Source organism: Crocodylus siamensis, chromosome 4 (genome assembly GCF_052110815.1).
Source record: "Crocodylus siamensis isolate JL-2025a chromosome 4, ASM5211081v1, whole genome shotgun sequence".
In the NCBI taxonomy this organism is placed as follows: Eukaryota; Metazoa; Chordata; order Crocodylia; family Crocodylidae; genus Crocodylus; species Crocodylus siamensis.
In genome coordinates, this window is record NC_143398.1 from 153788794 (window position 1) to 153901340 (window position 112547).

At 45.9% G+C, this 112547-nt stretch overlaps 3 protein-coding genes across 5 annotated transcripts; all 3 read left to right on the forward strand.

Annotated features, from left to right (window-relative positions):
- The first annotated feature begins 1016 nt into the window (after window positions 1-1016).
- On the forward strand, window positions 1017-14266 carry RDM1 (RAD52 motif containing 1). The gene is made up of 7 exons (XM_090044274.1): window positions 1017-1157; window positions 3716-3895; window positions 5256-5378; window positions 6237-6399; window positions 7874-7972; window positions 9034-9122; window positions 11357-14266. Exons 1-7 carry the CDS (start codon window positions 1032-1034, stop codon window positions 11444-11446), a joined length of 870 nt encoding a protein of 289 aa, XP_089900400.1. The 5' UTR covers window positions 1017-1031; the 3' UTR covers window positions 11447-14266.
- A 7601-nt stretch (window positions 14267-21867) lies between these two features.
- LOC149866825 (leucine-rich repeat-containing protein 37A-like) lies at window positions 21868-55734 on the forward strand. Its single transcript, XM_090041655.1, has 14 exons — window positions 21868-21914; window positions 22154-22225; window positions 25286-25357; window positions 29714-29785; window positions 30249-30329; window positions 36245-36316; window positions 39052-39126; window positions 46195-46313; window positions 47571-49159; window positions 49253-49357; window positions 50576-50634; window positions 53711-53762; window positions 53863-54020; window positions 55557-55734. The coding sequence occupies exons 1-14, from the start codon at window positions 21868-21870 to the stop codon at window positions 55594-55596; spliced, it is 2613 nt and encodes an 870-aa protein (XP_089897781.1). The 3' UTR covers window positions 55597-55734.
- A 4869-nt stretch (window positions 55735-60603) lies between these two features.
- On the forward strand, window positions 60604-107256 carry PLEKHM1 (pleckstrin homology and RUN domain containing M1). 3 transcript variants are annotated; one of them, XM_090044275.1, is made up of 13 exons: window positions 60606-60656; window positions 65187-65398; window positions 67638-67732; window positions 70748-70995; window positions 73497-74126; window positions 76385-76826; window positions 81119-81359; window positions 82029-82934; window positions 89928-90073; window positions 92379-92572; window positions 94924-94987; window positions 97571-97728; window positions 104924-107256. In XM_090044275.1, the coding sequence occupies exons 3-13, from the start codon at window positions 67679-67681 to the stop codon at window positions 105051-105053; spliced, it is 3213 nt and encodes a 1070-aa protein (XP_089900401.1). In that variant the 5' UTR covers window positions 60606-60656; window positions 65187-65398; window positions 67638-67678; the 3' UTR covers window positions 105054-107256. The 3 variants fall into 3 exon arrangements, with proteins under 3 accessions (XP_089900403.1, XP_089900401.1, XP_089900402.1); XM_090044276.1 differs by lacking the exon at window positions 60606-60656 and adding an exon at window positions 60674-62180; XM_090044277.1 differs by lacking the exon at window positions 65187-65398 and having other exon boundaries at window positions 60604-60656.
- The last annotated feature ends 5291 nt before the right edge of the window (window positions 107257-112547 follow it).

Here is a 112547-nt window from a genome sequence, read left to right on the forward strand (position 1 = left end):
GCAGGGTGACCACTTGCAGGCTTCAACAAGAGTGGCGGGGGTGTGGTGGCAGTGAGCAGGGAGCTCCTGCATGTGGCCATGGCAGCGGTGGTGGGGGTAAGCGCCGACTGGCAGTCAGCGACCACCTACAGATGCCACTGGAGGTGCTGGCAGTGGGGGGGGGGGAGGAGGGGGTGGCAAGTGGCAACTGCCCACAGGTGCCACCAGCAGCATCGGTGGTGCTTTTGCAGGGGGCGCGCTGCCAATCTGCCTATGCTGCCAATGAGTCACCAATGATATCTTTTATTTCCTTGGGAATCTTGGCCCAGCAGAGGCTCCCTATGCCTCAAGAGCACTTGTGTCTGAAAGCTTGCAAAAAGCCTTTGTTCCAACCACTCAGTTGGTCTCATAAAAGATGTTGCATCTACCCAAAGAACCTTGCCAAGACTATGAAAAAGACGATCCTGAACAAACACCCGTAGGATGAGGAGTTGAGAAGGGATGAGGAAGATTACAATAAACCTCCTTAGACCTGGACTAGAAAAAAGCTGTAGGTGCGCCCCCCGCCTAAAAGCGCTGCCGGGCAGGTGCTTTCCAGTTGTGGTGGGTCAGGACTCCCGACTCAAAAGGGGGAAGAGGAGGAGGTGCGGGTGCTGGGGTGTGATACCGAGAGCCCAGGTCAAGACCGAGGTCCTCCGGGCCGCCGCCTCCTGCTCGCGCGGGCTGGGCGACTCCGAGGGCCGCGACGCCGAGCAGGAGGCGGGGCGGCTCAGAGGGCGACGCCAAGCAGGGGGCGGGGCGGGCCAGGGTGGGGCGGCTCAGAGGGCGACGCCAAGCAGGGGGCGGGGCGGACCAGGGTGGGGCGGCTCTGAGGGGGTGACGCCAGCAGGGGGCGGGGCGGGCCAGGGTGGGGCGGCTCTGAGGGGGTGACGCCAGCAGGGGGCGGGGCGGGCCAGGGTGGGGCGGCTCTGAGGTGGCGACGCCAAGCAGGGGGCGGGGCGGGCCAGGGTGGGGCGGCTCTGAGGGGGTGACGCCAAGCAGGGGGCGGGGCGATGCCGATCCCGCCCGAGGCGCGCCGGAGCTGCGGCCGGGCAATGGCGGAGGCGCTGGACTTCCGGGTTCCTGCCGAGAGCAGCAAGATGCTGCTGCTGTGCGGGCTGGAGCCGGCCGCGGCCGAGGTGAGACCGGCTCCTCCGCTGTCTTGCCCGAGCCCCTGCTGCCCTTACAGACAAGGCCCCCTAGTCCCAGCCCCTGCCTGCCTTTGGGGATTGACCCTCATTCCTCAACTTTATGGATCATTTCTGCGCCCCAGATTTGAAATGACCCACAAGGTTGAGGAATGCCAGAATGCAGAAACGACGCTGCGGGTGACCGCGTGAAGGGTTGATGGAGCTGCTCCCCCAGCGCCTTGCTCTGGCCCAGGGTGGGATGAGGTCTGCTGTGGGGTTGAGTGTGGAGCCCAGGAGAGCTGGTGCTTCACTGAGCGAAACAGCCAGGCTGCTGTTTCAGAGGAGAATTGAAGCCCATGTCTTTTGTGCGTAGAAACGTGCCGGGAAGCCAAGAAGAGAAGTGCTGCGGGGATGTGTGTTTGGTGCGGGCTGGAAAGAAATGGGTGAGGAGAGGCACTTGTTTTAGAGGGAGGGACGTTTTGGAAACGGTCAGGCACTTTCAAAACAGACAAGCCCAGGGCTTATATTAAACACTCGCTCTCACCCCTGACAGCGCCGTATCCCGATGCCAAATTCTGAGGCTCCAGAGCCAGGTTTTATAGCCCTCTTAAATCTCAGTGCAGCTGTCTCCATCGTGGTGCTGCCATTGCCACGCTCAGCAGCTGACTCTGCAACCATCTTCATAGACGTTAGGGCTAGAAGGGATCTCGGGAGATCATCAGGTCCAGCCCCCTGCAACAGGGGCAGGCAGTCTGCCAGGGTCAACGGATCCCAGCAAGATAAGCATCCAGATGCTTCTTAAGAGAGTCCAGAGCAGGTGCTTGCACCACTTCTTGGGGAGTCTGCCCCAGGCCTTGGGGGCTCGGACAGTAAAGAAGTTTTTCCATAGAAAAGCCTCTCTGCTGAGTGCATTTTTTACAAACCTTTCAAAAGAACAGTATGTGGGGAAAGGGAGATGAAAATACAGCCACAGTCATGATGACTCTCAATCATTTGGAAGTATTTTTTTAATACCCCATAGCCCTGCTTTCCAAACTGATCTGTAAACCCATTAAGTTTGCCTGCCTATTACTTTGTAATGAAATTACCAAGGTTAATGGTTGTCTGGTGGCCCAAATAGTTTGGATACCACTGCTAAATGTGGCCAGCTGCTCCACTCCCCAGCCCTTATTAGCTGGCTGCTCTTGAAAGTGTCACAATGGAAGTGAGAGTGAAGGATATTTGAGAAGCGCGTTCTGTGCTTATGGGATGTGTCAGGAAAAAAAGCAGGGAGAGGTTTGTGGGACAAGCAGGCAAATGGGTAGCATGTTTGTGAAACAGTGCAAATATAAGAAAGAAACATGTTTGAAAATGGTAGGGGTTGTGGAGAACCTTCAAGGTGATGCTGGAAGTTGAATCTGATGCGTTTGAAAATGGGAGGAGTGAAGGAAAAAGAGATGAAAGGGGGAAACTGTTATAGTCAGAGTAAGAAGCAAGGAGCCTTTCTAGATGTCATAGAAGAAGCAATATGGTTACTGGGGAGATTTCAGAGGAGGTTGCAGCAATCAAGAAAAAAGATGGGAGAGTTTTATGGCCGTGGGTACAAAAAAAAAAAATCAGTTTTTACATTTTGGATCATAGCCTCCATGAGGGAGGATGCTAATATTGTGAGTGACAAGGTAGATTGCAGAAGCTTTGGAAGTAAGTCTGTGTAATTCAGGTGCATGCTGTAGTTTGGGGGTTTTTAAAATGTGTTTGTACCTGCCACAGGCACAATCATGCATCTCTGACTTCAGCACTGCCATACTGCAAAAATGGGGGCATTACATACAGGATTTAGGTCTAGTGAGCTGCATGTATCACATGAGGCACAGATTATACTGCTGTCTGTAAAAATAGATCACATAATATCCTCGTTAACTGGTGTAGTACTCTGTTCTCTGCAGAGAGCTTTCTAATCAACTTGGGATATGTTTTGACATGCTGCTCACATTGAGAAGTATCCAGTTCCATAGGGAGCCCCAAAAATGTCTATAAGACTTATTCACAGAGTTAGGTAGAACTTGATATGAATAATAATGTCATTTAAGGCAAGAGTATGGCAAGATTCAAAAGGGATTTGGATTTTTCTAAGGATAACAAGAATATCCTGAGTTAACTTAGTTAATGCTAGGTGCAAGGATTAGAAAACCTCATGTTTTAGGGATTAAACTAATCTGACTCTTTGGGACTAGGATGAAGCATCCTCAGGGGCAGATTATCTCACATTGTTTCTAGGGAGTTTCTCATCCTTCCCTCTGAAACAACTGATGCTGGGAGCTGTTGGAGATGGGACATTGGAATAAGTGGATCTGAGGCCTTTTTTAATCACACAATTCCTGTGAATAGGGCAAGAAATAATAGCTCAAGCATTCGGTTTAGGCAGATGCATCATGCTAATTACTCGGGAATTTATTGCAGAGTCCTCCCTATCTTTTTATATGATTGGGGCTTGTGTGGTAGACCTGAGTATAGTTCCTCATAGCTGCAGCTCAGTCTTCAGAGCATGAACTTTCATTTTTCAAAGGGCTTGTTTCTTTTTCTCTCAGCATTCTTTGTACTCAGCATTTTCTGAATTTGGGCTGCTCTACTCGGTTCGAGTCCACAAAAATGCTGCTATAGCACAGCCTGGGTGTTATGCCATTGTCAAGTTCTATTCAGCCAGAGATGCCAGCAGAGCCCAACAGGCATGCAACAAGCAAAGATTATTTCAGAAATCTCCCTTAAAGGTAATTAAAGTGAAACAGTCTGTATTTCCATTATGGGCTATGCAGTGATTAAGAATGGGATAGTATCTCATTAAGGGTTGGGGGGGGAAATCAGTGTTCAATTCTGTCCTGTCTTGTACCCTGAACCTTCTATGATCCATGTTTAGAGACCAGCCAGCAGAGTAGTGTATATATTTCTATCCCATGTGAATTTGTGTTAATTTAAGAAACACTGTTATTTGACTCCCATCATACCCACATGGTTCCTTTGTATTAAGTCTTTAGGATAAAAAGCAAAATGCACCATAGGATTTTACTATATTCTAAGTCAAGACCATTTTGCACCATGTATAGAATCTCTGTCAAAAAGGTTGGGGAAGCACAGGGCCATATATGCCTCCATAGTGGTGCTGGCATAAGGATATGGGAGTGACTATGGTGGCATTGCTGTTTGAGGGTGAGAGCCCCAGACCTTCAACCCTTGAACCTTATTGACCTTATTCAGAATTTTGCTGACCTTGCAGAACTCTCAGTAAATACACTTCTGCTTTCTAGAGCAAGGGTACTCAACCTCTAGCCCATGGGTCAAAGGCAGTCTGCAGAGCCATTGCATCTGCCCCTTGGGGTTCTCTGTGGGCCAAAAAATTTGGCAGTGGTGGCCATTTATATGGCCAAATTCCCAAATCCCAAGCCCTGCATAGCTAGTTAGAGCCAGGCTGCACCTGCTTCCTTCCTCTGTCTGGATTGGGGCTGGGCCACACTGTCTTCCCCCATGGTTGGATCAGGCCTGGGTTGTGACTGGGCCAATACCAATTCCGTCGTTTTTTCCCACCCCCTCAAGACTGGGTTGGGGTCAGGCCATACTGCCATCCCCCTGCAGGTTTGGGTTGCCCCTGTCCCCCTCTGTGCTGCTGGATAGTGCCTGCTGCACTCGCCCTGACAGTCAGATTGAGACTACAAGTGAGATCTGGCCCACAGGCAGACCGGGCACTGCCTATCTGGTCTCCCAGGGAAGAAGGTGGAGCACCACTGTTCTAGAGCATTTCCTGCCAGGATACTTGAGCATTTGTTAAACAGGTATCGCTTCCTCCCCACCTGGAGCCATTGCTTTCTCTAAGTGGAGCACCATGGGCCTCTGTCTCCTGGAACCTTAGATAGGGCAATGGTGATCTAGAAAGAAGCTTACTAAGTAAATGAGGAACACGGAGAGAAATATCATGAGCCTTTTATTCCCAGAGTCACCAGTGCTATTTTTGCAATGGGATACTGGATTCTTACAGACCTTGGTTATTTGGAACCTGAAAGACATTTCCTCAAGTGAATACTTACAGCTTCCTGCTTACAAAGTCAGTCTCACCTCAGGCTCTTCTCCCCTGGACAGGTTTGCATTTGCACCAAACAGAAAGTACTTCAGCAACAAGTTCTTGCTCTGAGTAGCCACAAGTGCCAGGAATTAGCCAATTACTACCTTGGCTTTAATGGCTGGTCCAGTAGGATTATTACGGTAAGAAACCTTTCTTACATTCTTTCGTTCTCCCCTTTCTCCTGTTTGTGTCCTCTGTTCTTAATTTTGGTAGATTCAGAATAGTATAGTGATGATCAGGTTGTAAATATAACCTCAGCAGTTGCATTTTGGACAAAATGTATGGTTTTGGGAAAGCCAAAGAGGAGGAGATTGCTGTCAAGGCAAAGTTTGGCCACAGAGCACATGGGCATCAGACTTTCAGACTGCTTTGAAGAATGAAGCACAAAGATTTAGTGACAGGCTGGATGTGACATGGGAAGTCAAAGACAACTCTGATATTGCTAACCTGGTGGACAGAGATGGTGATCACAGGATTGTTTTGAAATAACATAAAGAGGGTGGACACCCTTGTTCAGGTTCTACACAGGTCACTTAGCTTGATAATATTTACTCCCACTGTAGGGAAGAATTATTTCCTCCACTGCAGGAGCCCCTGGGCTGGAATTGTGATAATGGTGATAATGATCTTCCTTAAAAATCTCTGAATCCCTTCTTTTTCCTCACTTATACCTGTCCTTGCTGTGTCTCACTTTATAAACCACATCTCTTCTGCAGAGCAAGCTACTTTCCTATGCTCCATATCACTTTCCAGCTCTCTGAACAACTGATTACTGTAGAAAGAGAATTCTGTTGCACTGTCTGTTCTGCATTTTAACATTGATCATAGCACCTCTTCATAAAATAACTGCCCCTTAGCCCAGCACCCTCCACAGTTGCCTTCTCCATCACTACTGTATCCATCACAAAGATGGCTGAGGATTATCCCAGTGTTGATAAACGTGCCAAAAATTGCATCAAGTTCCATCTGTAACAATATGTAAACTCTTATCCTAACAGCTGCAAAATATTTCTGGCTTTGATGAAGAGTATGAGGAGCTGGGAGGGTTGTCACAAAAGCAATGCCTGAAATATTTGTGTGCTTTAGAAGTAACACTGCCCAACCATGGGATTTGTACCAGAGGAATTGGTCTGGCTGAAGCTCACTTAGAAAACAGCCAAGGTAGGTTTTCATATGCAGTTTGGTCACTGTTAGCAATAGTCATTTACTTCAGCTTTTCCTCCGCTGTAATTGTAAAGGCATTCAGATTCTGCAAGGTTATTTGATTTTTTTTCTTTTTTTTTTTTTTTTTTTTTGGATGAATTCAGGAGTCTCCATTGTGGCTGTCTCAGCAACCCTCTTGCATAACTACATATTCCTAGCAAACACAGCATGGTATCATGATTATGGGACTGTTGCCACTTTCTTTTTCCCTCCCTGCTCTTCCTCCCCACACTCTCCTCCCTGTTTTTCTTCATGCGTGTCTCTTGCTTCCCATCCTTTCAAGTCCCACTTCAGTGATTAGCCAATGTAAGTGGCCCGTGGATTGCAACATGCCTTTTCTACCCTCCCTCACCTTTTAAGTGATGATCAGAGTAAGTGGGTATCTGTGAGAGATTCTGAGGTTTGACAGTGTCCTAAAATCTTGGAGAACCACTTTACTAGGTAGTCTTCTTACCAGAATATTAAGGAGTAATGCAAGTGTTTGGTTAGCACAGGGGTGACCAAGATACAGCCTACAGAGCTGTGTCATTTGGCCCGTCGGGCTCCCTTTGGATCCAGAAACTTGACAGCATGGTGGGCAGTGGCAGCATTAATTGCTATGGCTCTCAGAGCTACAACAATTAAGGCTGCTGATGCTTGTCCTGTTGCCAAATTTCTGGACCCATAGGGAGCCCTGTGGGCTAGGTGTATGGCACAGAGCCATGTCATCTGGCTCAAGGGGCCAGAAATTTGGTGGTGGGTAAAGCCATGGCTGCTGCAGCTCCAGGAGCTATAGCAATTGAGACTGCCACTGTCAAATTCCAGTACCTGGACCAGATGCCAGAGCTTCAAGTTCCAGAGCCAGCAGGCATATTGGTCCTGCTGTTCGCTCCGCCCATGGGGGTGGATGAGTTTGACACCACTGGGTTAGCAGAAGAGATCATAGGGCATTTATACACGTATGTTTATGTGCTCCAACATGCCGGAAATCCAGTGTGTCGGAACAGACTCGATTAATCAAGTCTGCATAGTATGCGAACTGACGTGCCCAGCATACATTTGTATAAACGGTGAAATACAGGTCAGGACTAAGAGAATGGTGGTGGTGCACTTTGAAACTAAAACACCTTCCACATGTTTTAGTTCAAAAGTGCACCGCCCCCCATTTTCTCAGCACTGATGCACATTTCACCATTTATACAAATGTGTGATGCAGCACCGGGTGCTTTTAAAAGCATACATGTGTGCATGTGCTCATAGGGTCGTCAGAAAGGGCTGGAGAGGACTTTAGAAGATCATTTAGTCCCGTCTCCTGCCAAAGGCAGGATCATCCCTTCTGCTAACCCAGTTGGAATTTAATTGTGCAGGTAACTCTTGACTGTACTGTGTGTCTATTTTACTTGCAGGTGTGTAGTCTGTGATCTTTTAAACTAATACACTATGCTGGTTTTAGATTCTCTTGAGTTTGTCACGAAAACCAGAAGAGTTCAGAAACTTTCAGTTGGGAAAGCTTTGTCTAACGCATTTCAGAAGTTACTTCTCATTGTTTTAGGTGAGCCCTTTTTCATATGTTTACAAAATATCTGGGGATTTTGTCCAAGTACATTTGTGTTTCAGCTGTTACATTAGTGGGTATCAACTTCTGTTATAAATTATTCTCTCGTGTTTCGTCTCAGCCCCAAATTAAATTTGTGTTTGTGCACACAAAGTTCGAACCAAATTGTTCAATCATTCAAGCTAGTTGAATGAAAAGAAAATATGTCTGTTTTAAAGAAAAAAATAGGTTTTGTGTATAAATGGAGAAACTGAAGCAGCCAAATGTTGAAAAACATGAAATCTCTAAAAGGCAACAGTTGATACTAATGCATTGTTAAAATTCTAAATTTGAACATACGAAAGAATGGAACAAGAAAAGGTTCTAATAGCAGTATTAACTCACATTCTGGTGTGTGCTGGGGTTTTTTTGCTGGTTTAAATTGCTGTTGTGTCTGGTCTGTGCATGACTATTTTATTCAATATTGTACCATTTGTTACCCAGGGCTCTCAATCTCTGGAGCTTCTTTTATAGTTGCAATTACAAAACCTTGCTCCTTGTTTAGCTAGAAGTTGCTGATACCTGCTCTCTAGTTCTCAAAGCTCTTGAGGTTTCAGTCATAGGTTCTCAGATGCCTCTTGTTGTTTTAAAGGTGACAGCATGTCTGAAGATGTACTTGGGCAGCTAGGGAGATATTTTTCAAATGTGCTTACACACCTGCTTTCATTTTTAGGTTTCTAAATATCTCTAAAAGTCTGGGCAAGAGAGACTGTGGATACACTTTTTTAGAGATAAATTTAGTCTATTGAATCACTGTTTAAATCTTTGCCGTAAGCAACTTGCTCAAGGTCATACTGGGATGAATTATAAACCTCATGTCTCCCTGGACAATTGTGAAAATAATAACATTACTACCAATTCCATCATAATCATTCCATTTGACCTAAACACTTTGCTCTGCATGCAGTTATGAAAAAAATAATACAGTTCAGAGAGTCTGGAAGCACCGTACATTCATTGCATGGAGTATTAATGTCAGTATTAACCTTCCTAGTTTTTGCATTGCATATTTGTTTCAGAGGATGGCAAGGTGGCTGTGGAGTATAATTCTGGCCAAGAGGAATCCATTGACTCTTTAACAGAAGAAGAGCTGAAGGGACTTATTCAGGTAAACAGAGAGGTGGTTTTGCTTTATCAAGTAGTATAGATGTCAGATAGATCTTGCTGGTGCATTTCTTACTCCTAAGCCTTTGTCATTTTAATTTTATGCTGTTGCCAAGTCCTACAATGCAGTTGCGTGTGATTTTTTTTTTTTCCCCCCAAATAGCAGTTAGTGCCTAACATTACAGTATGCTGAGATTTTAAAACTTCATTTGCTTTGGATATCTTTATGTATTTATTTTAAATAGTACAGGGAGCATGGGAGGGATCGAATTAAAGGTCTTGTTCTCAACCATATTATCAGGATCCTCAGAAATATAATGTAACAGAGCTCAGACCCTCAGTTCCTGTAAGATTACATTGGATTGAAAACTCTAGTTCAGACCAGTAAAGTCTTTTAATTCAAAATGCAATTTTTTGTGGTTTTCAAATAAATAACATTCTCCTTTGGGGATGAACGCTGTATATAGGTAACCCAAAGGTGGCTCCTTATAAAAGATTGACTGAAACCTCTTTAATTACTTGTGAGTTTTATAAGTTTGAAAGTAAAAAAAAAAAAAAAATAGTAATAATAATAATTTTTTAAAAAATCCAAATCAAAACATCCTGACTTTTTTTCTATCTTTGGACTCAAACAGCTGGATTTTTAAACCCATAATTTTGTATTTGTCTTGCCCTTAATAAGGATTGAGTAACCTTGCTCATTTGGAACATCTTTGGTAAGGAAAGCTGCTCTCAGGGCAGTGTTATTCTTTGCAATGCATGTACCACTTCAGATCTGTTGATATGTGTTTACTCCACAACATGTTTAAGTATTGCACAGCATGCCCAGCAGTGTATGTGGACCTCCTGATACATTAGACCACTTGCTGATTTTGAGTCACGGAGGCAGACATTCTCCTTTCATAATGACAGCATTCAAAGGTGGGGGGGTTTATGGGTGAGCTGACTAATGTATTTATAGAGCCTGCTGCTGCAGAATTACCTTACTTTTTTGTTTTATCAGTTTGTCGAGGAAAAAAAATATTTCTCATACTTTGTAGATTCTTGTTTTTTCTTTTCCGAACTGTTCTTAAGCTCACAGTTTAAATTTACTTTAAGGTCATAAAAAAGGTTGGTGGTAAAGACAGGAACAGAATCTTTCCCAGTCATGTATTTAATCACAAAACCACCTTTTTCCCCTCTCTCCCATTAGACATCTTGTTCTTTTAGTAGTGGTGCAGGATTTAAACCAACAAATTGTCACTCACACAAGAAGACGTATATCACTAAGGCCAGTAAGTCAGTTAATAAAGATAACTGACAAGTGACAAATGGGTAATTTGGGACAAGAGAGACTTTGTTGAGAGCATCTTTGTTTTCATAGATTTTTAGGGTCGGAAGGGACCTCAGTAGAGTCTAACACCCTGCCCTGGGTAGAAAAGAGTGCTGGGGTCAGATGAGCCCAGTCAGGTGCTTCTCCAGTCTCCTCTTAAAGACCTCCAAGGTGGGGAAGAGCACCACCACCCTTGGGAGCCCATTCCAGAGCCTGGTCACCCTTACCGTGAAGAAGTTCTTCCTGATGTCTGATCTAAATCTGCCCTCTGTCAGTTTGTGGCCATTGTTCCTAGTTACCTCGAGGGGCGCTCTGGTAAACATAATATCTCCTATTCCTTGCTGCACCTTCCTCCCTCCCTTCCTGCCACCCCCCGCCAATGAATTTATAGACAGCCACAAGATCACCTCTCGGCCTTCTCTTGCAGAGGCTGAGGAGATCCAGGTCCCTCAGTCTCTCCTCGTAGGACCTTACCTGCACACCCTTAACCATACAAGTGTCCCTCCTCTGGACCCTATCAAGGTTATCTACCTCCCTCTTGAAGCGCGGTGCCCAAAACTGGACGCAGTACTCCAGCTGCGGCCTCACCAGTGCCAGATAGAGGGGAAGCATCACCTCCTTAGATCTGCTTGTGATGAACCTGCTAATGCATGACAGTGCAGTTACCTTTACCTATCACAATACAGCTTATGGATGTAGTCAGTTGCAGAAATGAACAACAGTACTACCTACCCAGACCAGTGGAGTTGATTGTTGTCATAATGCACAAATACACACGTTCCTGTACTGATACAGTTACAGGCTAGAGCAGTTTTTTTCTTCTATGTATTTAAAATAATTTACCATATTTTGTATATCCAGGATATGATTAAGAAAGTAAAATATGGACCAGGATAACTGATGGACTCTTTGATATGTCTTCCCAGGTCAATGACTTGTCCTTGGAACATCTTAACCATGAAGAGGATGAAGAATTTGCGTGTGAGCTCAGTTTAGATGAAGCACACCTACTCTAAGGGAGATGCCAATCTAATCAATGCAGCTCCATCTTTATGAATATTCTGGAAAGTTTAGAGCAGGTGTTGGCAACTTCTTAAAGTGGCAGATTAGCCACTTACAACCCAACCATCATCATGGTTTGCTACTCCCTACAACCACCACAGACCACCACTCCTTTCAACTGTGTCCCAGCCCCTGTTGGTATCTATGCCATGAGTCACTGTTTCCTGTCCCCAGCAGCAGTGGGAAGGGCTTAATTCAGTGGTGACTGTAAACAGTGCATTACAACAGTGCCTATAGGCAGAGGGTTGCACTGTGGAGAGGATCAGCAGCATGGTGTAAGGCCAAGAAATAGTATGCCCTGGACCAAGCTGTGTGCCGCTGATCTCCCAAGCTGCCACAAGTTGGATCCAATCACTTTGTAGGCTGGATCCAGCCCACAAGTTGCCAACCTCGGTTGTACTATTCCAGATTTCTGCTCAGGAATGTAAGTATAAAGCTCTGAAAGAGCAGATACCACATGTATGCAATGCTTAATTTTTTTATCTGAATTTCCAGTGGTGGTAATGGGCAATAAATATGTTGTTGAAATAGTGGCAGACAAATGTATGTTGCTCTTGGGGAAGACAAACATCTCGCTGCCAACTTCCAGGGTTAACTCTATGTCCAACTCAGCCAAGATGCAACATTATAATTTAGACAACATTACAGATTTTCATGGCACTTACTGAAAAATAAAAGATGCGATCCTTCTCAGAATCATTGACTGCATGGCTTAGCTACAGGAAATAGTTGCAGAATTTACTTACCCAAAAAGAAAAATCCCATTAAAACAAACATGGTGTAACAAAATAATCCCAACCCTAAACCAATCTCGCAAACCAGGGAGTTGCCATGTAAAAACTATTTCTTTGTGGTCACTCCCCCTTCTAATAAACCTAACATTCTAATGACATTCTAATAATGTACGACAAAGGTTGTTCTTTTTAATTTAGAAAGCATAAGTTTTGTGTTAAATTGCACAGCGAGGCTTCCAATGTGACATAAATTAGCCTTTGTTCAGTGTTGTTACAAGTACTCCAAAAGAATCATACGCTCATCGTAAACCCTCTGTCAGATGCCTTTGACACCCACACTTGAAAAAGGCTGTTGAAAACTTGGAGGAGCAGTTCGGAGCAGTCTTAAAAATGTATTTGAAGTGTGGAAAGCATATCTCCCCACATTCAGGATTTAAGGGGCTAGAGAAATAATGGAGATGAAACTTAATCGTAATCATCATGGCAGACGAACAAGAAAATGCCTGACATCGATCGGCCTGCTCTTTAATCTAGCAGGTAAAGGCATCACAGGAGCCAAAGGCTGGAATATGAAGTTAGAAGAATTCAAATTGAAAATAAAATGCAACTTTTAAAAACTGGAGGCAATTAACCATTTTAACAAACTTCTTAGAGGATGTGGTAAATTCTTCACTACTTGGAGTTTTTAAATGAAGATGGGATGCCTTTCTAAAGGAGAGATTGTAGTTCACTTAGAAGTTCCTCTTTTATGTTATTCATGTCGGAAATACTGTGGTATTGGGGAGAATATAAGGTGTAGTATCACTCCATTTCCTTCCTCATTTAAGGCCTCCTTTATAAGCTCTGTCTGTTTTTTAACACGAGTCGAGTTGGTAGAACTCCCACTTCCCTACGCTCAAGCCATTCTTCCCATGTCAGATAGTGTCCAGTTGCACTTTAGGATCCTTTGGTGTTCAAGTTCTTCATTTACATTTGAAACTATGAGGGTCTCTAGAGTTCTGCTAACTATTAAACTCCTGCTCAGTCACTTTTGCTCTGGGAAATGTATTTGTTAAGTCGAAATAGAATAAAATCATTTTGAAGGCCGCCGGCCTTCTTATGGCATGACCTTTCATTCGGAACCTCCATTGCTGTCCTCTCTTGCAGTATTGATTACTTTTATTTTTAAGTGCAGATGCATATGAGAATCTGAGCTGTCATTTGTTAAAAAGAATATTTCTAGCCCTTATAGTTGTAAAGAAGCTTGCAAACCTGGTTTGAGTTGGCCCTGAAGGCTCTGAATCCAGAAGGAAATCAAAAACTCAGGAAATTCAGCTCTGAGTTCATTTTCCTTCTCTCCCTCTAACATATCCTAACATCCATTCACAAACATGCATAGGAATACCCCAATGCTCAGCCCTTGCACTCCCATTCATCCAGACAGGCTTGCTCCCTATGTGTTCCATGGGCGTGAAGCACCAGCCAACCAAGGAGAAAAACCAAAATGTGACATAGTGTCTGCCAGACATCACATTAAGCAAAAGAGTTGAATCTAGGTAAACAACAGAAAAGTAAAGTGTGCAAAATAAAAAGCATTTTCAAAATCCCATCAAGAAACTCTACAGTTTTGATATTACTTCATATTTTGATCATTTTTTACAACAAACTGTAAATCTACATGTACTCCTTGGAATATTTCTCTACAGATGTCTGCTAATTCATTTTTCCACGAAACTTAATACTTCTTTTCTCCTCTGTTGTACTGTCACTTCAGTGCAATGCCCACCGAAAAGCTGAAATGGAATCGCATGTCAACACAGGAAGTTTATGGTTGTGCTTCAGTTTTGTGACATTTTTCATCTTGGAGATATTTCTTCTGGCTTGTGCTGTTGTTGCATTCATCTACGAATGTCTTATTGCAGTGGTCCATTGTTAATGGCCACCTATTCAAAAGTTTGAAGCAAGATTCCTTTGATGGAGAATTGTTTTCAATTTCCTTACCTTCTGTGCAAGGTGTGTTGGGAATTCTAGCCTAACGGAAGCTTTAACAGTCTCACAAAAGACTCTATATAAAGAGCACCTGGAAGAATCACTCATTTGGCAGTGGCACTGGCAAGTTCTTGAGTTTTGTCTATTCCTACAGTGATTTTGCCACACACATTTTATTATGTTATGGTGAAGAGGCTGCATGATTTTAGAAAAATGTATTAATTTGATAGTCTTCAATGCAATATGTGGCAGATGCAGAGAAGAACTGTATAATAACAAAACAACCTCCCTACTAGAGTTGTGCAGAGCTTTGGTCCCTGATTCGATTCAGCCCGATCCAGTGGCTGAATCTCTGAATCGAATCAGAGGACCCTTTAATCTCTCTGAATCAAATCGGAACCCTCTTAATCTATTTAGAGAGATTCAGCGATTCAGTCATAGAGACACCTTTAAATGTTTTTTCTACATATCTCTAGGTAGCAGGCGGCTTGTGAGTGTTGCGATGCTGGGGTGGATGGGGCATCCCACAGGAGTGTGGGGGGCTCCCCTGCATGGTCGGCAGCAGACCCAGAAGTGGACCAGAAGCACTTCCGGTCCACGGGGGAACGTGCTCGGGGGTCCCCCTGCAACCCTCCCCCCGCCCCCTTGGCTCGGTGCCTCCTGGATCTGGGGGGACACCTGGGGTCCCCCTGTGGCCATTTGCTTGGGGGGGGGGAATCCCAGCACGTTCCCCGGCAGAGCTGGAAATGGACTGTAAGTACTTCTGGTCTACTTCTGGGTTTGCTGCTGAGCACCTTTCGGGGGGGTGCACTCCTGTGGGACACTCCATCTGCCCCAGAATCACAGCGTTCACAAGCCACACCTGGTACCTCAAGGTATGTAGAAAAAGTATTTTTTGTTAGACACACAAAGCTGTGTCTACATCCAAATCGCTGATTCTGCGAATTAGCAGCGAATCTTCAGATTTGGATTCAAATGAATCAGATCGGGGACAGTGATCCGAATCAATGAATCAAATCACTATCCGTGATTTCAGGCCAAATCCGAATTGAATAGGGATTTGGTTTTAGACACTCCTACTCCCTACCATTTTTTTTTGGCAGGTCATGGTTTCACCCATTTAGGAAGTTTTCAAAAATTGAGCTAGTCTTCCATGCCTTTTTATTTGCTCTGAAGACATGTTGCAGTTTTGATCCCACAAAAACATTTTTCACTTCTGTTCTTCCCAGTAACTTAAAAAAGAGAGTTTCTTCACTGCCTGATGTTGCAAATCAGAAGCACCATAATGTAGTCTTTCTGCTTCTTTGCAGCATAGAGAGGTGTATGCTTAAAAGTAAGGGTCTGATTAGACATTGTTCAGAAGAAAAGGCCAGTTTCGTCTATTTGAAAATATTGGCAGTGGAATATACTTACAGTTAGTTAGGCATAAACTGTGATAGATACCTATCTATCTGCCATTGGCATCCTGCTTTTTACTGTGCACCTTTTTCAGCGTGATGCTGTGTCTTTCCTTCCAGCTACTCAGCCACAACACATCATGGGGTTTGAAATCATTATTCCCAAGTTTTGTGGCCAGACTTACTGCCTTCTCAACAAAGCTCTGGCTGTTGATTTGTGTGTTATGCAGTTGTGTGCAGGCGAACCAAAGCAAGAGTGCCCTTCAGTTCTATTTTTCCCCACTCTCCTGTGTTTACGGTGGGCACTGAGGTCCCCAAGTCAGCAGACTCAAGCCTACCTTTTAGGTTTAAAATCTGTTGGGAGTTGATTGTAATATACCCAGCTTTGTTGCTGCTGCTTCTCTTTCACTATTTTCCCAGCTGGTGGTTACTTTTTCAATGGAGTTTGTCTGAGAGCCTGATGTCTTTTTGCTTGTGTTTGCTGGTTGACCTCATTATGGATCTCACATGCTTGATAATCACCAGTTGTAGCATAGCAACCCTAGGTGTATAGTGAGTACGTATATGTGTGTGTGCGCGCGCGCGCGCACACACACACACACACACACAGGGTGCATCTACATGTGATGCTGCGTCACCATAGGAATGCGCTACAGCGACGTACCATCCATGGGCAAGAACTGTGACACTGCAGCTATGTTGCCATAGCAAGGTGCAACCTTGTCATAGCGTGTTGCTATGGTGATGTAGTGCCAAAAATAACCACGCGCAGTGCACATGGTGCAGTACAGGCTGTTACTGTGCTGCCTTTTAGTACTTTCAAAAGTACTAAAGGACAGTACAGTAACACTGTTGCCATAGTGACAAGTATAGACATACCCACAGTATGAATTAAGGTGGACTTGATTTTTAACAGCCAGCAGAATAAATGTGTGTACTCAGGATTACAGTTCAAAATTTTGAGTCTGATAAGCAGATGAATCTATAAAGGGGGAAATATATAAACAGCAGAAAATGCACATAGTATAACATCCCTGGTGTTTTGGTTTGGGGGGTTTTAATTCAAGTGTATGTGTGATTCTCATAGGTGCAATGTCCCCACAGGTGCCTCGGCCCCATCCACAACACTTCTTGGTCAGGGGGAGGGGTGGGGCACAAGACAGACACTTCACATGGTGGCCAGTGTCTCACAATGTCCTGCAGGGCCTATTATTTCTTACCCCAACTCTTAAGGGAGGATTGTCCCCCTTTCCACTGCCCTTGCATGCCCGCTCCTGAGGCTCCCGTCCCCCTTTTCCAGGGGACTGTATGTATGCATGTCTTTCTTTCAGAGCAAGGGGCATCCCACATGGCTGCTACAGGGACATCCACCAGGCAGTTATGGTGAAGGACCTATTTCCTGTGTGCTCTTAGGTAGGGTCCTTAGCTGCCTTCCCATGGTGCTGTCCCCCCCACCCCCAGCAGTGCTACCGGTGGTGGGATTAACGTGGTTCATCTCAGTGACAAGCTTGGATGGGCCACATCTTGGTTATGCTGAGCTCAGAGAAGTCCTTAGAATCTCTGTGATGTCACTACTCGGAAGGGGTCATAGGTCACAGAGGTCACGTCTGTTGATGGAGTTGGTGGCTAGGGGGCCAGGCGGTCATGGGGATGCCTGGTGGCCTGTGAAGCCCTGAGTGGGTTGTGTGGTGCCTCGTGTGTGGCCTCCAGACCGGAGCATCCGGGGGTGGTTGCTTCGTAACCACGCGGAGTTGCCACCATCTCACCAGCATCTTTGGGACCAAATGAATGAGACGGACCTAGGCCTGAGATCCGTGCACCAGTATGGGCCCTGCCCCAGCCCAGATCCACCCCTGTTCCCATCTTCATCACTGCCTTCAACTCCTGCTGCTGATGCTGCTGGCAGCTGCTGCTTCCGCCTTTACAGAGCAGAATAAAAAATACTGCCCAGAGCCATGCCTCTGCTCCGAGGGGGTGCTCAACTGCAGCCAGGCTGCCCACTCCACCAAACTCCAGCACTTACCGTGGCCAAGACCAGCTGCCCGGAACAAGTCCTTCTTCTTCTTGTGAGTGATGAGAACCAGGGCTCCAATCTTATAATAAATAATATTATTGATTAGTTCATTACAACATCTAGATACCCCAGGCAGGTAGGGCAGGGGTTTTGACTGTAATGGATAGTGGAGTGGGACCTGATGGAGCATGAAAAGGGGGCTGGCTGAAGAAGCACTGAGCAAGGAGATTGACCTCTGCAGCAGCATTATTTTAAGTGGGTATAAGTGAGGAAGATGGGGTATGTCAGAAACCAAGGGCTGATATTTGCAGTAGTCAAGGTGGGACATAATGAAGGCCAGGATGAGAATCTTAGCTGTGTGGATTGAAAGGCTACACCTTACAGATGTTGTGGAGGAAGAAGTAGCAGAATTTAAGAAGAGCTTGTGAGGATCTAGAAAAAAGGTGAAGTCTTGGCTACAGACCAGAGTAACCCAGGGGAGAAGGTTAGACCTTTATGGCAGCAATAGGAATACCAAAAATTAACCCTGAGAAGCCAGATGTAGTGAGTACAGGTCTCTGGTCTGAGTTAGAGCTTCCAAATCTGGAAAGCAGGTTGAACTACAGTATGTGTCTGCAGGAGTAAGATAAAGTTTTTGGCTGTCAGTAAGCAGTACACAGATTTGAATGAGTAGCAACAATAGTGGCAACAGTCTGGCAGGGGACCCTAGATGGAAAGGAAATGATTCAATTACAGGGGGAGGATCCATGATAAAGATGAGTAAATACATGATAATGTGGGAAGGGAAGGATTATTACGGGTAGAAGTAGGACACTCCATGTAGGGTTTTCTGTCTAGGAAAAGCAAGTAGGTTTGTCACCTATGTGAGATTTTTGTGTGATTTTCATCCTTCATTTTCTCCTTCTATCCACCTACTCATAGTCCCATGGAAAGCACTGAGTGATGCTTCTCCTTTCTAGCAGCCTTGTAGCATCTGATGCCTTATGATTTTGTCCCCATTAATCTCTGTTCTTCACTCTGTTGTGCATGGCTAGCGGTTACAACCCCAAGGGGGAAGTTCTGTAACTTGCCATTTTAATTCCCACTTTTAGTCACTCACATCTTTCTGATACATTCATCTTTTGAGCCGAAATGTTTCAAGTCTGAACTCTGCTAAAGGTACTTTTTAAAAAGATAATTCAAAAATTTGAACAGAAACAATTCTATTGGGTTTGAGAATGGGAGGGAGATGCTTTCTCCAATATGATGCAAAAACTTCTCAGTTTTTGCACTGCTCTATAGTCACTCTGTCTTTGGGCTGAGCTATATCCTGAAAATATTTTCTATTGAAAAGAAAAAAATTGAAGGAAGGGACAAGCACACAAAGTAAACCAAAAATAAAAAAAAAAAGAATAAAACTTACTTAGACCTTACCTTGAGGAGATTTGGGACTTGTCCGATGGAATTTCTCGTTGATGAGTTCCTACTGATTTAAACCAATTCTGTGTTGGTTTTTTTGTTTTTTTAGGTTTTTTGTGTCAAAATTTCCTTGTGATTTTTCAGGGCCCTACACACAAGTTTTTCTGTCTGCTTCAGGGAGCTCCAAAGGCCCCTGTTTAGGCATGATCCTTTACAAGTCCACAGGGCTGGATGAGATGCACCTATGGGTGCTGAGGGAGTTGGCTGATGTGATTGCAAGCCATTGGCCATCATCTTTGAAAACTCATGGTGATCAGGAGAGGTCTGGATGATTGGAAAAGGGCAAGCATAGTAGCCATTTTTAAGAAAGGGAAGAAGGAGGATCCAGAGAACTACAGACCAGTCAGCCTCACCTTAGTCCCTGGAAAAAATAATGAAGCAGATCCTCAAGGAATCCATTTCTAACCACTTGGAGGAGAAAAAGTAAATTAGGAACAGTCAGCATGGATTCACCAGGGGCAAGTCATGCCTGACCAACCTGACTGCTGTCTATGATGAGGTGACTGGTTCCGTGGATGTGGGAGGACTGGTGGACATGGTGTACCTAGATTTTAGCAAGGCTTTTGATACAATCTCCCACAGCATTCTTGCAGGCAAGCTAAGGAAGTATGGGCTGGGTGAATGGACTCTAAGGTGGATAGAAAACTGGCTAAAGCATTGGGCTCAGAGAATAGTAATCAATGGCTCAATGTCTGCTTGGCAGCTGGTATCAAATGGAGTGCCCCAGGACTCAGTCCTGGGGCCAGTTTTGTTCAATGTCTTGATCAACAACCTGGAAGATTGTGCACCCTCAGCAAGTTTGTAGATGACACCAGGCTGGGGGCAGCAGTAGATACACTGGAGGTAGGGCTAGGATTCAGAGTGACTTAGACAAATTGAAGGATTGAGCCAAAAGAAATCTCATGAGGTTCAACAAGGACAAGTGCAAAGTGCTGCACTTAGGACGGAACAGTCCCACGTACCAGTACAGGCTGGGGGCTGACTGGACTGGCTGGGCAGCAGCTCTGCAGAAATAGATGTAGGGGTTATAGTGGACAATAAGCTGAATATGAGCCAGCAGTGTGCCCTTATTGCCAAGAAGGCAAATGCCATACTGGGCTGCATTGGTAGCTATTACCAGTAGGTCACTGGTATGTCTTCCCCTTTATTCAGCACTGGTGAGGCCACATCTGGAGTACTGTGGTTAGTTTTGGGCCCCCCCAATACAGAAAGGATGTGGACAAATTGGAATGAGTCCAGTGGAGGGCAACAAAAATGGTGACGGGGCTGGGGGACATGACTTCTGCAGAATGACTGAAGGAACTGGGCTTATTTAATTTAGAGAAGAGAAGACTGGGGTTGGGGGGGGGAATTTAATAGCAGCTTTCAACTACCTGAAGCAGGGTTCAAAAGAGAATGGAGCTAGACTGGTCTCAGTGGTAGCAGATGGTGGAACAAGGAGCAATGGTCTCAAGTTGCAGCAAGGGCAGTTTAGATATTAGGAAGAATTTTCTCACTAGGAGGGTAGTAGAACACTTGAACAGGTTACCCAGAGGGGTGGTAGAAGCTCCATCCTTCAAGGTTTTCAGTACCCAGCTAGATAAAGCTTTGTCTGGGATGATCTAGTTGGGGATGGTCCTGCTTTGAGCAGGGGGTTGGACTAGATCTCCTGAGGTCCCTTCTAACCCTAACTTTCTATTCTATGATTCTGTGATTCTAGGTATCATTATTGGTAAGGGACTGTGAAGAAAAGTGTAGCATGTTAGTCATATTCAACCAGAAAACAGGAAGGATTCTTTAAATTGTGAGAGTGCTATTGTTGTCAGATACCTCAAAGGGACTTTTATGGCTAGAAGGTAGAGATATGGTCTAGTTAATGAAATGGAGAAGTGGGTAGCATGGTTGGCATCCAAGAGAAGATTTGTGGCTCATCACTGGAGGAATTGGAGACAGTTTCTGCAGCAGGAACTAGTGACTCATTTCCCCTGTGTCTGGACCAGTTTATGGAATAACATGTTGGGGCTGTTCCCATAAAGAATGTTATAAAATATAAGTTATGTCTCTTTCCTGTTGGAATCAATGGGGGGTTTCCATTGACTTCTGTTGGACTGTTATCAAGCACACAGGTGGTTATTTCATACGTGTATTGTATAAAGCTTCCCTGGAGCCAAGCTAGCATACTGCAACATCCCATCTCTGACAGGAGCTCAGGGCAAAGTATGTATGCTGAATTCATTCCAGGGTGACAGTGAGGGTGACTTGAGCTCAACAACCTGTATGGACCATTTTATTGGGAGTACAAACCAGGGAAGCCCTGCATAGGGCTCTGCATCCATACAGGGATGAATTCCCCCTTAAATGCACTATGGGGGTGCTGAAGATATCTCGATAATGGGAAAGTAGCAGCCCTGCAGAGAGGCAAAATTTTTCATCCAGCAGTGGGGGTGGAAATAAAACATAAGCTTAAGTTTGTGGGGCAGCCTCCTATTTCTATGAAACATCTGCACGACTGCTGCAGGACCTGCCTATGAAGTAACACAGCAGCTTGAGAGAGTGGTTAAAACAAAGAGGATTGCCTGGGAATTAAATAAAATGGCAAGGTTTAAGCAGGTAGAGAGCCTGCCAGAGGAAGGTCCTGTCTAAGAAGGCTTAGCTTGCAATTTACAAATGTAAACGATCTGTCTTTGTCAGAAAAAAACAACTGTAAATAAAGGTGAATTAATATCAAAGTCCTAAAAGCCAGTTTTCTTCTTCTATCAGTAATAACTGATTTTGCAGGAAATAAGTTTTTTAATTGCCACAGTTTCTTTCAGCCAGAATCAGCCATGGCAGTTCTCTGCAGAAATCACTGGAGGATTCTGAGCTGTGCAAGGTGGGGAGAGGACTTAGGCTGCATGAAAGGAGAGGACTAGGGTTTGATCCTGCTCCATCAAAATCAACAGAAGTTTGCTGTTGGGAACATGATTGATCCCTTTTGTGACTAAACACTGGCCTTGACAAATAGAAAACAGAGGAACTGTTTGCAAAGTATTTGGTTTACAAGCACTGCTGCGTAATATTATCCACTTTTAAACCAGCTTTCTAAAGATGATAATGTTTCTTTCTCCACAGAGATTTCAGTGGGAACTCAATTTCTTCCATTGAGAAATCAGCATGGAGAGGATATCCTTGGGCTGAGTATTTGTGAGTATTTTTGGACATTTTACACCCCAGAGTTAAGTTATTTTCCATATATTTAATTCCATTTTTGAGCCAGTCGCCTTCAGAAAATTAAGAGCGTATGCATGTAATTTCCACTCACGTTTAGGGTGGAGCAGTTGAAGGATGATAAAGAAATGGGTAATAATGATGAACAATAATCAGTTCTCTGGTTTAAAGTATATCTTTTCAAAGAATGAAAGCTGAAAGTCCTGCTAGGTTTAATGGGCCCATTCTGAAGACAGAGGCACTTCAAAAAAGGTTGAGCAGCGGCACCTGAAGTTAAAATTGGCTCTGTTCTGCCAGTTTTCATCTCAACAGTGTAGAAAATCTAATAGTGAACAAGGGAAGTCCACAGAGAGGGGTTTTGTTTTGTTTTTGCTTAAATATATTTTATTTCTTAACAAAGATTTTAAAAATTTACTCGGGTGGTTTCCCATTGTGAATACGCTACTTGTTTTTAATGTATGTTTGTGGCCTAATGCAGATAGGCTTATGATAAGAATGGCATGCATTATTGTAGCATAGTTAGATTGGCTCTGTTATAATGAAGAAGATAAGCTGCTTAAGTTTGTGATGCAGTTGACTATCCCTGCACTATGCAATACAGCTGTGACTAAACAGACATGCTTAAGAAACATAACAATCCATGCTGGGCAACCTCTTCAGGTCTCCATCCTTTGAAACTTGCTAGTTATCAGGATGAGTCTTTGAAGAAGATACAGTTATCCACTGGGGCCATTCATATATCCACCTCATGGAACTGAATGCTGCAACAGAGGTTACCAAAGGGCTACCAAAGACCTTCTTTCCCGGAATGAAGGCCCAGAATGACCATACTTTGTTTTCCAATATACTTTCTTATTTTATTTCTGCTTATGTCGTTAATTGAATAGTTCACAGGAGCTGGTTGTTAAAGTTTTTTCATAAAGAGATTTTAAATCATTTTACAATTGGGTGTTCATCATTATGCAGTTTAGATTGGGCAGAAATGGCTGACTTAGAAACAGAATCACAGAAAAGTAGGGCTGGAAGGGTCCTCCAGAAGATTATCCCTATCCAAACCAACCCATACAAGCCATAATCTAAATTCTATGTAAGACTACTATCAACCCTGACACAACACAGACCTAACACCCAAACCTGCCATAGGGAAAGCAGGGGGACCACGGCAGCCAATATCCTGCTTCTATGAAATGTTGTCAGTATATGCTCAAGAGGTCCTGGGTAGAGGGCTGTGCCCCTGCTACAGGCGAAGGCATAGATCTCCACAGTCCCTACCAGCAGGGAGAATTTGGTCCCAGCAGGAGCACTGGCACACCCCTATGTCCCACCCACGGTCCCTAGCCTTGGCTGTAGCCAACTCCCAATGCTTCTGAGGGAGGATTAAAAACTCCCTGACATACATAGCAGAAAGGAGGGGAGGGGATAACCAGCGAAGCCCAGAAGCATGGGGAAGACCCATGGCAGAGCATTGGCATAGCTATGTCTAGTTCATGCCTGGCTCTCCAATGTCTTCTTGAACACCTCCAGTGATGAAGAGTCCACTTCCCTAGACAGTCTGTTCAACTACCTCACTATTATAACAGTGAACAAGTGACTTTGTGGAAGATGCTAGTGTTCAGTCTCACAAAGGCCCACTAGCCCATCCACCCCGCACCCACTGCTGAGGCTGGAACCCCTCCCACCAGGGCACTTGGCTGGGCAGCTGGGATGGGTTGCAGGGCGACAGGGAGCAAAAAGGGCAGACGGGGCCAGGCAGACCCTGGGACCTTAGGGCAGTGACAGTGTGGGGCCAGGCCTGTGTAGAGCTGCAATCCACTGCCTGCACTGCCCTGCAGTGGGTGTGGGCTCCACAGGCAGGGGTGTGCAGATGCGGATCATGGCTCTGTCCTAGGCCCCAGCCCTTCAGTGTTGTCATCCCATGATCCTGGACCCAACCACAGACGCAGCTCTCTGTCTGAGGCCCCATCCCACCTGCTTGGCTGCATATCCTGTCTGCACAGGTCCCAGATGGTCTCCATGGAGACCTTGGGATCACAGGGTAGGGACAGTTCAGGGCCAGGGCCAGGGCAGAGCAGCAATCTGCTGCCTGCACACCCCTGCAACAGGCACTGGTTCTGCAGGCAAGGGTGTGTGGGGAGCAGATCGTGGCTCTGCCCTGGTCCTGGCTCTGCCCTATCACTGCCTGGTGATCCCAGGGTCTCCATGGAGACTGGCTGGGACCTCCATGGGCAGGGTGCACAGCCAGGCAGATGGGATGGGGCAAGCGGTGAACTGCATCCAGGGCCAGGTCCAGGATCATGGGTCAGTGACAGCATGGGGCCAAGGCCTGTGGCAGACCCATGATCCACTTCCTGCATGGCCCTGCCTGCAGAACCAGTGCCCATTGCAGGGCCATGCTGGCAGCGGATCACAGCTCTGCCCTGGCCCTGTGCTACCACCACCCTGTGACAGCTTCCTGTGATCCTGGCCTCACCCGCCCATCCCACTCCCTGCCCACCCGCAGCCTCATCCCACAGAGGGAATTTGGTGAGCTGTTGCACAGGGGGATAGGGGGTGTCGACCCAGCCCCTGACAGCTCACCAAAACTCCCTCTGTGGCCCATGAGGCCAAATAATTGCCCACTCCTCGTTAGATGCAGAAATAGATTGGAAACCTTCTAGCTCAGCGCTCATCTTTCCTCCATTGTTCCAGTCTGAGAAACAGGAGGTAAATTGGAGCCATACTTATCTTGTGAGCCCATGAGTCAGCAAGTGTGAAGCTTTTATTGGACTAATTAGAAGAGGAAATATAAAATGACTCCATAGCTTCTGAGAAATACAGTTCTGGATGTCAAGGTGTTAAGAATAGATGTCATTTTAACACTGTTCCTCTTAAAATAAGTATCTAGTTCTCTTTTTACAAAACAGAAAATGATTATTTTGATCCATGTCACAGTATCTGATTAACTGTATTTGGGTTCACAAAAGCTTGTCCTCTGTATATATATCTTACTTCTATTTTGATACAGCAAAGTAAAACCTCTTTTATTTATGCTTTCAGACTCTTCAGGGGCAATGGTGTGAGCCAACTGCAGAAAGATTCTTTTGAGGGCTTGCTGTCACTGAAGCACCTGTACGTGTGTATTTGGGGGGAGTACTTTATTTGCAGGATTCCTCACTCAAGCATTGTACTAGACAAAAGATACATGCTCTTGAAATCCTTTCCTCCTGTTGGCAATAGTGAGCTACTATCATCTGGGCTGTTTCAAAGCAATTAATTTTAAAGTTGGCACCTTGGGGAGAACTTGGAAAAAAAGCAATGCTATTTTTAACAAGATTTGTTTCACTTCATACTATTTTATTGCTCATGCTATTTTGGGTCATTTGTCCTACTCTGTATCATCATTGCAGAAACAGATGTGTTTTTATGGGTATGTCTATACTGCTAAATTACAGCACTGTGCTGAAACGTGCTGTGCTCTCCCACACACACTACTTCCTGAACCAGAAGTAATATAGTGCCTGTAGTGCAGCACTACATGTGTACTGATAAGCTCTGCTGAGTGGTAAAGCTAACTGGCATGGACACCACCCTTATGGAGACTTGTAACGCTACTTTTAGTTTGGGATTAACATGTGTGAAGTTGATACTGTCTCACCATAGCATTGCCTAGTGCCATAATTGAGCAGTATAGGCGTACCCCAAGTGTGAGAATGCCGTCAGTGCAAAATATAGTGGAGACACACTGTTGTTTTTCCTTCATTGTAGCTAGCAGAAGACATCACCAGTTGGAGGCATAGGGCTGACCTCAGATAGCTACATCACGATAAAAAATACTTGCCTCTTGTCTCCACTAGCTGTTATCAAGAGAGCAGGTTTGCAATGAGAACAAAATCTGAGGTCAGAATCTTGGCTAATTCCTTGCTTATCGCCTCCTTCCTTCCCTACCCCTCCCCCCCCTTTTATCCCCTTTGATCAATTCAGCAGCAGCAATGGGATTGAATGAAGTTTGACATTCATTTGATTGCTTTCATTTACTGTTTGCCATGTGTTCAGCCACAACTCCTATACACCCTGGGACCTCAAGGCAGTCTCCGCTCCTACTTCCAAGATCAGATGCATTCTGTCCAGCATAACCATACCTTTCAGCTATTTTATTACCTTTTTCTGAATGTATGAAATCCTGAATTAATTCCACAGTAACCAGATGTAAAGTCACAGGCAGGGATCTGCATTGTTCCATCCTGCATAGCAAAACTGTGGGAAATAATTTTTTGTGAGTCCATACTTTGTCCTGTTTGAAGGGGCATGGCTTTTCCATCTCAAATCTGGCAAACCCAAGGGAACTGGGAAATTAGAATTTTATAGCAGGCCTGTCCCTATCAATGGAATATTATAATTATGTAGATGATCCTTGATATGTTTTGAAGACTCTTGTGGTTTCTTGGCAAATAGTGAAAGTACTATATTAATTTATCCCCATTTTAAAAAAAAAGCCAAAAAGTCTAAACCTTTGCCTTCTCACATTCATGCTTACAAGTGTTAAAAGGACATGATGGTTTGTGAAAAATGGCCTGTCTCTTTAATGCCCCAACCTACAAATAATATTTTACTTTTCCCTTGAGATTCAGTTTTTCTTGTTCTGGGTTTTCCTGTGTTGTGGTGTAGGAGTGTGTGAGTTAATTTGATACAAATGAAGTGTAAAAATAGCAATGTCTTTTTTGTTTTCTGTCTTCTGTTGGTTAATCACTGTAGCATTCTCTTTTATCTTTCCCAAAAAAAGACCAAATAGGCAATACATAATTCTCTAGAAAAGCTACTGATGATGGTTAAATCTTGGATGGCAAATGACCAAAAGAGCCAGATTAGTCAAGTGGTTTTGGAGGAACAAGGACAACAGTTTAGCAAAGAGAAAGCTGAGGGTACTGACAGATATGAGGGTACCTGGTTTTGTATGCACATGTAGATTACACCAGGATCAGGACTGGTCCAAGGAGCTGCCATCCTGGAGCGGCTGCACACAGTAGGCTGCTATTACTGCACTTTGTCAATAAGTGGTAAGGGAGCAAGTAAAAGCCTGCTTGCCTTGAGCAAATAGCTACCCCAGGATGAACACAAACAGATGACCCCTAAACCAGTGTAACTTACACTGGTGGAGTTTAACCCTAGTGTCGCAGTGCACTGAAGTGCCTGCTCCTAGAGGGAAGGACAGGTGCTGGTTGTCGGGACAACTGCAGTCAGTCAGCTGACCGGAAGGGGGCAGGGCCCGGCTTATATAAACAGCCTAAGCTGAGATCAAGAGGGCAGTGCGCCTCTGGCAGTCGCGGAAGATGGAGCTCTGCTGGAGCAGGCCAAGGTGAGGAGCCTGATGGCCTGAGCAGCTTATGGGTGAGGATACTAGGCAGAGGCGCCCCTGGCAGGGATGGAAATGATGATTAGCCAGAGGGCTTAGGGTTTACGTTTTGGCCAGGAGGCTTGAGTTTGAGTTGGGGCTGAGAGGCCGATGGTTTTGTTTGTTGTTACACCGGAGTACCGGGTGAGGTTGTAGGGGTGGAGGAGGCCTCATAGGAGCTCCCCAGCAGCGTGAGGGTTCCTGGTGCCAGAGAGGGCACAGTAGTTAGGGGGTGCACTGACCCCAACCCTGAGAAGGGGATTCGGTGGATTGAGGGCCAGGTAAGGCTGAGGCCACCTGAGCCCAATTGTGGGAAGCCCTAGTGGGGCGTAGGACCCGAGAAGGGAGTCTGGGGGCCAGGCATGGCTATGGCCACCTGAGCCTCAATTGCAGGAGCCGCGAGACAGGCCCCAGTGCGGGCGGCGTGATTGCGGCGACAGGCCCCAATGGGGCAGTGTTGTGCAGGAAAAGCCCCAGGGAGGGCGATCGTACACAGACCGCGCGGAAAAGGCCCAGGGTGGGCAGCAACTGCAGGAGAAGATAGGGAGTGCCCGTGAGGATGCATAGGCGAATAGCCCAGGGGGCGCGCACGAATAGAAGCCCCGGAGAGGGCGCAAGTACTGGGAGAAGCCCCAGAGAGGGCGAGCGTACAGAGGTGAGCCCTGGAGAGGGCAAGTGCCAGGAGAACACTAGCCCGGAGAGCGTCCGCAAGGGCGCAGGCTATAGAAACTGACTCAACAACATCCAGTACACCTGAGAGGCTTGGGGCGTGGTATAAGGGGTGGTAGGAGCCACGCATAGCCCATAGGGCTGGGTGCACCAACCAATCTAGGCAGAACAGGGGCCAGGATGAATAAGAGCACCGTGTCCAGGGGGACAAGAAGGCAGCCTCCCTTATAATACCGATACCATCAAAGACACGGCGGGCAAGAACAAGGGTGCTTGATCGCCAACTTGGCACGGTAGGGGGCACCAGGAGAGATCACAGCTGCTCCTGGGTCCCCACCCTGTGACACCTAGTTATTCCAGAGATAATTCTCCACTGGTTTGGGTGAATTTACCCCTGTTTAATAGTTTGCACTGTCTGTCAACTACTTTTTATAGAGGTGTGATGCCATCTGTCCATGCTCTGAGGCATATAAAGGAAGAAAAAGAAAAGAAGGCCCCAAAGAGGGCAGGGAGGGGAGGGTAGTAACCCTGATTGCCCTGATTTGGAGTTTAGGGCTCAGATGATTCACATGCTGTTACTTAACAGTAATCTGTAATCTCTACTGAGTTTAGGCTCATTATGGTTGATTATTTTTTTCCATTGAGAGGCAAATTTTCTATTTCCTTTTACCCTGAATGGAACACCCAGGTTTTTATTATAAGTAACCTGGCTGCTTGGTCTCAATGACATATAGTATGCGATGTGAGATACAGTTTGGATACTAACCTGGACGAAGTTGTGGGAAATAACCATAAAGAAACAGACTACTCTTTCATAACTTTCAAAACTGAAGCTGTCCAACGTCAGCAAGTGTCATGTAATCTGTTGCTGATAGAAAAGTGATAACCTCCCATGTGAGTCCCCTGAGCCAGTGAGAGGAGATACTGTTCCTGATATTCTGGTTGACATCAATAAAAAGGGGGAAAAGGCCCCACTTGACTAAAGGTTGGGTAGCTGGAGTCTCGATTTAACTCCAGCCCTCTTGATTGCCAAGAATCACCTGAAGCCTACTGGTATAGCAGTTATCAAGGCCCACCTTCCATAACTGCTAATCTGTGCTCCTCTATAGACTCCATTCTCTTTTTATTGAAAAAAGTCCAGCCTTAACTCATTTGTGGCTTGGACACCATTGAAGGATTTGGATCAGAGCAAAATGGAAGTCACAGATATGAAACAGTGATGAAAAAGTCCTTAAAGAGCTAGTTGGGCTTTTTTATTTTAAGTCACCAGAGTGGTTATAAATTATGCATACAAACAGGGTGATATTGAATAGATATGCCAAATTCAATCATAACTACTTACAGTCATTTCTGTATATGTCAAAGGGAATGAAAGGAAATGTTACAGTTCAGAAACAATTAATATTTCATGCTCTTAATTTTAACAGGGACTTGTCCTGCAATAAAATCCTGACTATTGAGAAGCGTGCATTTGAGCCTCTTCCTTTTTTGCAGTTTCTGTAAGTTGTCCAGATGATTTTATGTAATGTGTAATGAGTGATGCTGTAGAAGACTGTCTACACTTTTGTAACCTGTCTGCTGGTAGAATCAATTAGTACTTTGTTACCATTATTTATAGAAGTATGGCTGTACCAGAACACTCGATGATATGTAGCTAGGGAGATCAGTAGAGATCTCTGGATGACCAATGACAGCATGCTGTCTGCCCCCAGTGTGTGGTTGTCCACACATAGATATTGTAGAGGATGCTGCCTAAAGGCCTGCTATATCCTGGAATAGAAAAAGTTTAACCACACATGCATTTCACTTCCCCTACTTGACAGGTTAAACAAATGCAGAAAGTAACATAATTTCCTCACCCCTCCATCTTGGATTTGTATAGTTCGAATGAATCAAAATTGCTTATGACCAACTTCCTGTGCAACAGGATGGATTTATTTCTACAACTGTCTCTTTTCCCAGAAATCTTCGTGGAAATCTTATTGCAGAAATTAGTTATGGGACATTCGTGGCATGGCATGGGATGCAGTTTTTGCAGAAGATGTAAGTGCAACAAAATCTATTCAGGCGTAAAGTTGAAACTAGGGCTGTCAAATGATTAAAAATTTGATTGCAATTAGTTGCACAATTAAAAAAAATTGGTTGCAATCATGATTTTAATTGGACAGATAAAAACTCAAAACTATGCTCAGACAAACTCAGGCAAAATTATGCAGGTATTTTGTACGGTTGGGGAGTGGGGAATTTGTGAAGGTGTGGGTGGCTGTGGGGGTGTGTGTGGGGTTTGGAGCCCAGAGAGGGGGGTTCCCGCATTCCCTGGCAGGATGTGGGGTACTGTGGGTCAGGAGTGAGGGGCAGCAGCAGCGCTGCAGGGCTGTGGCTTGGGGGTGCGGGACACATACACACATTGCCCAGCAGGTAAGTGTGTGTGGGAGAAGGGGTGTGCAGCAGGCAAAGGGTTGGGACAGATCAAAGCTCCCACGTTGAGGGAGGAAGTGGGGCAGGGGCTGGGGTGAATGGGTCCCCAGGGCTGGGTGGGTTATGGGACAGCTGCAGGCAGGGTGTCCAGGGGTGCAGGGTGGAAGGCTTGGGGGGGCATGTGCTCCCTGAATTTGTGCACAGGGTGGAGGCAGGCTGCCACTGCACACTGGGCTCTGCACCCCACTGCCATTGTCCCGGGAGCCAGGGGACACAGCTCAGCCAGCACACAGCTCCCAGGCCAATGCCCCATGCACAAACTGCCTCCACCCTGCACACAAATCCAGGGGGCACATGCCCCCCATGCCTCTCCTGGCAGAAGGCCCCACTACATCCCTAAACGAGCGACCCACGGTTCCATCCCACAACCTGCCAGACCCTGTCCTTGCCCTTGCCTCTGCCCCTGCCTCTGCCTCTGTCCCTGCCTCTGCCATTAGCAGCAAATCTGCTTCTGCTTCCATGTATGTGTAAATACCTGCCTAGGAGCATTAGAGTAGAGTAGTTTACTTGTGAGTAAACTGATCCCAGATCAACTGCATGTGTAGATGCGCCCACTGGGTGCATCTACACATGCAATTAACAAGTAGCAATAAACTCTGGCTCAGTTTGTGCTGCAGTTTACTGCTCCTGAGTGCAGCATTTTACACATGTGCCTAGAATTGCAGCACATTGAACTGAAACGGAGCATCCCCAGCTGACAGGGGCTCCAAGGGGTCAGCCTGCCAGGCTGGAGCTGCTTTGCCCTGGCTCACCGTGCTGTGGGGGGGCTGGCTAGGGCACAAGGGTCTACAGTGTGGAATAACCAGCAGGCAGCCCCTGCAATATAGCTCCCTCGTTCCCCAGCCAGCCCTGGTCATTGTCTGCATGTACATTTCAGCATATGTAACTACTTTGCTGTAAGATAGTACTTGTTCCGGACCTACAGCAGAGTTAATTAATTTACTAAGCTCTAATATGGGTGCATGGGTAGACAGTGTTGCTTTACTGTGGCGCTAATTACTCAGACCACAGTAAAGCATACATATAGATGAACCCACTGAAGAGGTGTTGGTCTCAAACCATTTACTGTATTTACTCAAGTAAAGGGGATTTTTTCCCCAATCAGCACGGGGGAAAAAAATGCCCCATATTTTATATTCTTCATAAACCAGCAAAACCCCTCCCCATCATTAAAAAGATATTGTCTATCTTTAAGCTGCTTCTAGAAACAGTATGTGCTCAGTCATGGAAACCAACTAAGAAATTAATTGAATGAAGCTCATGCTGAGCACGCTCATAAAACACCTGGATCACACTGGGCAAACACAATGATGGGAATCTACCACAAAGCTAGGTTAGTGTTACTGGACTTAATGTTAAACTTTAGGTGTTGGCACCAAAGTCATGAAAATGCTTGAACAAGAATAGTCCATTCTCTAAAGAGAACATTTTTTGAGCAAAACAATTTGCAGTTTCAAACATAAGACAAAGAAACAACAGACAAACACGTGAAAAATTACAGACCGGCAAGGTTCTTTGAGTAGATGTGATATCTTTTTATTAGACCAACTGAGTAGTTGGAAGAAAGTTCTTGACAAGCTTTTGTGTGCAGTCACCCTTCTTCAGGCATAGGGAGTCTCTGCTCATCTGATGATGAGACTCCAAAGAATGAGAGAAGCTTAAAGTGTGGCAGGATGTCAGTGAGAACATAAATAAGTAGAAATTAGAAAGACAAAAGGTAAAGCAGGTAACAGAGGGGGAAGAAAGCAGGGGGAAAAGGTCAAAGGGATAGAATGCACATGCACCCCCTGAGTGTGGCGGTGCACCCCTTGCAAAAAGGTGACACTGCCGGCAGCACCAGCAGGCAGTCACCACTTGCCATCCCCCCCCCCTTGCCACCGACACTGCTGGAGGCATCTGCGGGCAGTCTGCAATCGCCGCTGGCTGCCGCCACCACTGCCGGTGCCGTCTGCAGGTGGTCGCCAACCACTGGTCAGTGCTCACCACACCCTCCCACACCCTCCCACTGACAGCACTGCCGCTGCCTGTGGGAGCTCCCCACTTATCACCTCCATCGCCTGCGGGAACTCGCTGTCCCCTCCACAACCTCCGGGGGCAGGTGGCATTCATGCACCCTGTGAAATCCTTTAAATGCCAAACACTAGCAGAGGAAGGAAGAGGAACTAAGGGAGATGGACAGGGAAAAAGCTGATTGTAAATTTGGAAAATCAGCCAGGAAGCAGATAAAGCATTTGATCCCATCAAGAGCTACCAAACGCCAGGTCTCAAAGAGCACCAAGGCTGGCTGTGGAATGTGATCCAGAGGTCCCATGCTACCAGGACTGGACACAGGCATGGGTAAACTGGGCAGCTGCCCGGGGTGCAGACAGAAAGGGGGCCCAAAAATGGTAATTTTTTTATTATTATCATCATTATTTCTGGCAAATTGGGCCCGATACTAAAAGTTCACCCGGGGCCTCCAGGAGTCTAGGTACAGTGCTGCAGGCTGCCTTTATGAAAGGAGCAGGAGGGAATGGAAAGAGAAGCAAGAGGTTTAAGTAAATCAGGTGAGCAGGGCTGCCTGAAAATGTTCTACCCAAACTCTTTTTTCCTACAGGAAAGTGCGTCTTTGAATGCACAAAAATTTTTCATGGAGGCTGTCTGCTCTCCTCAAATATTTCCATTTGTTATCAGAAGGCCAACAATTTTGGCTGAAAATGAAGCAGATTTTAACCAAAAAACACTCAATTTTCTGGGGGGGGGGTTCTTTTTTTTTTTCAATAAAAAGTCAGAAATTCCCACAGAAAAGGTAAACAAAAATAAATTAATTTTGTTATTGTCATAAGTTTCCATGGAAATCCTCCTCCCCGCCACCGCCCAACCAGTTTTCAAGCCCAGACTACAAGCATTTTAGAAGCAAAAGAGACAGTTAGGTACTGGATGCAGGAATGAATAAGGAACCGGTAGATTTTGAACATGAAGAGGGATGTGACCAAGGTTCATACCTACAAGGTGATACCAAAAGCTTTTGAATTTAATTAGATTTTGGCAATAAAATACCATAAACACAGTAGGAAGAAAGGAAGATCTGAACGGCCACAACCCAAAGGGGAGGGACTTCAAAATGAGTGGTTGCTCCTCAAGGGAGTGATTCTGGATGTGCAAGCAAAGTCTATCCCATCTTGGAAGAAAGGCAGCAAAAGGGCACAGCAGCCCCCTTGACTCTCCAGGGAACTAGCAGACCTCCTGCATCTTAAAAGGAAGACCTACAAAGGATGGAGGACTGAATCCACCACCAAGGAGGAATACTCTGCTCTGGTCCGGACCTGCAGAGAGCAAACCAGGAAAGCCAAGGGTGCAACTGAACTCCAGCTAGCTACAAATATCAAAGACAATAAAAAGTCCTTTTTTAGATATGTGGGGAGCCGGAGGAAAAGCAAGGGCAACATTGGGCCCCTGCTAAACCAGATGGGACAACTGACAGCCGATGCCCATGAAAAAGCAAACTTGCTAAATGGATAGTTTGCGTCAGTTTTTCACCAGTCCCATGGGACGCCTCTGCCCACTGTGAGTCAGGGAAGCCTGGGTGAGGGAAATTCCTTACCCTTCATCAAAGCTGACCTTGTGAAGGAACACCTTGACAGGCTGGATACCTTCAAGCCAGCCACCCTGACGGTTTACACCCAAGGGTACTCAAGGAGCTGGCAAGCATCATAGCTTAGCCCTTGGCACAGATCTTCAAGAGCTCCTGGTGCTCTGGTGAAGTGCCCAACAATTGGAAGAAGGCCAATGTGGTGCCTATCGTAGATCCGGCAAACTACAGGCCCATCAACCTGACCTCTATCCTGGGGAAGGTCTTGGAAAAGATTATCAAAGAGGCCATCCTTAACAGACTAGCTGACAGCAATATCCTGATGGATACCCAGCATGGGTTTGTTGCGGGTAGGTCTTGCTTGACCAATCTCATTTCCTTTTATGACCAGGTGACGTATCACCTGGACAAGGAAGAAGAGATTGATGTCATATATCTTGACTTTAAAAAAGCCTTCAATCTGGTATCCCATGATAACCTCTTGGCAAAACTGGCCAACTGCAGCCTCGACCTCACCACAATCTGCTGGCTGGGAAATTGGCTCCGCGGTAGGACCCAGAGAGTGGTGGCTAATGGAAGTCATAGTCAAGGTGCGCTGTAACCAGTGGGGTCCCTCAAGACTCTGTCCTACGGCCTATACTTTTTAACATCTTCATTAATAATGTAGACATTGTCAGAAGTGGGCTGGCCAAGTTCACCAATGGCACCAAATTCTGGGGTAAAGCATCCACACTTGAGGATAGGAGATCGATCCAGGCTGACCTTGACAGGCTCAGGAAATGGGGGGATGAGAACCTGATGGTGTTTAACACCAAAAAATGCAAGGTTCTCCACCTTGGGAGGAGAACCCGCAGCATGCTTATAGGATCGGCAGTGCTATGCTGGGTAGCACTACAGAAGAAAGGGACTTGGGAGTCATGATTGACCACAAGATGAACGTGAGCCTTCAATGTGATGCTGCGGCTAGTAAAGCGAGCATAACGCTGGCTTGCATCCATAGATGCTTCTCAAGCAAATCGTGGGACGTCATTCTCCCATTGTACTCAGCCTTGGTGAGGCCGCAGCTGGAGTACTGCATCCAGTGTTGGGCTCCACAATTCAAAAAAAATGTGGAGAAGCTTGAGAGAGTGCAGAGAAGAGCCACGCGCATGGTCAGAGGTCAGGAAAACAGGCCTTATGATGAGAGGCTGAGAGCCATGGGACTCTTCAACCTGGAAAAATGCAGACTCAGGGGCGATCTGGCCATGTATAAGTTTATCGGGGTGCTCACCAGGATCTGGGGGAATGTTTGTTCACCAGAGAGTGCCCCAAGGGATGACAAGATCAAACAGTCACAAACTCTGCTGCAACTGATTCAGGCTGGACATAAGGAAGAACTTCTTTACTGTCTGAGCCCCCAAGGTTTGGAATAGACTGCCGCCAGAGGCAGTTCAAGCACCCACTTTGAATGCCTTCAAGACACATTTGGATGTTTATCTTGCTGGGATCCTATGATACCTGCTGACTTCCTGCCCCTGGGGTGGGGGGCTGGACTCAATGATCCTTCAGGGTCCCTTCCAGCCCAAATATCTATGAAATCTATGAATGGCAATTCCAGCTTCTGATGTTCGTGAGTATTATTAATCAAGGCATGGGGCCATGTGGGGTGGGAAGTCAGGAAAAGTTTAGAGTCAAAATGACACCAGAATCATGAGTGATAGAAGCAAATGGAAAGAGTGGGCTGAGGGAAATATTAAGGGAGATATATTTTCCAAGAGAAGCACTTCTGTGTTTTACCTCGTTAGCTGATTATAACCAAGGCAGTATGTATTTCAGGATTCTGCAGGAGTGAGCAGTACAAACACTGTCAGCGATCACATGCCTTTCTAGCGCATTTGTTCACAGTGTTGTCTGATTTGTTTTTTTCCAGAGTCCTAAGCCGTAATCCGTTGTCAGCCATTGCTGACAAAGCTTTTCTTCAATTGCCAGCCTTGAAGTACCTGTAAGTATAAACTTGGCTTGACTTTAACCAGCATGTGTAAGGTATATCTTTGCATCTGCAAGGGACAACCCCTTAGCAGAGCGTACAGTGTGCTGAAGTCGCTGCTTGCTGCTTTTAGAGCAGCTACTATAGTACAAGTAACCCCAACAGGAACAGAAAAATTAAAGAGCAGAGCCATTCACTCCATTCTTAACACAGGCCAGATTGCAAATGGCATGGGCTGACCCAAAGGTGAACTGATGGTGGTGGCTGAAGATAATGCTGCCTAGAGAATCCTGTTCCTCCACAGCCCGTTTTGCCTGAGCTGCTGGGAATCTGAGACAAAACTTTAAATTTTTATTTATTTATGGGGGGGCGGGGCAAGGAATTTCTCTCCACTCCCTAAAACTGCCCCAGGCTATCCCTAAGATTTGCAGCAGCCCTGGCATGCAGGCAGGGAAGAAATCCCCTCCACTCCCTGGGGCTGCCCCAAGCTGGTAGACCCTAGGCTGGGGTGGGGGGAAGCCCCACAAGGTGGGGGCTTCTCAGTGCCACCATGCTGGGCTGCATGGGTAGGCACCTGGCCAGAGGACTTCTCCCTCCCTCCTGGGACAGCGGCGGAAGCAATCAGCAGCTGGGAAAGGGGAGGGAGGAATTGCCCTCTGCTCCCCTTGGCTGTCTGGGCTGGGGAATGCTGACTGGGCAAACCCCACTAAAGGGTAGGCTCCCCCAAGGTGGGCCAGTACCCAGACATGGGGTTGGGAATAGGTACTGGGGAGCCAAAAGGGGACACTTGGCTGGGCTGGCAATAGCCAGCAGGCTGGGAGAGCACCCCGCACAGGGCTGAGTCAGTGCGGCCATCCCACTGCCTTTCCCAATAGAAAACTGAATGTCAATTTAGTTGGTTGTGGTTACCCGTGCAAGCTATGCAGCTTAGAGGAAGCTGCCTAGTTTGAACTGATTCAGCCTCAGGCTTTTTGACTGTCCGTACTTAGCCCTGGAGACTGGGAAAGTACCTTGCCACTGGACTCTGGAAGTGACAGGGAGCCTCTGAAGATGGAGAGGCTGCTTTTTGCTGAAGTGTAGAAAGCACTGATGTGACTGCAGTATAGAAAGCAAAGACTCTGGGAGCTAATTAATGCCATGCTTCTACCTGGTTAACATAGATACCAGGTTTGGTGCCTTTGGCGTTCTGGGTTGGCTGTGTCTGTGCTCCGGGATTGCTTTTATCAAGGCACCCCTGGAACCTGCACTTTTTGATAGGAGTTCTAGTAATCATGGTCATCCTCATCAAACCCACATTGCAGGAGGGGCTTAGAGCCCCAGATGCTATCATATCACTTCCTGTGATGATTATAACGAGCAGCCCTGAGCTCTTTCTTTAGCTCACATTACCTTTCACCTGCAGGAGTTCATCAATGCTGTTTGAGGAAGCCCTTTTTCTTCTGGAATATCCACATTCAAGCCACCCCACATGGCCCCAAAGGACCATGGCTTTTTCCTCGGTGCGTTTTCCCTTTCAATGGCTGCCATTTTGGTACAGTTCTTGAGGGATGGCATTGTACCAGTTTTCTGCTCTTGCTGTGTGAAACATGAATCAGACATTGTACACAGGGCTTTTGGGAAAAGCCTATATAGTGGCATTAATTAAAAGCATGCTCTCACCTCTTAGCTTCTTGGCAGGCCATCTATAATACTTAAGTGCCTCCCATTACTTAAATGCTTCTGAGCTTCACCATCTCTAATGCATTTACCCTTAGAATATCCCTGCAAGATAGGGGAGTGCTATTACCACCACTGTACAGATGAGGCATCAAGAAATTGACCTGCTTATAGTCACTCAGATAGTCTGTGGCAGAACAAGGAACTGAAGCTAAACCAGGATCCTAACCCACCAGCCCCTCCTTTTTATTCATGGCAGGGACTTTCACAATAGTATGTATTATCCACTTCTTTGTCAGATGCATGCATTCTCCTACACTAGAAACAGAATCATCATATCCTTTTTCTGTAGGGAACTTTGTTTTCTTCCACCTTGACCTTTTCTTTTCATAATCCATTTGTGTGATTCAGATTTTCATTTTACTCTGTTCTATTTCATTCCTATATGTAATGCTTCCAGCCACTGGACTCTGCACTCAAGGTATTTTCAAATCCATGTGGGTGGAGTGGAATAGGGTCCTTCTTTGTTCCTTTGGGAAATTCCTAAATCCACACAGAACTTAGTATTGTTTGCAAGACAGGTCAGGTGATCATTATTTTTCACCTCATCCTACTAATTCCAGGTCAGGCCTTTGGTTATGAATCTCACACAGGTTTAGTCAAATTATCGTACTGGAATGGATTCTCAGCTGTTCTATCCAGGCATAGCTTCACTGAAGTCAGTGCTGCTATACCTGACCTTACATCATCTGTTTACATCGTCTGAGGAGATCTCACCCTTGCTTCTAAAAGCAGAGGCAAACCAATGCTTGCCACCTATCATGTTCAGCACTTCCGACTCTGCATGATGTCCTATATTGTAATTATTTGTCTTTATTTTGCCTTTAATATTATCTGGGAGAATTTTATATTGCCAGAATCTGAATTATGAGACAAGGATTAGTAATGTTATGATTTTTTTCAACTCTTATACAGTATTTTTTTAAAAATGCAGGCTATCTTTTCATATTTAGTAACTATCAAGAAGATTGTCTTGTCCACAAAGCAAGCTTCCAATAATCAGGCCTGAAATGTCTTTTTTTTAACTCTTTCAGAGATTTAGGTGCAACAAAAGTGACTGAACAGATATTTCACACGCTTCTCGTTGTATCACTACACTTAGAAACCCTGTAAGTACAATGAACTTTGATTTTATTCATTACATATTGCACTTGGTAAAAATAAATTATCTCCTTGAAAAGCGAAAGGTACCAAATGCAACATAAAAGTAATACCTTTAAACCCTGACTTCAACCTGTGTAGAATCATTGATTTTTCTGTAATAGTCTTGGATTACAAGTATCTCTTCCTGAGAATTATTGACATGAGCTACAGTATATCAGCTGAAATACATGATATCTGAAAAACTCCTGCAGTGATGACTGTCTTTGTGCGAGTCTATTCTGGCTAACAAGCCACGGTCAGATGAAGCATGGTATCTACTGCTGTCTGTAGATAAACTACCAATGCCATTTTCTGAGAGTATAATTAAAGGGATGTCTTAAATAATAGATGCACACAAAACATTTTTGTTTTGTCTTTGACACGTTTAAATTGGGGGCAAGGTAAAAGGCAAACTTCTACCACCATCTCTTTGTGAACATTTATTATTTTAACAATTTGGGGAAAAAACAGTGTTGGGGTTAGGACACAGTGTTTCTGGCCACTTGATAAATGGTCATATTAATTGTGGCTTTTTGTAGTTTATCAGCACTGCAGAATGCAATTGTGAGGGGAAGAGGTACATGTATCACAATGCATCACTGAAGCTGCATTTTGTAACAAACAAAGCTAAAATTAATGCTTTAATAAAAAAAATTGCAACAGTCCTACCAGTAATAAAACAATAGCTTTTATCTGTTGCTGAGATACAGGCCCAATAATAAAAATAGTTTCCCCAAACTCTAAATATTTCTAATAAAAAAATCAGATTGAACAATGCATAAGTCTTGTTTAATGGCCTGTGAGCACCTGAGACAGGATATCAGGTCTGAAAACCCTTCAGATGACTTGCATGTTAAGGAAATCAGGGAGGTCTCTGGACAACCATCTCAGACTGAGTGGCCCTCTGAGGGAGAGCTAGGAAGATGTGAGATGAAAACAATCTGGAAAGAAACTTGAGCAATGGAAAACTGTTTGTGAGTACGGTCCTGTTTCAGGGATTTGTTACTTAGGCTAAGTGACTAAGGCTGAATAATAAAAGAAAAGACAAATTCAGGAACAGGCCAAGTTCTGCATTAAACCATACTGAGTCAAGATACTTTGACCTGGCCAACAGGGGAAAGATATGGACAATAAATGTGTCTTTTTGTTTCAACAATCCCAGCCTGCCTGCCCCTGCCTCCCCACTATGGCTGTGACATTCTCTGCTGGAATGGAAGAAGCCACAATAGAGTGAGGTTGATGCAGAATTGGACTGAGTCTACCAGGAAAACCCTACATCTGGGGAATTGTTGGCTGCCACATGAGTAGTGGAAAGGGTGAACAGAGTGCTCGGGACCTGACCTATTTTGTAAATGGGGAGGAAGGAACAGCATGGGAACAAGGCACATTCACTAGGGCTGTGTGAAGCTTCAGGTGGTGATTCAGTGGCCGAATCTCCAAGTCCTCGAATCAGGGGACCAATTTAAAGGTCTGAATTGATTCAAAGCTCTTTGAATCTTCAGCAAAAATTCGGAGAGCTTTGATGATTTGGGCAGTCCCCAATGGATGCAGCAGGGAGCTGCAGCCACTCTGAGCTGGTAAGTACTAGGGGCTGGGGAGGGGGTGCTGTGGGGAGGGGACCATGCGAGGACCCCTGCCAACCCCCCCCCAACTCCCCTGCTCCCCCCACCCACTCCAACCCCCCCATGGCTGCTCCCTACTTTAAAAAAAAAAGCCCAGTGCTCACTGGGTGCTGCCGGGCAGGGGGCGATCCCCACTGCCCCATGCTTTATGGGAGGGTCTGCATAAGCCCCCTTGACACTCCACTGCTCCCCTGACCTCTCCCCCACAACGGCCTGGGCTCTGGCTCTTTAAGAAAAAAAAATAAAGAAAAACCCCGGGACTCACCGCTCTTGGTGCAGTCTCGGGGCTTCAGGGACTCCTGCAGAGCCCCCAACATGGTGCGGGGCAGCGGGGATCACCCCCGCTGGCAGCAGCGGTGAGTCCCAGGGTTTCTTTAAGGTTTTTTTTTTGGTTTTTTTTAAAGGGCCAGAGCTGGCCCATGCAGGGCACCTGTGAGGGGGCTGGTGGAACAGAGGGGGGAGGTTTGGGGGCTCCTGCAGAGCCCCCCATGCAGCATGAGGCAGTGGGGGGCAGCAGGGATTACCTCCCCCACCCAGCAGCACCTGCTGAACCAGGGCTTTTTTTCCCGCAAGTGCTAGGAGCTGGGGCAGGCGGGACGGACATTGCTGGGCTGGGATAGGGGTGGCGAATGGGCCTGGCCTGGCTGATTCAGGGATTCAGCTGGTACCGAATCTCCGAATCAGATTTGACTGAATCAAATCAGGACAGTAATTCGAGTCACCGAATCAAATCACTGTCCCTCAAATCGGCCGAATCTGAAACAAATACTAGCCACTTTGCACAGGCCTAACATTCACAGCATGTAAAATAGTATGTAATGCAAATCCATTGACTTCAGGATTGCTTCACTGGCATAAAAAATGAGAAAGAGATTGGTGAAACAGACTGAAAGAGTTTTAAACAGCTTTACTAAAAATCCCTTTCCTTCACAATTGCTTTGCTTTCATTTTTCTGTGTCTTATGATGACATGACATTATTAGCTCTCCTATCCCCATAGAGTAGGAATGTTCAACCTGCAGCCCAGGGTCCAGATCCACCCCCAAAGCCATGACATCTGGTTTGCAAGGATCTCCCTGGGTCAGGAAACTTGGCAGTGATGGAGGTCTGGCACCTGCTGCCAAATTTCCAGACCTGTGGAAGCCCCAAGAACTGGATAGTACAGCCATGCACACTGCAGGACAGCAGAGAAATGGGTGAGGGCTGGCAGAGGCAGCATGGGACCCAATCCTGGCATGTGGAGACCAATCTAGCCTGCCAGCTGGCCTCATACCACTTCTCCAGCCCACAGGGCCAAAACATTGAGCACCATTGCCACAGAGCCTTCTTTGGTAGGCAGAGACTTTCTTTATCTATCTAGCTATTCCCACAGCAAATCGTTGGTAAACTGAATTTAATTTTGTAATCACATGTGTCCAGTGTGAGTACCTTTTGTCTTTCAAATATATGAGCTGAAAAAAGTAAGGTCCCCCAGGAGTTTGAAGTATGAATTTATAAGACTCCAACAGCACTCTGCCTATGACTGTCCCACAGGCATAGGAGGATACACCCTGTATTCCCTGTATAGGAGGGATCACGTTGGGAAGAAGGGCAGTGGAGTTACTCTCTGTGCGAAGGAACATTACACCTCCCTAAAAGCAAAGATTGGAAATAAAGAAGGGCAACTTGAGACCCTATGTGGCGAGATACAAGGAGAGCATGGGGAAGAAGATTTGACCATAACAGTTTATTACAGATCTCCAAACCAAGAGGAACAGCTCAACCAGGAATTCTCTGGAGAACTGGCAGATATTGCACACTCTCGGAGCATAGTCACCCTTCAACTACCCAGACATCTTGTGGGATGAGCACTCAGATGAGCACTCACCGGTCAATGAACAGGGGGGTCCCCTAGAGGTCAGTCAAAGAGCAGGGGGTGCTCCCCAGTGGCCAATTGAAGTGTGCAAAAGCAAAACTGGAAGTCCCGCCATGGCACTCCTGGTTTTGCCACTGCGACTCAAGTCCCATCTAGAGGACCATCCCACCAGTTGAGAAATCCTACTCTAACACAAGAAGTCTATGGGCCAACCAGGGGCAAGACACACCTAGACTTGGTTCTGGCCAAAGGGGACGATCTAGTGAGCAACCTGAGAATTGAAGGAAAACTGGACGACAGTAACCATGAGATGATCTCTTTCTTCATCCACTGTAAGTCAGGGAAATTGGTCTGTAAAGTAGAAATCCTTGATTTTTTAGGAAAGTTGACTTCCACAAGCTTAGGGGATTGATGGTTGAGGTGGTGGGACCATAGTCCAATGAGGAAGGGGGTACAAGAAGAGTAATCATTCCTCAAGGAAGCAATCCTAAAAGCTCAAAGAAATTCCATTCCCTTGTGTAAGAAAGGCTGCAAAAGGGCTGGGAGACCCCCTTGGCTCAACAGGGAAGTCATGGACATCCTGAAATTTAAACAAGAAGCCTACAAAGGTTGGAAGTCAGAAATACGTACCAAAAAGGAGTACTCGGCAACAGCCTGCACCTGTAGGGAGCAGGTCAGGACAGCAAAAACACAAACCAAATACAGATTGGCAGCCAGAATCAGAGACAACAAAAAGTCCTTCTTTAGATATGTAGGAACTTGGAGAAAAAATAAGGGAAGCATAGGGCCCCTGCTCAATGAAATGGGATGGCTGATAACTGACACTTAGGACAAAACTGAACTCCTTAGTGAATACTTCACATTAGTATTCCATCAGTCCAAGGGTGTTAGCCTGCTTGACATGATACAGGATGATCATGGTGGGGGTGACCACTCCCCCATAGTTGGCATAGATCTTGTGGGGGAGCACCTACAAAGGCCAAATATCTATAGGTCAGCAGGACCAGATGAACTACACCCAAGGGTGCTAAAAGAAATGGCCACTCATTTCGCAACCAATGGCAAAGTTATTTGAAGACTCCTGGCACTTGGGAGAGGTCCCAGAAGATTGGAAGAAGGCCAATGTGGTGCCTATCTTTAAGAAAGAGAGAAAGGAGGACCTGGGAAATTACAGGGCAATCAGTTTGACCTCAATCCCTGATAAAATCCTGGAGAAAATTATCAAAGAATCCATTACAGACAGACTAGCAGAAGGCAGTATCTGAAGGATAGCCAGCATGGCTTCATTACAGGCAGGCCATGCCAGACCAACCTCATTTCCTTCTGTGATCAAATTACTTGCCACCTGGATGGGGGAAATGAGGTTGATGTCATATACCTGGACTTCAAAAAGGCCTTTGACCTGATCTCCCACAAAGTCCTCATGAAAAAGATTGGGAAAATGTGGCCTCGACTACTTTATGGTCCAGTGGCTAGGTAACTGGCTCTGTGGTAGGACTCAGAGAGTACTGATTGATGGAACCAAGTCATCATGGCAGAGGGTGACCAGTGGCATCCCTCAGGGTTCTGTACTCAGGTCAGTGCTTTTCAACATGTTCATCAACAATTTGGATTTGGATTTGGATTTGGGTGAACTAACAAAGTTCTCTGATGACACCAAACTATGGGGGAGTGTGGTCACGCTCGAAGGCAGGCTGGCAATACAGGCTGACCTGGACAAGCTTGCAAGGTGGTTAGACCTCGACCAAATGTCGTTTAATATGGAGAAATGTGGATTGCTCCATCCGGGGAGAAGTAATTCACAACATACTTAGAGGCTCAGCAGTGCTACACTTGCTAGCACCGCATATGAATGAGACCTGGGTGTCACAATAAATGACACAATGAACATGAGCCACCAATGCAATGCTGTAGCTGGCAGAGCTCATCAAACACTGGCATGCATCTGCCAAGGCCTCTCAAGCAAGGCTAAGGGTATCATCCTCCCTCTCTACTCAGCCCTGGTGAGACTGCAGCTGGAGTACTGCATCCAGTTCTGGGTGCTGCACTTCAGGAAGGATGTGGAGAAGCTCGAGAGAGTCCAAAGGAGGGCCACATACATGATCAGAAGCCTAGAGACCAGGTCACACAAGGAGAGGCTGAAAAATTTGGGACTGTTCAATCTGGAGAAGAGAAAATTCAGAGGGGACTTGGAGGCATGAGTATATCAAAGGCATACATCAGGGCCTGGGGGAGCATATGTTTACCAAGGCCCACCAGGGAGGACAAGAAATAATGGGCACAAGCTGATTGAGGATTGCTTCAGGCTAGCCATAAGGAAAAACTTATTTACAAGTCAAGTACCGAGGGTTTAAAACAGGCTCCCCCCAGAGGTAGTACAGTCATACACCCTGGTGATCTTCAAAAAGTGTCTTGATGCCCATCTTGCTGGGGTCATCTGATCACAGCAGTCTTTCCTGTCCAAGTGCAGGGGGGTTGGACCTGATGATCTGTAAGATCCCTTTCAGCCCCTAACAACAATAGCTATCAACTATCAAATAGTACACTTAAAGCCCCTAAACTACCTTAACTCTGCCCCATCAAGATGCCAGTCTGTCACCTTGTTTTCTTTGCCTTCAAAACACTACAAACTTGAAACACAGAACACGTTTTTTCCCCATTTGTATCTAGTACACACCTCTGATGATTTATCCATACTCAAGCCCCATAGGGTTTTGTTTTTTAAATACTCTAATTCCATAATATATATGTATGAGTCTTGAACATAGAGCCAGATTGGTTTTATCTAATAATCAAGCAATATAAAGGTAACATGCAAAATCCTGGGATTACAGTCAGCATAGTCAAAAGAGAAAAGTTATTTGCATAAATAACCTTCCTTAATTTTTTTAGCAAAGTCGTTAGGCATTATTTATAAATCATTAAAAATAAAAAGGTAACCAGCTTATTTTGTCCTTTGCAATCAGATTTATAAGGAAACACATATTTAGATCACTTAGGCTCTTTTTGTAGTTCTCTGTTTATACTGAACCAAGAATAATGGAGTTCTTAGTCTGGGCCTAGAGATCCTAGATACTACTATACTAAATAATAATAATTATAAAGATATAACAAGAAAATGCAAGAGATGATAAAAAATTTAAACAATAAATTATGCACTGAAAAAACGGTCAGAAATGTTGTTTCTAATGCGATGTTTCAGTTTTTTCCTTAGAAATTTCCAAACAAAATAAAAATCTTCCCTTTTTTTCTTCAAATTGCAGGGGGGGGTTTGGTTCAGCTCAGTTTTCAGAAATAAAACAAAAATTTAAAAGATTATTCAATAAGAAAATGTTGCTTTGTTTTAAATTTTCACACAGAAGATTTACACAATTTTAACAGGCATCTGGGCAAGAACATGTCATTCAAAATGTTGCTGTGGAAAAAAGTATTCAGGCGGTTCCATTCAAATGCAAAGAAAAATGTATTGTTCGGGGCTCTTTTGTACTTACACAATATGTAGTAAAATGCAAATCATAGAATGTTGGATGTTGTGTTCAATACTTTTTTTGTCTGTAGTGTACTGCCTGACAGCATGATGTGCTGCCTCTGCAAAATACAAAAGGATATTGAAATGTCATACAAGATGATCAAGTTACACTGTGTGGATTCACGTGTCACTAACTCCTCTCTTTGTGGTAGGTGTGCAGTTACCAAACACCATTTTCAAAGTAGACTCTATAGAAGTCTTGTGCAAGTCTGCAACCCCAGCAAAAGTTGTCACTACGTGGGGCTGCCATGATCAATGGGTGGTCAGTCTGGTACTTTTCAGCCAATTCCAGGGGCATCTCTGCTGCAGTGGTACTAGGGCTACATTAGCACTGGCAGTTTTAATGCCACTGTAAATGTGGGGCCATTTAAACACCCTGAAAGTCAGCTGAGCATGGGCCTTTATAAATCTTAGTAAGTCTTGTCTATACCCAGCAGACCATGGAAAGCCTATAGATTTTCCTTTCAGAAAGTGATCTTAAAGAAATAACGGCTGAAGCTTACTTGTAATTAAAAACAGAAAATATCAAATATCATCTTGGAAGAGACTGGTTTGTTCAATTAAATAAGCATCACTGATTCCAACCAGCACATTTATTTCCATACCAATACAATTTCAGGCTCTGTGTTGCATCTGCAGCCATCCCGTCAAACCAGCTTTTTAATACCCTAGACTCAAAACTGAAAATGTATGTTCTGAATTCTGCTGCTCCTTGGCAAGCTATTCATTTGTTTCAGATATTTGATGAGGAAGTATCCATCATGTCTAGGGACCTACCGGCTGAAGTGGGCTGCACAGCAGCTCCTTTAATCTTGCAGGTTCCCCCATACACCCCCTCTGCCTGCCCCCCTCCCTATCCCCAGTTCCTGATAGCTGTTCCAGTTGCCCTGCTGCTTCTTGCTGACCGGCCAGGAGGCAAAAACGGTGCTGTATTTAAAACCATGGTTTTCACCTCCCTGCCAATCAGGAGGAAACAACAGAGCCCTATCACCACTGGGGGGGGGTAGCATATGTGGGGGAACCTGCAAGATTAAAGAAGCTGCTGTGCAGCCCATATCTGCTGCAAATTCAGTAGGCCCCTGGTTATGTCCTTGAAGCCTTCTCTCTCTAGTACTGTATTATGCTACAATTTCATAGGAGATATAGAAAAGATATGATGTATAAACATCAGTCTGTTCAGGCCCCAAGAGATGGACTGATTGATTTAACAGGACTTTTCCTTTCTCTAGCTTATCTATTAAACATTTCAGGTGGGGTTTCCTTTAATATACTTTCCCATTGAGTTCTTCCATTATATTAAGTAATGGGTATCTGTTGCCTGGCTTAAATCTGTGATCCTATATTTTGCTAGAAATGTCTTCTTGACTTAGGGGGATATCTATCTTCTCTCTCCTTTTCTGAGCAGCAGACAAAGAACATTTGGAAAAGATGCAGAAAGAATTAAAAGAAGTGCTACGATCCAGGAACCCAGACATAAGTGTGGTGTTACGTCTTAAGTCTGAAAAATCTTTACGCTCAAAGAGTGACAGTGACATCCTATCACTTGCAACTTTCCAGCATCGGACTACTATTGCTGTTGAGGATCTTATTTCTGGGTTAAATGACAATTACCCTAGGCCTCTCTTCAAGAAACCTGACAAAAATCGCACAGAGCTGGAAGTCTTGCCATTGCTCAAACTGTTCAAATTTGACTTACACATAAAAGGTTCAAATCGTTTAAAACAACGTAAAGATCAGTCAAATCTGAACTGGGCCAATTTAAGTGAACTGAGAAAACTATATCTGTTGGCAAATCTGCTAGCAACAGTGCTCCAAGAAAAACTACACGAGGCTGAAAAAGGCAAGGGAAAAAAGGAAGCCAGACATGTGTCCCTGACAACGCCAAACAAGCACTTGAAAACCAGAAAGATTTGTAAGGACCTTGCACAGAAATGCGATGAGAAACTAACTGGATACATGGCTGCAAAGAAAACTCCTGAAGAAATAAAGGAATGTGTTGATTATATGTGGAGATGTATAAGTAAAGGGGGGAATAACCAATTAAGGATGGTAAAGAGAGAGGTCCTGCAAATCAAAGGAAGCAAAGGAATGCTAGCTGTGACTTTAAAACCCTCTAGCACACTATCTGTTCTTAGGCATCATAAAGTATCTATTCCTTCCTTCAGGAAACGTTCCCTTTCAGACCTCCCTACACAGGAAACACACTTGACTGGGTCCTTTAAGGTTGAAAATGAGTCTCATGACTTATCAGGTAATATCATCATTGTCTTGAAACACCACAATAAAACTGAAAAGGTGAAGCATCCACCTGTTAAAGAGTACGTTAACGTTTTTTACCAGCCTAGCCAGCATAGAAATAAAAATCAATATCGCCTAGAGAACACACTTCAGAGACAGAGTCCGTACATGAGTCGTATGCTTAAGGAAAGTATGCAGCGCTACAAGATGAAAAGTAAAGATGATGAACAGGATAATCTATTACCCAAAAATCCTGTTTTCACAAGCAGGACAGCTATGCTGTTGGAAAAGCCTCCAGAAGATGAAAAAAGCTTGCTAGATGGAATTTTACCCGACATCCAACAAACTGATGAAACGCGCTGGAAGCATCAGAAAGAGGAATGGAAGGATCAGAAAGAGGAATTTGATTTTCCATCTGAAATAAGAAATGCATCCCCCCCAGATAATTACTCGATGCAAGGAGACATATTTGAAGCGGAGCTCAATAAACGATTGAGCACCCTCATCCCAAACAAAGCTGTGAGGGACCTCATCTCCCACGTGATTAGAACCCTGAAAATGGACTGTGCTGAGCCCAGTGTGCAGCTGGCCTGTGCAAAGCTCATCTCTAAAACAGGCCTGCTCATGAAACTGTTCAGTGAGAAGGAAGATCTCAAAGGAAGCTCCTCTTTGTGGAGCCACTATCTCTGGGAAGTGGACAGCTCTTCCAATGAGAGAGAAAAGCAGAAGGTGGCAGGCAAGAAGCTTTCAGAGGATGTAAGCAATGAGATAACCTGAGAAGTGTTTCCCTCTGAGCAACAGCTAGTCGAGAAAGTGACTTTTCTCTCCTATTTTGTTTCTGTTTAATAGCTTTCCAAGGACTCTTCTAAATATGGCTATGGTAACAAGCTGCTGTTGGCAATATCAGTGACTGTTGTGGTAATGGCTGTTATTGCAGTGATTTGTATCATTGAGGTGAGTAAAAAAAATCCATTTGTCTATTATATAAGTAGTGATAGCTGTAGTGTACAGGAATAGTGTAGTATCCCTTTAAATCAGGGGCAGGCAATCATTTTGGACAGAGGGCCGCTTACTGAGTTTTGGCAAGCCATCAAGGGCCGCATGACAGGCAGCCAGGGCAGAAAAATATTTATTTTTTAAATGTTTTAGGGGCCTCACAAGCTGGATAGAATGGCCTGGCGGGCCGCATCTTGCCCACCCCTGCTTTAAATGGGCTGTGAGCCTTGTGGTTTTCATTGTGTTTTGTGTTTTAGAAGCTGCCAAAAGCCAATCAGAGCAGATAGCTGTAGGTAGGTGGCCTGGGTAATTTGTGTATAGCTATTAAATGCAGTGATTTGATCTGTGCCTGTGTGGTTTCTTACTTCTTAGAAGGAAGTAGCTCCTTCCCACTCTTGCTGCCTGGCCATAGATAGGGCAGTAGTAAAGGACTAAATACAAGGACACAGTGGTAATGGTTATAGATAGGGATCAGACCCAATTTCCACATATTTGCATTTTTTTATTATCTTGTAATCCTGGTACCAGTGCACCACAATCACCTTTGCTTCTCAGCTTATACTTTTAATGTTCTGGGGGTGGAGTCTTTCTTTTTAGTGGATATTTGGATAGTACAGGGCCATATACAAAGAAAAATACCATACACGTAAGTAGGGCAGATTGGTCCATGGAAGGAATTGGTAGTCAAAGTCAGTGGGATTTTTTTGCTTGAGCAAAAACTGCAGGATCAGGGCTGTGTCACCAGTATGTGTCCTGATAGTATCACCCTGTTGTGTGCACCTGACACATTCCCAGGAGGGTGTGTTCCCTGTCCCGTATTTTAAGAGCCAGTTGTGTCCAGCCGTACTGCATATACAAGACATGAGGGGGATGCAAAAAAGCAATTTCTTCTAAATTCCTGGAATGCACAAGGGCAGTCCCCTCCTGCTCCCTGTCATGAGGACAGCAAGATACCCCAGTGTAGGGGAAGGGATGGAAAGGAGGTCAGGCCCTGCCCCCAGTTGGCAGAAATGGCTAGGCATAGCAGAGGCAGCGTGCTGTACCCCAAGAAGAGGCGTAGCCTTATTTCATGACCAATAGCTCACTGTCTCCTACGCATTTATGGTGGTAGTATACAATGAAAAAATACCTAGCAGTTGTTGTTTCAGGGTTTTTTTCGCCCCTCTTCCTGTACAGGTTTGTTCCCAAAGATCTGCAGCAGCATCTCAGTCAAAAAATAAATCACAACCAAGATGGTAATTATTCTTTCTTCCATACCGCTGTTGTATAACGCAGATTAACTGTTTTACTTTAGATAGTATTTAGAGTGTTGCAAACGTTGTATGTTGGAGAATCCAAAGACACTCATTTGGATATGTTTAAAAAACTGCTCTACATTTTGCAAACAGAAAAGAGACTCAGTGAGAAATCTCAACAGCTAACTACCAAGTTTGAGGATTCAGCAAAAGTCCAACCAGCATACCACAGATTGCTCTTCTCCATGTTTCTTGTTTGGTTAAATGCAGGTGGCAGTTATACCATTAGTTGCAGATGTTTATTGCTGTTGTTCATTCTCAGGCCCACCTAGCTGCTGATAATAGACCAGTTTGTCCTGAACTCCACTGCAGCTCCCACCTATCTGAACTGATTGATATGCTCTATGTCATCCATATTTCCCGTAGCTATTTGGGAGGAAACTATTCTTTTTCATGAATGTCTATACAATCAGTGTGATGCTCAGTGATGCCACTTCTGGATTGGGTTACAGGAGAATTTTAATTTAACCTGACAAATAAATTAGCAGAGTCCTTGGCCCCTTGCACTGCCTCTGTACCCTGAGGGTCCAGGATTTATCTAAGGGACAGTAATAGGATTTTTGTGGGAGCCACTTGTTAACAGACTGACAGCCCATCAGTACTCAGAGCTTCCCTTGCCTGGGTGTCCTCCTCTGTCTTGAATGCTTGAGAGGAATGTCTAAAGTTTTCCACTCTTGCACTCAGGAATACTGTTTATTCTGTCTGTCAGTTTTGTTTCAGCATCATTACTAACAGGGGCCCTAAGGAATATTACTTATCTCTGTTGTACAGCATTAAAATGAAGGGAACTTGAAATAAGTTGTCTGGGTTCATCACCCTATTGCTTTTGGCATATCTCATTACCTGGATTAGCTTTTGTGACCCCTTTTTTCCTCTGGGTCCTTTGCTTGGATGCCTCTCACAACAATCCCCCTTCCCCTCCCCACACCCTCTCCCTCCTGCCTTTTGCACCCTAATCAGTCATTCTGCTCTCTGCTGTCCTGTCATAGCATCTAATGAAGTGAACTTGGATTTGTGAAAGCTTGTGCTCTCTATACATATCTTATTTAGTTAGTCTATGTAAGTGTGTATCTCTACTGCCTTGTGCCATATTGGACATCACTGGAATCATGAGGGCCGAGCAAGTCTATGGTATTACTACTTTCTTCCTTAAGCATCATTGCAGGGCCTTAGTCTTACTAATCATATCTGCTCGATCCTAACACTATTTTCCTGTGGCACTATACATGTGTACGGGAGCTCTGTTGGCAAGCTGAATGATAGAGCCCAGCATGTCATGTTCACAAGAAGGACCAACCTGTCTACAGAGTCCTGCAAAAAGTCCATATGTAAGAACCCTGATGCTGTCTGCAGTCCTGCAGAGCTTTTCCATGCTTCTGGTCTCTGGTGGGACAGGTGGCAGGCCTGCTTCCCTAGTGCAGCAGTGTCAAGAGCCGCTTCCCATCTCTTGCCTCTGAGATCTGCTTCTCCTTTTCCTGCTCCATCTTTGTGTTCTCCATTTCTGCTTCCTTGGACCTAGCATTTCTTCCTGTACTCCTACCTGCTTCACTTCAGATTCCCTCTATTTCTCTGCCCTGTTTTACTTCTCTTCTCCCTCCTACCCCAAAACACAAACTGCTTTGCCACAAGGTAGGAAACAGGCACAGGGCTTCTGATCTTCCTAGTGGAGGATCTTCTCCTGAGGGAAAGTGCCAGAAAGTGCCAGAAACAAATTTGAGAACAGAATTGTTTGGTCCACTCCCTTGACTTGCACTCTCTTCAGCTTCACTCACCCAGCCCTCCTTTCGTCTCTTGGCCCCTGTTCCCAACACTACTATACCCTTCCCCTCCAAAAATGTACAAAAATAATTTTGAAAGTCTTCAGGTCTTAGGCGATCTTTGACTCTGTAATGACCACGGCCAGTGCCATAGCAAGGAGGTGGGGGGGAAGGCTAGCGGGACAACCACCCCAAATGCCGAAGTGAAGGGGAACCAAGGGGCACTGCCCAATTGGGGAAGGGCATGGGACAGAGCCATGAGCTTCTTGTTTGGGCAGGGGGCGCTGTGGGGAGGGTGGCTCCCACTGCTGCATGCGCTCTTGGGCAAGCATAGGTGGGGGGGCATGTGCCCCCGGATCTGTGCACAGGGTGAGGGCGGGCTGCTGCTACAGGCTTTGTCTTGGGCACCAAATTTCCTTGCCACGGCACTGACCAGGGCAACAAAGTCATGGTCTGCATAGGAGTCTTCTGTAAAGCACATAGGTAACAACAACAGAGAAGGACACACTGCTACTAGAGCAGACACTGAACCAATCCAAAGTTCATATAAATCCCAAGTTGATATAGGTTACTACAAAAAGGTTAGCTATCAGCTGAAAGGCTGCTGGGCACAAGCAAGCTTGACTGCTGTCTCATGCCAGTGTAACAAAACAAAAAAGAAGGGAATATAGTGCTACTGAGATGTCTTTTCTCCCAGGCTCTGGCTGAGCTGTGCAGATTATCAGAAGATATCTCTGTAAAGCTAATGAGGTTGTTTGCCCTCACTACAGCGATTGGAATGTGGGTCTAGAATCCTATGGCTATGATAGCTAGGAGTTTTCTTCTGATTTCCAGACAAAAATTATTTGTGGCCTATTTAGCCAAATTTGATCTTATGCCAAGATTGTCCTTTAGCTCAAATAGCCCATCTTTTGTTGTGTTCCAACTGTCTTCTTTTTGAGTCCCAACTATACTTAAAAACTCATAGCTGCTTTATGCTGGTAAGGAAGGGCCCCTGTTGTCATGTGTAGCCCAACCTTGGTCATACTGGTTTGTAAATGTACTGAGAGGCAAATTCTTTGAGAACAAAGACACATGAAGGCTTTTCACCCTCATATTTTGCTTTTACTTAAAATCCATTAAATCCAAAAGCATCACAAGAATTTGAGCAACCAAACCTGGTGCTGACTTTTGTCAGAGCAGCAGCCAGGCAGGACAGTGCTTAGACAGCATTTTCCCAAAATTAATTATAATTAATAACTTGCTTTTTTCCCCCCAAGGTCCTTTCAGAAACTCTCACAAGGCAGTCAGAGAAAAAGCACACCTGAAATGGTAAAAAAAGATGGATATTTAAAGCCCCTGTCCCTTAATTGTACTTACTCACTTAGTTGACAATACAGCATGGCATCATTTGGTTTGCTGTGTTTTTCAGGTCTCTAAGGCACCAAATCTCACACATATGGATAAACCACTTTGGCTTAGAGATATGTATCTACCACTGGATACTGTACGTAAAAAATCCATGGCAAAGAAATTATATGATGAAGGTTCCTCAGGTGAAGAAGAAATTTTCAACAAGGCTTATTTAAGGTATATGAAATACTAGCAAAACTTAAACTTAGCACACTGTGTTTCATTAATGCACTAGTTCTTTAGAGCCATATAAACACTAGGATACAATTCAACTCTTCCCTTGGTGACTCCACATCACACTATCCTAGAATGTGTCCGACAATGTACTGGGAATTCCTGCCAACCTTGGGACAGCTACATAAGGCCAAGATTGCACAGAAGTACAGTGTCTTTGCACTGCTTCCAAGGCTTGGCCTCAAAATCAGGCTAGGTGCCCCTCCTTGTGTGTAGTGCAGAGACCCCACAGGCTTGGAGTGTTAACAATATAAGAGTGAGCCCACTCTTATGCTGCTCAAATCTCCCTGCACATTCCCTTCCCAATGCCAAGGAGTGGAACAAAGACACGTTCCTACAATCAGATGGAAGATGGGATGGTGGATGTGGTATAGAGCTGCTGCTGCAGTCTTTCAAATGGTTCCACCCAGCTGTGCTTCCCTCTGCTCACAGTAGAGGTGGCAGAACCCAGGGCTCTGGTTCATTCCCAATAGCATATTTTTTTTCATTTTAAGTTTGTCATTTTAACTTGTTCATTGCATGGAATAGCCTGGTCTATGGCACTGGGCTCTCATCTTCCCTTTTAAGCAACTAAGTACCAATGAGAAACAATTTTTATGAGTTTCATAGAACCATAGAAAGTTAGAGCTGCAAGGGACCTCAGGAGGTCACATCTAGTCCATCCCCTGCTCAAAGCAGGACCACCCACAACTAGATCATCTCAGCCAAAGCTTTGTCTAGCTGGACTTTGCAAACCCCCAAGGATGGATCTTCCACCACCTCTCTGGGTAACCTGTTCCAGTGTTTTACTACCCTCCTAGTGAGAAAATTCTTCCTAATATCTAACCTAAACTTGCCTCGCTGCAACTTGAGACCATTGCTCCTTGTTGTATATCATCTGCCACCACTGAGAACAGTTTTGCTCCATCCTCTTTCGAACCCCACTTTAGGTAGCTGAAGACTGCTATTAAGTCTCATCTCAGTCTCCTCTTCTCTAGACTAAATAAGCCCGTTTCCCCCAGTCTTTCCTTATAAGTCATGTCCCTCAGCTCCATCACCATTTTTGCCTGTCACCATGTTTCTTCACCAGCTTCCTCTAAGGGTTATAATAACAAGTAACTGAGATAACGAATGTATGCATGTGCAGTTGATATGTTACTCCGGTGTTCAGCCCCCAAGTTTGGAAGACTCTGAAATCACTTTCCTACTCTCTTATTCTAAAAAAGCCCTTGCAGAGCTTTTTCGCTGTGTATATAGTAGAAAGATGATAAAGCTGAACTACCAGCTCTAGTAACAGCATTAATTCTACCTTAGCATCCTCCTAAATTAAATGGACAGCTACAAGTTCATCACTAGAAGAGGTAGTTTATAGCCTCCTATAGTGATACTACCAAGTCATACTCATATTTAGGTAATAGGAAGAAAGTATTGTTACTTATATGAAAGTCTAATTTTTCCTGTATCTGAAAAAATCTTTTAATTTCTTATTTTTTAATTCAGGAAAGGAACTGAGCAGTCATCTGACAACGAAAGCTACTAATTGTATTTCTGTGACTACCATATATCAAGAATACTGTGTTATAAAGTTGCTTTATATTATCCAGATAAAAACAAAATATTATCTTCAGAATATACTACTAAATCCTTGAATATACTATTAAATATATTATTAAATACATTTCACAGATTAAGTGTGAGATTTGTGCTAACTAAAATATACCCAGGGAGCTGGGTTGTACCAAAAGTGCCAAAACCTTCCCCAATAATCCCACACCCTCAGCTCCCCACACAAAATCGTAGCACTAAAATGTCATTTGCCATGATCATACTCATTGTTCTGTTTGCTTGTGTGTTATGTCAATTTCCCCTCCATACCACCTTTAGGAGATGAATGGGTAAATACATAGTTCATTTTATAAATGGGAAAACAGCAGAGGAAGCGAAGGGACTTGCATGATACTGGGTCTATCTACACAAGACGCTTTATTGCACAGTAGAGCAGTTTACTGTGCAGTAAGCATGCATGTCTACCTGTGCACGTTTACTGCTCAGTTAACTGCTCTAATTGCAAGTAAATTTGCTATCTGCGAATACAAGTAGCAAATTTACTTGCGAGTAGTTACTGTGCAATAAATCTCATAGCTGGGCAATGTACTCCCGGTCAGCCAGGCAGCGGGAGGCAAGAGACTGCTTCCTGCCCCCAGGAGCTACCTGTTGCTGGGGCAGGTTTTGCCACCATAGTCCAGGTGGGTCTCTGTCCCCCTGCCCCAGCAGCAGGGAGTTCCCAGGCCCTATTCTAAGATCAGTATCAGGGAACAGGGGCTGGGAGTTCCTTATCTCCCAGCCCCGGCTTTGCCATTGAGATCAGGAAGCTGGGGTCTGGAAGAGCCTTATCTTTCAGCGTCAGCAACGCAGTTGCTGGGTGATAAGGATCCTCCAGCCCTGGCTCTGTGATGAGGAAGCAGGGGTTGGGAACTCCCTACTGCCAGAGTCTGAGGACTCTGTTTCCTGCCCAGGTCTGATTGCAGAGCTGGATGGGGAACAGGTGCAGGGCTGGGCAGGGAACAGACATGCGAGCTGAGGGGCCACGTATAGACAAAGCCCCCCAATTCCCAGTTTTAGGCATATTACTGCAGACCACAATGCCAAAGTCTAATGAATCTCCGCAGCAACTCTCCTCTGAGTTTTGCTCCATTTGTCTGTCCTCAGCATTTCTGGAAATCAGTGCTGGGGCAGCTCAGTTTGGACACCCAGAGAAAGAAGGCACATGCAGCTAGGCCCAGGTTCCCCAAGGAGCTCAACATGCAACATTACTTCCACGTGAATGCAGGGATTTGCCTGGGAGTACAGCATAGGGGGAGCCACAAGTTGTGTTTCTGCTTTAACAATTAGTTCCTGTTGCATTTGCCAACCTTTGTCTCGGCCCCACAACCAGAACTTTTACTCCTGCTATTAAGCATTTCTGGAGAGAATCTAGAGATCAAATTTGTTCATGCTCAAAGCACCTTCTGTGGCACTTTCACTGACTGGAATACTTTAGCTGCCTCCCAGCAGCCAGAAGTCACATGTAGACACTTGCCTGCCTTCTGCTGGCTGCCAGAGACACTTCCATACTGCACTTTTTATGCTCTGGCAGCAGCACATTTGGTCAGCAGAGCTAGAAGTACATGGATTTGAACATGCCTCGTGGTTTGGTGGTGACAGCTGCTATGTGCTGACTGAGCCTCTTCAGTTACCACTACTTCTCCCTTGCTCAATCTCAATCTCAGCCTGGCTGCTCTCACGACAGCTGAAATTTTTCCAATTTAAGAAGTCCAAGAAAAGGAAGATGCATCAGGAAAATGCCCTCTACAGAACTGGTAAAGTTTTAAAATAAATTGTGCAAGGCAAGGATTCCTTAGGATGATGTCTTTTATTGGACCAACTCTACAGCTATGTTAGAGTTAGACAAGCTTTCAAAGGCAAGACATTCTACATCAGATCTGACCAGAAGAGATCACAAGCCAAATACAGCATTGTAAAAAAACAACTATAGGAAGGGGCGAGAGAAACTGCCAGGGGTAGAATCACAGAAAATTAGGGTTGGAAGGGACCTCAGGAGGTCATCTAGTCCAACCCCCTGCTTAAAGTAGGACTGTCCCCAACTACATCCCAGCCAAGGTTTTGTCTAGCCAGGTCTTAAAAACCTCCAAGGATGGAGATTCTACCACCTCTCTAGGTTGCCTATTCCAGTGCTTTACTACCCTCCTAGTGAGAAAGCTCTTTTTAATATCTTACCTAAACTTCCTTTGCTGCAACTTGAGACCGTTTTTCTGTTATCTGCCACCACAGAGAACAGCCTGCTTCCATCCTCACTGGTACCACCCTTTGGGTAGCTGAAGGCTGCTATTAAATCCCCTCTCAATTTTCTCTTCTGTAGACTAAATAAGGCCAGTTCTCTCCGCCTCTCCTCATAAGTCATGTGCCCCAGGCCACTAACCATTTTCATTGCCCTCTGCTGGACTCTCCAATTTGTCTACATCCTTTCTGTAGTGGAGGGCCCAGAACTGGACACTAGTCCAGATGTGGCCTCACCAGGGCTGCATGGAGGGGAAGAATCACTTCCCTTGATCTGCTGACAATGCTCCAACTAATGCAGCCCAGTATGCTGTTAGCCTTCTTGGCAACAAGGGCATACTGTTCGATGATAATCAGTTTAGTGTCCACTGTAACCCCCAGGTCCTTTACTTCAGAGCTGCTGCTTAGCCAGTTTGTCCCCAGCCTGTATCAGTGCATGGGATTGTTCAGTCCTATGTGCAGGACTTTGCATTTGTCCTTAGTGAATTCTTGTCCTCATGTGATTTCTTTTGGTCCAGTCCTCCAATTTGTTGAGGTCACTCTGAATCCTAGTTCTATCCTCCAGTGTATCTACTGCTCCCCCTAGTTTGGTGTCATTTGCAAACTTGCTGAGGGTGCACTCTGTGCCACCTTCCAAGTCATTGATGGACATATGGAAAACAAAATGGCTTCAGGATCAACCCCTGAGACACTCCACTTGATACTGGCTGCCAACTGGACATTAAAACTATTGACTACTACCCTCTGAGCCTAGTGATCCAGCCAGCTTTCTATCAACCTTACAGACCATTTAACCAACCTGTACTTCCTTAGCTTGCTTGCAAGAATGTTGTGGAAGAGCATATCAAAAGGCTTGCTAAAGTTTAAGGTATGTCATGCCCACTACTCCTTCCCACATCCACTGAGCCAATCATCTCATGATAGAAGGCAATGAGGTTGGTCAGGCATGACTTGCCCTTGGTGAATCCATGCTAACTGTTCCTAGTCACCTCCTTCTCCTCCAAAGGTTCTTAGAAATGGATTCCTTGGGGACCTGCTCTGTGATTTTTCCAGGGACTACGTTGAGGCTGACCAGTCTATAGTCTCCTGGATCCTCCTTCCCTTTCTTAAAGATGGACACTATATTTACCCTTTTCCAAGTCTTCTGGGACCTCTTGCAATTGCCATGAGCTTTCAAAGATGATGGCCAGAGGCTCTGCAATCACATTGGCCAATTCCCTCAGCGTCCTGGGGTGCATCCCATCCAGCCCCATGGACTTGTCCATGTCCAGCTTTTCTAAATAGCCCCTAACCTGTTCTTTTACTACAGTTGGCTGCTTACCTCCTCCCAAAACTGTGCTTCCAGGTGCAGTAGTCTGGGAGCTGACCATACCTGTGAAGACTGAGGCGAAAAAGGCATTGAATACTTCAGCCTTTTCCTCATTGTCTGTCACTAGGCTGCCTCCCCGATTTAGTAATGGCCCCACATTTTCCCTGATCTTTCTCTTGTTGCTAACATACTTGTAGAAACCCTTATTACCTTTCATGGCCCTTGCCAACTGAAACTCCAGTAGTGCTTTGGCCTTCCTTAGGTCATCCCTGCATGCCTGAGCAATACTGTTAGACCCCTCCCTAGTTGTTTGTCCAAGTTTCCACTTCTTGTAAGCTTCCTTTTTGTGTTTTAGCTCACTGAAGTGTAGCAGGCATAAAACTGGCAGAAGAAAAGCAGCTCATCACTGTGAGATCACGGTCTATTAAAAAGAGAAGAGGGTCTTTCTCAACTTTCATGTGTGGAAATGTGTCTCCCTAAGAAATCCTGGCATAATTTATGGACCATCATGGCTACACAATCATTATGATAACATGTGTCATGATTTCAGTTACACAAAGTGGTGAGTTCTCAGCGGGGGTGGGGAAAACACAAATGTGAATTCTCCTAGTTTTTTCAGCCAACTCCCCTTTGCACCCTTGTGCAGCATCAAGGCCAGAAACAACCACTCTGATCAACTGCTCTGCTCTTTGGACAGCACAAGGCTGAGACTTCCCCCTCAGATTCCCCGACCAGCCCAGCCCAGGCCCTTTGGGGTTGAGACGGCGCTTGTCTTTTCAAAAGACAGCTGCCCTGGATTCAAAGATTCAAGCATCAGCAAACCTCTCCCATCCCCACTCCACAGCAAATGACCCTCCCTGCCGATTCCTGGTTGGGGCAGGAGAGTTGTACAGGGAAAGCATTTGGAAAGCAACCTTTTAGACTCGAAGCATCCTTGTTAGACCCCAGGTGCCCCTCAGAAGTTGCTGCCTCTCCATTTCCACTGGGGGTTTTTTGATGGCGGCAAAATAACGGAGCAAGTCTTCTGTCTGAAAGCCGCCTTTGCGCCAGGCGCCAACATTTTTGCCGTGACGGATGCCTACTGGACGCCTGCGGGTTTGTCTCGCGAGTAGCCCATGGGTGCTCTCGTCGCGCGGGGCTCAGGGCAGCGTGTCCGCGACCCCGCGGGCTCCGGACGGGGATGTCTGGGTGTCAGCTGCCAGCCCCGCTCGCAGCGCCCGCCGCACCCGGGCAGGGGTCTCAAGGCAGCCCGGTCCGGCATGGCTAGCGGGGTCTGCACTGCCCCGGGCACTGAGTGCACCACGGCGCGGGGCGGCCCCACCCTCCGCGCGGAGCCTGGGGCCACCACCCAGGGGCCGGGCTCCGCGCCCAGGCCCCGCCCCGCCCGCCGGTCACGTGGGGGAGGGAGGTCCGCGCTTCCGGATGCCCCGCGCCGAGCCCGGGGCGCCGAGCGGGTGAGTGACCTCAGCTGCGACTGCTGATCTGGTGTCTGCTTCCCGTCCTGTGCTCCCGCACCGGCTGCTGCTCCGCTCCGCTCTGCTCCCTGCCTGCTCTGCTTTCTGTTTCCTTCCCAGTGCCTCTGCTTTCTGCTCCCTGCCCTGTGCCCCCTGTCCAATCTGCCCTGTGTGCCTCCTGCCTGCTCTGATCCCTGCGCTATGCCCCCGGTCTGCTGCTCCGCTTTCTGCTCTCGGCCCTGTGTGCTGCCTGCAGCTCCGCTTTTTGCTCCCTGCCAGTCTTGTGTTGCCTGATAACTTTGCTGTCTCCTCTCCCATCAGCTGAATGAGCAGGACTCCTTTTCTCTTTCACAAGTAGCAAATGACTAGCTAGCTTAGAGTTACCGGGTTTCAAATCCTGAACTTTGCTTTGAGAGGAAAAGCTGTGGGGACAGGAGTCTGAGCTATAGTTGAGGAGTCAGCTCTTCTCAGTGTTTACTTCTTTTCTGTGGGTTACTGGTTCCTTTCTCCCCTCCCCCTGGCCCACTTTGTTTCTTGGGCTTTGGCCTGTTGGAGACGGCACTGGGAGCCTTCCTTCTTTTAGGGCTCCAGGGCTGATGACCTGAGAAGTGTTGTTTCAGGAGAGGAGCGGAGTGAATTTCCTTTGCAGGCCTGTTGGTGCACAAGAGAACTGTGGGCCATGCAGAACCACCTCTGTGCCAGGCTGCCCGGTTATGCTTTGAGTGGGGCGCTGCTTGGTTGTCTCGTGGATGTTGTTGATCTCTGCAGTACCTTGCTGAGCTGGTGGGGCAGTGGGGAAGAGCCACCTTCTCTTCCTGGAGCTCCCTCCTTCCTCTGTTGCCCTCTGCACTTCATTTGCTGAAGCTGCTCTGCCAGCAAGTCCACCCCGCTCCTGACCTAAGGGCAGGAGTCTGGCAAGGCTAGGTGTTCCCTTGCAAGGGACTCTTTCCTTCTCTTTGCTTAGGATGCATTCACTAGAGATTGACCTTCCATTTTGTGTGGTGTTACCTGGCTTGTGCTCCATGCGATTCCAGGAGATGGCTCTGCAGGTGAACAGTCCTCCTCTGCTTTTTGCTCCACCCATCATCCAAGTGGAGCTTTGCAATTTGAGGGGTGGAGAGAATAAGTGGCCTCCAACTCATCACAGATGTAATTATGTAGCTTATTGCCCAGTGATCTTACTGCCTTTACAAAGCCCTGCTGTCCCTCTCTGTGAGCCTTTCGGTTCAGAAATCCTGCTGCTTATAGGAAAAAGCCTCTGAGGGGGACTTTGTTAAGAAGAAAAACTCAGAGGCCCAATATTTTGCCTGCTGGGCTGGTTTGTAGTGGAGTTGGTTAACTCTGAGACCCCTGCTCAGAGAGGTTGAGTCTCTTTTCTCATTCCCCACAAGCAGTAAAGACTTTCAAGTGAGCATTTCTCCATACCTGGAAGCTCGTGTCTTTTTGGAGTTCATGGTCTTTATTCTTGTTCTTTTCAAATCCACTGAGAGCATCTGGGAGGCAGGAGGGGAACCAAATTGGCAGGTAAGTCTCCTTGAAGGAAGGTGGTGGTCTATTGATATTCTCAAGGCTTTTGGGGAGTGAAACTCGAGTGGCAGCTGAGTGGGGAGCCTTTTCCTTCTCTGGGGAGCAGCAGCATAAGAGCCTGGTCAAAAACCTGCATTGTCATTTCCCCCCTCACCCACACATACACTTCACTCCCCCCGGGCTGACTGAGCCAAAGGCTGTCCTTCCTTCACTCTTCTGGGCCAGCAGTGCAGCATCAGATGCCAGTAGCTACTAATGCTCTGTTGCGTTTGCTCTGGCAGAAAAGAGAAAATGGGTCTCATAAATTTTTGAGGGTAGTATGACGGTTTGCTAAAATGGATTGAAGCGGATTGAGACAGTCCTTCTCTTCATAGGTGAAATTTCAGCATATTCAGGTTCATGATAAGTGGTTCCCACAGTATATACTTACCTCCGTGTGGGACAAGAACAAGGAGCCTGCTGTCAGGCTTCCCGATTTGCACAGGCATTTTTGTGTGGATGATTTTATCTTGGAGAAGGTGAGGCTGCTGTGGTGATTCAACTGATATTGACTCTTCATGAAGGGTGACATTTTATTCTAATGCACACATGCAATTTGGCAGAGGTGGAGCTGGATCTGCCTCTGTGGGTCCCATGTTGGTCACTGCAAGCATGCATACTCTACTGGGGAGTTGTATAGTGAGTGTACAAGCGGCCGTGCATGCGTACGTTCACACACTTTTGTAGTTTCACAGTTTACTTGCCCTTCTATTTATCTTCCTGCATGAGGAAATTCTACATTTAAAGCTGGGCAGCTTCTCTCACAAGTCAGGAAATGAACTTAAGCTTAAGCCACTCGGCTCAACTCTGTTTCCCTGTGCTACTCATATCGTAGTGTGGTCACTTATTTTTCAGATAATACAATCTAAATTCTCAGCTTGGTTAGGTAACCTGTAGTAACATCAAAGAAAATCCTCATTCCAGCCATTCTAGTTTCATGCATTCCAGTAGTTCTTTATTTCTATCTCCACATTGCTCTGGAAATGCACCTAAATCTAATTGATGCTCATTTTCACAATTTTTTCTAGTCTAAATTGGTTCTTTTCTTTGTGCTGCAGGGCCAATGTGAGATCACAGAAAGTCTTCAGTTGCAGCCTTAGCTGTCATTCTTGCATGTTACATATTAGGTGAATGCATAATGTTCTGAAAAAAGCATGTCTTTTACTTTGTTTGAGAAATAATGTGTGCTTGTGTAATGGAGGGCACTGTTGAATGTTTAGCCTCTTATTTGTATTTCCTCATTGCTGTGCAATCCTGGAGGAGTATGTGGAGTGTGTCAAGCATACAGGTGCAGGCGGGTAGGTTTTCTGATTGGGATGGACCAGGAGTGCACACAATGACAGTACAGGCTCTTGAGCTGAAGTTGCTGCTTATGCTAGTAGCTACAAGTGATTCTTCTTTGTGTCCTCCCATGCATGTTATTACCTGGACTAGCTTTTATAACCCTTATATCCTGCAGTGGGTTAGCTGCTTTGTTGATCCCTTTTGATCTCTCTTAACCCACCTTCAGTTCTCTCAGCTGTGCCCCCTTCTCCTATCCTTTCCTCCTCCTTTTTCTATTTTATGTATTTAAAGTACTTTTTTCTCTTCTATTTTGTACCTCTGCTTTCACATAAATTCGTAGCATCTCATTAAGTAGGTTTTTAAATTAGTCTTTAACATAACACTCTGCCCTGCCTTCTACCATGCTTGTTAGTAATGGGTCATTTTGGTATTCTGGCCCGTGTTGATGACCTTAAGCAATGACGTCAATAGCCTGCTCAACTTGTGGCCAGTCACAGACTTTCGGACATTTCTGGGGTGGAGTTTCCTTCTCAATAGGGGTGCACAACGCACTCCCCAAAAGACAGCCTTACTACTTTCCCTTCCCAGGCTGCAGACAAAGCCCATGAACTGTAAATAGGCTGTAAACAGGGCTCTTGAGTACAGCCTGGTCCTTTCACCTCCAGAGCTAGGTATTCTTGGCTTCCTCCTTCTGTGTGTGGTAGCTGGCCCTGCCCAGGTAACAAGCCCCAGTTCTCTGTGCTCTCTAACCACCTGCCCCATTTTTCCCCCTGATTTTAAAGGAATGCTCTATGCCTTTTGCTGGTGTTTCTCATGATTGCTAGGGAAGATGAGGGAACTTTTCTCTGGATGCTTCTTACCATAGGGAAAAGTATACCGTGGAAGCCAGGAAGCCCTTGCTCAAGTCTCATTTCTTCCTTTAGCTGGTGCTTGATATTTCTGCACACATTGATTTTGCAACCTTTTTCTGCAAGCAAGGTCTTGCACTCCTACTCTAGGAGAGAGAGAAGTGTGTAATTTATGCATTGTAGAAATAAGAGGCAAGACATTGATTGCACAAGATGGTTTCTAGGAGAACTGGGAGCAGAACACAGGTCTGTAATTGTCATTCACTTCAGCAGTGCCACCTTTCAGCAGTGTGTTTGGCTGTCCTGCCTGTAGCCAGCGCTCTAGCTTTCTGATTCCAAAACTTGATTCTCTGTGTGGCACTTGTTCAGCACCTAGTTAGCTGCCTGATCCAGAGGATTTCCATGTGAAGTAGATCAGCCTAGTAGAGTCCCTAGCAGGCTTTAGGAAGTCTGTTTCCTCCCTTTTCAAGGTACAGAAATCTCTGCTTTGGGTAGGAGCTTGGAGTTCTCTTTGGTTATATTTTTAGGTAGGATTGTACAAGCACTTCTGATTTTGGTGGAAGAGCAATCGTGGAGATTGTATTGACAGCCTCTGATCCCATGTTATGCTGCAAACAGAGAAGCAAGGTGGGCTGAGAGCTGGAAAGAGATGTTTGGTCTGGTTCTCCTATAGCTTCCTTTAATCTTTGAAGGATGACTTCCTAGGTGCTCATGCTTGGAAAATGACTGGCTTTCCAGGCTTTGAGTCACTGATTAGTACCATCATCACTGGTTATTGTTTTCCATTTGAAACCTGTGAGTAGCAACTTGTCATTAATGTGGTTTAAAACAGGGAAGATGTTCTCCGAAAAGATCCAGAATCCTGCTTTAAGAAAGAAGTTTCCTGGAAGAGAGCCTGACTCACTTTTTTGATACAGTTTTTAACTAATTTCTGAGAAATATGCATAGTCAGATGGGCCCATGTTTTGGAATTCTGAAGCCAATTTGGACCTGTTAATCTGTGATTCCTTCGCATGTGTCTGATGTCGGTCTCCTCGTTCTAAGGTAAGTGAAGCAAGAAGAGCTTTTCTCAGTTTTGTTTTTCTTGTTGGATACTAGCTCCCCTGGCCTGACTGAGCAGTTGTTGAGCATTAATGGTTTCAGGGAAATCACATGACAGTTTTCAGAGTAGATTTGTTTAAGCATGTATACCCCTGTCTTCCTGTCTCTTATGTACTTTACCTTAAATCAGATCAAAAGTAGCAATTGTCCAGGGAATTAAGTGCATCCCCGTTGTAGCATTTTAATTGGTTTCCAGTCTGGCTTGCAAACTGCCATGGGCCATGTAAGCAACAGGTTTTCCAAGATGTTTTCTCTCTGTTTTTTCTTCAGAAAGATTTCTGCTAAACGAAAGCTGCCTCTGTGCTGCTGATCTGGCACATGTCCCACTGTTCTGTAGGCAGGAAAATGCTGTATCAACAGAAATAATATAGTTTCAGTTATGAAAGAGTTGCTGTAGTGTGGAGTATTGTGTTGATGAATATGTCATTATGGTAACACCAACTTCTAAATGGCAAGCCATGAGCATGTCCCTTCCTGAGCCTTCTGTCTGATGAATGGACTGTGTGGGAAGATATTAATCAAAGGGTTTGCATTGCCTAAGAATGTGGCATGATCTTTGTAGACCGGTGATTCTCAACCAGGGTGCCTTGAGATTTTTTTCAAGGGTGCTGTGTAAGGTTAGCAGTGTTAGATGTGTAAGCATGATTTGCATGAAAAAACAGATTTCAAATAGAAATCTGTAGGGTTAAATCCATTCTGCCCTGTTGTGGTTTTTCTGAATTCTTTGCAACAGAAGAATTCTCTGTTATTTCTGAGCACTCAAAGTGAATGAGAACTTAGGGCTAGCATTTTTTTTAAGGGTTGCCTCAAGTCTAAAAAGGAGAACTACTGTTGAAGAGGAGCAAACACTAATTTCCGTAGCCTGTAATCAGATATAGTAGGTCTCAATCAAGTCATCTAATTTGATTGATCACAGTAAAATATTGGAGGGATCTCCATGGCAAGCCAGCTGGAAGTTATTGTACTAAAATTTTAGGGCATAAACCAGGGCTCATAGAGGATGGTACCATTGTGCTCTTTCCTTCTGCAGGTAAAAAAATTCCCCTTGGTTTTTATCAGGGGAGAGATCCTGAGCAACACCAAGACAAAAATCTCTCTCCACCCAAAACAGAAAGACTCCCCCTTTCCACTACACCTCATTTCTTTGCAGAACCAGAAATTGTATTAGTGTTTTATTCTTTCAGGGCAGAGATGTCAGCTTCCTGATTTGGTGGGGGAGAGGAATTTTTTTTTAGTTTAAATGATTAAAGTTTCTGAGGATGGAGGGAATAATTACTAGTGTAAATTAGACTGTGTTCCTCCTACCAGGATTAAATCACCTCTTTCACTTTGAATCTTTCTCTGATCACTCCCGTTTCTGCAAGGGAGAAGGTTGTAGAGCTGATGGCATGCTAGCATGCCTGGGCAAGGGTAGTATTGGTGGTCCAACCCACTGGAGCTTGTGAACACTTGCAGTACAAATAATAAAACCATGCCAACTGTCTTATGGACTTTTCTATTCCTGCTGCCATTTAGGCATTCTCTTCATGTGTTTTTTGTTTGTTTGTTTGTTTTGTTTTTTCCCCACAAATCAGAAATAAACTGTAACAGACTAAGCATATATGGGACAGAGGTTGAAGCACTTGTGATCACTGCATGCAGCCTTTTTGATTGCAAAATAAAGCATTTAGGAAATCTTATGACAACATTGTGGTAGAGGCAAAGATTATTTGGGAAGTCCTGACCAGCCCGGAATTAGTCCAGAGGTTTTTCCGTTGGAGTTTTCCATCTACTTTTTGGACAGGACTCTTCATATCCAGACTGAACTATCTACTTCCATAGTAGCAGTTTGGTGTAGGATGCTTGCAAGCATGCATATGCTCCATTTGGATTCTACAATTAACTGTGTCTTAGAGTAGAACTGGTTAGAAGTTGGCTACCTCCAAAATGAACCTTTGCCTCTCTTGACTAATGCAGAAAAAGGGCTACAGAGATTATCAAGTTGAACTTGGACAGTCTAATAGGAGTCTCTAGATCAGTCCTGACCTTATTTCAACCAGCTGTCTTGCTGTGAAGGCTTTTAGACAAATGCTGGATGTAATCCTTGCATCTCATTTGCGTGTAGCTGCCTGTTGTGTTGCAGGTGTCTTGTAGATGAGCAGATTTCTTAAAATTACAAGGTTTTAATTTTGTCTTGCCATAGGTGTCATGTCCTCATTGAGTTAAGTGGCAGCAGGAGTAGAAATGCATTCCGGCCACACAGATGAAAATGTACCTGATCCCAAGAAAGTTATACAGGTAAGTAAGGCTTGCTAGTTTTGTTGCATATAATGTAATCGCAGAGGTTCTGCCTGCGCATCTTATTTTACTTGTTGAATCACTATTCTACCAAAGGTATGCTTTTTTGCTGATAAATTCCATTCATGTTGGGAGAGTTTGCCAAATTTGCTATAATGGTGTAACACCTTGGCAATCCTTCTCTGGTACAGGCTAGGTTCTAGACTAAGTTCTCCTTAAACGTTTGTCCTAGGATACAAGCACTTGTTCCTGGTTGTGGAAATATTGGATAGCCCTATTTAAACAATAGAAGCTGTTGTAAATCTTCCCTGTAGTCTACTTCGCATCCAAAATAAATTATTAAACAAAGCAGACATGTTGTCTTCAGTCAAGGAGGAACTATTTTTGGAAAGTAGGGAGATGGATCAGAGAAAGTATTACTGAAGGATAAGCTCCTGGGTGTAGGAGCTTTCCTTTGTTCTCTGTCTATACCATGTCTAGCATTTGGGTCACTAATCAGAATCCCAGTGTGTTATGGTAATGCAAATAATGAAAAACTAAGCCGTTTTAAAGTTTTGGGTTTGTTGTTTTTTGGGGGGGGTTAAACACCGTATCTAGAAACACAGCTTAATCGGTGATTCTTTTATTCACTTGTTCTCAGTCAAAACCACCTATACTTTTCAACCTTTTTTTAAAGGTTGGGTGATTTATTAATTTTGAGGCTAGACATGCTTGAGGGCCCAGCAGAGTGTGCTATGTTCCCAAATGTCTGGTGGGGGAAGTTAAACTTTCATTTTATATAAGACCTGGTTTGAGACCTCTGGACTCGGCTGTGCTATAAAAATAATTTACATCAATGTAAATGTATTAAGATTGCTGAGATTTGTTTCTTACTTATTCTGGTAGAAGTAAAAGGGAAATCAAATGATTGGTGTATAGAATTCCTCTGCTATGACTTTAATGCCTGTAGAAAAGCTTGGTGGGGAACAGCATGAAACAGAAACCTACCCCTCAGAGAAACATCTGGTGTGTCACATTTCTCTGTTAAAACACCTTGGCATTCTCCTTTTAATTGAACCACTCAGGCAACCTGGTGATGACTCTTGCACACACACCAAAGATTGATTAGGTTTAATTTTGCTTGCAGAACAAATTCTAGCTGTCAGCCATTGCAATTGGATGTTTCATACGAGGCCAACAGTTGTCACAGGCAGTTTTTAAACATTACCTTGTTAGTGTAGCATTTTATCGTCCATCCTGAGGCAATTCACTGTCTTCACAGAGCAGAGGTCTGGGAAAGCATGATTGTATATTAGGTGTGCACCGTCAGATTTTTGAGGCCAATACTGATAGTCGATTTTTAAGGAGGCGTATAGGCCTATTTACTGATCAAGCTTCTGATACTAGCCCGGCAGCTTGGAGAGCTGTGTGCAGCTGGTAAGTCTGGTGGTGGAAGGGAGGGGGGAAGGGAAGAGGTATGGGGGGGGTCAGATCAAGGCCCCCACGGTGAAGGAGGAGTGGAGCAGGGGCTGGGGCAAGCGCTGCTGGGGTGGGACAGGTGCTGAACGGAGCCACGGTTTATCCGGTGGTGGGGGTGACTGCTTGTCCAGGAGCCACTGGTGTGGTGCTCACCCGGTGGCCTGCCGCTGCTTGTCCAAGGGGGCATGGGAGAGGGTGGGGTGTTGGCAGGGCAGGCCGAGAAGAGCCTCACGCAGCCCCAGCCCCAGCCTATGCAGATCCAGGGGCACATGCCCCCCACCCCCGTGCCCCCATGGACGAGCGGCATGAGTCACCAGATGAGTGGGCAAGCACCAAACAAGCAGTGTGCAGTGGCGGGACCTGTCATCCCATCCCCCCCACCCCCAGCGAGCCATGGCTCCATCTTGTGCCCCGCCCTGCCCTGGCTGGGCAGCGCTTGCCCCAGCCCCTGCTCTGCTCCTCCCTTGCTGTGGGGGTTTTAACCTGCACCCCATGCCCTTTCCCTCACTGGCCCCCTTCCACCAGACCAGACTTAGCAGTTGCACACAACTCTTAAAGCTGATGGGCTGTGCTTCTCACTCTTTACATGCTGCATTGCAGCTGTGCGCACACATAGGCATTTATCTGCCAAATTATAGGCCACATCAGGCTGATTTCCGATACGATAAATTTTCTTTATATCAGTGCTGATCTGATATCGGACTGATGTATCAGTCCAATCTCTATTTCAGCAGTTCCCAATCTGTGGTACACGTACCACCAGGGGTATGCGGACAACCTGTCTGGTATGCATTTATTATAATTACTTTATATGACAAAAATTTGCTGGTGGTATTTGATGTTGAACTGAAATTTTCTGGTGGTAGTTAGGGTTGTATCATTTCATATTGGTGATGCGCAGGCTGTCAGAATTTGGGAACCACTGCTCTATTGTATGTAGGGAAATCTTGAAGCAGGGGTGATAAATATATGGCCTGCAGAGCTGCTGGAGCAGTTGGGAATTTGGGGGTAGGCCTTATGCTGAATTCCAGGGCATGGAGTCCCACTGGGTGTGTGTTAGTAGTGGCAGGCAAGCAATGGCTTTAACTGCTGTTGATCCCTGCTGCTTGAGGTAGGTCTGGATCCAGCTCACAGTGACCCCTCTGGTCCAGATCCCATGCTGATAGGGTAAAAGGAAGGGGAAGAAGGGGCAAACATATTTGACACTGCTGCCTTAAAACAAGTGTAGTTTAGGTTTGACTAGGCAGCTGTGCCAACACACGGGCTCCTGGGGGGTGGACTAAAAGGGAATTGTTACTCCATACTGCTCATTAAAATAACATTGAGGCCTCCATCCATCACAGTATAAGGTAGTTCAGCAAGAAAGCAGAGACTCCCAGATGTTACTGATTCCCATGTTGCATTTGTTAAAAACTGGTGTGCAGCGAGCAGATGAGACGCCTAGCTTCAGTGCCCCCTGGGGATGTAACCCCCAGTTTGGGAACCACTGTTGTAAAAAGGATCTCTTATAACTAATAATCAGTTTTGATCACCTGAACTCTCCCTTTTATCCTGTAGTTGATCAAAAAGCAATTGGTGAATTCCATCAAGGCACTGCAGAAGCAGTTTGTAACCTCTGATGCCATTGTAACCAGTGATGATGGAGATGCGAATACCCTTTGCTGTGCCCTAGAGGCTGTTTTTGTGCATGGGCTGAAAGCAAAGTACATAAAAGCCGAAGCTGTAGGGAAAGGGAAGAAATTAGGTGGGCGTGCACCTCTTCCCCAGCCTGTCTTCTGGGGCCTGCTGAAGAGCATCACACATCGGTGAGTGCTGGTTCTATCAAAGTTATCTGCACTTTCAGGCAGTCGCCTTCTGTGGTACACACACATGTTAAAAACCATACAGTTGAAGGAAATGGTAAAAGAACATTGCAAGTTTGAAAGAGCTTTCACCTTGCCCTCTCCAGCTCTTCCACCTAAAGTTTGGGGGCCTTGCAAAGCACCCATGAAGGCTACTGACTTGGGCTGTGCTGGGCTAATGAAAGAAGTGAGCACCAGAGTAAAGGATCTCACCTGACCCTCCCCTGCCTGTAGCTTCCAGATTTCAATCGCTGAGCATTCAGGGAGACCTGAATTGTTGGGATGGGCCATAAGCCAAGAAGTGGCCTTAACACTTGTGTCTCTAATACAACATTTGTTAAGGCAGGAACAATACTCAAAGCCTTTAGTTTCCCTCACATGTTTTCATCTCCACTACGTAGTACCTGGCTCCCTTGGGCAGTAGATGGACCACAGGTAACAAGAGCCAGAATACTTATTAGGTCCCAATCAGTGTCCAGTGCTCCTCTGCCCAACCAAGAAATGCTGTTACATAAATGGGCAACCATTCTATGCTCTCTGAAATTTCAGAGCACAGTGTGATACGTATGAAAGAACCCACTGAGAAAATTGTGTATTATATTTTTAGGGATACCATTTCAACACAATAGCCTTTTGTGGTGACAGTGTTTCATTTAAAATTGTCTCTTACCGGAGGGAATACTGGACTCGGAAGTCTTAGGAGTTCTATATGCTGGCACCACCCTCAAGTCCAGTCCTTCTCTTCTCTCTCTGCATTCATTTCCCCACGTGTAAAAGGTAGATAGTGATTCTGACCTCCTTTGTAAAGAACACTGAAATATACTGATGATAAGAGCTAGATTTTTCTTATCATTTAGTATTTTCACACACCAGTCAGTTTTTTGTAATGTTTGTCTTCTGGGCAAAATGCTTCCGTTGAAATTTCGGCCTAAACACATCTATTGTGGAAATCTTTATTCAGACTCCTTCAGTTATTCTTCAGTTGTAAAAAGTGAAAGAAAATGAGCCTTTTCATACACTGGGAGATATTTTTATGCCTTGGAACATTTTCTTCTCTGTTTCTGAAAACAAACAAGAAGCTGCCATTCATTTCATGACTTTTATTACTGTTGTAGTGCCAAGTGGCTGAAATATAGCTTATCCCCTGTGGTCAGAGCCAGCCTTGTGGGTGGGCAGTGTGACTGACTGCCCAGAGGGACACCACACAAGTGCACACGCCCATGTGAGCAGCCTGCTGTCCCAGAAGTGCTCTCTCCCATCCCACCCCACCCCCTGCCTCCAGCCACTGCCCAGGAGGACCCAGGCCAGGCAGTGCAGGTGGTGCTTGCCCCAGCTTGGCACATCATGTCACTGTGCCTCTTCATTGGACTGCACCCCATGCCTCTGCCTCTGCCTGCAGCAGCACCACTGACTTTGGGGGGTGGCTCCCCCCAAAATACAAGTTCCCCTAGAGCATTAGCTTCTCTAAAGCTGGCTCTGCCTGCAGTCTCAGTTCTCAAGAACTCCTGCTATCTTTGGATTTCGTTGAGGGCTAGGGAGGAACATTTTTTAATCTTTTATTTGAGAGTGACCACAACAAAGTCCTGTCCTTGGTGGCTTCAGTTAAGATGCCAAGTATGTGCAGGAGCTAAAGCTGGAACCATGTATACAGAGGAGTTTGAAACACCACAGCAAAACACTCCCAGAGCCTGAACCAAAATGTCTCTGACATTTAGAAAACAAAAGAATGGATCCAGGTTGGGGTTTTTGAGTGTCAGCAATTTTTGTCATATTTTAGAAGTCTGAAAATTCTAAGCTGTCATTCACACACACACAAAAAAAAAAAAAAAAAAAGGGTTTGTTCCTTGCCATTATGAATGAATACCCAGCTCTGTAAATAAGAGAAAATCCTCTAGCCACGTCCCAGGAGCCAAATTGGTGGGATTTCACCCCAACTCCTCTCCCTTACTTTTGGAAAGGAGAGGCTATGTCTTATGTTGGATATAGTCCAGCTGGGAAGCCCATGTCACAGAGAAGAATGGGATACAGGACACCTGTCAGAAAGCAGCATCATTTCCAAATCATAATAATTCATCTTTGGGGCATTTGGTGTTTGGGTGTATAATGGATGCTTTGTGCTAAACAAAAATCAAAACACCAATTTTCTGTGTGGGGAAAAAATGACTTTATCAGTTTTCAGTGAACCCAATTCCTCTTGATTAGAAAAGAGGAATGAAACGTGATCAACAGCTAGTAATGCAGTGATGGACTGTGCAGGCCAAATACAAGAATTAAGGACCCCTTTTCCGTGCACACACATTGTATCATCATCTGCCCTTGAGCTGCCTCGCCTACCCATCTCCCAATCCCAGCCCCTCCTGTAGTCTTTGCTTTGATTACATGTACCTGTCTCATACAAGCATGTACATTGTGATGCTTCTGGAAGCTGCACCTGTTCACATGTTCTGTTCTTTTTTTCTCCCTAGAAATATAATTTCAGAGCTGGAGCATTTACATTTTATCAACACTGATGTTGGCCGCTGCCGTGCTTGGCTAAGGCTTGCATTGAATGATGGCCTCATGGAGTGTTACATGAAGTTACTGCTAAATGAGAAGTCCAGGCTGCCTGAATATTATCAGTCAACAGCCCTGCTACTGGATGCAGAGGAATGTGAATTTCTCCTTAGCTATTTGCAGGGATTAACATCGTTGACCTTTGACCTGTCCTATAAATCAGCAGTTTTAAATGAGTGGACTGTAACGCCCTTGTCCTTGTCTGGTCTTTGTCCTTTTTCGGAGCTTCCAGAGCCACTCACGTCCTCCAGTTCTGAACCCCGGAGGAGGGAGTCACTGGGCTCGATCTCTCAGTCTTCAGGATCTGATGAAGTTCAACCCCCAATACTGCCCATCAGTAAAAATGGACACAAAAGCAAACTTACATGCTCCACACTGAGCCTTAACACAATAGATTCATCCCAGCTTTCCTCCAGCATTGGTTCAGACAGCCTCTTTCAGGGTAATTGTCCTAGAAGCCCCGAGAGATGTAAGGAGCCTCTGTCATGTGACTCTGACTTAGGTACAGCGAATGCTGAAGATTTGGACAGATCTCTGCAAGAGTGAGTATCTGATTGAGTGCTCTTCAGTAAGAGTTTTTCAAAAGTAGGGCAACTCCCATTTTTCTCTGTTCCATGTATGTCACCTCAAAAGAGTCTCTTCCCTGATAGGCAGACGAGATTCTTTGGGTGAATCTGATATCTTTTATTAGACCAACGTAAGGGGGTTTTTTTGTTTTTTAACCAACTTAAGTTATTTACGTTGGTCTAATAAAAGATATCAGATTCACCCAAAGAACCTTGTCTGCTTATGTCCTTAGACCAACACAGCTACAACCTACACCCCTTTTTCCTGATGGAGCATTTGAAAGGCAAAAAGAAAACATGAGTTGACTGCAAGAGTTGGCTGAAGTCTTCTTCCAAACAGAATGATTGCCTGTTTAGCTAGACATGATCCAATCAGTTTCTCATAGGACAATCACTGGGCGATTAACTTGTGAGGTCTCTCTTGTCTGGTAGGAGTTCTGGGATTGCAGATCCTCCAAATTTTTCACGTGTTGCTATTTTGAGACTCTATGAAGTAGGGAAAAATTCTGATTTCTGTTGATTAATTTACTGAAAAAAAGCAGCTGCACTTTTTACACTCTGTAAAGATACTTTGCTGCTGTGGTTTATTTTTTAAATCCTTTTGATTTTATTCTTCTGAATGGTTTTTCCCATCAGAACAGAGAATCCCTGCAGATTGTACCAAACCACAGATAGACAGGAAATAGTTTCACTGTCACCATGAAAATAAAAAGGACAGTAGTCTACTCTCGTCCTAACTAGAGTGAGCTTTGGGATGTTCTTGTAGCAACTCTGCTTTTGTTGTTTGGTTTTAAAACAAACAGTAGTCAGAAGTGACTTTCTGGCTATTGTCATGTCAGATGTATGTAATTCCCTAACAGAAGGCAAGCTTTGGCTGCTGCCAGCAGGGAAGGCCAGCATAATTAGACTAGACTAGAGCAGAGCTTTGTGGATAATTGATTATTCAGTTTGCTGGTCAAACTGAAAAACGAGATTTTGTTGTTGTTGTTGTTGTTGTTGTTGTTCTGTATTGGCCTGAAACAATTCTTTGGTTTTCTTAGTGAAAAGGAAATATTTTGTTCTAGGTCAGCCCCCAAAGTTGGACTTTTATACCTTTTTAGAAATAGGCAATTTTTTGTTATGAAAAAATCGTTTTGAAATGAAAAGTCAAAACCTGTAATTCTGAAAATGTTGAAGTATAAAATTATTTCAGTTCACTTGTGGGGAATGGCCTAATCTATTTGCTAAATTCATCTGGAATTCACAAACTGTTTAAGACCATTCAAAAATGGCAGTTTTGGAGGAAACAGATTATTTACCCAGAAAAATTCAGCCAGGTCTGGACAAGCATTGAAGTCTGTTCTTCCTTAGCTATCAGTGATCTTGCTTAACTACATTGTCTGTTGGTTTTTAGATTCCAAAGGCTTTTGTATTTTTTGTGATGATTTTGGAAAAACCCATCTGATTTAAGTCTGATTTAAGTTAATGATGGAAAAATGTAGATTCAAGTTTTAACTGAGCTGTTTTGATTTAGGTGTAATTGATAGCAAGCAGACATAGCGTAATCTTTTTTGTGGCCAGGGCTACTCTGCTAATAAGCATCCAGAGCTGTGACACGCTATTGGACTTTTGACAAGCACATCACCACTGTGCACGTACTCTGATCAGAGTGCTGGTACAAAGCTGCAGTACACAATCCCCCAAAATAGCAAAGCTCTCCTTCTGCGGGATCTATATGAAACAGCAGTTTAAAATAATGAATCACAGGAATAAAAAAAAAAATCACAAGTATATTCCAAATATGATTAATTTGGAAGTAAAATCCTCAATATTCAAGTACTTCTGGGCTTAGATGCACAGTACTTTCTAAAAAGAAAAATTAAACTATGGTAGGGAAAATCTAGGCTCTGGTTGGCACAGTGGCAACGTACCTGTTCTGTTTGGGTCTCCTCGCTACATCATCTCTAAGGGTCTGCTACGTGGTAGGTTTCAAGGCTTTAGCTCCTCTCGTCCCTGCACAGCAGGATACTGTTAGACACAATGTAGATTTATTATAATCATACAAATAGCCTGGGGGATTGTAGCCGTATAGCACTTTAGAGGCTGAAACCATAGGGAGACCTGTTTTTCCAGCAGGTGTAATAATGATGTGACAACTTCAGGCCTTTGGGAACCAGTGATACTTACAGTCTCTTGCTACAAGCAGACTTTATTTGTTCCATTCACTATTTTTGTTGCTTACATTTTATTTTCAGGGTATTGTCAGAATTCAGCAAAGCCCAGCAAAACTCTGAATCTGCTGAAAGACTGCTAATTCTGAACCCATCAGAGTCTTCCCTGTCACAGACCACCTGTCCTCCTGTTTCTGATACCACTCACTTGCATTGTAATGCAACATCTGAGAACTCCGCATATTCAGAATCACTTCCTGTCACAGATAACCCGCAACCTACACATACAACCATTTCAACAAAAAACAGTAGGATACCAGCTCCTGTCTCAGATGTTGCAGGAATCCAATTATTGCCTCAGCCAGTCATAAAATGCACCGATGTAGCAGACGCTGATTCGTCTAAACAGCTTTGCATTGTCAATGGAGAAGATAAAGATGAAACCAGTGAGATAAATGATCAGAAGGAAACCCAAGAGGACCGTAGCCTGGTGACAGGATTCCTTTCACCAACAACACCTGGTTCAGTAGGTGCTAGAATTCTTGTTCCATATTCTTTGCAGCTAATCAAGCGTGGAAAATATTTAGGAAGTACAAAAAGTATGTTCTGTGAAAGACCACAGGAATTGCTGGGTTGTTGTTCTTTTAAGTTTCACCCCAGACACAGACTATCCATAGAAACGGGTCATATGCACAGGGAGGGTCCACTACCAAGTTGTAACAAAAGGAATAGTTTGCTCAATGCATGCCCTACTGTAGCTGAAAGTCACGTTGTTGAACCAACCTCCGGAGAAGTTGAGTGCAGCTAAGTATTACATGGCAAATGGACCACCAGAAGTTTGCGGAATGAATAGGCTGCAGCTTGCCTCCCAAATGGTTCCAAATGTTTTCTGGGCAGGGAGGATAAGGGTAGGACTTTGTCTTGTTGTCAGTAGCCACTGCTGAGTGCTGAGCTCTGCTGGGAAGTGTATAACCTTAAATATAATGTGACAGAGTGGTCTGGCCATTGGTATTCCATAACAAGTGACAAAATAGCTCCCCTTAATTTATAGTCCAGAGAGAGAAAGCAGTGTCTGGACACAAATGAATCATGATTTACCCATGAAGAGTATCAGCTAGGTTCCCAGAGTAGGATTGTTCTCTACATTGCTCAGTTTAGTTTAAATATCAAAAGTCACAGGTTTCCATTATTTTCACTGGCTGAACTCGAACAATCCACGGCCTTCTGCATTTAGGAAACGTTTTCATATAATCAAGTTAAACTGGCCTTTGTTTAATCCCATCTCATGGCCTGCCATTCTTTCCTGATGCTCTTTGGATATGCTTCATGTCATACTTAAGCAAAGCTCTCGTTGGTATTTAAACGTTTTCAAGCAGTCAGACAGTAGCCCCGTCACTTCTGCTCCCAGCGGTGTAGCTGTCAACAGGAAATTCCATCGTGTGCACACCTGCTGTTTTGCATGAGTCACGGGTTCAAGCTTCATTTCTGATTCTAGAGTTAACAGCCTGTCTGCATACTGTCTCCCTTGTGCTTGTCAGGGAATCACTGAGAAAGCATAGTGTTTTCCCATGCATGATTTAGCTCACTATCAAAACACAAAGGCTCTTGAAAGCTCGATGGGACAACATAGTGGTCATGGGTCCTAGGGGTATCAGCCTAGAAGAACTCCCTGAGTTGTAGACACCAGTCCCCAGCTATTGTAGGCCACCACATAATATAAAATCTTAAGAAAACTTGCCATGCATCATCTGAGATTATCTAAGGATTTTTGGCCCTGCTTCTCTGATTTAGGAGGCATTTACAAAATTGCACTTCTGTGGTAAGGAATGTTCTTCTAATTTCCAACAAAAAAAGTTGTGGCCAATCTCCAGCCATTTATTTTTGTGTTCATTTGTGTTAATTTTGTTCTTTTGCTTAAATAGTTCTTCTGCTACTCTGGGGTTTATCCTTCTCTTTGAAGTAGCTCTAGGAAAGGGCTGTATCCCCTCCCAGCCATTGTTTTGCAAGGTTAAACAAGCCAAGCTTTCAAGTCATCTCGGATTAAGATCATCTGGTGATTGGAGTAGCCCTGTTACACATCTCATCCAGCTAGAATGCCTCTTTCCTGAACAAGGAGGACCAGTATTGTACATGAATCGGGTGTAATGAGGGCCTCATGCTATACTATTAATGTGCCACTACTTTTCCTGGCAATATTTCATTTGTTACAACCTAGGATCACAATTGCCTTTTTTATAACTCAGTCACATTAGTGGTTTACAGCCTCCCTGTGATCAACTAATGCACCTGCATATTTCTCCTCTTCTGTCACTTGCAATCATGACCTTACAGCTTGAAGGAAAAACAAATCTTACTCATCCCCAAGTGCATCACCTTGCATTTCATACTAAAGTTTCATTTGACTTCTTTTACCTCAGTCTTCAAGATTATCCAGTTCTTTCTGAAACCTATGCCAGTCCTTTTCTCTGTTGACGATGCCTTCCAAGTTTGTGATGCCAGCAGATTTCATTAGTGTGCTCTTAACATTTTGTACCTGTCACAAATAGCAAGTGTTGAATCAGATTGGTCCCCACATCTATCCTTGAATGATTCAACTATCCTTCCACGTGTTATTTTCCTTTTTACCACAGATTGTCATTTCCTCTCTAGTTCAATGCTTGCTTTATCATGTAGGTTTTGCACTAAATCATATCTACCCAAATGTAACTAAAAATGTATCGCACGTCATAATATGATGTGCTTTACTGAAGTCCCAATAGATTTCATCTGTATTTCCTTTGTTTAGAAAAATCTGTTTCAAAGAAAGAGAGGAAGTTGGTCTGGTACAGTCTTGAGTTTGATTAACTCATGTTTTATCCTTTTTTTCACATCTAAATTAGTTCCTTCAACATTTGCCCTCCGCATACTAATAGAGCTCAGACTAAAGGATCTAGAGTTCCCAGATTATTTTCAGTTTTTTACGTGTTGCTTATAACACAGCCAGCAGTTTGATGGAAGGTAGATGCCTCCCTGTGAGAGAACTGTGAGTACTTAGCATTTCTTATACTCAGGCTCTTAAGTTCACTATAAAATGCAGTAGTATCTGATGAAAGGAACTGGACGTTAAACTTGTCAGGAGCAAGATTATTGTTCATAATGCCTTATACCTATTCTGTGAGCTCTGAGTGATACAGGGCACCACTCAAATAGATCATTGGATACATGCTTTGGGATGTACTCAGAGTCGATGAGAAAACTGTATATTGAGTTTTGCTTTTTCACCCCCACCCTCCTTCCCACCTCCCCCTGGAAAGCCTTATTTCATCTGAAGAGTCAAAGGTCCAGACACTAGCCCTGTTTACTCTTTATATTCTTTTCTGAGTAACCCCAACAAGTTAAGGAAAGGTGCTTTTCAGACCTGTCATTAAACTTATAGCGCAGTTCCACTCTTAAGGTGGGACTAATTGGACACCATGGATGATGTGCACACAAGAGCCAGCAAAATTGCAAGTAAAAATGAGTTTTATGAAGGGCCGGTGTCTCAAATTCAGGTTGGCATCTGAAATCAAGCTCTGCCCTTTCTTCTTCTTGTAGCAGTAAGAATCCTCAGCTCAGTAGCAGCAAAAATTCTTATTGCCAGATGGGTTAAAAGAGGAGGTAGAATAACAATTTGGTGCATCAAAGGGGGAAGCATGTAACCAAGACCAGATGGTTTAGCTATGAGCAGAGGCATAACTGAATAGCTCTGTGCCCTGAGACATGGTGGCAGCAACAACGCAAGGAGCAGCAGTTGCAGCTTTAGCCAGCACCATGACAGCTGCTATTTTTTCTGGCCCCTTCGCCTGTCCCTCCCCCATTTCCTCTGGCCCCTTCCCCCCTTGCTGTCCAAAATGTGCAGGTTTCAGTAAATTCAGCCCTGAGACTCTCTTAAAATAGTAAAGCACTCTTACAGAGTGCTTATAGTGGTCCTGGGAATTAATGGTGGAAAATACAATTGTATTATATCAAGATTAATGTCATATGATGAGGGCAAAACCATGTGGCTTGTATTAAATTAAAGTTGTCCTGCAGTACTTTGAATGCATCAATAACACTTGGGGTAAAGAAGAACCAGTTGATGCAAATTTGGGGGCTTCTCAAAGTCAGTAGAACTGAAAAGGCATTGCTGTGGATGCATATTGTTGTATAATTGTATTTAAAGCAATGCGGTCAGCTTGATGAATTTTTTTTCTTATATGATAAACTTTAAGCTCAGGCCCAAACTCAGTAAAGCAGTTCAGCAGGCGAGCAGGTAACTGGCAGCAGCCCAGGGTGGCTGCAGACTTAATGCCAGTGCTTATTCCTAGAGCTCTACAGAGCAGCACAAAGGGTAACTGGCCGCAGATGGAATTTCAGTCATCCACTCCTGAGCAAAGTAGTTTCTGTGGTCATGGTGAGATAAGTGAAGGATTCCTCAGGCTTTTGGATGGACAGTGACAGCTTCCACCCTGACTAACTGGTAAAAAATATTGTGCAGGTATTTGCATTGCATAAGAAGGTGACAACTTGTCGTTATGATCCCTGAGGCAGGACTGACAGAGATGTAATTAGCTAGGCAGGAAAAAAAGTGCTGTTGTAACTTTATAGCTGTTTTTAACTCATTAAAATGTAAATACTGTACTCCTGTTTATGCCTAGGCAATTAGACTCTGACCTTGCATGTGTAAATGCTTAGCTTTCTATGTGTGAGGAGTCCTTTTGAAGTTAATAGTTTCGTTCCTGAGTAAAATTAATCATGAATGTGAATGTTTGCAGGATTGGGGCTTCAGTTCAGTAACATCCAAATTCTTCATTTAAATAGAAAAGAAAGAGCTGGATCTCAGAAGATGATTTCTACAGACCTTCTGTAGACGAAAGCAGTAAAGGCTCAATTCATGCCAACGGACCTTCGCTGGAGGGCAGCGAACAAGGCTGGTCCACAAAACTGATCAGTGCACTTGATTTGGAAGGGCCCCGCCTGCCCCCTTCAGAGACCAGGAAGCCCAAAACTTCTCCTGACCAGGAACAAAAGGGCTTCAGTGTTGTACATCGCAGGCAAATAGGTATGTGCCAAGAGCTGGTCAGTTAAAAAACAGGTTAAACACTTTTCTGTCCCTTGGCTTAGATCACATTTGTAGGGTTTGATTCTCTTGTGCAAGGCCTCCCATATTGTCATTGATATAAAGCGAGTACAGAGTTGTTATTCTGATTTGCAGGTTTTACATGCATTTTGCACTGGTATCAGTGATGAAACAAAACACAGGACAGTGGAAAATAAGGTGCTTTTCAATCAATTTGCCTGTGTCTTTTGAATAACTTGAATGCCAGTAGCTGTGGACTGGTGCAGTGGTTCTCAACCTTTTTTTGTACCAGGACCCATCTGTAGACATAGGTGGCCAGTGCCTCTCACTCCTGACCCACTGCCCCCCAGACCCCTGTGTGTGGGGGGAGGTGCTGGGCATAGGGGAAGCCCCAAGCAGCTTCAAGCAGGCTGGAACTCTGCCAGCCAGCAAGGGAAAAGCCACAGTTTCCCACATTTTTCTCCTTTAAAGGAGAATCCATTTTTCAAGTTTGTTCACAATCCTTTCATGTATTCTTGCAACCCACTTTTGGGACACAACCCACTGTTTGAGAAACACTCCGCTAGTGTGAATGGATTTGTTGGTATTTCTACCACCCTTTCCATTGAAATTTATTTCCAGTTACACTGAAAAGCCTTGTCTTTCCCAAAGGCCTTCCTAATCCATTCCGTGGTCTCCTGAAACTGGGCAACCTGGAGAGGAGAGGAGCAATGGGTATCTGGAAAGAGTTCTTCTGTGAGTTATCACCACTGGAACTCCGCCTCTTTGTGGACCATGAAGAACGGGTTTGTGTTGAGAATTGTTCCCTGCTGCGGTGCGAGTCGCTGGGCATGGCTCACAGTGATGGGCGTTTTGAGCTGGTTTTCTCGGGTAAGAAGTTATGCTTGCGAGCTCCTTCTCAGGATGAAGCTGAGGACTGGCTAGACAGGATACATGAGGCACTGCAAAAATGCAGGCCTCAGCAGGAGGAAGCCTGGGAGACCCTTGAGTATCCAGAAGACACCCTTGAAGGACAAACAGAACTCAGTAACTCAGCAGCACTTCTTCAGTACAATGACAAGTCTAGAGATGTCCTTGACTGGACATCCTCTAAGCCACCAGAATTAGATGCAGTTAAAGAATCAGTTCTTTATTTGGAGGTAGATAAAGCTTGGGTTCCTTCTATTTTTTCCTTATCATTAGAAGCTTTAAAATGCTTTAGAGTAAGAAACGATGAAAAAACTTTAAGCAACAGCTATGGAATAGAGACCATCCAGGATATTCTTCCAGATACAAGTCTTGGTGGGCCTGCGTTTTTCAAGGTTATAACCTCAAAAGCCATCTTAAAGCTACAAGCAGAGAATGCTGAAGAGGCTGCACTATGGAGGGGGCTTGTTCGTAGAGTACTAACTTCATACCTAGAAACTGCAGAGGAAGCGCTGACACTTGGTGGCAATTTAGATGGAAATTCCCAAGTAGTCCTGAAAAATATCGTAAAGGAAAATGGCTTTCTGTTACAATACCTGGTGGCCATCCCCATGGAGAAAGGCCTGGATTCCCAGAGCTTCATATGTGCAGGTATGTGCTGGCTTTGGGTATCTCCCTTTAAAAAAAAAAAAAATTAAAAAAAAAGTCAATACTTGAAAGGCCCAGAATTGTGTTTAATGAGGTGTTGCAGCTGAAGATCATGGCTACAACCTGTGTGATTAGAGAGGCAAAACACAAATGTCAGATTTAAAATAAAAAATGGTTCAAGTGGTAAAACAACAGTAATGAAGCCCTTTTTAAGCGCATATACTAAAAGATAAGAGGTACAGCAGTACATCAGTCCATACCGTATCGGCACCAATAAAAGGAAAATTGACATTTTTCAGCAATCGGCTTTTTTGCCTGATGTGACTAATTTTTTTTTTTTTTTTAAATGCCATGTATGTGCATGCAGCCGCAGCATGCACACAGCCGGCCCAGAAGCTTAGAGAACAGCATCTGGCTGACAAATCTGTTCGGGAGGAAGGGTACAGATCAAGGCTCCTGCAGTGAAGGAGGGAGTGGGGATGGCATTGCCCAGCTGAGGTGGGGCATGGGGGGGGCAGGGAGGAGGCATCCCACCACTATGTGCACCGAGCCACAGGTGGCATGTGCCCCCCGGATCTCTGCATAGGACAAGGGCAGGCTGCAGCTGATCCCAGAAGCGGTGCTGGGTCTTCTTGGCAGGGGGACAACAGCACTGGGAGGGGAGGTTACAGGGAAGCTATGGCAAATTCTGAGGTGGCCACAGCTGACCCCGTAGCTCCCCTCCCAGGAGCACAGCCGTGGCCCAGCCACCGCATTGGGAAGTGCCCGGCAATTCTGCCTCCGGCCCCAGCCTGCAACAGCACACCACCCTTACCCTGTGCACAGATCCAAGGGACAAACACCCCCCATGGCTCCTCCTGGGTGCACGTAGTGGCAGGATCTGCCTCCCAGATGAGCAGCTGGCACTGTTCTGTGCCCTGCCTGAGCCAACTGGGGAGCGCCTGCCCTAGCCCCACTCCCTCCCTCACCTCAGGGACCTCTCTGCACTCCTCACATGCCCCTTCCCCCTCAACAGACTTATCAGCTGAATGCTACTTTCTAAGCCAGAGGTAGGCAAAATGCAGCCCAGAGGCCAGGTGTGGCCTGCCAGGCCATTGTATCAGGCCTGCAGGGCCCCTAAAAAATTTAGAAAATTAATATTTATCTGCCCTGGGCTACCTGTCACACAGCCCTCAGTGGCTTGCCAAAACTCAGTAAGCGGCCCTCTGCCCAAAATAATTGCCTGTCCCTGTTCTAAGCTGCCAGGCTGCATATGGGCAATCGGATTGGTATCGGCCAACATGGCTCATTAATGAGTATCAGCCCAAAAAAATCTTTATCAGTGCACCAGTGTTTCAGTAACACCCAATTTTACTTGAATGATTTTATATTACGAAAACAGTCATTCATTCATCAAACATTGCCTGTCAATATGCTGGGTACTTATGATTTAAGAGGATAGCACTCACTGATTTCCAAATGAAGCAAATTGCCCTTTCTTTAGTATGGTAAGTTAAACTTGAGATTTCCCTGTCAATCTATTACGGTCTCTGTGTTTAAGGATTTTTAGCACCTGTTTAACAACTTTTTTTCAGTCTTTCCCATTCCCTTTCTAACCTTTTATGCATGTCTTCTTTCACTGCTTAGGGTTCAGTTCCCATCTCCTGTCCTGTTCTAAGAATGGGATTTCTCCATCTACAAATAGGTAGAAGGAATAGACTGAGGATTTTACAAAGCTAGCCCAGCTTTCTGTCTCCAAGTAGAAGAGTCTCTCTGGTCAGGCTTTGATTTAATTGATTTTTTTTTTTTTTCCCTTCAGTCATGTCTACCTCTGTACGTTTGGCCTGATTTGGAACGTAAATCCTTCATCAGGTCTCCTATTTGTCCGTTACACCTTGCTGTCTACAGCTAAGAGCCCATTTTTGCTCATTTGGAGGTCAAAGGTAGAAATTTTCTAGAGTTTTTAGTGTATGAGTGAGCAAAATATGGTCTGCAGGCCAGATCTAGCCTGCAGAGGGATTTTGTCCGGCCTGTGGCACATTCTGCCACTCCCAGGCATACAGCAGAGCTGGGGCTGCTCCATGGCTGGACTGGACTCCCACTTCCTGGCAGCCCCATCAGCAGCAGCTCCTTCTGGCTGCCACTGCCACCAGCCCCATGGAGACCAACCAGGACTTGTGCACGGACCCAGTCTAAGACCCAGCAGGGCAGTGGTGGTGAGGAGGGGATCTCTGATGCAGGCTCTGGGCAGCCACAGCAAGAAGAGCCCTGCAGCAGTGAAGGGGAGGGAGGCAGCTGCACCTGCTGCCAAGTCTCACTTTTTCCCAGTGCCCAACAGAAGTTTCTGCCCAGCTGCTGCTGCCTCTCATGACTAGTGTGTGGGTCCAGAGCAGGTGTTGTAATTGCCCCAACCCCCCGTGGGAGGTAGGCTGCGGCCAGAGTTGGGGCTGCGCACTCAGCCTGGCGCTGAGCAAAAGCTGCTGTTGGGCACTAGGAAAAAGCTGGACCTAGTGGTAGGCATGATCACCACCTTATTGCTGTTGCTGGGGCCTTTTGGCTGCAGCTGCCCGGAGCCTATGCCAGGGCTGCCCTGCAGCTCCTCCCTGCTGGGCCCAAGGGCATGGGGCAGCCTGGAGGCAGCACAGGTGGCAGCAATGGGGAGAAGCATGGGCTCTGGGCAGCCATAGTAAGAAAGCACCAGCACCGGCAAAACGGAGGCAGCCATACCCATCACCCCATTCTGTTTTTTCTGGCACCTAGCAGTAGTTTCTGCCCAGTTGCTGCCTCTTCACCCAGTTGCTGAAGCTGGCTAGCACCTCCAGTCCTTCCATGGGCTAGAAAGGCAGCCTGGTGGTGGTGCTGGTGGCAGCGGGGACCCTAGCTGAGCTGCTTGCTCCTCCTGAGGCTGCTGTCCACAGCCCCATCCCACATAGGGATGTTTGAGCTGTTGGAGAGCCCACAACCGTTCCCTAAAACTCCTTATGTGGCCCACAGGCCTAAATAATTGCCTGCCCCAGTTTAGAGGGACTAATCTAGAGCATTAAACTGAGCGCACACAGTCCCTGGCTCCTGCTTGTTTCTTGTTTCTCTTTACCATTGAGGGCTCCACTTCACACCTGTGGGATGCGACTAACAGGAAGAAATGGATTTGAGAGTCCCACCAAAAATGATGCAGAAGGGGAAAGCAGGGTCCAAAAATCCAGTTTATTTGGTTTCAAACTGCTGATTCTTAATGTTTTTACACCTAGATTTTTTTTTCCAAACACAAAGTAGGCTGTCTGGACTTCAGTCTGTGGCCAAAGCTCTGCCTGGTCACTTGCCTTCCTCTGGTGAGAAGGCATTGCACTCTTCAGGTCTCTCAATTTCTTTTGATTCCCCAGTAAAACTGACTTTTTTTTGTTTTCCCCAATCCCAGCCACAAGAGCAAGCCAGGTGCTTGCATTGAGGATGAGATCTGTCAGCTAGCCTTAGAGGAATCTCTAGCATCTTTTGTATGAGGAAAGGTGCTTCCTTACAAACTGGCTTAAAATTAACACAGATTCTGAGTGAAACATAAACATTGCAGGTCTGTTAATCCATTCCATCAACTTGTCAAAAATCCTGAAGTCAGAACATCCTGTTAAAAAGACAGCTGAGCCCTCAGGCAGTGGATCAGCTGGCCCTCAGTGCCTGGCATACCCTTGTATAGTACTAGTTTTCCAAAACCAGGGATTAGCCTGTCTTGTACCAGCTACCAAAGGATTTCAACATCTGTCATCTCTTGATGACTCTAGATGGATTGTGTTCTATCTTCACGTAAGAAGTAAAGATGCCCTGTGAAGAACCTTGGAGACCTGAATGGCAAACAGGATTTCTCCAGGCCTGAACATGATCAGTAATAGCATTTGTGATAGCCAAATATTGCCTTTGCTTAGCCTGTACTGACTGAGTACGTTCTGTTGTTGATGTTGGGTACATCAGTGCAACAGCACTACAGAAGAGAAGTGTAAGCTAAAGGTCAAATACAGTTCTGCAACTGGGATGTGATTAATAGAGTTGTCTGTTTGTAGAGCATGGTGCGTCGGCCAGGAAGCAGTCTGGCTCCCTGTCTTGTAGTGACCCAGTAGACCTCACGAAGGAATAATAAGCTTTTATTTGAATGTACACAAGGGAGTAAGAGGGCATCTTGTTTGCTTGGTCACTTTTCAGAGCAGAGCATCACTAAAACATCACCCAGACACATGTTTCAAGTTTTGTTTTCATGATGTCTTTTGTTCTCCATCATGAATATTTAAACAAAACTTCCAGGTTGGATAAAAGTGTAATGGTTCAGTTTAATGCTTCTGGAAGAAAAGGGAGGTCACTTGATTTGGATCATGTTGGCACTGTATCATATTGTCCAGAAAAAGGAGCAGGAGGAAGCAGATGCATCCATCACCATGTGGCCTGTCTGCTGCGCTGCTTTGGTCCTACATCATGCTGGACTTGGGGCCAGCAGCATTGGCCAACAACAAGGGTTTAGCAGTAGGGAGATGCCTGTGGAATGCACCCGTATGGCCTGCTGGCTCTCCCCAGGACTTTCCAAATCACAACTCTGGTCAGTGGCCTGTGGCGATAGCTGCACACCTCTCAGGGATACCCGTTGCTGCTCCTCCTTAGTGTGTGAGGTAAGGAGTTATAGTAGACAACCATAACTTTATACAGTATTTGCATTTCCATGGGGCCTGCCCAGAGTGAAAGACCTGTTGTGAAAAGCAGCTTATTTCTGGACTCCTCACACCTCTCCACTGGCTATGCTGAACTTAGTTCTTCACTTGTGCAGAGCCAGTAGAAGTGATTGGAAGGTGCGAGGGGAAACTACTTTTTAGGACAGTGATTTTCAACCAGCGTGCCATGGCACCCTGAGGTGCTTTGAGATCTTTCAGGGTACCGCATAATGTTAGCACTGTTAGGTATGCAAACATGATTCACAAGAGAAAACCAGAGATTTTAAACAGAAATCCTAGTTGTGGTCTTTCTGAATTATTTGCAACAAACTGCTCTATTTTTTTCATATAATAAAAAAAAGAGTGGGAACTAAGAGCTGGCATTTTCTGAGGGCTGCCTTGAGTCTATCCTGGTTTGCAGGGAAAAGAAAACTAAGAAGAGGGAGGAGAAAGGTTGGGGAAGGACTGCTTTGATATTGACATCTAGCTCCTGTTTCTATTCCCCAGCTCTCTGATCATTTCCCCAGCTCTTCCTGGGGGGTGAAGGCCCTGATCTTTGTGCGGGGTTTCAGCCTGCACCGAGCACTGGGAAGATTGCAGTGCAGCTGCCAGCCTTCAGCGGCAGCCTATTGAAACCGGGCACGCAGATCCAGGGGCCCACGGGCCCAGGAAAGAGCTGGGGGAATGATCAGAGAGCTGGGGGGAATCAAACCGGGGGCTGGGCAATCCCTGCTGCATGACCTGGCTCTGCAGGGAGCAGAGATCCATGCCGGGGGTCTTCTCCCCACTGCTGCCTGCCCCGTGCAGCCCCAGATCTCTGCTCCCTGCGGAGCCAGGTTGCATGGCAGGGACCAGCACTGCCCTGCTGCATGACCTGGCTCTGCAGGGAGCAGAGATCTGTGCCAGGGTCTCCTTGCCACTACTCCCCACCCCACGCAGCCCCGCGGCATCGCGGGATGAGCAGTGGTGGCAAGGAGACCCTGGCGCAGATCTCTGCTCCCTGTGGAGCAGTCGCGCAGCAGAGACCAGCAGTCTTGCTCACTGGTCTGTGCTGTTTCCCTGCCCCGTGACCCAGCATGATGGGGATCAGAGATCCGTGCAGGGGTCTCCTCACCTGCACGCAGGGCAGCGGTCCTTCCCCTCCCCCGGATGAGTCGCTCACGGCCCCGTCCTGCTCCCCAATGGGGCCCTGCAGCCTCCAGCCCCCAAACCCCATCCAGCTGGGTAGGGCTGTGCGAAGCTTCCCTTGCAGCCCCTTCAAAACAAATTCAGAGGAGGTTCATCCGAAACGAAACAGGACAGTGATCCGAAACACCAAATCAAACCACTGTCCTCTGAAACAGCCAAATCTGAAACCAAATTGAAACGCAGCCATTTCACACAGCTCTAGCATGCATGGACATTTTCCAAGGAGCAGCAGACATGCAGTTAAGTCTGATCATCTTTTACCCCACTGCAAATGTGGTTGCTCCAAACCCTTAGTTGCATTTCTGTCAGCACAGCCCACTTGTTTCTCTCCATTTAGGCTGGCCTCTGCCACACCACTACATCCTAGATATTTCTACATGCCTTCCTCCCCTACGTGGCTGCTGAGATGGTTATGTCTTCAGCCGAAGTGTGCTGTCAGTTGGGCGGCACTTAGTTCTGTTCGTGTAGTTCTCAGATGCTGGACATAGACTTTCTGTTCCCTCTGCCCAAACTGGCCTGTGAGAGATGATAGAAAGACCATTTGCCTTGCCGGAGAGCTCTGATCACAGCTGATATTGCAGGCAGAGACTTGTTTGCACCTTTCTCACCAGAAAATGGTCTTTTTATCACACAGATTTCTTAGAGGAGGTTTTCCTTATGATCTTGCTGCTCTCTGATTTGACTGTAAGTTCCCTCTGCTTTTATTTTCTGTGTTTGAATTTTTTTTAAAGCTTTAGAAGTTTTTGCTGTGAAATGCAATACCTACCCTCTGGACTGGCATATTCAGGAGCAGAAGTAATCTGATCAGATGTCTAGTTGGTTCTTCTTGCTTTTCCAGATCTCTTGCTACAGTTTTTGGATACTACCATTTTAAATCTCCTCTGACTGGATTTCTCATCCATTTTCTTTGGTACTTTTCTGTTTCGTCTCATCCTCTCTCTTTTTTACCTTCTCTTGTTTCCTATCTCCCTCTGCTTTCGCTAGCTTGACACTCTCTGTACTGCACTGAGATAATTAGAGATGTACTCTATAAAGTGTGGTACCACTTCCAAGCATGCCCAAGTCTGTTCTGATGCATCTTCCAGAAACCACTACAGCCCAAGGACTTGTGACCATCTTGTTATTTAATCTCTGTTCTCTTAAGGCTGCTCCAGACAGATTGGATTTTCTTTTGTGAAGCCCAAACTCTGTGCATACTCTGGCCTCTATTACTGTGATGGCTGCCACCAGGATGACGAGTCTGTGATTCCATCACGTCTTATCCACAACTGGGACTTGACTAAGCGAGCAGTAAGTTCATGGATGGGTCATGGCAATGGTTTAGCTAATCCTTTAAGCATCTTCCCTTCTTGGCAAATAGGACTAGTGCAGTCCTTGGATACATTCATAGGCATGTAGGAGGAATAGGGGAGCCAGTTTAACTTCTGTATATGACACTCATGAAACCCATATTTGGGGGGAGGGAAATGTAGAAAAACTGGGGAGAGTGCAGAAAATGAGGCGTCTGTGCAGCCAGCGAAAGCCACAAATTATTTGGTAGCTGGGAAAGGACTTGTCATGAAAGACTTGCTGCTTGATCTGTTTAGGTTTATCAAAAGGAGTATGGGCTGAATTGATTACACTGTTATAAAGGCTATTCGATCGGGCAGAAAGGATCTAGAAATAATGGCTGGAAGCTGAAGGCAGACAAAATAATGCATGCGTGTTTAACAGTGAGGATAATAAACTGGGATCCTGGTTTTCTCTGTTTAAAAATTGCAGCTTCTCTGATTTACAAGGGGGAACCCAAAATCCTTTGATTTTTATAATCCTCAAATCAGAGTTTTCCCATAGTTAAAATGAAATGCCACGAGAGAGAGAGATCAGTTGAACACAGTATCTTATTGATATATTTACAATTTTAAAGCAATTTGGAAGCTTACCAGTGCCTCATTCATTATAATAAATTTTGACTACCTATATATTTTAGCATTTGATTTTGGCTTCTTTATCATAGGAAAGCAGAGCTCCCCCTGCCCCTTTCACTCACCAGGACACAGGGCCAGTTGCAGTTGTCACCCCCAGCTGCTTTGTGCGCTGAGCATCCCTGATATGCCAGTGCCCCTCACTCCACACCCATACCTCCTTGCCCCCCACCCTGTCCCCTTGCCCCCCACCCTGTCCCTGCCAGAGGGAGGCCCCAGCTGCCAGGACTGTGGGGCCAGGGCCTGCCCCCCCCCCCCCCACAGTCACACCTGAGCCCTGGCTGCCAACCATGGGGGACAACAGCTGCTGCAGTCTGAGCAGAGTGCAGAGCCTGGTTTTGTTCACCCACCTTTCCCCTGTGGGCAGCATGGCTGGAGTGGAGCCCATGTTGTGGGGGGAGAATGTAAGCTGCCTGCTGTGAGCTTGGGACTCCCTGCCCCTGTTGCCCTCCCCCATGGGTCTCCATGGCCCAGCAGGCAGGACCTGGTGTGGGAGTGCAGAGTGGAGCGAGGTGGTTTGGTGCTGCTGCTGGGAGCCCTGCAGCACCATGGTGAAGTGCACCCTGCTGCTGTTGGGCGGGCAGGCGGTGCCTCACCATGGCAGCACCAACCCTGTCTGCCCCCTTTGCCCTCCTGCACTGGGTCCTGCTCGCAGGGCTGTAAAGACCCTGGGGAGAGGACAGCCAGGTGGAGAGCACTGAGCCTGCAGTGGGCACCCTGCATCCACCCCAACCCTGTGCACAAATCTGTGGGGCATGTGTCCCCACCACCCCCTCCATGGGAGTGCATGCAGCATCAGGGAGCCAGCTCCCCCTGCTGTGGACAAGTTACCTGTGACTGTCCCACTCCCTGGCCAGGCTCCGTGGCTGCATGTTTCTGTCCAGGCTCCATTCACTGCCCTGGCTGAGCAGTGCCTGGAGCCCCAACCTTAGCCCACCCACTCCCTCCCTCCCTTGCTGTGAGGGTCTCAGTCTGCCTCCCTTCCCCTGACTTACCTGCAGGAGCTGCTCTCCACCATGCCTGGCTGCCATATGCATGTGTGCGCGCGCACAGGCACATGGCACTCCCTGCCTGATTGTGCTCCCCAGGCAGCCCCTTGCAGGCAGGCACCCTGCCAGCCTGCAAAGAGAAACTCACTGTTTCCCATGTTCCTCTCCTTTAAAGGAGAAAAATCTATGGTTTCTCTCCTTAAAAGGATCAAATCTGTGTTTTTCCACAGCAAATGGAAAACCTGGATCCCTGGTGATAAACCAACAAAGCAAACAGCTGAGAGAAGTGGTGGGATTCCCATCACTGGAGATTAAGGAAACATTAAAGAAAAATAAATCGTGCTTTTTCTAAAGTATATTTGATCCTGTCTTGGAACACAGGTCCTTCGGGTCCAACATTTGTATGATACAATGAAATTCTCTGGCCTTTAAAATGCAGGAGGTCAGACAAGATGCCCAAAGATTTAAAATCTTAGTCACCACTTGTCATCTTCAATCAGTTTCTTCCTCCTGTATGTTTTCCTTGTAGATTTTTGTGTGTGTGAGTTCCAAAGCCCATTGAAGGAATTGGAGATCCTTCCAGGAACTGCAGTGCTCTCTGGATTGTGTCCTTACCTATGATTGTTTTCCCTTACGTTTTAGGTTTGTCGACAAGCTTTAAAATTCCTGAATCAGATCCGTAATCAGCCACTGATTGACTTGAAGCTGGTCAATGAAAGTCTGTATGACCACGTGGAAAAAATGAACCGAATCTGCAGGAGCAGGGAACAGCTGAAACTGCTTGGAGATTACCTAATAATGTGTCGCAGCGGAGCCCTAAAGGAGCTGAGCAAACGGTGAGGTCCCTACCTAAGAATTCCCATCCTAGCTGAAGGGCGGGGTGTCAGTCAAGCCAGAACCACCCCTCTTCCCAAGTTATCTTCTTCCCAACGTCCACCTGTTTAACATTGTCATTTTTATGATTTAATGTATTACTATGTCTGGATCAAGACTCCATGGTGCTAAGTGCTGCACCTACACAACATAAAAGCTGGTTCCTTCCCCAAAGAGCTCAGGGTCTGAGCAAAGGCACCGTTTCATCTCATCTCCTTCCCCCTCGCACTCTCCCCCTTCTTAGCTTAAGGTTGTGAATTGCAATGCAAAAAGACTATATTGCCTGAACTGCTTAGTTATCCAGTCAGGGAGCCAGAACGGATGTGGCTACTCCTGAAATGTATCTAATTTACTAGATGGAATTGAGTTAAGGGAAGTAGGAATTGTAGGGCTGAATCTTGGCTCTGCCACTGACACTTGTGATCTTGAGTGATTTCAGTCAACCTCTCCTATATCTTCTAAACTGAGATGATGACACTTAGACATGTCACAAAGAGGTGGGAAGAGGATTCATTATTGCTTTCTGAAAACATGAAGTGCCTCGTAAATGCCCTGTGTCTGCTGTGTCACAAGACCCATTTCGTCAAGCCACGAGTCAAAATCTCCTCTATTCTTGAGCTAGATAGGACTGAAATCTGGTCATCCATGCAGATCTTAATCACCTCAATACAGGGGTATCTTGCAACTTGGGTGGGTTGCAGGCTGGGCTCTGGTTACAACTGGTGTGGCTGTCCTGGGGGTGGGCACTGCTGCTGAAGTTCCCTCTGTCTGGCCTGCTAGATGAGTTTTATTTGTTTATATCACAGTCTTTCACAGTACCGGCCCCATCCAAAGCTCTGGGCATCCTTGACATACATTTGAAAAGCCAGAAATGCAGGGAATGCAAAGCAGCACCATCCCCTCCTACCCACTTGTTGTTTACTCCTCAGTCACATGACTGATACCACTAAAAACTCCAGCATGCACTTGCCCACTAGAAAGAGATTCCACCCTCATAGCATTAATGGCTCTTGCAATGGCTTTTGAAAGTTTTGAAAAGTCTTTTGAGCCAGTTTGCTAAGGATATAAATATTTTTCTTTTTTTTAACTCTTTCTATCTTAAGTGAAGAGTTGTTACGTGTCAGTCTTGTATGTCTGCATATTAAAAGATGCAGGAAGAGGAATGCTGATGACGCTAAGATGTGGGGGGATGTGGGCACGTTAAAAGGAAGGAATAGGCTACAGTCGGACCTAGACAAATTACAGGAGTGGGCGGACAAGAACAGGATGAGTTTCAACACTGACAAGTGCAAGGTGATGCACCTGGGAAGGAAGAACCAGCAGCATACCCACAGATTGGGGGAGTCCCTTCTTGTCAGTACAGAGGCAGGAAAGGATCTTGGAGTTATCATTGACTCCAAGATGAACATGAGCCGACAGTGTGGGGACGCAGTCAGGAAGGCCAGCCGCACCTTGTCATGCATCCACAGATGCATCTCGAGCAGGTCCAAGGAGGTGATCCTCCCCCTCTGTGGCACTGGTCAGGCCACAGCTGGAGTACTGCGTCCAGTTCTGGGCGCCACACTTCAAGAGGGATGTGGACAGCATGGAGAGGGTCCAGAGGAGGGCCACTCGTGTGATTGGGGGCAGCAGGGCAGGCCTTATGAGGACAGGCTACAGGACCTGAACCTGTTCAGCCTCCAGAAGAGAAGGCTGAGGGGGGATCTAGTGGTCTGTTACAAACTAGTTAGAGGGGACCAGCAGGCATTGGGGGAGTCCTTGTTCCCCCGAGCACTGCCAGGAGTGACCAGGAATAACAGTCACAAGGTGGCAGATGGTAGATTCAGACTAGATACCAGGAGGCTCTTCCTCACTGTCAGGGCTGCTAGGATCTGGAACCACCTTCCAAGAGAAGTGGTGCTGGCTCCTACCTTGGGGGTCTTTAAGAAGAGGCTAGACAATCACCTTGCCAGGGTCGTTTAACCCCAGTACTCTTTCCTGCCATGGCAGGAGGTCGGACTTTTTGATCTGCTCAGGTCGCTTCCAACCCTACCAACTATGAATGGAAAAAAAAAATAGTACCCCAAACCAAGACAACCTTTTAGTCTTAGTGGAAATACCCAAATAAAAAATAGATGCAACTTTGCCTCTGAACAACTCTCAAATGATTTTTAAGCTAGAAATGGTAACAGAAATTAACTCTGTTATATGGTGAAATCAGATTTGCAGGAGTTCTCTTCAGAGTCCACACCATCTGTTCTGTTTCCAACTTCAGTGCTGTTTCAGATCTGATGACATCTGTCTGATATTTTGTTTTGTTTGTGTTTCTGTGAAGGCTTGACCATAGGCATTACCTCCTGGAATGCCCCCATAAATACGGCGTTACTGATCTGAGGCAGGTAAGAGCTTTGGATTTTTTGTTGTCATGAATGAAAATGCTTTGATTTCTGTGCATGCAGATGGAGCTGAAAGCACATTTTTTTTCTACTTAGAAGGATTTCAAACAGCTCTGCACCTTTTTTATTTCTTTTGCTCAGAGCATATAAAAAAAACTCTCAGGGGATTTCTGTGTTTTATATAGGGAACAGGCATATGTTGTTTGTTTCAGTGTTTACTTTGCACCAAGCCCACACGTTTGTTATATGTCATTTTGATCCATCATCAACATATGAATTACTCCCAGTCTCAAATCAAAACCGCCTCCTCGGCTTACCAAAGCAGATAAAGGATGTCTCAGACTTCACAGTGCAGCCTGAGCATCAAACTATGCTCTTTTGGACTAAAAAAGATGAGAGAAAGTTATAGTTTGGGTCCTGAGCACGATAAAGACTTCCTGCCTCTTTGACTACATCCCACAGAGGAGGTCCCACATACCTTCAAGACGAGAGGGAAGTTCTGTTTCTGGGGGCCACCTCTGGACATGTAAGACACACAGGACCCAAACCATAGTAAACTTCTTTTTTGTGGAAATGTTCATCTCCCAGATCTTCTTACTTCAGAGCCCTCCCATGGAAAATCATGAGAAAGTAAGAACATAAGAAGTGCCATACTAGGTCAGACCAAAGGTCCATCTAGCCCAGTATCCTGTCTCTAGCAGTGGCAGAAATGGATGCTATGCAGGCAAAGCATTGAAGCAGATATCTCTCGTGATCTATCCCCTATTCAGTATGCTACGTGGCATCCACTATTTATTAGATTAGCGATGCCAGGGGAAATATCTCCAGCTGTTCTGTTCAATAGCCATTAATAGATTTTTCATCAATTTATCCCAGGGGTTTTCAACCTTTTTTAATAAGTGTACTCCTGGCAGCTGGACATGGGGGGCAGGGAGGAAGACGGGTGGCGGAGGGGCACCACTGCCCTCTCCCCTCTCCTTCCCCTGGCCCTGCTCCTGGGAGGCAATGGTGTGGGGTAGTGGATGGCAGTGCTCTGTCCCTGCCCAGCTGCATGTACCCCCTAGGGCTTGCCCAAGTACCCCCAGGGGTACTTGTACCCCCAGCTGACAACGCCTGATTTATGCAGTACCTTTCTGAATCTGGCTATGCTATGCTATGCGTCTCTACTGCTTCCTGTGACAATGAATTGCACAACTTAACTATATGTTGCATAAAAAGTACATTCTCTTGCTTGTTTTAAACCTGTTACCTACTAATTTCAGTGGGTGCCCCCTACTTCAAATATTCTGGGACTTGCAGATCACTTGATCCATACCCTTCATGATTTTATAGACCTCTATCATATCCTGCCTCAAATAACTGCCCTGTATAAAGTGTCTTGCATCTCAGCAGATTTGGCTTTGGGAGGCTGGTGTGAGTAGCAAGTTCCAGAGATAACAACCGCTCTGGTTTCTAGTACCAGCAAATCTAGAGGTTGTCAGCAAGAACTCCCCAGCTGACTCCTGTGCTTTGGGACCTGTGGTGAGAGTAGGGAGCTGATAGGTAGCCAGAAACTAGTGTGTAGGGCCATATAGTTTGGAGTTAATAACTAAAATTTCACCCAGGTTCCCAAAAAAGAGCCACAGTGCAGGCTTTGGGGAATTGAGGCCATATGCTTTTGGCTTGGAGGTCAGAGAACCAAGGCAGCATAACTACATTTTTCACTAGCTGTAGCTTCCGAGTGATGTAAACATCCAGGTCCTTTTGGACAGGATGGTACTGTTTCTCTGGTGGCTTGGACAGCATCAGGGAGAAGTGGTTATAGTCACCTTCCCAGGCACATGTGCTCTTGGCTTCTGACATCAAAAGATGCATATGGGGATTGAAAAGGAACTCCTGAATGCCAACTTTTTAAACAAAGGGTTGACTAGGACTACTGCCATCCCTGCTATGCCCCCTAGAGGGGTCACTGCTCACCTATATCAATTGTCATGTCTTGGTTGATGCTGCTGCCTACATCCTTATCTTAATGAGTTGCTGAGATTCAGGCAGCATAAGGCTTTACAGAAGTTAAGCCCCACATCTACCCCCAAACAGGGCTGAAATGGAAATTTCTTAATAGGTGGTTCTCGTGTTGACGTTGTGCTCAGGGGTGAATCTCATGCAGGGAGAATGAAGTCACTGCAGCAGCTGGGTGATCATATTTTGGGACCTTGTGTCAACTTCATGTAGCTGAACTATTGTCTCCCCAGTGGCCACATGTACAGGCAGGACCTAAGGGGTGATGCACATGTAGAAGGGACGGCTTGCAGAGCAGATGAGAGACAAGCTAGAGAGAACTTGGGCTGACTCACTGCCCTAGCTGATATGTAGGCCACACAGCCTTTTTACTGGCAACCCACAAAAAAGTGCTCTGAAGAATCACCAAGATGATCAGCTTGGAGGCAGTCACAGTATCCCATCAGAGCATAGCCAGGTCTTAAAATCACAGCCTTAACCTTTCTGTGTGTACAAAGCTTGTTGCCAAAGCAGCATCTCCTGCTCCTATGCAGACTAGCGTCCCAAGTTTTGTTGTTGTTTTTTTTTGTTTGTTTCCGTACTCCCCAGATTGCAGATGGTGTCTTCGAAGTGTTTCTGCAATCACTGATCCAGTTTGCTTCCCACCATGTTTATAACTGTGACCTCTGTACCCAGAGAGGCTTCATCTGTCAGATTTGCAATCGCAATGACATCATTTTTCCCTTTGAGTTTGACACGACCACCAGGTGAGTGTACTTTCCAGTATAATGTACCATCTTGGGACTTTTACAGTGTAGTGGCCAGTGAAGCCCCTGTAAGCTCCTGACTGGCTTTTTCAGTTGCACTTTCTCTAAGAGATGATGCTTTAGCTGTTAAGAATTCAGTGAGAACTGATTAAACAGGTTAAATCTGCCTAAATGTTGTGAGGTGTGTGCACAATTTCCTTAATCTAATACAGGCATCAGCAACCCCTGGCATGCGTGCCACAGCATGGCATGCAAGGCCATTTTGCTCAGCACACCATGGATCCCCTGCTGCTCCCAGCAGGTGGCTGTGAGGCTGGAAGCCCTGTTGCAAGCAGTCAGAGCTCCATGGCTGGCAGCAGCTACCCAGAGCCTGGGTCAGCCGCAGGAGTGGCACCAGCCTCTTCCCGGTGGGGGGCTGAGGAAGGGCGGCACTGCGAGTGGGAGTGGGGTGGGCTCAGCTGCGCATGGCGGTGGCCTGGCTGGCACTGCTGGGGTGTCTATGGGGGTGAGGTGCCTAAGGTGAATTTTGGGGTGGCTATAGGCCCCGAAACCTCCCCCCATTGCCACCCCTGTGTACTCCAGAGCCCCAGCCAGGCCTTGTGCTAGCAACGGCTGAGTACACCCCTCTGGGCAGATGACAGGGGAGGGACCTGAGGCAGTGCAACCCCAGGGCCCTCCCCACCATTCAATCTGAGGTGCACATGCAGTTGCCACCAGCGCAGAGCTGGTGCTGGGGCTCCAGAGCCCTGGCATCAGCTCCGTCCTGGCAGCAACTGGACACACATATGTATGTGTCTGTCTGGTTTGGTGTGTGTATGTGCATGTGCTTGGTTCTGTGCACACCTGTTTGGTTGTGTGTGCATGCATGTCTGGTTGTGTGTGCGTCTGTGTACACATGTGCATGTGTGTCTGGTTCTGGGAGGGGGATGTGTGTGTGTCTGGTTCTCTCTCTCCTCTCTTTTTCTATGCTGTCCCTCTTTCTTTCAAAAAAAAGTATGCACAACAACAACAAAGGCAGTGTATGAAGTTCTATTTATTGTCACCAGGTTTAGAATTTTTAGAAAACCTGGTATTTACTGTTTTTAAAAAAGCAACATTTATGATTATTAACTATATTAATATGTGGTGTGTCCTGCCATGTACCCCCCACCCTAGTTTTGTTTTTCTGGCTCGGTGGCACTTTGGCACCTTACAAGGTAGACATTGCAGATTTTTTGACTCCAGCAAAGAAGGTTGCCTAGCCCTGACTTAACATCTGAGCACCTCCATAATCTTTCTTACACACCTTCAAAATGTGTCTGTGAAGTTGGGCAGTGCTGTGTACAGAATAGAAGCAGAGAGAGGTGGTAAAAAACTTGCCCACAGTCTTACAGGGAGTTTGTGACAGGAGGGATTTGAACCCAGGTTTTCCAGGGTCTAAGCTAACATCCTGTCCTCTAGACCTGTCTTGTCCTAATCTGGTTGTTCTAGCAGGAGGCTGTTGTGCAGCCATCTTGCATTTGCTTTGCACTGAAAACTTAGACAGGAGTTCTTAAAAATGGAGACCCAGTGTTAAGCTCATACTTTGTGCTCTTAAGCCAGCGATCTGATTTCCAAGTACCAAGCACTTAGCAGCTCCCATTGTCCTCAAGGACTCAATTGGGTGATTGGACCAAAGAGGTACCTTTCAGAAGATGGGTATGAAGCACTGATAAAGTATTTTCGGTTGACTTCTGGGTCTGCCAAGGAGCACGCATGGGGTCCCCATGCCCCCCTGGCTTGTCAATCGGCCACAGGGGGACCCCGGGTGCCCCCCCCAGACCAGACCCAGACCCAGGCACCAGCTGCCAAGTCAAGGGAGCACAGGGTGCCCCCCTGTATGCCCTCTGGCAGAGCCAGAAATGGGCCAGAAGTGGTTCTGGTCCACTTCCAGATCTGCTGCCGAGCGCACTGGAGAGCTCCTCACGCTCCTGTGGGACGCTCCATGCTCCCCACCATCGCAGCACTCACGAGCCACCTGCTAGCTGGAGGTATGCAGAAAAAACATTTAAAGCTGTGTCTATGTCCAAATCGCCAAATCTTTCTGAATCTCCAAATCGATTTGGAAGGTTCCGATTCAATTTGGAGAGATTAAAGGGTCTCCTGCTTCGATTCAGAGATTTGGCCACCGAATCGCGCTGAATCTCCACCAAATCAAATCGGGGACTGAAGCTTCACACAGCCCTACTTGTTACCGTATACCAAAAAAAAAGAAGCTTAAATTGGAGCTCAGAAGCAAGAGATTGGAAGTCCAGAAAGATTTCCAGAAGCGAAGAGCAAGATCAGGCTTGTTAAAAAACAGGCACTGAATATCACGAGGCCCAAAAACCAAGGAGGTTTTGGAAATAAAACACTTATATGAATGAGAGCATCTTCAATTTCATTTGAAAGGGTGCTAGGTTCTTAAAGAGCACAAGCCAGCCAGTCACTGCTACAAGTAGGAAGAGATGTATCCTGCAGCTTGGCTATTCTATACTTTAATGAAATAAAATTATTTGTGCTTTCCTGAGAAGCAAGTGACTGGCACTGGCTCGACTAGACAGGCCTCTTCTCTAGTCTGGTCATTCCTGGTTCCTGGGATGTGCATAAAGGTGTTTTAGCTGTATTAGTCTGACATTAGGTAGATGGTAAGACAGGGTGGCATCTAACTGGTTCAGAGTTGTGAGGTTTTTGTAGGCAGTAACCTACTGCATCAGATGCTATGAATGGGCTGGCAGAAAGAAGATTTTGCACACAAGGCAAAGCAACAGGTAGAGCACACTGCTAAGGGATGTAATAAATGAAAAGGCAGTTGACATCTGGAGGGAAACTGGAGGTCTTAGCTAGTCCAGGTAATGGGATAAATATCCATAGTTCCTATTGACACCATGGTTAGTACCATCCAGTTTGTGGATAATGTCTTGTCCCGCAGTTTCACATTCCAGTTGATTTGTAATGGTTCTTGCTTAAGGACAGCAATTCTGTGATTGGTGATGTTTGTTTTTGGAGTTGATGTTGAATCAGTGTTCAGTCATATTTTTATGTAGGTCTTTCCCTCTCTGGCCAAGGCAGACAGCAGAGAGGCACTGGAAGCTAGTGATAGCGTATATCATGTTGGTGAAAGAGCAAGTGAATAAATCCTGGGTGTTTATAATTTGTGTTGCTTGGTTCAAGAATTGTATGGTCCATGTTGATGAGGGGGTCTTGTTCATCTCAAAAGGATCTAGTGACCTGTTTTATTACCTCTTTTATCACTGTTTATCTATCCATTCTGCCAATCCCCTTAATAGTGTCTGACAAAATAGGTGGTTGCTTATGGAAGCTCATGCCTCTCCAAACCAGTTAGGACAGGGTGGCACCTCAGAGACCATCTCCTGCCTGGGATGCGTATAGTAATTGGTCTTAAAGCTCTATAATGGGCAGGTGTAACTAAGTTCTTGATGTGTCTGACATGCCAAATGTGGGGTATGTCCAATCTCATTGTTCCTAGCAGGATGCTTTTTTTGCTGCTTCCCTCTTGCAGGGACCACACCCTGCTCAGTATTTGACAGCATAGCCCACAGACTTGAAATGCGACGGCCTAGCCCACAACAAAAGCACGTTGACCCCATGCATCCCTGAGTGTGAGCACAGCAATGAATTGTGGTGGGAAGGGTAGTGCAGGGGTTTTTTTTCTATCTGTGGTCTACAACTTAACTTTTTCTCATAGAAGCAAGGCACTCTGCATTGCAGCAGGAAAACAGCTCAAACACATTCTCGCCAAGCTCAACCCAACTTCCTGCTGCTGCTTGCCATGTGTGAAAGCCAGCTGCTTGGGCTGTGCTGTATATCACTCAAGCAGGATATGTCTGAAATGCCTCCAAACAATAGTTCTGGCTGTGAGAGCCATATTTTCATTTTAACATTGCCAGCAGCTATTTCCTGAGACCATTTGCTTTGCAGGTGGAGGCCCAGTTGTTTCCTTTTGGCAGTAGCCCATTCTGAAACACTTCAGGCAAAATTCTGTCTTCTCTGAAGGCCAAACTCTCTACTGACTCTATATAGGCCAGAATTTCACCCTGGCCCTCATGTTCTGTAAACACTTTCAGAAGATGCAATTAGTTTCTTACACGATGCTAATTTTTAGGGCTGTGCAAAGCTTCGGTAGCTGATTCAATTCAGAGGAGATTCAGCCCGATTCAGGGACCCAATCTCTGAATCTGAATCGAATCAGGAGGCCAAGTAAAAGCTCTGAACTGATTCAGATGTTTCGAATAGATTTCGGAAAAGATTCGGCCAATTTTGGAGGTTCAGCCATGGCTAAACAGGTAGCTGACAGCTGCCTCCAGCTGGTAAGTCTGTTGGGGAGGTGGGGGGAGAGGGAAGAATTGGGGCTGGGACAAGCTGCCCAGCTGGGGCAGGGGGGGCTCAGGATGCACATGAGGCAGCAGGGTCTCTGCCCCGCTACCACTTGCCTGGCAAGGGGGTGGGATGTGGGCGTGGCTCACTCCAGCTGGAAGGGGGCAAGTGGCAGCAGGACATAACGTCTGCGGTTCCCCCCACCTGAGCAGCTGCAGAAGAAGCCCCCATGGCTGCCCTGCTTGGCCCCATCCCCTGCCCAGCCCAGTCTTCTGGCATTTTAAAATAACAAACAAACCCCATACTCACCGGCTCTGGCAGCGGCAACTGGGGCCTCCGAGGACTCATGGCAGAGCCCCCCTATGCAGTGTGTGGAAGTGGGGATTGCCCCCTCCCCACTTGGCACCCATGCAGCAGCTGCCCCATAGTGTGGGTATAGCATGGCTCAGCTGGACACTGCATACTGTCTGGGAGCTGGGGCAGCTCCAGCATTCAGCCAGAGCCTGGCACCGCTCAGCCCCAGCTCCCAGGCAGCACACAGTGCCCTGCCAAGCCATGCTGCACCCATGCCATAAGGCAGCTGCTGCACGGTACCAAGCGGGGGTGGGGGGGTGACCCCTGTTGCCCCCCACTGCACCAGTCTGTGCAGGCAGGCTCTGCCACGAGCCCTCAGAGGACCCAGTCACTGGTTCTACAGCCGCTGAGTATGGGGCTTTTAAAAAAAAAAAAAAAGTGCTGGGACTGAGCTGGAGCCGAGCAGGGGATGGGGCTGGGCAGGGCAGCCATGAGGACTTCTCCCATGGTTCCCCACTCCTGGGTAGAGGCAGGCACAGCTGGAGGAGCCCCGGGAGAACCTGCAGCTGCCCAGCTCTGCCTGCCTCTCCCTGGCTGATCCAAATCTCTCTGAATCGGTGCTGAATCTTCCAAAACTGAATCAATTCAGGACAGTGATCCGAATTGAATCTTGCCCACCAAATTGAATACTTCCCTATTCGCACAGGCCTCCTAATTTTTGATAATGAAGTACCACCAGCAAATTTTTGTCATAGAAAGTAATTATAATAAATCTGGTAAAGCATACTGCTTACAGGTTGTCTGCATACCACTGGTGGCACCCATACCGCAGTTTGGGAATCACTGGTCTAGTGCGGTGGTGCCCAACCTTTTGCCCTGCAGGCCAAATAGGTTGTGCCAGATCCAGCCAGTGGGCTGTATCCAATATGTGGGGCCATCATGGGGGGGCACAAGCCAACTCTGATCCATCTACCCAGGGTGGGGAGTGGCCCAACTCTGATCCAGACATGCTAGGGGCAGGATAGAGCAGCCCTGATCCAGATGTGTACAGGGGAGCAGGGAGCAGTTCAGCCCCAATCCAGATGGGTGGGGTGTGGGGGGATAGAGCAACCTGGCCCAATCCGGATGTGCCAGCCCTTATCCCAGTGCATGGCAATGACCTGTTTGAGTTTGCATCTGGTGTCGCAAAGCCTCCGCCATTTCCTGTTGACAAATTTTCGGACCCATAAGGATCCCGACGGGTCAGATAACATGGCTCCATGAGACTGAGATTGAGCACCCCTGGTGTATTTGACTATATCTAGAGATCTAATTCTGTGGTACCACAGAGTAAAACCACGAAGGCTAGCAGGGAGGGATTCTGAATTTATACCACCATGACAAAGACTAGAATTTGGTCCTGTTTTTTTTCAGATTAGAATAGCACCTTGTAATTTTGTGGCTTCTCATATCCTTCATAGTGGTTAACATCGCTGCAACTGCTCTGGGTATTTTTGACATTTCCTTTGGATGTGCCTAGCTGCTCTGAGCACCTGGGCGGACTATGCTTTCTTTGGAATGTGAACTTGAGTCATGCGTCGGGCACATACAGAATCAGCTCGAGATTTACAGCAGGGTATAATTTGCTGCTGTTTATGTTCCTCATGCACTTCAGGCTCTTAAGTCAGCTGAGGGATGGCTGGTGGGGAGTGTTGTGAGCTTTGTGCTGTCCCCACCTAGCTGGGCTGTTTTTACTCATCACCAAAATCAAAACTGATCACAGAAATCCTGCCCTGGAATCTGCTTTCTGCCCATCTCTAGGGTGCTTGCAATCATTTCCTTTGTCAACAGTGCCTCCTGAAAAAAGTAAGTCTTGAGCTGTCTGGCAGCACTTCCTACTCTGGATCAAGAAGTCAGTCTGGTTCTACAAGCAGAGCTCAGATGTAGGTTCAGAAGTTGCTTGGTTTGCACGCTCTTTGCTAGTACTGATTTGCATTTAAAAATGGACCTTGCTGTCTTGCACATTACTGTTGTGATGAGAGAGAATTAAAATTGCCCTGCACAATCCATGATTCTGGCTGTTTAGATTTACACATTTTCACTTGATCTTGTACCTTTTTAAGAACCGTTTTTCTATTTTGACACTTATGGGCAAATCCTGCTGCTTTTCTTGTGTTCACATCTTGGATTTTTTTTTAAATCTGGAAAAATTATATAATGTTTCAGTAGCTGATTGAGGGCAGTTGATGCTCATGGGGTGAGAAAAAGCTCTTTTGGAGCTTTCTTGATCTCATGCAGCAGTTACTGAAGGTAACCCCTCTCCATTTGGTTATTAAATACTGCCTGCTGACAGCATGAGTTCATCTGTTTTTAATATTTATGCTACAGATTGGTAATTGGTGTAGTAAGTCTTAACTATTGTCAGAGAGTTTTAGTATTAATGAGGCTTGGTACTGAAGGTAAACAAGAAAAAAAAACAAGTAACTCTATGGCTTGACTTTCACAATGGAGGGATTCTTTATTCTCTGCACAAAGTCAAGTGTAAAATATATTTTTGATGTGCTTTGTGCTTTCTCTTTTCTCACAGGTGCAAAGAATGCAAAACCGTCTTCCATAGTTGCTGCCAGTCTCGTGTGAAGTCCTGCCCCCGCTGCGAACGCCGGCAAAAATACCAGCAAAAGCTGCAAGCGGGTGTCATCATGGAACCAAATGTGTAGCAAACAGCTCCTCACAGACCAACTGTCACATGTGACTTTGATCATCTTCCAACTGGAGTGGCTTGAACATGGCATGAAGGGGAAAAAGGGATCACACGCCACGTGCCATTCAGTCCAAGCAAATACATTCCTAATACTGCTTGGAGCAGCTCCTGTATGCAGGCATTACCAGAGTAGGAGTTGTCATAAGCCGTAAAAGTCCTGTGGTGATGCACGAAGCTGGGCAAGCCTCTCCCAGACAAGCAGAGGCTACTGAGGAGAGAGGGCCAGTGCTGTGGAAGCCCGCTGGAAATAAATCAGTGACTCACAAACTAATACTTTTTCTGTTCACACTAACCAGGTGCTGCTGCATTTTCGGGCCAAATGCACATCTCATAAAGAAGTTTGTTCCCTTTATTTAGTTTTGCTGGCTGTCCTCTTGGAGGAAGTGCTGCCAACTTGCAATGGAAATTTGAGAGATTTCCTGCCTGTAAATATCATAGGGTTTCCAATCAAGTGTCTGTATAACAGAAATGTAAAGAAGTTTCTAGTTTTTTAGGGTATTTGCAATACTGTAAAATAATATTTTTTTTGTATATGTGATTTTTTGCATAGGAGAAGTATCTCGCCTGCTTGGGGGAAATCAACAGAATGGCAGTGCGAATCCAAATGGCAAGGAGGACTTTAGAAAATGAAGCTGAAATGAAAGTCTTGTGCCTTCAGCACTTTGTACACAGCAGCTGATTTATGCTGCCATTTTCATGCCATGTGCCAATAGGAAGCATATATTGCATAATAGGAATGTACCCCTAAATACTGCTGCCTGCTCAGAGGGGACATTCCTTTCTCACCTGCCAGAAGACACCTCGGGCTCTTTCACTTGTAGAGTCCCACCAAATACAGTGGCCTTTAAATCTAAACCAAACACAAATTCCCTCCATGGCTATTTTTTTTTTTTTTTTTTTTTTAATCCTTGGCCAGTTCTAAAGCCATTGAGAGATTTTTATTTTCCTTTCACTTTAATGTTTCATTCTAATATGGATATTGTCAAAGTCTACTTAACAGTGACTAAAGCTGTTGTTCGAGTTTGCTCCTCCCTGCTGTGGGTTATGGAAAAGACTGCCTACTGTACAGGGAGCACGTCAGAGCTGTTCGATCTCTCTGCTGGCCCATCTACTGAGACCAGAACAAACAGAAGAACTGGCCCACAGAATAGCATTGTCTTATGATGTGATGTAGCTCTTCTTCACCTCTGTTTTAATTATAGATGAAAAGATCTTACTTTTATTAAGGGCTTACTTGATTTTAGCAGACATTAAAGGGACAGGCAAGCTAAAATGAGAGTGTGCGTCAGGTTTGCTCCATAGAGCTCTTGCATTTGTCCTCAGGCTTTTAACTGCAAAGCCACCATCTGGCTTCTGCTTTGCCCCTCTCCCAGTCAGCCCTTCCTCTCCTTCCCCTTTATCACGGAGGCAGTGTTTGCACTGGAGTATGCTGTCTTCTCTCACTTCCACTCCACCAAAGCTCACTTTCCAGATTAGTCTCTTCTGCCCTCCCCCTCCCTGGCTCCTGTCAAAATTGAGAACTGCTTATCTCTTATCCTCACCTCTTCCTCTCTTCTGTATCTTCATGGACAGCTCCATTCCTTCTTGTCTCCCAGGCACCCAGTCTCAGTCTCCCCTCTTCCCTACAGTCTCTTTCTGTCATTTCTCACCATGGTGCCACTGCTGCTCAGCTCTCTCACTTTCCATCCGCCCACTCCCTCCTGCTAATGGCCTCCCCACACCCCGTTCCCTCACTGTGTCACCCCCCCACCACCACCCTCCCCGGCTTCTTTCCTGTGACATCACAGCCAAATCCTGCTTGGAAACGAGGCCTCTTATCTAATCTTACCCCTGCTGTTTCTGCTTTTATTTCTCCTTGTTTTCACTTGTCTCTCTCTTCCTTGTTATCCCTTCTCCATTTAGCTGTGTGTGTCTTCATCTCACAAGCATCTTTGTTCTTGTCCCTCATCCCCTTCAGGTCCCTCTGCATTAGCAACCTGCACACCCACCCCTCCTCCCTCCTTCCATGTCTTGCCAGGCTTTAGTCTGTCTTGTCTCATCCAGATTGTGAACCCTCTGGGGCAGGGACCAGATCTTGTCTGGGTGTGGGAAGCATTATGGGATTGACTGCACTATGTACACAAGTGTTTTATAATAATAATAAAAAGAATTCTATGTCTGTTGTACCTTTGCAGTCCACATGTCTTACTCTCTGGAGGATTTTTCATTGTTTAGGCAAGGTCCCAAGCCCATCCTGGGGGAACCAAGTTACACGATGGCGTGTCCTAAACTCCATGGCAGCACTACAGTCATGAAATAACCTTACTCCACAGCCCCTCACAACCCCAGTTGTGGTTCCTTGTTAAATACTCATTGACTACAAGCTCTCCTCTTCTGCTGTAGATGGTTTGCAGAGCCTCTGTTGGGTCCTGTCACTTCTCTTGGGGGACTGCATTGCTGAGCAACAGCCTTCAGTTTGACTTGTGCTACTTAGCTAGGGTTTCCTACTGAAACCCTGAGTTATTGAATCCTCAACTTCCCGCTCTTGTGCAAACAGTCAAAACAAACATGATTAGAGGCCTGGGAAACGCAGCTTATGAGGAAAGGCTGAAAGAACTAGGACTACTTTGTCTGGAGAAGAAAAGACTGAGGGAGAATTTGATAGCAGCCTTTAAATACCTGAAGGGTGGAGAGAGACTTATCTTTGTGGCTGTATGGGACAGGATTAGGAGCAAGGCTTCAGGCTGCAGCAGGGGACATTTAGCTTGGAGATCAGGCAAGAATTTGTTGACCATGAAGCTGGTCAAGCATTGAAACGGGCTACATAGGGAAACTGGAATCTCCATCCTTGGAAATTTTCAAGACCAGGTTAGGTAGACATTTGGCTGGGATGGTTTAGTTGGGGACAATCCTGCCTTGAGGAGGGGGCTGGACTAGGTGACCTTTTTTTCATAGATACATAGATGATGCTAGGGTCTGAAGGGACCTCAACAGATCATCGAGTCTGACCCCCTGCCTGGGCAGGAAAGAGTGCTGGGGTCAGATGACCCCAGCCAGATGCCTATCCAGCCTTCTCTGAAAGACCCCAAGGTAGGGGAGAGCACCACCTCCCTTGGAAGCCCATTCCAAATTTTGGTCACCCTTACCGTGAAGAAGTTTTTCCTGATATCTAGCCTAAATCGGCATGCTCTCAGTTTGTGACCATTGTTCCTTGTTAGCCCCAGGAGGTGCCCTGGTGAACAGAGCACCTGCAATCCCTTGCTGCGTCCCCCTAATGAATTTCTGGGTGGCCACAGGATCATCTCTCGGCCTTCTCTTGCGGAGGCTGAAGAGGTCCAGGTCCCTCAGTCTCCCCTCATAGGGCTTGTCCTGTAAGCCCCTAACCATACAAGTGGCCCTCCTCTAGATCCTCTCAAATCTATCAACATCCTTCTTGAAGTATGGCACCCAAAACTGGGTGCAGTACTCAAACTGCAGTCTGACCAATGCTGCACAGAGGGGAAGCATCACCTCCTTGGATCTATTTGTCATGCATCTCCTGATGCATGATAAAGTGCGGTTATCTTTGCTGATGAGTTCATCACACTGACGACTCATGTTCCTCTTGGAGTCCACTATAACTCCAAGACCCCTTTCTGCTTCTGTGCTGCTGAGAGAGGGTCATTTCCTAGCCAGTAGGTGTGCTGGATATTTTTTCACTTGACGTGCACCACTCTGCACTTGTCCTTGTTGTACTGAATCCTACTGTATACTGACCACTCTTCTAACCTGCCCAGGTCTGCCTGCAATCATTCCCTACCCTCCAGAGTGTGCGCTTCACCCCACAATTTAGTATCACCTGCAAACTTGGACAGAGTACACTTCACACCCTCGTCCAAGTCACTGATGAAGCCATTGAAGAGTACAGGTCGAAAGACTGAACCCTGTGGGACCCCACTACCCACATCCTTCCATGTTGATACCGACCTGTCTACTACCTCTCTCTGGGTACAACCACTAAGCTGATTTGCCACCCACCGGACCATGTAAACATCTATGTTGCAGCCTCTTAATTTATTTATGAGAATAGGATGGCATACCATATTGAAGGCCTTGAATATTGAAGGCCTTGATAAAGTCCAAGAAGACAACATCCACCTCTGCTCCTGTGTCAAAGCATTTTGTGGTAAAATGTCATAAAACCAGATTGGTCAGGCATGATCTACCTGCTACAAGTCCATGCTGGTTTCCCTGCTGCATTATTTTTCCCACTGGACTCCCATGAATATCCTTCATAATCTTTTCAAAGACCTTTCCAAGGATGGAGGTGAGACTGACTGGCCTACAATTACTCAGCTCCTCCTTCCTCTCCTTGAAAATAAGGACCACATTGGCCCTTTTCCTGTCCTCTAGGACCTGACCCAAGTGCTCAAATAACCGTGCCAGTGGTTGTGCTATGACACCAGCTAATTCCTTCAGTACTCTTGGATGCAGCTCAGGTGGGCCTGCTGACCTGAACACATCCAGTCCATCCAAGCAACTCTGCACCAAGTCAGCGTCCACAGCTGGCGGGCTGTTGTCTCTCTGATGCCCATCTAAGAACCCCTTAGGAGATGTATCTTGAGCCCTGTTCAGGAACACTGGCCCTGGTGCCCTTCTGCTCCCCCTCCCCCAGATGTGCTGTTGGCTGCACCTGCTATGACAACAGTGCCTGGCGGGGGGGGGGGGCGGGGAGCACCGATTTACTTGCCCCCCAGATACATGGATGGACGCAGCACTGCACTGCCCCTGCTGTGACAGACTGGAGTGGGGAGGAGGTGACAATTATGGGACACTTTGGCACTCCCTCACAGTCAGTGCGTGGTGCTAGTCCCCTCCTCCCGCTGTCACTCCAAGTTACATTACTGGCTTCCCTAATAGCTTACCATTATCCTGATATTTGTTACATTTTACGCAATGCATCTTTCCTGGGTGTCTGTAACTGATATGTAAATGCTGAATGTATTCCAGGCTTACCCAAGATGTTTGTACATAGCTCATCACTATTCCTTATCCTTTGGTCTCTCCAGGCCCATGGTCATCTTCCTGGTCTGTACAGTCATCTGTGCCCTCACCGCATTTGACTCAATCATCCCCACCTACTGCAACACTGTCATCTATGACTATGAAGGACTTGTGATCATAACCACAATGGTAATGCAGTTCCCTATCTTATATAGATCTTATATATCTATATATATCTTATATAGACTCAAGAAATCTATGGGCCAACGAGAGGCAAAGTGCTGCTTGACCTGGTACTGGCTACAGGGGACAACCTAATCGGCGACCTAGTGATTGATGGGAAGTTGGGTGACAGCGACCACGAGCTGATCACCTTCACCATCCGCCGTAAAGCTGGCAAGTCAGTCAGCAACACAGAAGTCCTTCACTTCAGAAAAGCCGACTTTGATAAGCTCAAGAGGCTAGTCAGTCAGGCCCTCAGGGACCATGACCCCAGGGAGATGGGAGTTCAAGAAGAGTGGTTGCTTCTCAAGGAAGCGATTCTCAGTGCACAAGCTAAATCTATTCCAACACGGAGGAAAGGCAGCAAGAAGGCACAGCAGCCCCCCTGGCTCTCCAGAGACCTAGCGGACCTCCTGCGGCTAAAAAGGAAAGCCTACAAAGGATGGAGGACGGGATTCACCTCCAAGGAGGATTACTCCGCGCTGGTCCGGTCCTGCAGGGACCAAACCAGGAAAGCCAAGACTGTAACTGAACTCCAACTAGCTTCAGGCATCAAGGACAACAAAAAGTCCTTTTTCAGATATGTGGGGAGCCAGAGGAAAAGCAAGGGCAATGTTGGACCCCTGCTAAACCAGATGGGGCAACTGACAACTGACGCCCAGGAAAAAGCCAACCTATTAAATAGGTACTTTGTGTCAGTCTTTCATCAGTCACAAGGGATGCCCATGCCTGCTATGGGACAGGGAGATCCGGGTGATGGGGATCCCCTACCCTCCATAAATGCTGACCTCGTGAAGGAACACCTTGAGAAGCTGGATACCTTCAAGTCAGCCGGCTCTGACAATCTGCACCCCAGGGTACTCAAGGAGCTGGCAAGCGTCATAGCCCAGCCCCTGGCACGGACCTTTGAAAACTCCTGGCGCTCTGGTGTAGTGCCCGAAGACTGGAAGAAGGCCAATGTGGTGCCGATCTTCAAGAAAGGGAGGAGAGTGGATCCGGTGAACTACAGGCCCATTAGCCTGACTTCTATCCTGGGGAAGATCTTAGAAAAGTTTATTAAGGAGGCCATCCTTGAGGGACTGGCCCAGGCTAACATCCTAAGGGATAGCCAGCAGGGGTTTGTTGCGGGTAGGTCTTGTTTGACCAATCTCATTTCCTTCCATGACCAGGTGACCTATCACCTGGACAAGGGAGAAGAGATTGATGTCATATATCTTGACTTCAAAAAAGCCTTTGACCTGGTATCCCATGATCACCTCTTGGCCAAACTGGCCAGTTGTGGCCTTGGCTCCACCACGATCCGCTGGCCGGGAAACTGGCTCCGTGGGTCGGACCCAGAGAGTTGTAATTGATGGCAGTCACTCATCGTGGTGCCCTGTGACCAGTGGGGTCCCTCAAGGCTCTGTCCTGGGACCCATCCTGTTCAATATCTTCATTAATGATGTGGACATTGGAGTCAGGAGTGGACTGGCCAAGTTCGCCGATGACACCAAACTTTGGGGCAAAGCATCCACGCCAGAAGATAGGCGGGTGATCCAGGCTGACCTGGACAAGCTCAGCAAATGGGCGGACGAGAACCTGATGGTGTTTAACACCGAAAAATGCAAGGTTCTCCACCTTGGGAGGAAAAACCTGCAGCACCCTTATAGGCTCGGCAGTGCTACGTTGGTTAGCACTACAGAAGAAAGAGACTTGGGGGTCATCATTGACCACAAGATGAACATGAGCCTGCAATGCGATGCTGCGGCTAGTAAAGCGACCGAAACGCTGGCGTGCATCCATAGATGCTTCTCGAGCAAATCCCGGGACGTCATTCTCCCCTTGTACTCGGCCTTGGTGAGGCCGCAGCTGGAGTACTGCGTCCAGTTTTGGGCTCCACAATTCAAAAAGGATGTGGAGAAGCTTGAGAGAGTCCAGAGGAGAGCCACGCGCATGATCAGAGGTCAGGAAAACAGACCTTACAACAACAGGCTGAGAGCCACAGGACTCTTTAGCCTGGAAAAGCGTAGGCTCAGGGGTGATCTGATGGCCATCTATAAGTTTATCAGGGGTAACCACCAGGATCTGGGGGAACGTCTGTTCACCAGAGCATCCCAAGGGATGACGAGGTCGAACGGTCACAAACTCCTGCAAGACCGTTTCAGGCTGGACATAAGGAAGAATTTCTTTACTGTCTGAGCCCCCAAGGTCTGGAACAGTCTGCCAGCGGAGGTGGTTCAAGCACCTACATTGAACACCTTCAAGAGTAAATTGGATGCTTATCTTG

Excerpts from the sequence above, each read along its gene's own strand:
- PLEKHM1 (XM_090044277.1), top strand. The coding sequence starts at position 67,679 with ATGCATTCCGGCCACACAGATGAAAATGTACCTGATCCCAAGAAAGTT. Across the intron at positions 76,827-81,118 it reads CACCAACAACACCTGGTTCA|AAAAGAAAGAGCTGGATCTC; the intron begins GTAGGTGCTAGA and ends TCATTTAAATAG. Across the intron at positions 90,074-92,378 it reads GGGACTTGACTAAGCGAGCA|GTTTGTCGACAAGCTTTAAA; the intron begins GTAAGTTCATGG and ends CTTACGTTTTAG.
- LOC149866825 (XM_090041655.1), top strand. The coding sequence starts at position 21,868 with ATGGCAGTTCTCTGCAGAAATCACTGGAGGATTCTGAGCTGTGCAAG. Across the intron at positions 25,358-29,713 it reads TTGCTGTCACTGAAGCACCT|GGACTTGTCCTGCAATAAAA; the intron begins GTACGTGTGTAT and ends TAATTTTAACAG. Across the intron at positions 29,786-30,248 it reads CTTCCTTTTTTGCAGTTTCT|AAATCTTCGTGGAAATCTTA; the intron begins GTAAGTTGTCCA and ends CTCTTTTCCCAG.
- RDM1 (XM_090044274.1), top strand. The coding sequence starts at position 1,032 with ATGCCGATCCCGCCCGAGGCGCGCCGGAGCTGCGGCCGGGCAATGGCG. Across the intron at positions 6,400-7,873 it reads TCACTTAGAAAACAGCCAAG|ATTCTCTTGAGTTTGTCACG; the intron begins GTAGGTTTTCAT and ends TGCTGGTTTTAG. Across the intron at positions 7,973-9,033 it reads GTTACTTCTCATTGTTTTAG|AGGATGGCAAGGTGGCTGTG; the intron begins GTGAGCCCTTTT and ends TATTTGTTTCAG.